Genomic DNA, 101,149 nt, shown 5'->3' with positions numbered 1-101,149 from the left:
TTCAGTCTAGGAGAGATCGGCTGATTTCATTTCTCAGCTTGGATGACGGGCAGAGTCAGAGATGAGGGCACAGGATGAGGAGCAGGGCAGGAATTGTGGTGACAATGGTTACACCCCAGTCTGGACATGTTGAGGGTGAAGTGAACGCAGAGGGGTCAGAGAGGTGATTGGAAATAGTAGTTTGGGGATATCAGGTCTGGAGTGGATGAGAGGGTACCCAAGAAGAGTTCGTGAAAGGGCAGCCACAGCTAGAAAGAAAACCAGAAGTGTCTTGTCTGGAAAATCTAGAGGAAAGTGTTTCATGGAGGGAGTGGTCAGCTCTCTTAGATGCTGTATTTGTAGCTCCGGGAAAGTGGTGAGAAGAGGCGTGGGGGTGAAAGCCATCCTTGAGTGGGTTAGAGTATAAATAGAATGAGGAAGCCCAGCGGATGGGTGTAGACAATCCATTTTAAGAGGCTTGGCTGTGAAAAGCAAGAGCGCAGTGGCTGGAGATTTGTTGGGGTTTTGTCAGTAGGAAAGAGACTCTATGATGCTTTATATCTGCTAGTGGAAAGGAAGGGAAGTTGCTTACGTAGAGGAGATAGGAGAGAACTCACCATGGAGAGGGTATGTGATAAGAGATCAATCAGTAAGGATGAGAGTCCTGCTGTCACTGGTAGGGAGGAAAGGTTGGGAACACAAAGCTGAAGCGGTTCCAATCTGGATTGTGTTTTACCTGGCAAGTAAGAGGTCACTGGTTAAAGGAGTGAGGTCATCAGTAAAAGGAATGCCTTATTTTGCTGATGTGGAAATGGCTCGTAGGGGCAGCAAAAATAGTTTAAAAGTTTTTTTTCCCCAGCATTACTCTGCACTGTGAGGGAGGCAGGCTGTGGGTATCCCAGAAAGGGAAGTGATGTGCCCGAGGTCACACAACGGGCAAATCATACACACCCAACACTATCTTTAGGTATACAAGTGGAAATTGGCCTTAGGAGGATGGGAGGAGGCAAGAGACCCTCTCCAAGAGGAGGGGGATCCCTGTGATGGGGGCCCACAAAGAGGGGCATTCGGCTCTCACAGGGCTGGGGTCCTGATGGACAGGGATGGGTTTTAGGCCCAGCTCCAACTTAACTGTTGACATTTCCTGCTCTGGGGGCCTGAAAATTCTGAGTTGAAAAAGCAAACAGGTAACTGCAGACTTGGAAAGTCCCTGCTATGTGCCAGGCACTGTCCTAAGCACTCTACTTAAATAGCTTACTTAAACCTTACAGCCCAATGAGGTAGATCTCATTATTTTCATTTTAGATGAGGAAAGCAAGGTGCAGAAAGATGAAGTACTTTGATGAATGTCATCCAGCTCATAACTATCAAAGATGGCATTTGAACCCAGACAGCCTAGCTCCAGAAGCTGGGCTCTTAACCAACTCTACATACAGCCTCCAATCCCCTTTAGATGCCCAGACGGGGTCAGGGAATTGCATGACATCAGTGATCTTGGTAGAAAGCAGATCTTTCTGCCCTATAGGTGGGAGGTACACTAAAGAAACATGGGAGCTGGGCTCAGAGACATCCCTGGTGCCCTTCTCCAGTACTTGCTGGGATAAAGCCTTCCCAGTTATTCCAGAAAGAATCTAGAAGTTGCTAACCAAAACATTTATTGAGAGAGAAAATTCCAGGAGGCTGTCTTCTGGAGGTTCTCAGGCCTCAGGCCTTAGGAAGTAGGGCCCCTTGGCCCGTGACCTATTAGGAAAGGACTAGAAAAAGTTCCGTGACCAGGCCACTCTCTGCTTCTCAGATGCCACGCCGAGTTGCAGGTCCTGTGCGCATGGTTCTAGGTTGAGGCCTGGCCTGTGGACTCACAGGCAAGGTCTGCAGGCCCCCCAGCTTGGTCTTCAGAGGTGGCCCCATGGGGTAAGTCTGTATACTTGAGGGCAGAGCCACGGGACAGATGTGCTGGGTAGCGCTGCCGGTTGATGTCCATCTTGGAGAGCACCGCTTGGGGCAGATCCACATGGCAGCGTGCTGCTAATGCCACCAGGTAGATGAGGACATCACTAAGCTCCTCTTGAAGGGCTGCCCGTTCCCTGGGGGGCCAGGCTTGGGGGCCAGGCTCCTCATCAGGTTTCCACTGACTGGAGGCAGAACACACAGGCACAAACACAGATGCTAAGACCACAGACTCCGCCTCTCTTGGGAGCAGCCTAGTCCTTGCAGCAAGGAACGCCCACCTCTTAGGAAGTTCCTTCAAGGACAACTCAACCCACCTGCACCCTAGGCAGAGTCAGGGTGGGGAAGAGACCCCGACAGATGATTCATCCAGACCTGTGTGCCCCAACCCGAGCCAAGGAGTGGTCAAGAGAACATTTCACTTGCTAAGACCCAATTGTACTCTCTCCAGCCCTAGCCACTGCCACTCCAGACTAATTCTCAGACCTGCGAAAGCTTGCTAGCTCATCTTCTGCTCTTGCTCAGTACCATCTTTTATAAGCAGAAATTACACTTTGTCCCTCTCCTGCTACAATTTCCTCCAACCGGGCTTAAAATAAAATCCAAACGCCTGACCATGCCCTTTAGATCCTGTATGAGCTGTCTCCTGCCTCTTCCAAAGTCATTATCCACCACTCTCCCTCCTGCCCCCCACCTAAAGCCACTCTGGCCCATCCTGTCTTGCAAACCGGCCATATTGTCACAGGGCCTTTGCACTTACTGCCTCCTCTGCGTTAAACGCTCTTCTCCCTGCTCCCCCACCAGATCTTTCCTGTGGCTGGCTCCTTCCTGAGGTCTCAGCACAGATGTCATCTGCTCAGAAAAGCCTTCTCCTTGTTACTTTCTTTTTCATCACTTTGGGTTGTTTTCCCCATAGAACTTTATCACAATTCCTGGTCTTTTAAAATTAGTTTGCTTATTTATTGTTAGTCTCCTTGCACTCTGAAGACAGGAACCATGTCTTTTTTTTTTTTTTTTTTAATCCCCAAGATTTTAAGTCATCTCTATACCCAACATTGGGCTTGAACTCACAACCCTGAGATCAAGAGTTGCATGCTCCACTGACTGAGGCACCCAGGCACCCCAGGAACCATGTCTATTTTGTTGAAGGCTATATCTCTTAATTCTAGAAGACCTAGCACATAGCTGATGCTCACAAAACCGCAATAAATGAATGGTTTGCCCTTACATCTCTGTGCTCTCGTTTCTCCATCCCCAAAGTTCAGGCCTTGATTTAGGCCTTCCCACCTCTTTGACGGATCTGTATCAGCCTCCTCACAGGTCTCCCCTGCCCTGATTCTCTTGGTGACCCAATCCACCCTGCAGACACAGTGATCTTTCTACCCTTCAAATCTGTCAGGTCCTCTGTTCAAACTCCATCACTTCCTAACTCCAACTTTGTCAATCCGGGTTCATACGCCACCTCTCTCTTCCACGGTCCGCCACTCATTCTGTTATGTGTGAGGCACTCGGGACATACTAGACAACGAAACAGATACAAAATCCTGCTCTCTCTTGAAAAGCTTACCCTGGAGGAGTCTCAGGATCTTCCTGAATGGGGTGCCTGGATGGTTCAGTCAGTTGAGCGTCTGACTCTTGATTGGCTCAGGTCATGATCCAAGGGTCGTGGAATCAATCCCTGTGTCCAACTCTGCACTGAGCATGGAGCCTGCTTAAGACTCTCTCTCTCTCTCTCTCTCTCTCTCTCTCTCTCTGTCTCCTCCTCTGCCCCTCTCCCCTGCTTGAGCTCTCTTTAAAACAACAACAACAAAACAAAAAACTCCCTTAATTTAACTTGCCCTTTCCCACTCACTACCTTGGGAAAGGATTCTTCGGTCTGGAAGGCCACAGGCAGGTCTCCTAAAGAATACTCTCCTTTCCACCCCAGAGGCAGAGGTCAAGGTAGGCTGTCACCATCCCTTCTTAAGACCTGGACCTGCCTTGCTGTTTCCACACCTTTCTTTCCCAGAAGAATGGATGCCCCAAGAGGGCAGGGACAGGTGAGTCATTTCTGTATCCCCAGACACAGCCTGGCATGGATATTTAATGATCAGATAAATGTTCCCCTCCCCCACAACACAGACTCTTCCAAAAAGACTTCCATCTACTCACAAGAGCTCTGCCAGCTCCCCCACTTCCCCCACCAAGGCCAGTAGGAGGTTCCGAGGCTGGTGGAACTGGCCCCAGTCTCGTTCAGCAGCAAATTCAGCATGGAGGCGGCGGCTAGAACAGAAGAAAGAAGTAGAAGCCCAGGTCCCAGGGTTAGAGAATGCGGACGACCAGGCAGGTATCTCAGTGATACCTAGTGGGGGCATTAGTTCCGCACCTAATTCTTTGGATGGCCTTAAGCAAACCGTTTCTTCTCTATGGGCCTTGGACTCCGCATCTCTAAAGTGGGTGCGCCCTACTCAGACCCTGAACTCTATCAAAACCTAACAATACTGTCTTTTCCATTATTCCACCTCTTGATGCTGCTTCCGCTGATTTTACAAAGTGCAGCTCCAGGAACATTTCCCCTAAGAAGCCCTCCTTGATTTCCTCTAGTAAAAAATAATGTCACCCACCTCTCAGCACTGCTTTTGCCCCCATCCTACCACCCCCTCCTGGAGGGCAGGGGCCGGGCAGAAGCAGCACCGGAAATAGCCATATTTCCCCAAGGCTGGTTCTAATATCCCTCACCGGGCATCACCATTTCCCTTGCCTCAGGTGTGCATCACTAAACCCATTTTGCAGATAAAGAGGTTAAGATGGCTCGCCCAGGACAGCCAGCCGAGCTGGGCCCCCCAGCATAGCCTTCTTCCAGACCACGTGGAGTGACCCGTCCCAATAGGAGGGAAAGAGGGGGAGACCTCCCCAGGCTGGGGCAAGGACGGCTTACATGTCCTCAAGCGTGGGCTCCGGGCTGAAGCTGAAGGGGCCGGCAGCAGCAGTGCCGTCTCCCCCCGTGTCCTCACGCGCGACCCCATTTGGCCGAGACATGCCACCCACCACACAGCAGCCGGGATGCGCTAGAAAACACCGCGCCAAGCTCAGAACCTGCCTCTAGGACCCCCGACCAATCACAGGCGTTCACGACTACTTCCCGGGGCGGAGCCACGGGAAAGACCAATTATTTGTGTGGAGTTTACACTCGCCTCTTGCCCCAGTCCCTAGATTCCTGCGACTTGGCCTGGCATCTTAAAGGTATAGGGACCAGATTTGCCCGGGAAGAGACAACGGTCAGAAGGCGAGGAGAGCGCAGGCGCGTCATTTCTCTCGTGGACGCCAGATGGCGCCAAAGAGAAAGGATGGGGCCGAGGCGAGGATGGGACGCCCAGGGGAAAACCCCAGAAATGGAGAGTTTAAACAAGAAAGGGAAATTTATTATAAGGATACAAGAATGTCACCAGGATACAGGAACTAAGTAGGGTAGCCGTTCTAAGCATTTTACATATTTAATCTTCATAACAACCTTATAAGGTAATAGCATCGTCATCCCCATTTTACAGGTAAAGAAACTGAGAAATTAAGTAATTTTTTAAAGTGTATTTTTGAGAAAGAGAGAGAGCACAAACAGGGGAGGGGCAGAGAGAGAGAGGAGACAGAGAATCCCAGGCAGGCTCCGCACACTGACAGCGCAGAGCCCCATCCAGGACTCAAACCTATTAACCTTGAGATTGTGACCTGAAACGAAATTAAGAGTCCCAGGCTTAACCCACTGAGCCACCCAGAGAGATGTGCCCGGAGAGATGGAGTAATTTAACTCCGCAGCTAATAATGTGGTAGCCAGTTTCCAAATCCAGGCAATTTTGGTTTTAGAGTCTGTTTTATTAACCTCTACACTATAGTGCCTCAAATGATAAGTACTATGAAAAATAAAAGTATCGGGGCGCCTGGGTGGCTCAGTCGGTTAAAAGTCCGACTTCAGCTCACAGTCCGTGAGTTCGAGCCCCGCATCGGGCTCTGTGCTGACAGCTCAGAGCCTGGAGCCTGCTTCAGATTCTGTGTCTCCCTCTCTTTCTGCCCCTCCCCTGCTCATGCTCTGCCTCTCTCTGTCTCAAAAATAAATAAAAACATTTTAAAAAGCTATTAAAAAATAAGAAGAAAAGTATTTAAACACTATGGGAAGTGGGAGTAACTTTAGATTGCATGGTCCAGGGATGAGGCGGTAAGCGCTGTTGGTTACCAGCTCAATTTCACTTTCCCCTTCTCCATGCTTGCACAACTGTGATTTTATTCTCGGGTTCACCCTCCTCTACTTGATTGATCATGTCCCATTGCCCTGGCCTCATCAGTTTATGGGTGAGCATGTGGCCTAGATCTTGACAATGAGAAGTTAGAGCAAGTCTGCTGGAGACTCCTGGGAAAGATTCTCAGTTCTTTTGTTTAAAAAAAGCACAAGATGTTTCTGCCTTTAGATGTTAGTATGTGAAGGAATCTTTGTGTGGAGAGCTAGCCCACAAACGGGGATTGGCAGATAGGAAGATAGAAAGGACCTGGATCCTTGATAAAATTGTGGGGACACTTATTTTTACAAGTTCCAGAAAAGTCCTAATTCAGGACGCTGGTTATATAAGAAAATAAATCATTTTATTAATTAAACCACTTTTAGTTGGGTTTTCTGTTACTTGTCATTAAGAAAGTGACTTTTAATCTGAGTAAAAATCAAGGGGAATAGAGTTCTAGATAGAGGGAACACCAATGCTTAAAGCAGAAAAATCTTTGCATGTTCTAAAGACAAAAAGAATTCCAGTGTAGCAGGAATGTGGTGAGCAAGGAAGAGTGGTTGGATATGGTATTAGGGAAGTGACAAGAGGCTAGATCAGATCAGCCAACCATGAATTTTATCCTATATTTGATTTGGAATTTTAAGTATTATGGAAACCCTTTGGAGGGTTTTGGCAGGGGGGGTTATATGATGTTGACTCTGGGCCAGGTTGATGGTGAGTCAAGATGGAGAGAAGTGGATGTATTGGGGAGATGTTTTTAGAGGTAGATCTATAGTCTTTGTTGATTTTGAATTAAGAGGCATGGGAGAAAGGGTAGAGTCGAGTGTGGCTTACAGGTTTTGAGTGTTGAGCAACATGGTGGATGGACGGTGACTCATACTGGGATGAGGAAGGTAAGGAACACATGTGGCATCAGGAGTTTGGTTTAAAGCAAAGCAAGGTGAAGCTACATATCAATTTAACAGGTGGATTTATGAGCCTAAGTTTTAGAGGGGAGATCAGGGCTCAGACTCAGATTTGGTAGTCTCAGTTATTAGATAGCACTTAAAGTCATGGGCCTGAAGAGGAATAATTAATACAAGAGTCTAGATAGACAAGACTGAGATTTGGGGTACTTCTGCATTTAGCAGTTGAGCAAAAGAGAAAAAGCAGGTGAGACAGGAGGAAAATCAAGAGAGTGTGGTGTTCGGGAGGCTAAGAGAGGAGAGTGTTCCAGAATGAGTAAATATCTGATTTAGATGCTACTAAGCCGCTGGATAAGATGAGAGCACAGAAGTTGCTGATGGATGAGGCAACACAGAAGTTGGATATGGGAGCTGGGAGGAAAGAGGAAGTTCTGGGTAACTCCTGGGTTTCTGGCTTGAGTAAATAGATAGTTAGTTTTGCCGTTTGCTGGAATGAGGACACAGAAGACCCAGGAGTTGGGGTGGAAAGGAAGATAATGAAATCAGTTTGGAGCATGTTCGGGTCAAGATGGCTCTAGAACATCGGGATGATGTCCAGTAGGCAGGTGGCCATACAGGTCTGAAGTTCAGAACATTGAGCTGCCTATGGACCTGGGAACTGAAAGTACCTTCCCTAGCACCTACCCTGATGTTCACTAAGCTTCTCTGCACAAGAACCCAAAGTCTTTTACTGGAATATAAAACATAGCTTTCTTAGGAGTCCTCTGCATCTCAGATTTTTGAAGAATCAGGGACCAGAACCTCTAGAGCTCACAGGTCAGATGGTCCTTGGTGATTGACAGGAAGGAGGAGGCACTTTTTGTGGGAGGCACAGTGTTGGAGGGGTGGGGAAGGCCCTCACGCAGGAGAGGGAACAGGCGTGAACATATCATTGGTCCCCTGATCTGGACCCCTCATCCAAACTCTTTCTGCACCCTCACCCCCATGTTAATTCACCTTTCTCCATTCTCCTCCGACACATCTTAGCAACCCAACCTCCCTGCTTTCATCAGGGCCTCAGTGTGCGTGGTCGTGGCTTTTGGTTCATGTTTGTGATTAGCCTTTCATGAGCCTATCTCTCCAGGGACTGGGTGCCCTAGTCTTCAAACCAAAGGTGTTTTCTCAGTGTAGGCCAATAAATGTTTGATGACAGATGGGCGGGCTGGGACAAGCAAGCACTCACATGCACACGCCGCCCTTCTGCTACTCAAGAGTTTGGCCGCCTTCCCCACTACAGCCAAGCCGGTGCAACTGGTCCCAGTAAGGCTTTTGAGAAACCCTGGAGTGGAGGAGATGACAGTGACTGGAGAACAAAATAGCAGAGACCCATGGTGGTGTTGGGGTGGGGGAACCTAGACTACTGAGGTCCCAGAGACAATAGAGTATCATGGCAAACCAAGAGTCAGTTGATTGCGAAGATTGTTTCTCTTCTCTGAGCTTCGATTTCTCTACCTATGTAATGGGGCTCTGGCCTAGGGGGCCTCCAAGGACCCTTCACGTGTGTGCTGGGAGGACAGGGACAATGTGTTTTTTTGTCTGTACCGCAGTGCTGTTCTTATTGGAAGTAGAGCCATAGACCTTGTTGGTTTTGAACTGGGGGGTGGCAGAAATGGTGCTGCTATAAGTATTTGCTCTTATTAAAATTTTCAGCGGGGAGTCATGACAGAGGCTTTGAGAAATCTGTAGACTAGCCCATTTAGGCCAAGGAATCCCCACCACCTTCAGAAGTCCTTCCTGGAGCATCTGGCTGGTTCAGTTGGTAGAGCATGTGACTCCTGCTCTAAGGGTAATGAGTTCAATTGATTTTGGGGTGATGGATGTCCCTGTTCTAGATCTCCTTTTAGACTGAGTCTCCTGGAGAACAGAAGCATTGTCAGGCTTTTATTTCTCCAGGACCTGGTACTTGAATAGATCTAATAAACACTAATTCACAGGAGTACGTCTTATGGGATCCCCTCCATGACTTCCTCACTGTAGGTGGATATGGCTATGCCTATTTTACAGGTGAAGAGACTGAGGCCCAGAGACTTATCTGAGATCACCCAGGAAGGGGAAGGCTGAAATTCACCAGCACCACCCCACCCCAGCGCTTCTTAGCAGGTGAAGGTAGTCTCCCTACCCCCCTGCAAGGGAGTAAAAGAGGCAGCTCCATATGCTTGGTATGTGCTGAGGTCACCTTGCCTTTTCTTCTGCCCTTCTGTCCTATCTTTTCATCTTCTTTCTTTTCTTCTAGCTTCAACTTCCTCTCCTTTTTTTTTTTTTTTTTTGCTTTGGTTTCCTTTCTCTTTTCTTCTATACCTCTTTTCTTTTCTTCCTTACCTCTGTACCTGTGATTCCGTTATGATTTCTCTCCAAGGCCCTGTCCCCCACCCCACCTGCTGCCCAGCTCCTCCCCAAGGAGAAGTTGGATGCCTATCTTGCTCTCCACCCCTAACCCTTTCTAGGTTAACTAAGAGAACTCAGGCCAGGGAAGCACCCAATCAGTTTCCTCCTTTTGTACCGCCCACTCCAACCTGTTGGAAGAGCTGTGTATGAGAACAAACAGAACTAAGGTCTGAATTCGTCCTCCAAAACCTGGTCTTAAGAGCTTGGTGGTACCAGCCTCCACCACTAGGAGACACCAAGAGCAAGGAAAGTGTGGACATAGAGGGTGCTAGGGTCCCCAGTGTGTACCCCTCACTCACTCACTTACTCATTCATTTATTCAATATATTCTGAGCACTGACTACGGACCAGACAGTGATCTAGGTACTGGGGATACAGAACATCCCCTGCCATCGTGGAGCTCACGTACTGGCAAAAAGGGACACTTATAAAGTAAACGAACACATTCTCAAGACAATTACACATAATTACACATTAGGTTGGGAGCTATGAAGCCAATAAACAAGGTGATGAGTTGGAGAGTAGCCAGGTGTTGGTTGACGTCAGAGAAAGCTTTTCTGAGGTTTTATTTTATTTATTTTATGAGGTAAGCCTGAGAGGTGAGGTTCCAGACAGAGGGAACTGCAAATAAAAAGGATCCTGATTTGTTTGGACCTACACAGAAAGGCTAATGGGCTAGAGTTTAGTGAGAGAGGGAGGGAGAGTGCCATGAGATGAAGTTGGAGATACATAGCAGGGATTTTATGGAAGCGATGTAAGAGCTTTGGGCAAGAGAAAAACTGATTGAATTTTTTAAATGGATTAATTGTTGTAGTTAGTAGGCTCTTATTTCTCCAGGGCCTGGTACTTGAGTAATCTAATAAATACTAATTCATAGGAGCATGTCTTATGGGATCCCCTCCATGACTTCCTCGCTGTAGGTGGATATGGCTATGCCTATTTTACAGGTGAAGAGACTGAGGCCCAGAGACTTATCTGAGATCACCCAGGAAGGTGAAGGCTGAAATTCACCAGCACCCCCCCCCCCCCCCCCCCGCCCAGTGCTCTTAGCAAGGTAGTGAAATGAAGGTAGACTTCCTTCATACTATATACAATTACATTTCATTTATCACACAAGGTTCCATTCTTCATTGGCGTTGATAACTGTCTCCTTTTATTTTCATTTGCTAATTTTCTATATAATTAGCATTGATCCATTTTACATCTTCCATTAACCTTCCAATTTTCCACAAAATTAAATGTATCAATACTCTTATCAGGTCCATGTTCCTTTTTCTGGGAGCCTTCAGGCTCCTGTTCCCGTGTGCTGTGTCTGTTCCAGACTGGTTGGTCTCTAGGCCTGCTGTAGAGCCATTACCTTGAGACCTCCCTTCACCTTCTCTGTGCTGGCTTGGGTTTTTCTCTTTCCTGGTTTGCCCCCATGTTTTCCTGGAGCACATCTTCCAGTGGTTTCTTGAGAGAGTCCCTGGGATGAAACCACTTTGACACCTTGCATGTCTAAAAATATCTTTATTCTACTTGTTTGAAAAATGTGGCTAGGTATAGAATTATACAGTGAAAATCATTTACCCTCAGAATTTTGAAGGCATTACTTCATTGTCTTTTAGCTTCCAATTCCCTGTTGAGAAGTCTGATACCATTCTTATCCCAGAACTTTTTTTTAAGTTGTATGTATTCATTTTTGAGAGAGAAAGAGAGAGAGAGAGTGAGCAAGCAGGGGAGAGGGAGAGAGAATCCCAAGCACGCTCCACACTGCCAGTCTGATGTGGGGCTCAAACCCATGAACCGTGGGATCATGACCTGAGTCAAAATCAAGAGTCAGACGCTCAACTGACTGAGCCACCCAGACACCCATCCCCAGACCTTTCTATGTGTTCTTCCCCTCCCCAGAAGAATGGGCTCTGGAGTCACACTGCCTAGCAGATGGCTTGTGCAACCTTGGACAAATTTCTTAATGTCTCTGCACCTCAGCTTCCTTGTTTGCAAAATGGGATTGTTCGCAGTTCAAATGAATTAATATATATAAAACAGTTCTCTTTACCACTGGCATTTTAAAGTTTAATACAATTAGTGTACGTCATTTTTCACTCACTATGCTGGAAAGTCAAAAGACGTGTGCTAGTTACAACCTTTTAAATTTTAGAAAACTTTTTTTGTATTATTTTATATAATTTTTTCTTCCATTTGCTTTATTACCTCTTTTTGGAATTCCTTCTAGATGTTGAACCTCCTGACTTACCTCTAATCTCCATCACATTTTTTTTCTTCTATCGTACATCTTTTTGTTGTTATTCTACTTTCTGATAAACTTACTCAATTTTAAGTTAATATTGTTTTTTAATGTTTATTTTGAGAGAGACAGAATGCGAGCGAGGGAGTGGCAGAGAGAGGGAGACACAGAATCCAAAGCAGGTTTGAGGCTCTAAGCTGTCAACACACAGCCAGATACAGGGCTCGAACCCATGAATGGCGAGATCACGACCTGAGCCGAAGTCAGATGCTCAACCGACTGAGCCACTAAACTTCCCCAACTTTATTGAGTCTTCTACTGATTTTTTTAATTTTAGCAATATTTTATATTCTAAGTGCTTTGTTCTCATATCTTTTTATGGACACTTTATATTCTTTTACCTTTTTTTTTTTTCTTCTGCTCCCTGTATTGTCTCTTTTTTTCTTTTTGCTTTGACGTCTTTCACGTTAGAGGCTTGCCTCAAATGTCTGGTGATCCTTAACTGCTTACATTTAAGAATGAGGCATCGAAAAGAACGTGCTTGGGTGAAACTTTCCATATGAGAGTCTTCCTGATATAGGGATTTTCACCGGGGGCTCCCTAAATACTTATAGGGTTTTTTTCTGGGCACATTCTTTTTCTCCAGAGGAGCAAAAAGTGGTATAAGCTTCTGGATGGTGTTTTTAGTAGCTAGGGGAGGGGCCTGGGACAGTCTCATTTTTGTCTTTATTCTTGTTTTTGGTAAGGCCTCTGTTCTCTACTGCGGTGTCTCTGACTATGCAGTATTTTTAAAACTCATTCCTCAGAAAGTAAACCTCCCTTTACCTACAGAGGTGAGAGGCAGTCATCTGGCTATGTGACATGGGGGAAAGGTTTGAGAACTTCAAAGATCTCATTGTAATTATGCTGTATATAAACTTTCAAAAAGTATCTGTCTTCATCCCTCCCCTTAACCCCTTAGTACCCTCAGAGCCTAGCTCCTTGCTTCCTATTAGTATTCCCCAACTCTGAAAGCATTTACTTTGGCTTCCCCTATCCTGCTAAGTCAGTTGTTACCCTTCTCCCGCCTACTTCCAATGTTTAAAGAATTGTTGATACCTTTCTTTTGCGATTTCCTTTCCCACCCTCTAGTCCTTGGGCTTTCTGCCTTTTGAGTCCTTTGCTATCAACTGAGGGGGAGGGCGCAAAACTAAATCTAGGTGTTAAATGCTCTGGTCCGGGATCAGGGAAAACATTTTCACTCTCAACTTGCCAGATTCTAAATGTATCATTTGGCTCATTTTATAACACTGTAAAAGATTCAGAACTCCCAAGAATCCAAATAGTAGTCAGAAGAATTTTTCAACAAAGTCCCTTTTATTTATTTCACTAGAAATTACTTTATTGATTAAATTGCCAGAAATTTTCAGTGCAAGATTTAACATCTCAGTGACCATCAAGGCTTGGGCTCTGGGGCTTGCTCTGCCTCCCCCAGTCCTTAAAGGGGTTTAGAGGGAGAGACGTCATTAACAGAGACCAAATCAGATGGTCGCAGGTCCTCCTTTCCCAGTCATTGGACAAGCTGCTCAATTCTTGCCCAGAGCAGGAAAGAGCCAGTGTTTCTGAAAACAAATCTAATAAAGAATTTGACATTGCAATGTAAGATCTCTCTTAACAATTTAGTTCTATCAACAGTATTGGTCCAAACTTATTTGCTTCTGATCTAAATCATTTTGCAATTTACCTTTTTTGGTATGTATGTAATTTCAATAATCTCACCCCCTGTGCAGACATGAATCAACCCAATGCTAAGAAAAATCCCTCAAACCAGAAGAGCCTCATCTTGTTCTTGGAAAGAAGTAACAGAGGTTTTTCTGCTTCTCTTCCATGTAAGAGATGAACAAACCCCACCTTGAAGTCCAAAATGTTACTTCGGGCCTTGGAATGTGCAGCTTGTGATGAGCCGATTCAAATCACCGAGAAAGGGCAGCCGGAACGACTATGCAGGCAGCCTTCTTTGGAAATTTCTTCTTAAAATAAAGTTTTGAGAATCGTCCATGATTGTGTACAAAGACTCTAAGGTCCACACAACTTCTGCTATTCCGTCTCAGGAGCCAGGTTCAGAGGCAGCATTGGAATTGTCAGGAACGAGAGCAGTAGCAGTGGCCCCGCGAGGTAGGACCTCAATAACTCGAGGCTTGTCAATGATCCGAGCTGTCCGGTTTCCCTTTTCTACAATACCGACGATCCATGCTTGGTGACCCTCTCCATACTTGGAAGATTTGATTTCAGAACAAAAGCGAGCTGCCTGTTCTCTCGGCAGACAAATCAGTAATCCCCCAGAAGTTTCTGCTGAGGTTCCTTGAAGGAGCCCAAAGCGCCCACTGGCCTTGCTGATGGCAGCCATCTTGGCAATGATTGGCAGATTATGAATGACAAATGACACCTCATTTCTTTGTTGTTTTGCAAGGTTCTGAGAGTGTCCTAGAATGCCAAAGCCTGTGATATCTGTGGCTGCGTGTGCATTAAACGTGTGCATTAGTCCAGCAGCAGTTCTGTTTAGGGTAGCCATATTGAACATGGCTTCCTGATAAGCTAGCTCTACCTCTTCTCTGGAGACCACCATATTTATTTTATTCCATCTTTCAGGATTATCCAGCCATTGGTGGGCATTGACAGCAACTTGGGTTCCTAAGGGTTTGGTTAACACGAGCACATCCCCAACAACTGCACTGTCCGGCATGATGAATTCATTTGGCTGACATACCACAGTGGCAACCCCTCCGACGATAATCCAAGGGTTTACTACTGTCTGTCCACCAGTCACTGCAGTCCCTCCTTCCTCAGCAGCGTCGCGAAAGCCTTTGATCATGAGCGGTGTTATCTTTTCTCGTTCCTCCTCAGTCATACTCTGGCTGACGCTGAGTAACATCAACATGTTGTCACATTCAGTAATACCCATGGCGTAGAGGTCACTCAGCACGTTGGCACACGCTATGCGCCCCATCATGTAGGGATCTTCCACTAGGGGGTAAAAGAAGTCCGTGGTCTGCACCAGTGACAGGCCCCCGTGCCTCAGGGGTATGACGCAGGAGTCCATCCCAATGCCCAGGGCTGGAAAGGTTGGGTTGGGTTCCGCTCCGGCCGGGAGGCCGCCTTCCTGGGCCGCCTCTTCATGGCTTCCGACCAGGCCCAGACCCGACGGGGGCCGAACGTCTGGCCGCGTCAGTCCCGCCAGGAGTTTGAGCAGCGTCTCCTGGGGGACTTTGCAGCCTCAGCCCTTCATGCCGGAGAAGCCCGTCAGCCGCCAGCTCGGGCTGAGGCCCAGCGCCTGGGGCTCGAAGGGCCGGTAGCTCGAGAAGCCGCGGCCCAGAGACAAGCCGGCGGAGCCGGAGCCTTCCGCCGCCGCCACCGCCACCTCTCCGCCGGCGCCCGTCGCCGCCGCTTCCGCCATCGTGCCTGCCCGGCAGGGAGGGGAAAAGAGGAGAGGAGCGCTCCCTTTTATTTTCTACTCCAGTTAATATGGATTAACAGATATTACCGCAGAGAGTCTCCTCCGCACGACTCGCGCAGCCCGACTCACGCCACACAGCGCGCTCCTGGCCTTCCTGGGGGAGGAGCCGCCGGCCTCCCGTACTTATAGCCCCGGTGATTGACAGCCGTGCCATCCAATGAGGACTTCGCAACCGAGGGCGGGCTTCCTTTCATCTAAGAGATGAATTACAAATCAACCAGCAGTTTGCGAAACTGGTGTGGACTAGGTTACCCGTTTGCTATTTGGTTCGCTCCGCTAGTTGTAATTTAAACGATCTCTTGGGAGAGGCTGGTGCGACTTTGCTCCCTAGAGGCAGTTGACCAAGTGCTGCATTTTCGGAGATGAGGAATTTGGGGGTCACTTGGTAGATCTATTACAGGTCAGAAAGGTCCAAGGGTCACATGACAGCGCACGTGACCAATCCAGGTTAGGAAAATAGCCCAGGGAAAAATTCGGAACGAATAATGAAAAATTAGATATTAAGTTACTACCATTAAGCAAGCAAACTGTAGCATCAAAATAATGAAATGTTAAAATGAGCTCCAAAAAATTGTAAGATTCAGGGGCGCCTGGCGGGCTCAGACGGAAGAGCATGCGACTTTTGCTCTCCCCGTCATTAGTTCAAGCCCCGCATTGGGAGTAAAGATTACATTAAAAAAATAAACAATAAAAATAAAATAAAAATCTTTTAAGGCTCTTAAGGGCAGACACCTGCTTGGGTTCTGGTGCTGTTTCCACCACTAACTGCCTGTGTGAGTCACTTTCCCTCTCTGGAATCAGTGATGTATCTATCTGGACAACAAAGTAGCTTACCTTCTTTTGTCCTCAGGTTTCTGTATGTCTTTAAGTTAGTATATATGAGAATCTGTGATGTAACCCTGAAGAGCAATTTGCCAATATCCATTAAGGTTATAAATGCATATAATACCTTTGGCCCAGCAGTTCCAATTCTAGGACTTTATTCTACAGATGTACTCGTGAGCTGTGAGTGGGAAATGGTAGGGATGTTTTGTTTTCTGTGCTGTTTGTAATATCAACATACTGGAAACAATCTAAATGTTTATCAATTATGATTAAAATAAATTGTGGTACGTTTATATAATAGACTATCCATTCAAGCAACTGTAAAACAGAACGAGAGAACATTGATGTAATTCTATTGATAATAGTTACAGTTCTAATAGGCACAGTCCTAAATGCTTTATGTATATTAACTTAGTCCTTATAAAACTCTTTGAGTTACGATTCTTTCCACATTTTACAGAAAAGGAATATAACGCACAGAGAGATTAAATGCCCTATTGAAGGTCATAGCCAGTTTAGAATGGAGCTGGATATGAATCCAAGCAATCTGTTCCAAAGACTACCAGGCTATACTGCGGATGATGTTTGTGAAGAGAAACAAGCAAGCTTCAGAGCAGTATTTATACAATACTACTATTTGTTGTAAAAGGGGGAAATTTATGCAATAGCATATTTCTGGGAGTATAATCGCCAGAAACTGGTAAATTGATTGCCTCTGGGGAGAGAATGAGGTGGTTGGGGATGGGAGATTCTTCGACAAAAAACTGGAAACAACCCATGCATCTGTTAACAGGGAATGCATAAACAAATTGTGGTATAATCACACGTGGAATATTATTTATCTGTGAAAATGAATGATAGGTATAGGGATCATCAATATGGATAATCTCAAAAACAAAATGTTGGGAGTAAAAAGCAAGTTGCAGAAGTGTACCTAAACTAAGATGCCATTCATATAATGAAATTCAACACCAGGCAATGCAATAATATATTGGTAAGATATGCAAAATGGTAAACACTTTTTTAAAAGGTAAGAGAGTGGATGATTAACAAAATTTAGCATAGGGATTACTCCTGGGGTAGGGTGCATAAGGGACCCCTGGGCTCCGTTTCCTTCTGTTTCTTGGGCTGGACATAATGTTCTTGAAACTGCACACATCTATTTTCCCACACTCTTTGTAAGTTATATTTCAACATTAAAAAAAGAGAAAGCGTGCTATATTTCAGAATTAAAAATACAAAAAGAAAAACAAAATAGTCAAAAAGCAATAGATGTGGAAGCAACAGACATCTGGATTTTGTCTCACCTTTGGACTTGTCAATCAGCTGTCTAGCCTTGAAGAACTGATATAAACTGTCTATGCCTTAGTTTCCACTTTTGTAAAATGAAGGTTATAATCTCTGCTTAGGATCTGGCGTAAGGATCATATGAAAATCTCAACTATGAAGATTTCTTTGCAAAGTATTCAGTACATTGTACATGTGAAGGATCTTCCTATCACTAAGGGAAAAATGAAAACATCCCAGTACATCTGTAGTCACCTCATCTGGGTTAAAAAGTGACTAGATCAGGTGCCCCTGGTTATACGCTCTCTTTGTTCTTTGGACTTTTTCCTCTAGGCATTTAGAACAATTTGTAATTCTTTATTCATTTGATAATCATGTGATTATGCCATGACTATCCGCCCCACTAGGCTGTAAGCTCCACAGGCAGGGGCTGCCCTGTTTCGTCCACCCTGACTTCTGTAGCACCTTACATGGCAATGACATTTGATGAATGAATATATCATCTTATGAAATACAGTTTGCTGGGCTCATGTGATGACCGGTGCTGAGCATCTTGTACTCATTCATCTCTTTCATTTTTAAAAAAAAGTTTATTTATTTATCTTGAGAGGGAGATAGAGAGAACAGGGGAGGGACAGAGGGGTGGGGGGAGATAGACAATCCCAAGCAGGCTCTGCGCTGCCAGTGTGACAGTGCAGAGCCCGACTCAGGGGCTCGAACTCATGAACCAAGAGATCATGACCTGAGCAGAAAACAAGAGTTGGATGCTTAACCAACTGAGCCACCCAGGCGCCCCCATCTCCTCTTTTAATCCTCATAGCAGCCCCAGGAAATCAGCAGTATTATCCATTTTAGGGATGAGGAAACTGAGGACCCCGATAAGTCAGGAGTGGTGCACAGGATCACCAGCTGGAATCAACCTAGGGAGAATACAAACTTAGGTCTGTTTTGACCTGAAGACTGGTGTTCTATCCCTCATCCTGGGGCTCCCCCTTGAGAATACTAACAACCCCCAACATGCCTCCAGAAAAAGCAGGACTCTGAAGGGAAGGTTTCATCCCTATAGTTCCCTGTTGCTTCTGTTTGGACAAAATGTTCACTCAGGTCAAAAAAGTCATGAATTTGCCTTGGTCAGTGACCAACCCACTAGGCTTAGAACAAGTTCATGTGCCTTTGTGCAGGTGATCCACATGAGTCACAAGGGTGATCCTTATGATTGTATCATGAGCATTTGAAAGCATCCTTTTTATCTTTTTCTTGTTTCTCACTGAAAGATCCATTGAATCACATTTACCACTTGGGTGAAAGCATATGGGTCAAAGATTGCAAGAGTAAAAACCTAGAGGTGGGGTTGGAAAAGCAGGCAAAGGAGAAGAGGTGGTTTTTGTTTATTTGTATGTTTTTTTAATTTTTTTAATGTTTATTTTTGAGAGAGAGAGAGAGAGAGCAGGCAGGGACAGAGAGAGAGGGAGACACAGAATTGGAAGCAGACTCCAGGCTCTGAGCTGTCAGGACAAAGCCAGACATGGGGCTCAAACTCACAGACCGTGAAATCATGACATGAGCTGTTGTCACAGACCTCGCGATCATGACCTGAGCTGTTGTCACAGACCTCGAGATCATGACCTGAGCTGTTGTCACAGACCTCGAGATCATGACCTGAGCTGTTGTCACAGACCTCGAGGTCATGACCTGAGCTGTTGTCACAGACCTCGCGATCATGACCTGAGCTGTTGTCACAGACCTCGCGATCATGACCTGAGCTGTTGTCACAGACCTTGAGATCATGACCTGAGCTGTTGTCGGCCGCCCAACTGACTGAGCCACCCAGGCGCCCCATGTTTGTGTTTTAAGTAGGCTTCAAAACCTACCATGGGGTTTGAACTCGTGACTCTGAGATCAAGACCAAAGCTGGGGCACCTGGGTGGCTCAGTGGGTTGAGTGTCCGACTTCAGCTCAGATGATGGTTTCTCCGTTGGTGACTTCAGGCCTCACATCGGGCTCTGTGCTGACAGCTCAGAGCCTGGAGCCTGCTTCGGATTCTTTGTGTGTGTGTCTCTCTCTCTGCCCTTCCCCTGCTCATTCTCTCTCTCCCTCTCTCTCTCTCATTCTCAAAAATAAGTAAACATAGAAGAAGAAGAAGAAGAAGAAGAAGAAGAAGAAGAAGAAGAAGAAGAAGAAGAGGAGGGCCTGAATACCAGCCCCTCATTTGCTTTTCACATACAACAAAAGCACTGAGGCTGGTGCTAGTTTTTCACATTATGATAATTTAGAGTTATAACACTACACTTAAAGGTTTAGGACACTTTATTTTTTAACTTAAAAAAAATTTTAAGATTTTATTTTATTTTAATGTTTATTTATTTTTGAGACAGAGAGAGACAGAGCATGAATAGGGGAGGGTCAGAGAGAGAGGGAGACACAGAATCTGAAGCAGGCTCCAGGCTCTGAGCTGTCAGCACAGAGCCCGATGAGGGGCTCGAACCCACGAACCACGAGATCATGACCTGAGCCGAAGTCGGACGCCCAACCGACTGAGCCACCCAGGCGCCCCTAAGATTTGATTTTAAGTAATCTCCACACCCAACGTGGGGCTCACACCCATAACCCCAAGATCAAGAGTTGCAGTTCCACCGACAGAGCCAGCCAGGGGCCCCAGGTTCAGCACATTTTAAAGAAGTCTTTTTAATTGTGGTAAATATACACTCAGTATATTTCTAGTATACTGAGAATATTTCAGTAAGTTTAGCACCCTTTTAAAAAAAAGTTTTTTTAGGGTTTCTTTTTGAGAGAGACAGAGCACGAGCAGGGGGGAAGCGGAGAGAAAAAGGCACACAGAATCGGAAGCAGGCTCCAGGATCCCAGCTGTCAGCACAGAGCCTGACACGGGGCTCGAACTCACGAACTGCAAGATCATGACCTGAGCAAAGTCGGAAGGTTAACCGACTGAGCCACCCAGGTGCCCTTAATACGTTTGTTTTTGTTTTTTTTTTTTAAGATTTTATTTTGGGGCACCTGGGTGGCTCAGTCGGTTAAGCATCTGACCTTGGCTCAGGTCATGAACTCGCGGTTCGTGAGTTCGAGCCCCACATCGGGCTTTGTGCTGACAGCTTGGAGCCTGAAGCCTACTTCAGATTCTGTGTCTCTCTCTCTCTGCCCCTGCTCATGCTCTGTCTCCTCTCTCTCTCTCTCTCTCTCTCTCTCAAAAATAAATAAACATTAAAAATAAATAAAGATTTTATTTTTAAGTAATCTCTACACCCAATGTGGGGCTTGAGCTCACAACCCCCAGGTCAAGAGTTGCATGCTCTACTGACTGAGCCAGTAAACTCATTACAAAATTATTCTGTTGTCCCTGGAGGAAAATCACAAAATGCAGCTTAGTGAAAAGGAAGAAAGTTAAAAGAACTTGAAATCCCTCTTCCCAGAGAGAAGTACTAGTCATAGCTTCACAGAGTGAATTTTAGACAATTTGCTCTACGTGTAAGGAGGGCCATCACCTCACACTGAACTCCAGGCGGCGCCCTGTCACTTCCTCCAGGCCACATGGACCAGTGTGCTGTGTGCTCTGTGTACTTGCATATATTTTTAATTTTTTAAAACAAAAAAGGGATCATTCTGAGTGTTTCTAGTAAGAAATAACATAATGGATGGAAATAATCCAGCATGTGATAGGCGCTCAGCACTCCTGCTGGGTTCCTTCATCAATATTTGTCGAAAACTTTTGTGCGCTGGATACTAAAGCTATGGCAATGAATGCCAGACAAAAATCCCTGTCCTCGTGGAGCTGACGTACTAATGGGAAGAGATGGCGATAGGTAAGATCAATCATTTGTCAATTAGGGATAGATGTTGAGGAGGGAGGAATGAAGTCTAGAGAGAGGGAGGATAGGAAGTCTGATACGTGTTTTGCGTAACTGTCGCCAGGGAAGACCTCGCTGAAAAGGTGACTTTGAAGTAAAAGCCTGAATAAAGAGAAGAATAGTGTGCAGATATCTGGAAAAGAGCGTTTCAGGGAGGGAATGGCCCAAGTGCAAAGGCTCTGCGGCAGGAATGTACCTGGGGTGTTCTAGGAGCAAAAGACAGCCATGATGACTGGTACGTAGTGAGTGGAAAGACCCATGAGAAATGAGGTCAGACAGATGCGTCACAGTGTTGGTGAAGACGACACAGGACTTAGGGCATCACAGGACTGATGTAATCTGACTTTGCTATAGCTTTGAATCTGCATTCAAACCCCACAGGTCCAAAACATTCCCCATTGGTCTGAGCCCCCCCACTCTGGCCCCGACATCCAGGTCAGCATCCCCATTGCTGGTCCCTGAACCTGAGCCTGACCCAGGCAAGACACAGCCTCTCCCGGGTTTGCCCCCTGGGGCTTCCAGCAAGAGGCTCTAGAAACGAGACCTATGTCCGTAGCCCCTCACACTCTTAACCACCTAACAGCAGCCCGTGTGGCGGGAAGTTTCATCTTTGTATCTGAGGTAAATGTGAGAAGCCCTAATGAGTCATCGCTTGCCATAAGAATGAGAAAGAGAGACACAGCACAGAAAGAGAGACTCAGAGTGATGGCAGAACTCAGAATGGAGGGTCAGGAGACAGAGATAAAGAGTGAGAAGGTGGCTTAGGAGGTGCCGAGGGAGGGAGTCACAGGATAACTTGGGGGGACAGCATTCCGGCAAACACTCGTGGCAAAGGGCCCGAAACGAGCAAGCTCCATGTGTTGGAGGCACAGCAAGGCGGCCATTGTGGCTGGTGACAAGTGGGTGAGGGAGGGAGCAGGAGGAAGTGATGCCAGAGAGGCAAGGAAGGGCCAGATGTGCGGGGCTCATGGGCTTTGGGCTTTGGCACGGCCTTTGGATTTGGCTCTGGGTAAGATGGGGGCCATGGGGCAGTTTAGACCAGAGGAGTGACGTGGTCACTCTGGCTGAAGTGAGGGTAGACAGGGTCGGGAAAGTGGATGCAGAGAGACAGTGCGAAGGCTCTGGCAAAAACCCAGGGGAGAGACGATGGTGACTTGGTTACACTGGAGATGGTGACAGGTGGTCGCAGTCTGGATATTTTTTGAAGGTGGAGCCAACAGACTTCCTGATGGATTCGATACAAGATCTGATGGGCCATGTGAACGAATCTTGGGCTTTTTGTCCTCAGAGAAAAAGGAAGTCACAGGATTGGTTTTAAGCAGGGACATGACACGGCTGCATTTGTGATTTTGAGAGATCACTCTGTGGGGAGTGAAAGAACACACTGGAGGGGAAGGATGCAGCATAGGACCACTACTGTCTTCAAGACTTCAGGAAGTTCCTCCCCTGTGATCCCATGACCCCAGAACTTCCTTGTTCTAACAGTTACCATCTAGATTTTCTCTGACTTCTGCGAGCTCCTTACAGCTTGGACCACACCTCACTGGGTTCCATCTGCTCAGGGCCCAGCATGAGCTCTGACACAGAGAAGCCCTTAGAGAGAGCATTTGTTGAATGAATAAATGCAAAGAATGTGAATGAGGTAAGAGATCAGCACCCTGCTATTTGGGGCTCACTAAAGCATTTTTAAAATCCCTTATTATTGTTGATTTCTGGTTCAAACAGTTATCTGTGCCTTTTATTAAAAAGCCAAACATGACATAATAATAAAAGATCTCTAAAACCTCATCCTCTATACTCTAGAAATAACGCAGGACATCTCTAGAATCTAGAAATAACTATGTAGAGTTCATTAAATATCCTCCCCCCAAAAGTTTATTTACTTAAGTAATCTCTACACCCAACGCGGGCCTTGAACTCCCAACCTGGAGATTCAGAGTCACATGCTCTTCCGACTGAGCCAGGCAGGCGCCCCTCCTCCCCCCAGTTTTTTAAATGTCTACACCAAACAATGAAGGGTTTAAGAGGTAGAGATGTGGGAGAGAGACAGGATGAGAAAGGCAGACCTCCTTCCTAGCAGGCAAGTAAGGTGTAACACACACTATTTTGTAATTTGCTTTTCTTCTACTTAGATCATCATGACAATCTTTCTATGCTAGTACTTGTAAATCTACCATATTTTGTTAAAGACTGAATACTATTGCATAAAATGGATTTATGTAATTGGTATAACCAACTTCCTGTTATTGTTAGATATTCCCCCACGCCCCCCCTTTTTTTTTTAATTAAAGGATTTCCTTGAAGATCCTTGTTGCGTTTATTTCTTGGGGCACCAGAATTTTAGGAGGATAGTTGAAACAGGTGTTCGTCCTGGGGCAGTCGGAGGACTTGAGACTTTGCCTCATGGGGACTATTAGGTATAACTGAGGGTGCTCAGCCTGGAAGAGAGACATGTAAGCCTTGTCTGTATTTCTGAAGGGGCTTCCAGATGGGATAGAGAACAGATTTGTCCCCAGGCATTTCTGCGGGACAGAACCAGGTCTAAGTTATGGATGTCACAAAGAGGCAAACTTGTGTGTCGTAATACAAGAAAGCATTTTCTGGGGCACCTGTGTGACTCAGTCGGTTAAGTGTCCAGCTCTTCATCTCAGCTCAGGGCGTGATCTCACGGTTGGTGGGATCGAGCCCCACGTGGAGCCCCATGTCTGGCTCTGCGCTGTCAGAGCCTGCTTGAGATTCCCTCTCTCCCTCTCTCTCTCTCTGCCCCTCCCCTGTGTGCTCTCTCTCTCAATAAATATATAAACTTAAAAAAAAAAAATTTTCCTACAAGCAGAGCTGCCGGAGACGTAGCAGATCTCCTTGGGACACAGTCATGAGCATCCTGTCTCTGTAGGTGTGTAAGGAGAATTTGATTGAAGATTTAATAGGAGGTATTATATAAGGGACTTTTGTGCAGCAGGCCAAAGTTGAATTAGGTGACATTCAAGAGTTCTTTCAGATCTGAAACTTTATTACTACACTTCTAATCGAAGGTGTCATGAAGGATGACACAAAGAGGTTGGCAGTTTCAAATTCTCCTTCCTAAGAGTGTGGGAATTCAGAGTATGTGTGGAGCTGCGGTTGGCCCTGGAGGACAGGCTTCTCCAAACTTCGTTGAAGAAGTGGGGAAAGGTGGCTTACAGAGAGAAGGATGGGGAGCATGTGATGCCCTCTTCCAGCCGCCTGCAAGACCTGATCGTATTTGGGTTCTTCTAAGGGCTTTGTGATATCCTTGAGACAAATATATTTGTTTGCATTCAGTAAGCCCACATGGGTGCCCGTGACTTGCCACAGTATGACATCTGGCCCGGACCCTCTAAATTAGTAGGGACTCATCCATAACCCCCTGAACGAGCTTCGGGAACATTCAGCTGGAGGAGTGGCGGAAAGGGTTAAAAAGGTGGTGAGACAAGGGAGGAAGCCTTCGTAATCATTTAGATAATCAAGAGAGCTTCTGCTTCCCCCAAGCCCTCCACCTTGTTGTACGGAGCAAACACATCATACAATGACAAGTCCTCCAGGTTCTGTTTGACTTGTTTTCTGGATGGACTCAAGAGACCGGGTCAGAAGACAGGAAATGTTTTCCTGCTTCCCACTGGGGTAGAGCGATGGCAGGGAGTTTGCTTTCCTTGATGTAACAAAGAAGACAGCTTGAGGTTACCAAGATCCCCATTGTAGGCCAAATGTGGGTTTTGGTCATTTTGGAAGTTCAAGAACAAGTGGGCCGTGTCTGGAGAACTAATGCGGTTCCTATTCAAGAGGGAGCGTAGGAGTGCCCTGAGTGGGGAGGCTCAGACCAGAATGAACTTGACCCAGGAATGAACGTTTAGCCATTAGATGGGAGTAGTGATCCTTCCTGTACATGGTAGCTATTATGCAAGTATAAGTCTGGCTCAGACCCCTGAACATAAATCCCGTGTTTGAGTGAGACAGAGAGAGACAGAGAGAGAGAGAGAGAGACATAAGTAAAACTTGAAAGAGCTGCCTTACTAGCCTGCACACCCTGGAGCCCAAACAGTTGGAGCTTGGTGTCACTCAAAGCAGGGAGAGAAGTTCTTCCCGACTCTACCCCAGTCTTGGTATTTCAAGGGCTTGGGCTAATCGCCAAGAAATGTTCTAGCTCCAGTTTTGGTTATAGAACGACAGCCAAAATGTGAAGCCTTGAGCAGCTCACATACCAGGGAGTAGAGCACAGGTGAAATACCTCTAAAGACTTTCTGAAATAGCAGAGACTCTGCAGGAAGCCGGAGACCTTGTACTAGCAAGTGGGGGTAATACGGCAACAACATGGCGGTGGTAACATTAATATGATCTTGTTTGGACTCATAGACTGGTGAGTCCTGCAGAAGCCTGGGATCTGGGTATGGAGGAAGCAACAAAGGCCCAGAGAGGTGAAGAGGGTCATTGGCACAACACAGCAAGACAGTACTGCTCGGAGCTGGTTCCCAGGTTTCTGGCCCTGAATGATGGGCTCTTTCGGCTACAATCAACCATACGCTGAGGGCCTGGAAACAGAGGCCCTGGAGTGAGGTCACCCAGTGACATCAGGGCCCCGTGAACTGCACGTGAATACTCAAGAGTGTCATCTGTAGGAAATCCCTACCTGTGGTATGTTCAGCTCAGCCCTCCCTCAGAAAATCCAGGTAGAGTTTCTAGAACTTTAGAATGCTCTGGTGTGCCTAGCCATGAGATCATAAGGGTCTTGCAATAGGGTGGGGGCCTCTGAGCCCCTCTGGGCCTCCATATCCTCCCCTCCCCTGAGGCCCCCTTCCGGGGGTAGGGGAGTTTCTCCCTCTCCTGGCAGGTGGGAAGAAGGGGAAGGAGCCCTGTGGTGACCCAGATATTTCTGTCAGAACCATCCTGACCAAAGGGGCCCATGTCACTGTACCCAGGAGGAAGTGGTGGGTGGGGAGCCTGGGCTGGGAGGTAGCAGCTGGGCAAGCACACCATTTGCACCAGCAAATCTTCTGTGTGAATCAGAAAAGAGAACTTTGCCCTGATTCGTCCTGGGTTTGTAGGCAGTCAGGCCTGGTGGATTGGGGGGTAAGGGGGAGAGAGAGGCACCAGCCTGCCTTTCCAGCTGCCCTCTACATCAGCCAGGCATGCCCCGAGGCTCCCTGCTGCCACACCCTTGCTTATTCAACATGTTATTCATTTAAGCACAGGAGAAAGGGTTCAGTGTGGCCCTACTGTGACTGGAACGAGAGAGGGCATCGGGAATGGAGGTAGCCTTTCAGTTGTCACCGTTCCCTGTTGAATTCTCTCTCATGACATCTATTTCTCTGCATTTCTTCCCTGTTCTCCCTCACTTATGACTGTCCCCTCTGTGTCCTCCAAGTTTCTGTTCTGGAGGGACCCAACTTCTTTCTAACCTGCCACCAGTGTATCATTTAATTTTATATATTAAATTTTTTTAATGTTTATTTATTTTTGAGAGAGACAGAGACAGAATGTGAGTGGGTTGGGCACAGAGAGAGAGGGAGGCACAGAATCCGAAGCAGGCTCCAGGCTCTGAGCTGTCAGCCCAGAGCCTGACGCGGGGCTCAAACTCACAGACTCTGAGATCATGACCTGATCCGAAGTCAGACGCCCAACCGACTGAGCCACCCAGGCGCCCCTATATTAAATAAATTCCTGACTCTGGGAATTCAGGCCTCTTCTTTCAACTCCTTCAACCTCTTCTTTTCGGACAATACAGCTTTTTGGTCCTAAGAGTCTAGACCCTGGAAAGCTTAATTATCCTTAGGGACAAGGGAAGCCCCAAGCATTCACTCCTCGGTGAATATTTGCTGACTAAATATTTACCTGCTATGCTCCAGGCACTGTTTTAGGTACCGGGGATACAGCAGTGAATGGCAACAAGAAACAGTATTTCTGCTCTGGTGGAGTTCATATTCTAACAGGTGGACAGTAAAACAGATGGATAAGTAAATTAAATACTATAAGCTGAAGCCCTATAACCGCTAAGGAGAAAAGTTCAGAGGAGATGATCCAGGAATGAGCCATGAGGCTTTCTTGGGAAACCCAAGCAAGAGAAGAGCAGGTGCAAAGGCCCTGGGGCAAAGGTGTGTTGGACTGACCGAAGAGCTAGGACAGCAGTGTAGTTGAAAAGGAGTGAGCAAGATGGGGACTAGATTTCAGAAAGATAGTGAGATGTATCTGACAACTTAAGTCCCTCTAGGCCACAATGAGAACTTTGGCTTGTATTTTGAGTGAAATGGAGAACCACCGAAGGGTTTTGAGCAAGAAAGCAGCATGATCTGACATATATTTTTATTTTATTTTTTTAATGTTTATTTATTTATCTTGAGAGAGAGAAAGAAAGAGCAGGGGAGGAGCAGAGAGAGGAGAGAATCCCAAGCAGGCTCCTTGCTGTCAGCACAGAGCCCCACATGGGGCTCCATCCCATGAACCATGAGATCATGGCCTGAGATGAAACCAGGAGTCAGACGCTTAACCGACGGAGCCATCCAGGCTCAGCCCCATGACTTGTATATTTAAAGGATCCTCCTGGCTGCTGTATGGAGAACAGACTATAGCAGGGGCAAGACTGGAAGCAGGGGACCAGTTAGGGGACTGCCACAAAATCCTGGCCCTAGGTAATGGTGGCTTAGGCCAGGGAATGAGCAGTGATGAAGATGAGAAATGGCTGCACACAAAATCTTGTTTACTCTCCTGCGCGGAGCAAGAGAAGATTCTCTCTCATCGTTTACAGATGGACCTATAGAAAAATAAGACATATTTGAAATCATTTTACCTTACAATGGACACAGAAGAGCTGAGGCATCCAGGCCGCTGGCTTCATCTTAGATGCACAGATCCTGGGTACCCCAGAACTTCCCAGCGTAGGGTCTCATTTGTCACTCCTCTGTGACATGATATGCTTGAGTCCATTTTCATGGAACAGTTGGTAAGTGGAGCAACTAAGCCATCCTGAAGAAAGCTGGCATCTTTTGGGTTCAGTCTATCTGAGGCTACCTTGCCCTTGGTTAGCTGTCTCCCTGCCAGCACGATCAGTTTCCTTTTCTTTTCTTTTCTCTTCTCTTCTCTTTTCTCTTTTTCTTTCTCTTTCTTTCTTCTCCTCTTCCTCTTCTTCCTTTTTTTTTTAAATTTTTTTTAATGTTTATTTATTATCGAGAGACAGAGAGACACAGAGAGTGAGTAGGGGAGGGGCAGAGAGAGGGGAAGACACAGAATCCGAAACAGGCTCCAGGCTCTGAGCTGTCAGCACAGAGCCCAACGTGGGGCTCGAACCCACAAACTGTGAGATCATGACCTGAGCCAAAGTCAGTCACCTAACCATCTGAGCCACCCAGGCGCCCCTCTTCCTTCTTCCTTAGAGAGAGAAGGTGCAAGTGGGCGAGGAGCAGATTGAGAGAGAGAGAGACAGAGACAGAGAGAAGTGGGGCTCACCCTAAGCAGGGCTCATATTCACGGAAGCAGGCCTTGAGCTCATCTGATGCGTGCCTGATGCGGGGCTCAAGCTCCCGAACCGTGAGATCGTGACCTGAGCCGAAGTCAGATGCTTAACCGACTGAGCCACCCAGGCGTCCCTCTTTCTTATTCTTTTTTAAGATTTTATTTTTAAGTAATCTCTACAGCCAACATGGGGCTTAAGCTCACAACCCTGAGATCAAGAGTCACATGCTCCCCTGACTGAGCCAGCCAGGCACCCCTGGCCTGTCAGTTTCATACTGCTCATTTGATTCAGCCAAGATAACATCAAGCAGAAGGCACCTACTGCAGCTGCTTTCCTCAGAAGTGGGTGACAGTAAGGCCAATGCTTTGAGTTTCATAAAGTCCTCTCTAGATGCTTCATCTGTTTGAACACCGATGAGTCATTTGCTAAATTGGAGCACAGAGTCTAGAGAGGTAACAAGGCCCTTGCAAGCCATGCCAACAAGCTTGGAGATGATCGTGTGTATGCAAAAGGAGAATCATCAGAGGTTTTAAAGCCTAAGAGAGACAAGCTCAGGTTTCTCAAGGTTAATATGGACCTTCCCCAGGAGGTGGAACCTTCTCTAGAGGCAGGAGAGTGAAGAAAGGAAGAGCTACAGTGGCAGTAAATTGTTCCCGTGAGAATTGATGGGCGTTTGGGCAAATGGAATGGAACTGAGAGACCCAACTGAGCCCTCAGAGAACAGACTATTTGAGATATGATGAAGGCCTGTGACTAAGGAAGAAGTGTGTGTGTGTGTGTGTGTGTGTGTGTGTGTGTGTGTGTGTGTGCGTGCGCGCGCCCACAAGTGTGCAAGGAACATCCTGTCTCAGGACTTCCCCACGTGGTCCCAACCTCAGATGTCTGCAACCCAACTCTTCAGGGAGTCATCTGCTCTCTCCAACATGGAACGTCTGATTCCCTAGAATCCTTGGGGCTTCCTTGTACTTTTGAGGCTTCCTCAGATTTATAGCCCTCAAACAGAAGGGGGAAAAATGTTCTTTTGCTCTTTTAAACTGAAAACCAGGGGCACCTGGGTGTCTCAGTTGGTTGAGTATCCGATTCTTGATTTTGGCTCCGATCATGGTCCCAGGGTTGTGGAATCGAGTCCTGCATCAGGCTCCATGCTAAGATTCTCTCTCTCTCTCTCTCTCTTTCTCTCTCTCCCCCCCTCTCTCTCCCTGCCCCTCTCCCCCCACTCATTCTTGCTGTCTCTTAATAAATAAATTAAATGAATTAACAAACTGAAAAACAAAATTTGATAAATATGTAAATGAGTATACTTACCTGCTGAAGCATACACATAGACTATAATCCAAGCAGTAGAGACTTTGAGATCATTTGCTGAATTCCTTCTATCCCTGGGGTTGTTACAGATACACTTGAAGTTTCTATAAACATAAGCCCTGATTCAAGAGTCTAAATTTTGAAGATGGCCTAGAAGAAAACCTTTACTCTGGAGAGGGCTGATTTGACAATTAATTCTGGGTTAGATGTTCTGTGGGAAGATAATTAGTTTTTCCAAACACGTCCAACCTGTACGGTTAATAATTAGAACTAACATTTTTTTTTGTCACAAAGAATGTATGGCTCTAAATTATTATTACCAGTGGTTGTTTTTGAGATTTAGGAGTTGGGGTGGATGTTAAAAGAGAGTTTTCTTCCTTTTACTTTACATGCTTCTGTAACGTTTGAAATTTTTTTTAATTTTATACTTTTAAAAAATGTTTATTTTTGAGAGAGTGGGGGGGGAGGGGCAGAGAGAGAGGGAGACACAGAATCCGAAGTAGGCTCCAGGTTCTCAGCTGTCAGCACAGAGCCCGACGCGGGGCTCGAACTCACGGAGTGTGAGATCATGACCTGAGCCGAAGTGGGACGCTTCACCGACTGAGCCACCCAGGCGCCCCTGTAATGTTTGAATTTTTAGGTGTATGTTCTTTTTTGTCATCTCAGAACAATAGAAAAGAATTTGGTCAGAAGTAAATCATAACCGCGGCAGAGAGGACCAAAGGAATCAGTCTGAATAATCTGATTTTAACTGAATTTGAAAAAGACTACCTGATATTATCTAAGTACCAGGAGGCAACTTGTCACATTGTAGCTGCCTAGCAGCAGATTATAGATAATCTGTCTGCAAAAGCCTTCCCCAGGGACAGCTACTGAAAGTGGCTTTGCAAGCTGAACAGGATTTCTTCACAACAGAGGGAGAATCTGAAGGTCCTTCCCACTTTCCCATAAGTGAAGACAAGTTCCTCAATTCTGTTGTGCTTTTAACTATTTGTATTTTTTTAAGTTACATAACTTATACATCCTCATTGTAAAAAAAGATCTGACAATACAGAAATGTGTCAATGTTATTCTTCAGAGGTAACCACTGTTTGGGAGTTTGGTTGCGTGTCTTTTCAGATTTTTTATGCGTGTCTTTTCAGATTTTTTATACACACACACACACACGCAAACAATTTCAACTTCTATTTTTTAATTTTTCAATCTGATTTCTTTCATGACACAGTGATTCACTTTTATGGGTGCTCTCTATAAATTGCCAAATATTATAGATTGAATTCAGCTTTCCTTTTTTTAAAATTTTATTTTTAATTTTTTTTAAATTTATATCCAAATTAGTTAGCATAGAGTGCAACAATGATTTCAGGAGTAGATTCCTTACTGCCCCTTACCCATTTAGCCCATCTCCCCTCCCACAACCCCTCCAGGAACCCTCAGTTTGTTCTCCATATTTATGAGTCTCTTCTGTTTTGTCTTCCTCCCTGTTTTTATATTGTTTCCCTTCCCTTATGTTCATCTGTTTTGTCTCTTTAAGTCCTCATATGAGTGAAGTCATATGATTTTTGTTTTTCTCTGACCAATTTCACTTAGCATAATGCCCTCCAGTGCCATCCACGTAGTTGCAAATGGCAAGATTTCATTCTTTTTGATTGCCGAGTAATACTCCATTGTATGTATCTACCACATCTTCTTATCCATTCATCCATCAATGGACATTTGGGCTCTTTCCATACTTTGGCTATTGTTGATAGTGCTGCTAGAAACATGGGGGTGCATGTGTCCCTTCGAAACAGCACACCTGTATCCCTTGGATAGATGCCTAGTAGTACCATTGCTGGGTCTAGGGTTGTTCTATTTTTAGTTTTTTGAGGAACCTCCATGTTGTTTCCCAGAGTGGCTGCACCAGCTTGCGTTCCCATATTTTTCATTTTTTAAAGATGGAATTCACATACTGTGAACCTCACCATTTTATTATTTATTTATTTATTTATTTATTTATTTTCTTAATGTTTATTTATTTTTGAGAGAGAGAGAGAGAGACAGAGGGTGAGCAGGGAGGGGCAGAGAGAGAGGGAGACACAGAATCTGAAGCAGGCTCCAGGATCTGAGCTGTCAGCTGTCAACCTGATGCGGAACTCAAACTCAGGAATCGTGCGATCATGACCTGAGCCAAAGCCGGACGCTTACCAAGGAAGCCACCCAGGTGCCCCTTATTTTGGTTTTGATTTGCATTTCCCTAACGACTGATGATACTGAGCATCTTTTCTATGTTAGTGGCTATTTACATGTCATCTTCAGAGAAATGTTTATTTAAACTCTCGGCCCATTTGAAAAGCTGGGTTATTTGTCTTTTTACTGTTGAGTTACAAGAGTTCTTTGTATATTCTGGATACAAGTCCTGTGTTATATATGTGATTTACAAATATTTTCTCCCTTTCTGTGGATTTTTTTTTTTTTTGCTTTTTTGTTTTTTAGAAGAAAAATAAGTCACTAACTATACTGTCTGTAACTTGCTCTTTTTCTTCAACAGTGTATTATGGGCATTTTTCAATGTGAAGAGAAAGCTATCTCATTCTTTTTCTTTTTCCTACCTTATTTCTTTCCTTACTGTTTTGTTGTTTTTTTTTTTTTTTTGGTGGCATCCCATTATGTTTGTACCACAGTTTATTTGACCAGTCCTTTACTGACCTTTACAGAGTCTTCCGTTTGTGTTGGTGAAAGACAATGGATCAGCAGGCCTTGGGCAGAAGAGGTGGTCATCTACCTACCGTGTTGTCTGCTCCTGGATGATGTGAAAATGCAAGCAGGCACAGGAAATGTCTCTAACCTGGTTACACTTCCTCTCAACTCATGCGGTTTCACAACCCCTACAGGCTCACCCCCACCCAGTGTCACCAGGCTGGCGCCTCTGTGAGAAAGTCCCACTGCAAGAGGCCCTGGGGCATTGTCATTTTCCTCTTTCACCCTGTGTGGGTTGTCAGCGAATCCCCAGGGCTCTCTGAACCTGGAGCCTTCCTTGGTCAGGTCCCTGCAGCCGCTGGAAGGATGAATTCCTGCACCATCGTAGTGAGGCTGCTGCTGTCTGGGCCTCTTTTCTTTGGTAGGCAAGGGAACAGGGGAGGGTCGGGGAGGGGACATGTGTCTGTGGCCAGGGGAAGGGCAGGGCTTTGTGGAACTGGAGTACTGAGCAGCGGCTTTAAGGGTGGGAATGGCCTTAGCTGATGTGAGGATCAGGAATCTTGGAGGGAGAAGGGGGAAAGGAAAGAAAGAGTCCGAAGTAGAGGCAAGGTATGGAGGGAAAGACAGAGAAGGGAGACACAGGTGGCAGTAGAGATGTGGAGTGAGGTCTTAGAAAAAGGCAGATGGCTAATGGGTACCTGGAGCTGGGCTGGGGTCTGGGCCTGCCCTCTCTGGGGGTCAGTCCATTCACCTGAACAAATGGCGGGCAGCATCTCTGCCATCCTAGGATGCTGTGGAAATAAGCCTGGTGCCTGGAAGGAAAGCAGGGCCAGAATGGACAGTTAGGGGCTTGAAGAGGATGCCCAGGCTGCTTGGGGGGTGGGGGGTGGGGGGGTGGCATGGGGGAATCTGAGAGCTAAGGAAGAGACTGGTGCATGGTGGCGTAGGCAGTAAGGGAGCATGAGATGAGAGGCAGCTTCACAGAAATCAGGGGATCCTGACTCTGAGTCTGTGGAAGGAGGCCGGAGGCTAATTATCTTGGGCCGCGGCCCAAGGGAGAAGTGGGTGTGTAGGGAGATGCACCCTGCTATGGGGCAACCGCACCGCCTGGGGGGCGCCTTCCATCTGCCACTATCTCACGGACCTCCGCCTTCTCATCCTTCCTTCTTTGCAGGGAGGCCAAATGGGGCTCTGGGTAGTAGGGAGTCGCTCCTTCCAAATTTCCCCGGGGTCAAGGCAGTCAAAGGGGAAGCCCAAGGGGAAAGGTCCGGCTCCTTCTGGGGCGTAGGCAGCTGGCTGCGGAGGCGGCGGAGGACAGCGCCAGGGTTTTGTGGGTGGACCCACCCACTTAGGGCACGTGGGCGCCGGCCAATCGGCGCCCGTGGCTCTGGGGGCGCGTGCGGGGTCGCTGGCCAGCGGAAGTGACTGACCGCACCTTCCCCCCCTCCACCCCCCCTCCGCCGTCTCCCTCAGCCCAGGTCTCCAGCTACAACCTGGAAGTCCGCCACGTGCAAAACTTCTCGTTCCCACACGCCGGGAGGCATTTTGGGTACCGCGTTCTGCAGGTTGGAGACTGGTGAGCTGCCTCCCAGGCCCTCCCTGCCCTGCGGAGTCAGGACAGGCGGCCAGGACCCCAGCCCCGGGTGGGCCAGATGGGGAACCAGCGGGTCCCCAGGGTCTTGCCGTCTCACGGAGTCGGGGTGGGATTTCTCGGAAACAGAAGCGAGGCCGTCAGATAGGACGAGGACAGCCCATCTTTAAAGCTCCACATAAGTGTCTGACGGAAGAGTAAATATCACAGCCCCTAAAAGGCTTTGCAACGCTTCCTAGATTTCCCACTGGCGCTCCGACTAGGCAGTGAGCTCCCTGACGGCAGGGATTTCGCTCGTCTTTCCCCCACCTCATCCCTAGCGTATACCCCAGCCTAGCACATCGTAGATATGCTACTGAATTGATGCTACTGATGAACTGAATTGAATTTGAATTGATGACTGATTGAACGAACTCCTAATGTGACATTGTCCCACATCATTCTCTGGACCTCAGTTTTTCTAGACTATAAATGGAAAAAGATCCTTAACTTTCTAGAATTTTGACGTATTGGCTTATCTTATCTGGGATTCCACAGGGAAGGGGTGGGAGCTGAGGAGCCTCCCTGAAAGAGAGTGGCTGCATTGCTTTGAGATTCTTGTGGATCTGAACCCTCAGTGGGTGGGAGTGGGTGGGTAAAAAACGGGACAACTCAATCTCACAGGCGAGATTTCTCATCAGGGTTGTCGTAGGAGCTCCAGGTGAGGGGAACAGCACAGGAAACCTCTATCAGTGCCAGGCAGGCACTGGCCACTGCATCCCAGTCAGCCTGCATGGTGAGTAACTGGTCAGAAAACTGGGAGGAATGGTGTCCCAGGGAAATTGAGGCTGGCCCACCACACCTGGGTTGCCTAAATTCCTCCAGCCCAATCTCCTGGTGTCTACAGGTTCCAACTATACCTCCAAGTACTTGGGAATGACCCTGGCGACAGACTCCACAAAGGGAAGCCTTTTGGTAAGAATTTTGTATAGTGTGATATGAGAGCCAGTGAAGCTTGATGCTAAGGAGAGATTGAGAAGAAGAAAGGAAGATGGAGTAAAGATCCTGTAGAAGATTAAAAGCATCAAAGAGATTCTGATTCAATCAGTGTTTATTAAGAATTGAATATGAGCCAGTTATTTTTGAGACCCAATATCAGTTTTTTCCAAATATGAAATATCTGTGACCACTGATGTACAGAGATGATTTTTGGTGGTATGCAAGCGTTTAATGTTTTATAGTTACATTTTCATTTAATGGTTTTTTTTAGGAAAAATATACAACACATCAAATTCATGATTTCTTGGATTGAATTGCTTGGGATGAGGCTAAAGTTTTAAGAAAGTAAATTTAAAGTAAATAAAATATCAAATAAATAATAATATGCCTGAGACACCCACATGGCAGAAATTGTCCCATGGTACACAAATGCCTGATGTTTGGGAATCACTGCTTTATCTCTTTTAACCCTTGAGACACTTGGGTAGATAGGGATCAGTATACACATTTTATACATGAGGAAGCAAAACCAAAGAGGTTAAGAGACTTGGCCAAGGTCACATGGTTTTATTTTATTTTATTTTTTATCAAGTTTATTTATCGAGAGAGAGAGAGAGAGAGAGAGAGGCAGGGAGAGAGGGAGAATCCCAAGCAGACTCCACACTGTCAACACAGAGCCCGACGTGGGGTTCAAACTCACAAACCACGAGATCATGACCTGAGCTGAAATCAAGAGTCAGATGCTCAACCAACTGAGCCACCCAGGTGCCCCAAGGTCACATGGTTTTAAAGAGGTAGAGCCAGGATTGGAGTCAAATTCCCATTTGATTGTAAGCCCATTGGTCTTTACAGTTCATCCCAGCAGCATCTTCTGACACAGGTATGTGAGAGATAGAAGGCTAGCTGAGTGAAATATTTACCCAGTATTTAATTTGAGCTTGTTTACTTAGCTGTTATTAACATGCCAGCCGATGTGCTGGGTTCTGATGGGGTCAGAGGAGTGAGATACAAAGATGACATGAGCTCTGACTTTCAAGAAAAATTGCAGCTTGGCAGGAGGGATAGTCATAAATGAAAGAAGCAACACTGTATATTCCGGGAATAGTGAGTGATTTGGCTCAAACACAGAATGTGTGATTGGGAATGGGAGAAGAAGGGCCTGGAAATGTGGGGTAGTGCTCAACTGTAAACAATATGAATGCCAAACTCAAGAGTATAGACTCTGTCCTCTAGGCATAACCAGTTGGATGTGGGGAGTGAGGATAGGGGATGATGACTCTGAAGGTTCTTGTTCTTGACTGATGATGCCCAAAAGACACACAGGAAAAGGAAGCCCTAACCCTTCTTTTTTTAACCTTTGCTTCCTTCAGGCCTGTGACCCTGGACTGTCTCGGACATGTGACCAGAATGTTTATCTGAGTGGCCTGTGTTACCTTTTCGACCAGAATCTGAAGGGTCCTGTGCTGCAAAGTCATCCTGGTTATCAGGGTAAGGAGCTGGGGATCTCATGGGTAAAAATCTCTCCCAAGTGGTTGCTCATACGAGGGAACCAGCATGGGCAGGCCAACCCATGGAGACACTTCATTAAGTCCCTTTGTGTCTGGCCTCTGTAGAATGTATAAAGGGCAACGTAGACTTGGTATTTCTGTTTGATGGTTCAATGAGCCTGCAGCAAGATGAATTTCAGAAAATTCTGGACTTCATGAAGGATGTGATGAGGAAACTCAGCAACTCTTCCTACCAGGTAAATATATTAATTAGCTTTTCTGTTTGTAGGCAATACATGCCTACTTGAGCTAGCTTAAGGCATAAAAAAAATTTAGCATGAGGTGTCTCCAGAATCTAAAGCCACAGTGTAACTGGACCTCTGGAAGAGTCAAGAACCAGGAAGTAAAAAGCTTGTAGGATTTTCCTTAGTTCTCATTTCTGTTTCTTTTTGGCTTTTGCTTCCCTCTTCTCTCTTGCAGACTAGCTCCCTCAGCTTCTTTGGATCACATGAGACTGTGGAAAGCTCCCAAGTTCATATGTGAAGGTTTCAGGAGGATGGGTTTTTTTGTTTTGTTTTGTTTTGTTTTTGGCCTCTCAACCAACCCCTCCCTCTGCAAGTTCCAAATTCCCGGAGAATAGATTCTGACTGGCCTAGCCTCAGTCAAGTGGCTCTCTCTCCGTGGCCCAACCAGCTGTAGTCAGTTTAGCAGGGTCATTCAGCACAAATATGGTTACTAGAAGCCATCCCCACTGGTGAGGCAGGCTGACCCAGAGGATAGGAGTTCAGCAGACAGCACGACGTAAGGGATCAGAGGCTTATTTAATTTTATTTCTGTGTTTGTGTATATATTACCTCATTTTCAAAAGAATGCTTTGAGGCAGGGATGCGGAGTTGGGTTCCCCAGGTCTCAGATAAGAAATAGATTGGAGTAGTCCTTGGCAATCAAAAAGAATGAAATCTTGCCATTTGCAACGATGTGGATGGAACTAGAGGGTATTATGCTAAGCAAAATTAGAGAAAGACCAATATCATATGACTTCACTCACATGAGGAATTTAAGATACAAAACAGATGAGCATAAGGGAAGGGAAGCAAAAATAATATAAAAACAGGGAGGCGGACAAAACAGAAGAGACTCTTTAATATGGAGAACAGGCAGAGGGTTACTGGTGGGGGTGTGGGAGGGGGGATGGGCTACATGGGTAAGGGGCACTAAGGAATCTACTCCTGAAATCATTGTTGCACTATATGCTAACTAACTTGGATGAAAATTAAAATTAATTAATTAGTTAATTAATTAAAAGAAATAGACTGGAACAGACAAGTGGGAAGGGATATGTAATGCCATTTCATTTCTTCTTTTTCTAGTTTGCTGCTGTTCAGTTTTCCACGGAATGCAAAACAGAATTTGATTTCTTGGATTATGTTAGGGTGAAGAACCCTGCTGCTCTGCTGGGCAAAGTAAAACATATGCGGCTGTTGACCAATACCTTTCGTGCCATCAACTATGTCACGTGAGTCCCCTTGCGCAGGAGAGAGCCCACTCTTCGTTGGCTTCTTCAGGTTTCAGGGTGTAGGAACTCAACAGGTGGGCTCAGCAAGGGGCGGGTTATTGGAAGAATTCAAGTGAAGCTATTTTACTACAGTTTCTTCTAATTGTAAGTAACAGAAACCTACTTTATACTAACTAAATCCCCCAGGGCAGTTCTTGGGAGGATGCAGGGATAGCTCATAAACCTTTGGGGCAGGAAGTATGGCCAGACCTCATGAGGGACTAGAATTAAGACTTGGAAAGTGATTGTGAACATGGAAGCCATGGTAGAGTCCCATCATAGATGGTGATCGGCTTCTGGAGTCAGTGTGTGAACAAAAATCTCTGATAGTCAAAATTGTCCTTGAAGAATTCCTTGAACTGTTCTAAAATTCGACATATTCAAGTCCACGTTGGAAACTAGCATATCCTGATTTCCTAAATCTACTATAGAAGTTTTTTTCCCCCAGAGTTGGACCAGATGGCTTTATTGTTATTGTTGTTGTTGTTGTTTTCGGTGCAAAAAAAGGTGGTTTTTTTAAAGCACAGGGACAGGACGCATGGACAGAAAGAGATGCCAGATGGCTGTGTTTAAAGTGAGGCCTAGATGAATGTAGCTGGGGTGTGTTGAAGGGCCATATTATATATTTTATTTATTTTGTTGTTACTGTTGAGGGTAATAAACAAGACATTTACTTTTCATACTCATTTGGGGGAAAGGAGAAAAATCAGTTTGCCCTACCCCATGATGGTCTTTCTGAAGGAGTCACCGTTCATCCCATAGAATTGGATAAGTTGCTTGATCTGAGGGTTTTTGTACTTTTAATTCATGAAGAGAACTTCCTTTGACGAGAGTGATCAAAGGGTGAGTCTTTGTGGACGGCTTTGCTGGTGCACAGCCAGACTCCCTCTCTGAGTGAAGCTTTTCCCACACTGGCCACACAGATAGGGTATCTCTCCTGCGTGTTTTGCCTTGCAAGATACGATTCCTTCTGGTGTAGAAACTCTTCCTGTACCGTATGCAGCATAGGGTTTCAGGCCAGCGTGGACTCTGATGTGAACAATTCAGCTTCCTTTCTGACTGAAGGCTTTTCTACACTGATCACATCTGTAGGGGTTTTCACTGCTGTGAACTCTTCTTTGAACAGCAAGGTTACTTTGATTCCTGAAGTTTCTCTGACAAATAGCACACTCGTAGGGTTTCGGTCCAGTGTGGAGTTTTTCATGAACGGCCAGACTACCTCGTTGACTAAAGTTTGTCCCACATTCCTTGCACTGATAGGCTTCTCTCCTGTGTGTTTTTGCTGATATGTGACAAGATTGCCTTTGCCCCTGAAGCTTTATCCACAGTGGGTCCACTCAAAGGGCTTTTGACCAGTGTGGATTCTCTCACGCAAGGTTAGACTGCCTTTTTGCCTGAAGGATTTTCCACAGCCCTGACACTCACAGACCCTCTGCCTCACTCCAGGTGAATCTTCCTGTAGTGTCTTTGACTCTGGGGATTTTTGTTCCAGCTTCTCTCTTCTGAAAGGGTTCTGGAAATCCCTTTCAGAATCCTGCGGCCTCGGAGTGAACATGTTTGTGCTGGGCTTCTGTCCTCACGTGCACTGAAAAATGCTACATTTGGGGCATATCTGCCACGGCAATCCAGCAGGGTAGCTGTTGGAAATCCAAACATGTCCACGCCTGTTGTATGACCTTTGTCACCACCTCTTCAAATGATTCTCCCATGGGCTGTTCTTGAACACCACAGTGGCGCTTGCCCACAGACAGACAGAGGCTAGCACGAGCCAATAGCAGTGCCAGCACAAGCAGACCAAACTACAACTCCCAGGAGCCCGTTTGTTTGTTTATTTTATGTATTTATTCATTCATTCATTCATTCGTTCGTTCATTCACTTCATTTATTTTTTTTTAAGTAGGCTCCATACCCATCGTGGGGCTTGAACTAGCAACCCCGAGAATTCAATTGAGAGTTGCATGCTCTACTAACTGAGCCAGCCACGCTCCCCCATATTGTATATTTAAAAAAATACTTATCTTGGGGGTGCCTGGGTGGCTCAGCCAGTTAAGCGTCTGACTTCGGCTCAGGTCATGAGCTCATGGTTCGTGGGTTTGAGTCCCGTATCGGGCTTCTGTGCTGACACTCAGAGCCTGGAGCCTGCTTCGCATTCTGTGATTTCCTTTCTTTCTGCCCCTCCCCTGCTCATGCTCTGTCTCTCTCTCTCTCAGAAATAATAAACATTAAAAAAAAAAAAATACCTTTCCTGGGGCACCTGGGTGGCTCAGTCAGTTAAACGTCCCACTTTGGCTCAGGTCATGATCTTGCGGATTGTGAGTTCATGCCCCGCATCCGGCTCTGTGCTGACAGCTCGGAGCCTGGAACCTGCTTCGGATTTTGTGTCCCCCTCTCTCTCCCCCTACCCACTCTCACGTTCTGTCTCTCTCTCAAAAATGAAGAAACATTAAAATTTTTAAGACCTATAGTTATTTATTTTGAGAGAAAGAGATGGCAAGAATAGGGGGAGGGGCAGAGAGAGGAAGAGATAGAATCCCAAACATGCTCCACACTGCCAGCACAGAACCCGACACAGGGCTCAAACCCACGAAACCATGAGATCACGACCTGAGCCAAAACCAAGAGTCCGACGCTTAACCGACTGAGCCAGAAATGCCCATCTTTCAACATTAAAGTGGCTATGAAAACTGGAAACGTGGAAACATGGAAGCAATTTGGGGAATAAGAGAATTATATCTTCCGTCTCATGCTCCCCTGGGCACACACTCAAATCCGTTGAAAGAGCAGCATGGGCCTCCTGTGCTATGATGCTTGTTTTTCACATTTTCATTCCTTTGCTGGGCAGGTATAGTTGAATTTGCATTAGTTACACATGCAAGTGATGCATGTCCTTAAGACTCTACAGATGTGTTTCCACCTCTTTTCTTCTGGGGCTCACTTGACCTGTCCTGTCTGCTTCACTCTTCCCTGTCTATGGACAGCTTTGGTGGGTCCGTGGCAAGCCATGTCCATGGAAAAAATAGCAGCCTCAGCTCCTCAGTTCGGATGAGCAACCCGAATTCCAGCTTCCAGGAGAGAAAAGCTGATTGGCCGAGCCTGGGTTAGGTGTCCACGGGTCCATCCAGCTCTGCTCTGTGGCATAAAGTCACATAGCACAGATGTGGATTCTGGGGTCCCACCTCTGTGGGAAGGGGACAGTTTCTTAGAGAAAGAGGTCATGATAGGATGGAAAGGTACCCCAAAAGGTGTCAGCTGTAGAAACAAAAAGGAGCAGCCATAGAAATATATTTTATAAATATTTCTTGACTACCTGACTGTGTGCCAGGCAGTATTCAAGGCCAGGACTTGGCTAATTTTTTCTGAAAAGAGTTGGGTAGTATATTTTAGGCTTTCTGGCCACATCTAGTATCTCTTGCATATTCTTCTTTGTTTGTTTTTGTAACTCTTTTAAAAAATATATAAAAGCCATTTTTTACACATGGACCATACAGAAACAAGCTGTGGGCTGGTTTTGGCCATGTATGCCGAGTTCTAGGTTCTGGGAATAGAGCAGTAATTGAAACAAAAATCTCTACCCTCTTGAGGTTCAACATTGTATTAGGGGAGAGAAATGCAACAGATAGGATAAAGAAGTCAATTTGATAATATAGTAGAAGATGTAAGTTTTATAAAGAAAAATAAAGCAGGGGCGCCTGGGTGGCTCAGTTGGTTAAGCGTCTGACTTTGGCTCAGGTCATGATCTCGCGGTTCGTGGGTTCGAGCCCCGCGTCAGGCTCTGTGCTAACAGCTCGGAGCCTGGAGCCTGCTTTGGATTCTGCGTCTCCCTCTCTCTCTGTTCCCTCCCCTGCTCTCACTCTGTCTCTCTCTCTTTCTGTCAAAAATAAATAAAGATTAAAAAAGAAAAAAGAAAAAGCAAGCAATATTCAGTAGGAAGATGAGGGAAGGTTACCTGTGAGCAAAGACTCGTTGAAGGTGAGGAAACTGTCCCAGGCAGAGGGAATAGCAAAGGCCATGAGATGAGAATGTGCTTGGGAGGCTCCAAGAACAACCAGGACACCAGTGTGGCTGGAGAGAAGTCAATAGGGGTGGAAGTAGTAGGAGGTGAGGTCAGAGAGAACCTGGGAATCCAAGTACTTAGGGACTTGGAGGCCATAGTGAGGACTTTGGCTTTCCCTCAAAGTGAGAAGACAAGTCCATTGGAGTTTTTGAGCAGAGGGGTGATCATCTGATTTATGTTTTTAAAAGGATCCCTCTGGCTGCTATTAGCCTGTGGAGGGGGCAAGGATGGGAGCAGGGAGGCCAGGTAAGAGGCTACCGAAAAATCCAGATGAGAGGTGATGGTGGTTTAAACCAGGGTGGAAATCAGGGCACCTGGGTGGCCCAGTCGGTTAAGTGTCTGACCTCGGCTTAGGTCATGATCTCATGGTTCGTGAGTTTGAGCCCCACGTCGGGCTCTGTGCTGACACCTTAGAGCCTGGAGCCTGCTTTGGATTTTGTGTCTCCCTCTCTCTCTTCCCCTCCCCTGCTCACTTACTCACACGTGTGCTTGCTTGCTCTCTCTCTCTCAAAAATAAACAAACATTAAAAAAAAATTGAAACTTGGGTGGAAATCCATGAACAGCCATGAGAGGCCATGTCCGTGTGGACGGAGTTTGGGGAAACAGTTTGCATCCAAGATAGAACAGGGGTCTCAGCCCTGCCTGTCAGAGCTCCTCCATTCTAAAGCTTCCAGGGGGCTTTCCTGCCCTTCTCTCTGCGTCTCTCCTCCACCTGCCACCGCAGCCCCTCTGTGTGACTTTGAGCTTCTGCTCCCAAAGCAGGTCATGTCATAAGTCAGGGGTTGTAGACCTGCTACTCTTGGGTTAATCGTCCATCTCTGTTGGCTGTGGGGTGGGGAGGGAAGGATCAGATGGTACACATAGAGCTGCTGTCCCAACAGAAGCCATGGGCACCCTATCTGGCTTCAGAAGGAGGCCGTGGACAGGTGGGACTTTGGCGCCTTGGCCTGTCCGACATTCAGTACTCCCGTCCTCCTTTTATGTCACATGCACTGAGTGCCTACTCTGTCAGGAGCCAGGGATACAGCAGCAAATCAGACGTGGTCCTTCCTTGAGGAACTCACGGTTTGGGGAAAACTGACATGGAAACAAGTCACTTCAGTCCCCTGGGAGACTTGCTGTAGCAGAGGTCTACAGGTGGCCTGGCGATGGTGGGGGAGGCAGGGTGGATAGGGAGTGCTAGATTAGCTTGCTCTGGAAAAGTGACTTCCCAGTTTTCTCCAGCCGTGGAGCCCGTTTTCCACACTGAAATCTCACCTGGATCCCCAGCATGTCTAACTGGTGAAAGAGTAGTTGCATGTGGTTGAACTGGAGAGTAGGAAGCCCAGACAGCTCCTCAGAAAGCCTCCCTGTCGCTGCCCATGGGCTCTGGGGACAGCCCCTGGCCGCCCAGAATTCTGTGGAAGAGCAGGGTAGGGAGGAGAGGTGTGGCAGCCAGGGCGAGGTAGGGTTAGGTAGGCGGTTCAGAAGAGAACTTTGAAGGCTGGGAATACCTGCCTGGGGAATGGGAGAAGGGCTTTTGCATAATCAGCAGGACAGTGACTTAATGAGCTGGATGAGTCAGGGAGACCATGATCTGGAGGAGTCTTTCACATCGCCCGCCTTCCTGGACACAGGAAAAATGTGTTCCAGCAAGACCGGGGGGCCCGGCCAGATGCCACCAAAGTGCTTATCATCATCACTGACGGGGAAGCCACTGACTCAGATCAGAACATTGACTCAGCCACCAAAGACATCATCCGCTACATCATTGGGGTACGGACCCTGGCCCCTGGCTTGTCCCCTCTTTCCTCTCCTGTTCCTGAACCCCCACTCCCCTTTCTCCTTGGGGCCAGGGCTTTGTGAAAATATTAGAAAATTGGTCTGTGATTCTGGGAATGCCAGCTCTCCACTCTTTACTCCCTCACAGATCGGAAAGCATTTTGAAACCAAGGAAAGTCAGGAAACGCTCCACAAGTTTGCCTCAAAACCTGCAAAGGAGTTTGTAAAGATTCTGGCCACGTTCGAGAAGCTTAAAGATCTGTTCACTGAGCTGCAAAAGAAGATCTATGCCATTGAGGGTGAGTGGCAGACCCGGGGAGAGAGAGTCTGGGAAGTTGTTTACAGAAACACTTCTGGGACATCAGACTAGAGACACAGTAATAATAATGAGCGCTTATGGAGTATCTAACGCTGTGTCAAGAGCTCTCCTGGAATAGGACCTCAGGAGGAAGTTTAGGAGAGGATGCTTTAAGGACCAGCCTCTGTTTCCCTCTGAAATTCCATCTTCTTTGGAAAGCTCAGCTTGGTCTGGGGTGGAGCGAGAATTGACCCCTATTTTGCTGGTGTCAACCGAGGGCTCTGGAAAGACTATAATTCCGCCCCCTCCTCTGCCAGCTCCCTCATTTTTACTTATCTTCAAATTACTTAAGACAGGCAAGTGGACAGCGGCTGAGCGCAGGGAGCCCATGGGCCCTCTTGGCCCAGAATAAAAGGTTATGACTGTAGCCTCTGGATAGAACACTTGCCTTGGAAGGGTAATTCCCCAGGAATCCTAGTCTGCTGAAAGGTACATGATTCTTTCTGGGAAGGCCCATTTGCTAGGACACAGGCTCGGTGTTCAGTTCAGTTGAAGAAGCAATGGTATATACGATTTTTAAAATATTTATTTATTTTTGAGAGACAGAGTGAGACAGAGCACGAGCAGGGGAGGGGCAGAGAGAGAAGGAGACACAGAATCTGAAGCAGCCTCCAGGCTCTGAGTAAGGCGTCAGCCCAGAGCCTGACGCGAGGCTTGAACCCACGAACCGTGAGATCATGACCTGAGCCGAAGTCAGACGCTCAGCCGACTGAGCCACCCAGGCTCCCCGAAGCTATGTATATATAACGGGATTGGGTAGACCACTCAAGAATCCACTCTGTCGGGGGGCCTGGGTGGCTCAGTTAGTTAAGTGTCTGACTCTGGATTTTGACTCAGGTCACGATCATGAGTTTGAGCCCCTCATCAGGCTCCAGGCTAACAGTGTGGAGCCTGCTTCGGATTCTCTCTCTTCCTCTCTCTCTCTCTCTCTCTCTCTGCCCCTCCCTACTCTTTCTCTCTCTCTCTCAAAATAAATAAATAAACTTAAAAAAAAAAAAAAAGAATCCGTTCTGCCTATGCTGTGTGACCTCAGCCAGGTCAGTTTCTCTCCCTGAGGCTCTTTCTCTGCTGAATGGGGATAATACCAATCTCACAGCACTGGAAGGTTTAACTGTTGTTTTAGTTTCCTAGGGCTGCTGTAACAGAGTACCAAAAACTGAGTGGTTTAAAGCAACAGAAATTTACCGTCTTGCAGTTCTGGAGGCCAGAAGTCAGAAATGAAGTGTTCGGCAGGGGCGTGCTCTTTCTGATGGTTCTAGAAGAGAGTGCTTCCTTGCCTCTCCTAACTTCCAGTGTTCGCCCACAGTCCCTAGCATCCCTTGGCTTGTAGCTGCATCCCTCCTGCCACCTGGCCATCTTCTCTCTGTGTGTGTCTGTCTCTCTGTGTCCAAATTTCCCTTTTTTATAAGGACACCAGTCATATTGGATCAAGGCCTACCCCGCTGACTTCATTTTAGTTTAATTACACTGCAAAGACCCTATTTCCAGACAAGGCCACATTCTGAAGTACTAGGGGTTAGAACGTGAAAATATCTTTTTTTACAGAACACAGTTCAGGCCCTAACCACTGCTTAGCAAAGTGCTTGGTACCTCATAGGCTGTGTACAAATCGAGCTCTGATCCCCTATCCTGGCCTGCCTTTCCTCATGCTCCAGATCATATTTTATTTTATTTTATTTTATTTTATTCTATTCTATTCTATTCTATCTTATTTTATTTTTTTATTATTTTTTTTAATCCTAAAGCTGTTTGTTGGGATAGTTCCCCACTCATGTTGACTCAGGGCTTTTAGTACTGCTTCCATCTGAAGGAGCATCCTTCCGTGAGCCTTGCTTGTCCTTCTGTCGGCTGGCACAGGACGGTGGAGCAGCCCCCAGACAGCACCACGGTCTGCACGTGGCTGAACATGGTCGTGATTTTGTAGCGTCCTGGGCACTTCACGCCCGTGAAGTAGGAGTTGGGGCTCTGCGCCAGGCGCTGCTTCTTGGGCTTCCTCTCCTCCTCTTCCGGGGACGGGGGCAGGAGGTCCTTCGCGAGAGGCATGTTCTCTTGGGCAGGTCAGCACTGCCAGAAAGTCTCCAGATCGTATTTCAGATGTCACTGCCTCTGACAAGCTCTCACTGAACTCGAGTCTAGGTTGGGTGTCGCGGTAACGGCTGTGTGTTCCCTATCCTGGCCCCCGAGACTTCCGTTGTATTGAATCATCCGCTCCGTGTCTGCCTCCCACGCCACACTGTGAGGTCTGTCATGGCAAGCGTTGTGTCTGCCTTTTGACCGTTGTATCCGTGGCACCAAATATATAGTTGTTCTAAACATTTATTAAGAGTGAATGAACAAATCTTCACAGTAATCAGTGCGTTTCTTGAAAGCTTACAGGTAATAGATAGTTTATCTGTATCATTTAATTCATCGCTCTCAGGAGCCTTGCAAGGCTGGTGGGATGATTTTCATTGTATTAATTCATGCTTGCACCAACCAGGTACCGGGGGCCGTGAGCAAGGCACTCAGGGGTAGTGTCAACACGGAGCTCGTATTCGGGTTGGACAAACAAAAAAAAACCAAACAGGATAATTAGAGATGATGATAAGTGTTATAAAGAAAATGAATAAGTTGGATAGAAAGGTTTATGGGGGAGTGGGGGGAGCCACTATAGATAGGCTTTTCAAGGAAGGCCTTTCTAGATGCCTTTTTGTTTTCTTTAATGGAGGTGAAATTCACTCTGAGATGACATTTGAGCCAAGACACGAAAGATGAGAATCAAACAGCCATGTGAGGAATGTGGGCAAAGAGCCTTATCATCAGCTCAGGGGCCCGGAGGTGGGGGATGGGCAGGCAAGCTGGAGGAACAGAAAAAGGTCACGGTGATAGCAGTGTGGTGGGTAAATGAGAGAAGGTTGGAGAGAGAGGCAAGGGCCTTCCATTTCCTCATCAGTAGCTTGGGTTTTAATCTAAAGAGTGATGGCAGGGGTGCCTGGGTGGCTCAGTCGGTTAAGCATCCAACTCTTGATTTCAGCTCACGTCATGATCTCATGGTTTGTGGGTTTGAGCCCTGAGTTGGGCTCTGTACTGAGCGTGCAGAGCCTGCTTGAAATTCTTTCTCTCTCCTTCTGTCTCTCTGCCCCTCTCCCTCCTCTCTCTCTCTCTCTCTCTCTCTCTCAAAAATAAATAAACATTTAAAAATATGTTTTTTAAATAAACAACAAAGAGCAATGGCAAGTAATGAAGAGCTTTTTAAGAAAGGGAAATGTGTGGTCTGATATACATTTTTAAAAAAGATTACTCCAGGGGAGCCTGGGTGGCTTGGTGGGTTAAGCGTCTAACTCTTGGTTTCCACTCGGGTCATGATCTCACAGTTCGTGAGTTCAAGCCCCACATCGGGCTCCTTGCTGTCAGTGCAGAGCCCGCTTGGGATTCTCTCTCCCTCTCTCCCTGGCCCTCCCCCTCTTGTTCTCTCTCTCTCTCTCTCTCTCTCTCTCTCTCAAAATAACTAAATAAATAAACGTTAAAAATTAAAACAAAGAAAGATTACTCCAGCTTGCTCTGTGGAAAATAGACATGACAAGAAGAAAGAGGTCAGAGACCAAGTAAGTAAGCTGCTGCAGTAGCCAGGCAAGGGAGGAGAGTGGCTTGGACCCTTGTGGCGGCAATACTGACCCATCAGAGAAGGGGGCAGACGCATTGAAGGTAGAACCATCTTGACTTGGTGATGCGTTGGAGGAACAACAGGAAGGGGAGAATCGGTCTGGTTCGCCAGGAGGGGTGGGGGCTCCAGCCCTTGCAGCGGGGAAGCCTGAGCGGGAACAGAACTCCAGGGCTCCATCTTGGCCGTGCCGAGTCTGGGGCTCGTGCACTTTCACATCAGACTCTGCCTAAGTCACTGCCCAGTCTGACTGTGATGTGGGCTCTTCCTTCTGTGTCCGAAGGTCGGTCCCGTGCTTCTTTCTCAGTCCTTTCTCCAGTATCACTGTCCCTGCTGCTCCCTGGGGGTCCACCCATGCTCTTTACCTTGTCCCCCAGGCACGAACAAACAGGACCTGACCTCCTTCAACATGGAGCTGTCCTCCAGTGGGATCAGCGCTGACCTCAGCCAGGTGAGTGGCGGGCCTGAAGCAGGGGGCTGGCGGACGTTATGGGAATGTGGCTGAGCCCGCTCGTCTCCTTCCCTGGGCAGGGTCACGGTGTCGTGGGGGCAGTCGGAGCCAAGGATTGGGCTGGAGGCTTTCTAGACATGGATGCCAAACTGCAGGATGATAGATTTGTTGGGAATGAACCGCTGACACCAGAAGCAAGAGCAGGATATTTAGGTAAGTACTTTTCTTTTCTGCTGGGTTCTTTTGATCTTAGGGGCCAGAGTCACTGAGACCAACTTTCAAAATAATAATGAAAGCAATTAAGCAACCAGCATGAAGAAACTCAGAGTTTAAATATAGCCGTAACATTCTTAATTTTTCCCCTAGTAGCCCCTCTGCTGTGTAGTAATCATGTTTTTATTTTCTGTATTTTATGATGGTTAGACAGCGGGTTTTTAAAAAATTTTTTTTAATGTTTATTTATTTTTGCAAGAGAGAGTGAGAGTGTGCAAAAGGGGGAGGGGGAGAGAGAGACACAGAATCCAAAGCAGGCTCCAGGCTCTGAGCTGTCAGCACAGAGCCAGACACAGGGCTCGAGCTCAGAAACCGTGAGATCATGACCTGAGCCAAAGTCAGACGCTTAACTGACTGAGCTACCCAGGTAACCCTGATGCTCGGACATCTTGAAGCCTTATGAATCCTGGAGAGACTGCCCCTGCCAGGGCTAGCTAGTTCCCACAGAGAGTAAACAAGTGACCTGTGAGCAGGCCTTCCACATGCCAACCAGCCAGCCCTGAGCCTGTATTCCCAACCACCTCCTTTACCATAACTTTCACACACCAAGCCCATATTCTCCCTGACCTAAATCTCTAGTCAGCCAAGGACCAGCTCTATAGACCAGAGCCGGCCAACATTGTTCAAACCATGCCATCCTAAGCTTGCTCAAGCTGGCCTATGCTACCTCACATTCCTTCCTACCAAAAGCACAATAAGGGCTCTGGGCCATTTTCTCCTCTCTCCTTCTGCTTCCTCACTGACCCTGGTGCTTCTGCCACGTGGCCCTGCATGGCCTGTCGTGCCCATGCCTCCTGCTATGGAGAGCTGTGCATAATAAACTTCTTTCAATGGCAGCGAACCTCTCTGTGTCATCTTTGCATCTTACCCATAAATTAAATCCCGGGTACATTTTTTTTTTTAACATTTACTTATTATTGAGAGATAGAGACAGACAGAGCATGAGCATTGGAGGGGCAGAGAGAGGGGGAGACACAGAATCCGAAGCAGGCTCCAGGCTCTGAGTTGTCAGCACAGAGTCCGATGCGCGGCTCGAACCCACAAACCATAATATCATGGCCTGAGCTGGAGTCAGACGCTTAACTGCCTGAGCCACCCAGGTGCCCCTTTCATCTACCCTTCTGAGGGAGACTGCTCTCCACAATTTTTTCTTTTTTCTTTCGATATTCTTTACTGAGTATTATGTGTCAGGCACTGTTTTCTTGTTGTTTCCTTTTTTTTATTTTAGAGAGAGAGAGAGCGAGCGAGTGAGCATGTGAGTCGGGGAGAGCGACAGAGGGAGAGAAAGAGAATCTTAAGCAGGTTCCATGCTCAGTGCGGCACCTGATGCAGGGCTCGATCCCCCGACCCTGGGATCGTGATCTGAGCCAAAATCAAGAGTTGGGCGCTTGGGGCACCTGGGTGGCTCACTCGGTTAAGCATCCAACTTCTGCTCAGGTCATGATCTCATCGTTCATGAGTTCGAGCCCCACGTCAGACCCTGTGCTAACAGCTCAGAGCCTGGAGCCTGCTTTGGATTCTATGTCTCCCTCTCTTTCAGTCCCTCCCCTGCTCACACTCTGTTGGTCTCTCTCTCTCAAAAATAAATAAACCGTAAAAAAAAATTTTTTTTTAAGTTGGACACTCAACCAACTGAGCCATTTGCATCAGGGGCATCAGGCATCACACAGGTGCCCCTGCCAGGCACTGTTCTAAGTGCATGGGATGTATTGACATATTTTATCTTAGTTTGTCTCATTTTATTCTTATAACAACCCTGCGAGTATTTTTATTACCTTTATTTTATAGATGAAGGAGCTGAGCCCAGGAGAGTTTAAATAACTTGCCCAGGGTCACAAAACTAGTAGGTGGAACCCAGGTAGTGTAGCCCCAAAGTCTGTGCTGGTAACCACCACACTTACCCTATAGCTTCTACCCTAGTGCCTTCAGGGTGCTTTTGTGTCCCCCAGTATACTGCAAGCTAGCTGGCGGTTTCACTCACTGAAGAAGAAATAACCCGAAGTTTAATCTCTAGTTAAGCACCTGTCACACTAGACACACACACACACACACACACACTGCATGTATATATATATATATATATATATATATATATATATATATATACGTATATATGGAGAGAGAGGGAGGGAGGGACAGAGGGATGTGATTATATATGCATATATACATATATATATGTATATATATGTATATTTTATATGTATATATAGGTATATGATTGTGTATGTATAACTTTGTGCCAACTATACTTCAAAAAGAAAAAAAGAAAACTTTCAACTCCTGCTAAAAAAATAAAAATAAAAAATAAATATAATCTTGGGTGCCTGTGATGCCACTATCCTTCAGATCTTAGTTTAGATATCACTAGCATAGCACAGCATTTTATATCCGTGGTCTTCTTTAATCCTCAAAACCACCTTATGAGGTTCCTATTATCCCATTATTTAGATGAGAAAACTGAGTCTATGGCTATACCACCCTGAACGCGCCCGATCTCGTCTGATCTCGGAAGCTAAGCAGGGTCGGGCCTGGTTAGTACTTGGATGGGAGACGAGAAAACTGAGCCTCAGTGGCGAGGCATAATCGATTGAAGATCACACAGCTAGGAAGTATCAGCACAAGGAATAATAACCTCGTCTCTGATTTCAAAGGACAAGTTCCTAACCCCTGTGCTTCAGGAATGTTCACGAATGAATGGGAAAGTGGTTCAGCCTCTTCGCCCTTCCTGTCTGTGCCATATCATCTCGGTTGTCTCTGTTTTCTCACTCACTTGCAACTACTCTAAGCAGAGAAGATGAAATTGAGCCAGTCATCTCTTGAATCAGAGCATTCCTACTAGGTGGATCTTGGCTCGAGCCCAATCCCTGGTCCGGTTTCCTGCAGCATTTCCTCAGACATTCCAGCAACGAGAAAACCTTGCCGCACACACTAGCAATGAAGTAGGAAGATAGCCTGGAGTGATAACTTCAAACAAATTTTTTTCAGGTCTCCTGCTCTATTTTTAATGTCCGCGCAGATTTTGCACTCTTCTTGCTAATATATCTCATTGTATTTTTTGATTTTTAAGAAGTGTAGGGGTGCCTGGATGGCTCAGTTGGTTAAGCTTCTGACTCTTGATCTCGGCGCAGGTCATGATCTCACAGTTCATGAGATGGAGCCCTGTGTCGGGCTCTGCGCTGGTCGGGATTCTCTCTCTTTCTCTCTCTCTCTCTCTCTCCCTCTGCCCCTCCTCTGCTCCCGATCTCTCTCTCTCTCTCTGTCTCAAAACAATAAAGTAAAAACAACAACAACAAGTCAAATGTGTAGTCTCCCTTACCAACCTTCAGGTCAGCTGAGCCTCGGGAAGATGCGCCATGGTTACCCTGTTCTGCATGGCTGCTCTTTCCTTGCATGTTGTCCACAGTTTGACAAATGCAACCTCCGACCAGGATGGCGGGATTTGTGCCACGAGAAGCATGTGGCTGCTCTTCTCAGGAGAAGGTTCTCTGGCTGTTTCAATGTAGCTTTGCTACTAACCCAGTTTTCCAGTCTCTGCCCTGTTTGCCTCTGGGTTTTACCTTTTTGCAGCAGCCATTGTGTTCCTAATTCCAAGCACCAGCCCCCTCCCATTCTCTCATTCTCTCCCCCCATCCCACAGGTTACACTGTGACCTGGCTGCCCTCCGACAAAACGCTCACATCGCTGCTGGCGGTTGGAGCCCCCAGATACCAGCATGTGGGGCGGGTGCTGCTGTTCCAGGAGCTGAAGGGCAGAGGACACTGGAGCCAGGTCCAGAAAATAGACGGGATCCAGGTGAGCATGGCCCTAGGGGATCAGGGACACGTGGGGCACTGGTCATGCTCCCTGCCGTCTGCTAGCAGGCCCTATGCCAAGCACTGTTAGGTTCGGTCCTCACAAAGCCCTCTGAGGTAAGCTTTGTCACCTCTACTTCCCAGTTGAAGAAACGGAACCTCAGAGAACCCACCTTGTCCTAATTCATACAGGTGCTAGGTGGGGGAGTCCAGGACTTCAACCTTCATTTGAGGGATTGGAGTAAGACAGACATGGTCCAGCTGAGGGGAGGCAGGTGTCCAGCTCGCAGGTGCTTCCTCGAATGTCTTCCTCTCCCTGCAGATTGGCTCTTATTTCGGTGGCGAGCTGTGTGGCGTTGACATGGACCAAGATGGGGAGACAGAGTTGCTGCTGATTGGAGCCCCCCTGTTCTATGGGGAGCAGAGGGGAGGCAGGGTGTTTGTCTACCAGAGAAAACAGGTGGGGACCAGGACCCTGACCTGAAGGGGTGGGAGAAACAGATCCCCCGGCCGATCCAGGTCCCAGCTATTCTGAAAGGCTTTCTCTGTCTGATCATGGTGAATCAGATCTTTAGAACAGCTGACAGATAATCGCTGATCCTTGGGTGGGTGGGCTGTGTGCAAGTGTCAAACCTTCTATTTACACGAGACCTCATTGGGTCCTCCAAGTCACCTTTTGAGTAGCTCTGAGCTTTCTTTCATAAACGGGAGCCTTGCTGGGTCACTTTCCAAAGCCCCAAGGTCACACAGACAGCAAGGGGTGGAGCTGGGCCCTGAACCCGGGTGAGTCTGCCAGCACCATACCGATTCTTTGAGGGACCGCGTCTGACCTTTCTTCAGCGTTCTTCCTGTTCACGGTGCCCCACGCTGTGAATGCTTGCAGAGTGACTGAGTGGCCTGTCACTTTGCTCCTTCCCAGCTGGGGTTCGAAGTGGTCTCAGAACTGCAGGGGGATCCTGGCTACCCTCTTGGGCGATTTGGAGCAGCGATCACGGCCCTGACCGACATCAATGGGGATGAGCTGGCGGACGTGGCTGTGGGGGCCCCTCTGGAGGGGCAGGGGGCTGTGTACATCTTCAACGGGCAGCGTGGTGGGCTGAGCCCCCAGCCAAGCCAGGTGAGAGGCGCCCTGCCCGCCAACCAAAACCTCTTCCCAGGCACCCAGAAGCCTCCAAGCCCAGACCCCACTCCCCAGCCCGACTCTTCCTCCCACTCCAGCCTGTCCTCTCCCTAGCTTAGCATGAATTTTTCTCTTGGTCTCAGCGGATAGAAGGGGCCCAGGTGTTCTCAGGAATTCGGTGGTTTGGACGCTCCATTCATGGGGTGAAAGACCTTGGAGGAGATGGCTTGACAGATGTGGCTGTGGGAGCCGAAGGGCAGGTGATCATACTCAGGTAAGACGGGACTGCTAATCATCCTTGGAGCAGTTACTACGTAGCAGGACTCTTTTGGTCTTCCCCCAACCCTGTCACATAGGGACCCTTCCTATACAGGCTTCATGTCTTACTCCAGTTTATTTATTTTTTTTTAATGTTTATTTATTTTTGAGAGAGAGACACACAGAGCACAAGCTAGGAGGGGCAGAGAGAGAGGGAGACACAGAATCCGAAGCAGGACCCAGGCTCCGAGCTGTCGGCACAGAGCCCGACGTGGGGCTCAAACTCACAAACCGTGAGATCACGACCTGAGCCGAAGTCAGACGCTTAGCCCACTGAGCCACCCAGGCGCCCCTGTCTTACTCCAGTTTAAACAGCTACAATTCAGTGACAGACTGGGATTTGAACCCAGGCCTGTCTGACATTAAAGATCCTGTGATGGCTTTAGAACCTGGTCACCTGGATTCAGGCTGAAGCTCTGCCATTTACTTCTTGGATGATCGCACCCCAGTCACTTAGCTTCTCAGGACCTCAGTTTCCTCATCTTTGAACTGGTGAAGACATTTCCTGTCTTGAGTTACTGGAGGCATCATGTAACATCATATAGTGAATAGACATTTACTGAGCACCTGCTGTGGAGGGCCGGGAGAGCGCAAGCGGGAGAGGGGCAGAGAGAGGGGGACAGAGATCCAAAGTGGGCTCTGTGCTGACAGGCTGACAGCAATGAGCCCGATGTGGGGCCCTAACCCACTAACCACAAGATCATGAGCTGAGCCGAGGTCGGACACTCAACCGACTGAGCCGCCTAGGCACCCTAGTACCTGCTGTGTCTTAATACTGAACCAGCCATTGGGTACAGACTGTGTAGGTGGGGAAATATATAATACAAGATTAAACACACAAGTAGGTGATTGCAAATTGTGGTAAGTGCCATGGGGGAAGTGAACAGCGTTCTGTGAGACAGAAGACTAGGGGAGACTTATTCTAGATCGGGTGGCCAAGAAAGGCTTCTCTGAGGAGGTGATATTTGAGCTGGGACTTGAAAGATGAGAAGGATCCAGCCTTGCAGAAATCTGGGATGAGAGCTTTCTAGGTAGAAAGCTCAGGATGTGCTGAAGCCATAAGGCAGGCAAACGTTTAACTTGGCGGGAATGTCAACCAAGGGAGAGGGTGGGAGGAAATAAGAGTGGAGAGGCAGCCAGTGTGGCATGGATAGGAACAAGTTTGGATTTTATTCTGAATATCATGTAGCATCAGTGAAGGGTTATAAGCGTGGAAGTAGCTGCCTATGTTTTCTCTTTCTGAAAGCTCATCCTTCCGTATGGAAAGCGGATCAGAAGGTTGCTAGAAGAAACCGGGAAGCCCTAGTGAATTATAATTATTATTACCATTTCAAGGAGACAGGGACGTTGAGGTCTGCTTTCACGAAGGAGAGTCCTCTGGACTCTGGTGGCTGGAGTCCCAGGTCTGACTGGGGACTGAAGTTGAGGCCGAGAGTGAGAGAGCTGGTGGTTGTCTGCCCTGCAGCTCCCGGCCTGTAGTAGATGTCCTCACTCTGATGTCCTTCTCCCCGGCTGAGATCCCAGTGCATGAAGTGGAATGCTCCTATTCAGCCAGTAACAAGAAGAAAGAAGGAGTTAACATCACAGTCTGTTTCCAGGTTAAGCCTATTACCCCCCAATTTCAAGGTCAGTGCCATTCTCCTGCTCCCCAGAGCAGCTGCCCACCCCAGATGCAGGCTTATGGCCCCAGGATCTGCCACCATCCAACTCCTGCCTTTTCACCCTGCCCAGGGCACCTGGTTGCCGCCCTCACTTACACTCTGCAGCTGGATGGCCATCGGACCAGAAGCCGGGGGCTGTTCCCAGGAGGTAGACGTGAACTCAGCAGGAACACAGAGGTCACCCAAGACGAGTCCTGCATCAAGTTCTGGTTCCACTTCCCGGTAAGGGAGCCATAGAGCTGCTGTGGGAAGTGAGGGGGCGGCAGAACTGACTGCAGTGACAGGAGACACTGGGTGCAAGGCACAGCTCGGTCACGTCCCATGGGGTCACAGGTCTCTTGGATCTCTCTATACTATCATTTCCTCTACAGTGTAATAGTGGTGATAATACCGTCGCATATTTTCTCTAGTCCTTAATCTATGTACATTGGTGTTTTCAACATAATTACCATTGTAAAATACTTCCCATTTTTTCCCCTTTTTCCACCCATCATATATCAATGCTGCTCCCCGGCTTTTCATGATTGTTTTAATAGCTGCAGAATATTCAGTCACGTGTGCATCCTTATTTCCCAGGTACATGGTCATTGCTAAATAAATCACAGAAAAAGGTTTTATCACAGAAAAAGGTTTTTTTTTTAATATCATTTGAACAACTGCCATAATACCCAAATTCTGTTTGCTTCTAACAGTCCTGTGTGAAGTAGGGATGGTGGTAAATTCTTCCAGTCTTTTAAATATTTCATAAGAGACTGAGTGTGGGATTGGTGTATAAGATTTTGAAATTTGTTTTCAATTTTTTTTAACGTTTATTTATTTTTGAGACAGAGAGAGACAGAGCATGAATGGGGGGGAGGGTCAGAGAGAGATGGAGACACAGAATCTGAAACAGGTTCCAGGCTCTGAGTGGTCAGCACAGAGCCTGACGCGGGGCCCGAACTCACAGACCGCGAGATCATGACCTGAGCCAAAGTCGGCCGCCTAACCGACTGAGCCACCCAGGCGCCCCATGTTTTCAATTTTTTGTTGTGGGAAGTTTCAAATCTATAAAAGCAGGAAAAAAATAGCTTAATGAACCCCCAAATACCCATCGCCCAGTGTCAACAATTCTGAGCTCACTTTCTCAGCTCGTTCATAGCTCCACTCAGTTCTCTTCTGCTTCCTTGCACCCCCACCCACCCAAAGATTTGGAAATTTTCAACACAAATCTTCCAAAGAAGAAGCAGTATGTTATGATGGGAAGACCTTAGGCTTGGGAATTGGACGGACTTGGGCTCACTTCCTAGTGCTAGTCCTTAGGAAACTTGGGTCATCTCTTTTGAACTCATTCTCCTCATCTCTAATGTGGGAATAATAATGCCTACATCTTCGGGTTGGTAGGAATTCAGGTGAAGATGATTTGAGTGCCTACAAAGTGCCACTGTGAGGGACCAGTAATAACATAAAAGGCCAATCCCCAGCTCTGTTCTTGAGGAACTAGGATATTCTAGTTATTCTAGAATATTCTTTTCTTGTGCAAACTTCGATAATGGCTGCCTAGAGCGGCCTGGCAGAGATTCAGGGGCTTTGGTCAGGACTCAGTGGGGAAAGTGGGGTGGTTGATTAGTGATGTCTGCCATGGGAATTGGGGCTGAGAGTGACACTCGTGCTGAGAAGTGACCCCAGACATTATAAACACCAGATACTAGAATCTCATCATTTGTAAAGTATGGGCAAGGTGAGCATTTAACTGGAAGGTTAAACTCACAACACAGGTGGTATTCTCATCACCCTCAGGTGTGCATTCAAGACCTCATCTCTCCCATCAACGTCTCCCTAAATTTCTCTCTCCGGGAAGAAGAAGGGACACCAAGGGACCAATGGCTGGTAAGAAGAGATCACCTAGGGGAATTGATAGGAAACTGGGGAGAGGAGAATTTCAGTTTAGCAAGACTGTATCATAGAGGAGTCTTTGGTTTTGAGTAATAGAAACCAAATACAGCTGACTTCAGCAGGAAGGGAACCTATGGGAGCTTGTATTTGGCCATTCAAGACTGGGAAGAAAGGGAGCCAGGGTGGAGGCGCCAGGGGCTCTTGAGGGGAAGGGATAATGGATGGACTCTTCAGGGCACGGCCCCTTCGGTGAATCTGCTCCAGGTCCCTGCCAAGCGTCAGCTTTACACCTCACCAGGCCCCTAGCGCTGCTCAAAGTGTACACTCGAGGGGGGACACGGCACCCTGCCTGGCCTTACTCGTGGGAAGACAGGGCGCCCTGATCCGCCTTCCCACCGAGCATATCCAGTTGAGAGCAGGTAGTTCCCTCAAAGCCAAATTGGGGTGTCGTCATGGTGTCAAAGAAGAGGAAAACAGTATCTACCCTCATCTGCCGGACCGCATACTCCCTACCCGGGGCCAAAGCCAGATCCCATCTCCTTAAATCCTTGACGCTCAGTGGTTTAGCTTCTGTCTGAAGGCAGCAGGGTCTGGTGGAAAGAGCCTGGGCCCCCCAGCCTGAGGATGTGGGTTGGTTTTTCCTGGCGTGAGCATATACGAGCAGGTTCCATCCCTCTCTGGGACTGTGTCCCCATCTGTAAAAGAAGTCCCGACCTTATGAGGCCTCTTCAGAGCTGGAGCGCGGTGGCTGCTAAGTGCACTCTTTCTCGTGGCTTTTGGCAGCATGCACCGAGCGCTCCCCCACGCGCGCTCACTCTCCTGAGATCTGATGAGGACGGTGACGTGCTCACCAAAATTAAAGCCCCCGCCCACCAGACGCTCATCATGCACTTAAGGGAAGTTGCTTGAGCACCTGCCTGTGCTAAGCCCTATTCGGGGCACTAGCTCCACTGGAGTAGACAAAACATGGTCCCTCCCCGGAAGGGGTTCGCAATCTGCTCTGGAGGCCAGACGAGTCAACAGACAGTTACAACATGCTGTGATAAGGCTGTGGTAAAGTTAGATACAGGGTGGCGGTACAATCTCACGCCACGTGTTTGGGGGATAAGGAAAGTCTTCCCACAAGACGGGATCCTTAACGTCCCCAGCTAGAGAAGGGGGGTGGGCATTCAGCAAGATGGCGTAGTGTGAGCACAGGCAGTAAAGATGCCTGAGCTTGTGGGTGTTGGGAGCACGGCTCACTAGAAAGGGTAGAAGAGCACACCCCTTCCCTTTAAGTCTACTTCCTGAGGGGCGCCTGGGTGGCTCAGTCGGTTAAGTGTCTGACTTCAACTCAGGTCATAACCTCGTGGTTCGTGGGTTCGAGCCCCACATCAGGCTCTGTGCGGACAGCTCGGAGCCTGGAGCCTATTTCAGATTCTTTGTCTCCCTCTCTCTCTCTGTTCCTCCCCCACTCATGCTCTCTCTCTCTCTCTCTCTCTCTCTCTCTCTTTCTCAAAAATAAATAAACAAAAAAAGACTAGTTCCTGGAAATCCACATGATGCTTTCATTTACATCTCATTGGTCAGAAATTGGTCATATGGCCACACCTAACTGCAAGGGAGACGGAGAAACAGAGTCTCCTGTCCAGGTGGCCATAGGACCAGATAAAAAGTGGAGGCTCTATTTGAAGGGCAGATAGTGAGGAAGGATGTCTGGAGACAGCCAGCAGTCTCTGCCGTTGACACTAATTTTTTTTAAGTTATTTATTTTGAGAGAGCAAGCGAGAGAACTCGAGCACAAGCAGAGAGAAGGAGAGACAGAATGCCGAGCAGATTTCACACCATCAGCCCAGAGTTGATGCGGGGCTTGAACTCAGGAACTATGAGATCATGACCCGAGCCGAGATCAAGAGCCTGACGCTTAACCAACTGCACCACCCAGTCGCCCCAATTTTTTTTTTTTTTAAGCCAAGCTGTGTAGAGTAGGAACTCAGGGTAAAAAAGAGACCTGAGCCCAGAGTTGACAAGTAAGGCTTCCTGGGGGGAGCGTCATTGTTTCTGGATCTTTCAGAATGAGTAGCCTTTTGGGTAGGTGGATTGAGGAGAGGCAAAGGGAACAGCATAAGGAAAGGTACAGTGGTACGTTCAAGGGAAATGCGGAGGTGGGCTTAGCTTCTGGTAGAAGGACAACTGAGCAAGACAGAGACCCAGAATGCCCATTTGGGGACTGGCTGCAGTCTAGTGGGTAGCAGGAATCTGTGTTGAGCGTGGGTGGGAGCAGTCAGCAGAGGCTGCCGGGACTCAGGAGTCTGGTGGTTATTTGGCGGGTGGCCTGCAAGTGGAGGCTGGAGTCTTTCTAAAGCATTCAGCTTATAACTCATAAACACTTCTATGACCCCATTACCCTCAGGATAAAGTCCCAACTTTCGATCGTGGCTTGCAAGGCCCAGGGGAACCTAGACCCTGCTTCCATCTCCTGCCCCCGACACACAGCACAGCGGCTCGTCCGAGCATCTTCTTGTCACGTGCACAGGCTCAACCTCCCGCCTTGTGCCTTTGTGTGGGGCCGTCCGTTCTTGCCCCTCTCCATTCTCTTCGTCTGGCTCTCTCCTGCCCATCCTTTAGATTTCAGTTGAGATCTGTTTCTTCAGGAAGCTTCCCCGATCCCCATGTCGGGGGTAGGATTCGCTTCTACATGCTCTGAATATACCTGTATCTGTCCCATCAAACACTTGAAGATGCCACGTCATTTCTCCCACCAGACTGGGGGCACAGCAGTGCAGTGTGTCTGTTTTGTCCTCTGGTGTATACCCGGTGCCCATAACAGGGCCTGGCCCAGAGCAGAAGCCCTGGAAATGTTGGGGAAAACTGGCCTTGATCTGAGAAGAGATGGAACTTTTTAGCAGGGAGATGGGGTTCGCAGAGGAGAAGCACAGTAAGAGCTAGTCATAGGCAGGCGAGCCCAGGGAAGGAGATGGGCTGGGAGGAGCTTTGGAGCTGCTGTGTCAAGGCCAAGATCTGTTCAGGAGAACGGACACCCTGAGCCTCGGCTTTCCTCGAGGAGCTGCTGCCCGAGGGCTGCACAGGGTGGCCTTGAGCCGAGTCAGAAGGGTGAGGTCCCCCTGGGGCAGGCGTTGGCTCCTAAGAGGGGCCAGCCAAGCCAACCCAGCTGAGCCCCAAGCCCTGAGCCCTGCTTCCAGCCCTCCTCCAAGAGTTCTGCTGCCTCAACTAACCTGCCTTGTCTCCCGGCCCTCCCACCACTCATGCTCAGCAGGGCCGAGACATTCAGCCCATCCTGAGACCCTTACCGCATGCAGAGACCAAGGAGGTAAGCAGGGACAAGGGGCAGCCGGAGAGGCCGGGGTCCCTCCCCACTGGGTCTGGGGCCTGAGCCTCCTAGTGTTTCTTCTTGGCCTTTCAGATCCCTTTTGAGAAGAACTGTGGGGAGGACAAGGAGTGTGAGGCGAACCTGAAGCTGTCCTTCTCCCCTGCAAGGTGAGGCTTCCAACCCCCCGGACCCTCCTGTTCCACCTGGTGTTTTCCTGAGGCAGCTCGTGTCTCAGAAAGGAGAGGGGGCTCTGAGTCAGAAGACCCCCATCTGTACTCACTAGATCTGTCCTCTGGGGCTTAGCCCCCTCTCTGAGAAATTCACGTGCCTTGTGCACTCCTGGCAGGATTAGACAAGGTCACACCACTTAAAGCCTGTGCACAAGAGCTGGTTTTTGTGTATTCGTTTTTTCTAGCCTAGAAGATCCCTGCGTTCTGAAAACCCCTGCCTGTGACCCTGCTTCCTTCACCTTGGCCCCTGTAACTTTTCTCTGGTCTTGCCCCCCAGATCCAGAGTCCTACGTCTGACGCCCTCTGCCAGCCTCTCCGTAGAGTTGATGCTGAGTAACTTGAGAGAAGATGCCTACTGGGTCCAGCTCAACCTGAGCTTCCCCCAGGGACTCTCCTTCCGCAAAGTAGAGATACTCGAGGTGAGCGCCCACACTGGTCCCTGCAGCTTCTGCTCCCCTCAAGGAGCCTCGGGCGGGCAGACAAGACAGCCTAAAGAGAGGCCAAAGCTGGCCTGCAGAAAGTTTAGGGACACATCCAACTTTTCAGCCTGATGACCACCCTCCAGCTGTGTGCCTGTGACACAAGGTTCACCCTCTGTGGGCCTCAGATTACACCATCAGTGAGGCTGGGGACACCCGCAGGGTTAGTGAGGGGGTCACATGGAATGGAGACTGTGACACAGGCTCGTGGATCTGGTGACCAAGAAGGTGTGCATAGATACAGTAAACTCAAAGTCCCTCCCTCCTAAAGGTGACCAAAGTGTTTTTGCAGGATGGCCTGGATCGTTTTATTTTTATTTTATTTTATTTTATTTTATTTTATTTTATTTTATTTTAATGTTTATGTATTTATTTTAAGAGAGAGAATACAGCGGGGGAGTGGCAGAGAGAGGGAGAGAGGGAATCCCAAGCAGGTTCCACACTGTCAGCACAGAGCCTGACGCGGGGCTCGATCTTATGAACCGTGATGTCATGACCTCAGCTGCAACCAAGAGTCAGGAACTTAACCGACTGAGCCACCCAGGCACCTCTTGGCCTGTATTTAAAAGTTGTTTTAGGGGCATCTGGGTGGCTCAGTGGTTAAGCACCTGACTCTTGGTTTTGGCTCAGGGCATGACCTCACAGGTTCGTGAGTTCAAACCCCGTGACGCACTCTGTGCTGGCAGCTTGGAGCCTGCTTGGGATTCTCTCTCTCCCGTTTTCTCTGCCCCTCCCCCACTCGCACTGTCTCTGTCTGTCTCAAAATAAATAAATAAACTTAAAATTTTTTTTAACTTGTTCTAAGCACAATTTTATTTTTTAAATTATTATCATAGAAATAATACATGATCACCACAGAAGGTTGGAAACCGCACAGCAGTTTAGAGAAAATAATCACCTATTCTCCTATAACTCAGCACTTACGACTTTTAATATTTCGATGTTTATTCTTCTGTGTATCTATACACGTACATACAAATTACATTGTATATTTATTCACTCTATATTTGTTTTAACTAATTGGCATTTTGTTTTCCATATGGTTATTTTTCCTCCATGTTTAAAAAAAATTACTGTGGTAAAATATATGTAATAGAAAATGTACCATCTTAAGCCTTTCTAAGCATACGAGTCAGTGGCATTAGGTACATTCACAATGTTGTGCAACCATCATCTATTTGCAGAACTTTTTTATCATCTCAAACAGAAGCTGTAGACCTGTTAAGCAATAATTCCCCCTTCCCACTCCCTGTCCCTGGTAACCTTTAATCTACTTTCCATTTCTATGAATTTGCCTGTTCTCATTTTTCACGGAAGTGGAATCATATGGTGTTGTCCTTTTGTGTCTGTCTTTTTCGCTTAGCATAGTGCTTGTGAGTTTCATCCATGTGAAAACATGGGTGAATTTCCTTTCTTTTTAAGACTGAACAATATTCCATTGTATGGATAGACCATATTTTGTTTATCCGGTCATCTGTTGGACATTTGAATTATTCTTTATACAGACACATTAAATGCTTCCGGAAGGGTCATCTAGTAGAGTGATTAAGAACTTGAGATCTGGAGTCAGACAGACCTGTGTTCAGATTTCTTCTAGATTTCTGCCCTGTGGTGGGACTTGGGGAAGTCACTGAACTTCCCCAAGTCTCTATTTCCCTGTCTAATTCCATTTCCTATCTGAGGCTGAAATCTGTCCTCACAGATGATGAAGATGACTGGTTTTATACTGCTTAGCCCAGGAGCAAGCTCATTTTTAAAAAGGTTGCCGACGGGGCACCTGGGGGGCTCAGTTGGTTAAGTGTCTGACTCTCGATTTCCGCTCGGGTCGTGATCCCACGGTTCGTGAGTTGGAGCCCCGTGTCGGACTCTGTGCTGCCAATGTGGAGATTCTCTCTGCCTCTCTCTCTGCCCCTTCCTCGCTCTCTCTCTCTCTCTCTCTCAAAATAAATAAACATTTAAAAAATAAATAAAAATGGTTGCTGACTGTGTGGATGTAGTAGCGTTTTAACAATCTCACTGTATCCTCTCCTGTGATTGTGCAACACACGGAACCATTCCTATCTCTTTGAACTATTTGATCACTTCTAGTTTTTCATGATTATAAATACTGGTGCAGTGAACATCTTTGAACTAAACTTTGGCCCCACCTCTCTGAGAATGTGCCCTGGTAGGGACACCGCTGGGGTCCCTACCAGGGACCGTGGCCCCAGAGTGTTGGTGGCCCACTAAGGGTTGGTGGCCTGGCCCACTCAGTTTGTTCTTTCTTTTCTCACATGCAGCCCCACAGCCAGATACCTGTGAGCTGCGAGGAGCTTCCTCAAGAATCCAAGCTTCTGACCAGGACCCTCTCTTGCAACGTGAGCTCTCCGATCTTTAAAGCGGGCACCTTGGTGAGTGCTTCAGGCCCCCAAGAACCAAGCCACCAAGGGGCTGTGAGCTCATGTGGGGAGGGAAGGGTGCAGGTGATGGTAAAGACGGACTCACCCCAGGTCCGACCCCAACGGGAACAACAGCCTGGACTTTGGAATCAGACAAACCTGGGGTTGGGTTACGAATGACCTTACACACGTGACTTAACCGTTTGGAACTTTGTATCCTCATCTGTGCAATGGGGATAAAGCACCATTTTCAGGGGTAACAGTGGTCTCTATTATTACAGCAGTTGGGCGTGGGGGCCGTGAGGTGCTTCATTCCCCTCTCCTCCCCTGCCAGGTTGCCATCCAGGTGATGTTCCACAAGCTGCTGAACAGCTCCTGGGGGGACTTTGTCGAGCTGCACGCCAGTGTGAACTGGTGAGCAGGCCCCCGCCGGACCCCCGCCAGCGTACCTGCCCCGCTCGCTCTCAGACTGCCGCCTGGCCCTGGCCAAGCCCTTTTCCTAACACTGCCCTCTGCCTCGCCCCAACACAGTGACAATGAGGACTCAGACCTCTTGGAGGACAACTCTGCCACCACCAGCATCCCAGTCCTGTACCCCATCAACATCCTCACCAAGGAGTAAGTCCTGAGCAGCCGGCCAGCGCTGTCCTCCCCGCCTCAGCCTCCCAGGGCCTCCCTCAAAGCCCCCTCCTTCTCTAGGGCCCCCCCCCCCGCCAGGAGTAATTAGAACTGATTCCAGCCACAACCCTGATGGTTTTCAACACCCACAAGAGTGGAGGCCCTTTAAGAGTTCTGAGTCAGATCAGCGGTTTACTGATGGGAGAAAAGGCACAGCGAGTGCTGACCTTATGTCACATGCTGTGCCGGCTGCACTGTGCAGCTGGGGCTCCCTCCACCGCCCCCCCAAGCTTTCAACACTTTCAACGTGTCATGAGGCAGCCACGCCTCTCTCCACTTTACTGATGAACAAACAGGATCATCAGAGAAGGGAGGAGCTCATCCAGAGGCGTACAGCTAGGAAGCACTGATGAACCCTCTGAACTTGGGTCGGTCCAACTCCAAAACCCTGTGCTGGATGCCCTCCCATCCTGGGGGGTCAGACATGCTGGAAGAGATTAGGACAAGGTGTTCACAGTGGCTCTTGCCCACAGAGAACTCCTAGTCCGGTAGGAGAGGCCAAGCTCATACGCACACAGAATCAGTGAGTCTCAGGAGGTTATATATAACAGGAGTGACCCATGGGGATCACTAGTTGGATTTTCTCATTTACGGAAAAGAGGACGAAGCCAGAAAAGCAGAGGAACTTTTTCAGGTTGGCTCAGTGAGAAGGACAGGGACAGTGACCGAGCCAACGTCTCTGGTGCTTTGAACATAAATGCCAAACACAATGATATTGTCTGAAGTGTCGTGTGAAATTAGAGCCAGGAAAGATGATGTGGGTTGAGGAGAGATGGAAGGGTTCATGGAGGAGGTAGGGGCTTGAACTGGAGTCTGGAGAATGAGGGCATCAGATAAGGGCCAAGGAGGAGGAAGGATGGTCCAGCAGGAAGAAGAGCCCAGGCAAAGGAAGCAGCAAGCAGTGGGGTGGATTTGAGGAGTAGGGAGTGTGCAGGCTCAGGGGACGGCAGGTATGCGTGGGGCCTGGTGAGCAGGCAGGCTGGGAAGTGGGCAGGCCTGGACATGGGAGGCTTTGGACCCGACCCTCGTGGGCAGCAGGGAGCCAGTGGCAGATTCTGAGTAGGTGGGTGGCAGGATCAGACAGTGACGTAAGAAGGTCCCTGGAAGGATGGGGTGGAGAGGAAGCCAGAGGCTGTGCTGTTATGCAGGAGATGAAGAACCCAGAGGACAGTGGAGACCCTCAAGGGGGGCGGGGAACCCCACGGAGCAGGGAGAATGCAGCTCCAAAGGCACATCCACCTGGGTTCCGGCCCCGTCCGCTGCCGCAGGACGTGGGGCAACAGACTGACCCCTCCCACCAGCCTTACCTTCCCAAGGGAAACAGCAGAACGCTGGAAGGGTCACGGGGGGTCATGCCTATGAGAGCGCTATCCCAGGGCCTGGCAGCGCAGAGGCTTCCCCTGGCCCGGGGCCCCTGCTCTTCTGGAAACGGGGCTGTCGACATCTCCACTTTCTACTTCTGCTCTTCTCTCTCCACAGCCAGGAAAACTCCACACTGTATGTCAACTTCACCCCCAAGGGTCCCAAGATCCGCCATGCCAAACACATCTACGAGGTAGGAGCCCCGTGTGAAAAGGCCCTTCTGGGCCACACATTTGTCAGCCCCGTCCTGGGGACCGAGGCTGCAGAGACCAGCGGGACACGGCCCCATCCTCAGCAAACCCAGCGCCCTCCACCTCATCCCGTGATCCTTCCGGTAGAGCCTCACACGCTTCCGGTAGCGACACACTCAGCAGCTCCTTTCCGCCACCACCCGGACGGATGGTCTGTGGGATCACAGCGCTTGGGAGAAGCGCTCTGAGAGAGAACCTAGTTTTTCATTCCCCCGTTTAATGAGCCACTGTTCTAGTTTAGATACTTTGCTAGGTGCTGGGGCAGCCATAAGTAAATCAGAGCCCCTGACCGCTCACCCAACCCAAGTTCTGGGCCTGGTGCTTTATATGTGCGACCCCCCTGTGATCTAGCACCAACCCGTGAGGTAGAGGCGTTGCCACTCGCATTTTACAGATGAGAAATCCACAGCACAGAGAGGTCCAGTAACTTGCCAGGTTACACAGCTCATAAGGAGGAAAGGTCAGATTCAAGCACATGTTTGAACACCCAAATCCACGTGTTTAACCTCTAAGTTAACGATGTGTCACTTCTCACGCCATATGCTTGGGGCCGTGATAACATCTTTGTTGTGGTAACAAAGAAGAGGGAGGCCAGCCGCTGAGTCTAAAGCTCAAGGACTCTAAGGAGGAGTAGGCATTGACCAAGCCAAGAGCATTCTTGTTTTTCTGGGGAGGAAACTGAGGCCCCAAAGAGAAACTGTCTCACCCAAGGCCGCACTGGTATCAGGGCAGGCTGGAGCAGGAACCCAGCAGGAAAGGGACCCCAGGCAGGTAGCCCCCTTAGAACAGAGGCTGCAGTCATGTCACCTGGATATGACAATGGAGGAGAGTGGCCCTCAGGGAGGTCAGATGCCCATTTGCATTGAGAATGGCCAGTTGAGTTGGTTTCTAGTGCTGCTCAGCGGGATGGCTCTGGGTTCCCTACGGAGGTTGGCAGACCAGTCCTTTTACCACCAGAATAGTGGGAAAGACTTGGACAGGCTTGGATCCAAACCCCAACTCTACCACTCGAGCTCTGTGTGACCTTGGGCCAAGGGCTTGACTACCCATGCCTCTGTTCCCCGCCGTGACAAATGGCGTTTGGAACGAGAACTTCCAGGTGTCGTGAGGCTTAAGTGGGTTGCTTACTCCTCATGGAGTGCTTGGCGTGATGCCCAGGAAGTGGAGGTTGTTAATAGCTGAGGCAGGTGTTGGGCTGTGGCCTTGACATTCCCAAGCTACTGTGGAAGCCTGCTTCCATTCTTGTGCCATTCCTCAGGGAGCCATCTCAAACCCTTTGAGCTCCCCTCACACATACACACACCCCATTCATCTCTCTGTCGGGGCTAGATGCCTCTGTCCATCTCACCACCATCAGCGTCTTAAACTCTGCATTTGGCTCCCTGCCGCCTGACCCACCACGCAGCCCCTCTTGGCACTCTTGCCAAAGCCCCTAACGATCTCTGTTTTAACTACAACCCAACATGGCCTGGGACTTTGGTGATCACTCCCTCTTTTTTTCTTACTGTTTGTTTATTTTTGAGAGAGAAGGAGAGAGTGCGGGAGAGGGGCGGAGAGAGAGAGAATCCCAGGCAGACTGCACTGACAGCAGAGAGCCCGATGTGGGCTCAAACTCACAAACTATGAGATCGTGACCTGAGCCAAAGTCAGAGGCTTAATCGTCTGAACCACCCAGGCACCCCGGGGATCATTCTCTCTTGCCTGAAGCTGTCCCATTAGGCCCTTTTTGCCACCAGGAGGTCAGCTCAGGTTTATAGTAAACTGGACAGGCATGGTAATCCAGTGAGAGCTTGACAGCTGGGCCACGGGGTCTTCTTCCTCATGGTCTCCCTCTCCCCTGGCAGTATGTGGTCTTTGGTGACTGGCTTCTTTCAGTTAGCAGAGTGTTTGCGAGGTTCATCCACATTGGAGCGTGTGCCAGTATTTCATTCATTTTTATTGCCAGATAATATTCCACGGCAAGGTAGGCCGCGTTTGATTTGTCCACGCATCAACTGGTGGGTATCTGGGTGGCTTCCACTTTTTGGCTATTACAGACAACGCTGCTCGAACGTTCCTGTACAAGTTTTGATGCAGACGTGTTTTAGAAACTCTTGGATATACACCTAGGAGAGCAGTGGTTCCTCTTGATGCTTTGTCTTAACATGCTCTAAACCAAATGTATCATTTTCTCCTAAGCCAGCATCACCTCCGGTTTGCTGAGAATCCCTCGAAGGCACCCTTTTCCTCAAGCAAAACTTCCAAGCCTGGGGGAGTTTCTCCCTCCTCTGTGCCTGGGGCCCCTGCCTCTTCAGCTTCCGTTCTGTATTCTCTTCTGTCTTTTGCCCCCGCTCCTGCTCGGACTCGGATCCTCGTCTTCTTGCAACTGGACCGTCGGCAGGGGCTCCCAGCGTGGACCTCAACCTGCCTTTCCCACTCCTTTCCATTCTGAGCTGCAGTGAGTGAGTCTCCCTGGAACCACCCGCCCCCCCTCAGCTGCCTGCCATGACTCCCCATTGCCTAGCCGAGGGTCCCCTGATCTCTCGCCCTTAGGCCTTCCGGGCACGCTGTCTCATCCCGAGTCTCCTTTCCAGACGTACCTCCTATCTCTGTCCCCAGGCACCGCACCTCCAGCCGCATCATACTCCCCTGGTGCTGCCCTAACTGCTACATTTTCTCTCTTTGGATGCCCTTCTCTGTCTTTATCCGTTTGACTCCTCTCTACCTTTCACAGTTAAATTCAAACGCTGCCTCTGACATTAGGCCTTTTCAATTTAATTTGACTGATATTTTTCAAGTGTCCACAAATGTTTGTTGAGTGAATAAATGATAGAACCTCTCAAACTGGACATCTGATTCCCTGCTTGACCTCCCTGGGACGTTCACCGGTGCTATTTCTGTGTCACTTTCTTGTCCATATCTGGGTCTTCCAGCCTTAGCACAGATAGCTCCTTCTTTTTTTTTTTTTTAAGTTTGTCTATTGATTTTGAGAGAGAGAGAGAGCACGAGTTGGGGAGGGGCAAAGAGAGAGGGGAGAGAATCGCAAGCAGAGTCTGTACTGTGCAGTGGAGCCTGACGTGGGGCTCGATCCCGTGAGCCACAGAATCACGACCTGACCCAAAACCAAGAGTCAGACGCTTAACCGCCTGAGCCACCCAGGCACCCCGGCTCTTTCATATAAAAGGTACTCAGGAAATGTTTCTTAAACCAAGGCCCTTGCCAAAAGGAGGCTTTCGCAACCTGCATCGTGCAAATAATTTTTGCATCTATCCTTGTTAAATGTCATTCATTCAAAAAATGACTTTCTGGGAGGCCTGCTATGCTAGGTAGGGTGTCAAGCAGCAGGGAATTGCAAGCGAAATAAGCCACAGCTGCTGCCCTCAGGAAGCACGCAGTCGAGTGGAGATGCACACGGGGGGAGCCGCCCTGCCGCTGAGGGGATCAGCCAGACCTTCAAAAATGATATTGGAGCAGTACGTTGCTGGATGTTGCAAGGGTCTGCCCCGTGGGAGAAAGCACGGAGGCACCCGTAGCCCACGCTGTAAGGCTTTGAGGACAGGGGCCGGGTGAAGCCCGACAGAGCATGGCTTCTCAGGCCTCAGCCCGTGAGAATGGCATCTGGAGTGGCAGTTGGGGGGCGGCTGGCATTTAGGGCTCTGCAGCCCCTCGTCCTCTGTCCTAGGTGACGATTCAGCCTTCTGCCTATGACCACAACGTGCCCCCCCTGGAGGCCTTGGTCGGGGTACCAGAGTCACACAGCAAGGGGCCCATCAAACACGAGTGGACTGTGCAGATCCTGCCCAGAGGAGGGCAACGCACCCAGGTCTGTGGCGGGGAGCTCCTAAAGGGGGACGGATGTGTAGGGTGTGAGGGTGGACGAATCCCATTGGGCTCAGTGAGTTCTGAATCCGCCAAGAGCCAGTGGGACTGAACTGTGGGAGATGCCACACCCCAGGAGGCCGGGGGAGGTGGGGGAGGAAGCCAGGTTCTTAAGGGGCCGGCGTCCTCTCTCTGCTCTGGACTAACTGAAGACCATTCCTAGGATCCTTCTGTGACCTGCCACCGTGAGGATCCAGAGACGCTGCCCACTGTGGCTGAGGTACAGGGGCACGGGCTCAGAGGTCGGGGCCGGGGCCGGCAGAGTGTAGGTGGGAAGACGGGCCTCTCTGACCGCTGCTCTCTCTATTCCTGGCAGCCTTGTTTGCCCGGAGCCAAGTTCCGCTGCCCACTTACGTTCAAGCAGGAGATCCTCGTCCAAGTGATCGGGACAATGGAGCTGGTGGAGGAGATCAAGGTAGCACCCGCTGGCCGCAGACGCCATGGTCCAGAGGGCGTGGGGGGACCTCGACGGCTCGAGGGTGGGCTTCCCCACCACCTGGTCTTCCTGCCTTTTTCTTTACTACCTTGATGAAAAGCCCTGATATTTACATAGTGGCGGATGAAAGAGAACCATGATTTGTTTGAAACTCGCCCGGCTGTGTTCACGGGCCTGCGGATGGTTCTTCTGGGTTCTCCGTAGGAAAACTTTCCTTCCAGCCGCGGGGAGTGGTCCGTGAGGACGCTACGGTAGAGAGCACGGTGGCCGTGGCGCACCCCACTGGGTCCCGTGGTCCTCAGCTTCTCTACGCTGAGTCGAGGTGGGATGTGGACGTTGGTGGGTCCCGGCCCTTGTTCTCCCTGGCCTGACCCCTCCCCCACCCTCCCACAGGCCTCCTCCATGCTCAGCCTCTGTAGCTCTCTCTCCATCTCCTTCAACAGCAGCAAGCACTTCCACCTGTATGACGGCAGTGCCTCCCTGGCCCAGGTATGTCTCTGCCTCCTCAGAAGCCCCGGCAGCAGAGGTCAGCAGGGGCATCTGAGGAGCCCCAGGGTCGAGCTAGAAGAGCTAGAGCCAGAAGGGGGACAGCCACGTGGGAGGTCCAGGCTCGGCACAGGGAAGAGCTTCCCGGCCATCAGAGCCGTCAGCCTTGGCGAGGGCCTCGGTGGATGCCCGGGGCTCCCCACCACCACTGGTGGCCAAGCAGCCCCCAAGGTCACCTGTCTGAGATGTGTCGGGCGGAGGTCAACTTGCGGGCAGCTCAGCCAGGGTACCCACCCCATACCCACTCTGCGCATGATGGGAAAGCGCTCCGAGCAGCGTGGGTCGCGAGCGCGGGGCCCAGGCCACCCAGTTGAGCGGGTGGGCGAGGCAGGTTGAAGAGCAGGAAGCTCAGAGCAGCAGAAGGGACGCTGCGCCTAACAAGGTGAGCGTAAGCCGGATTCTGGAGGCTTTGCACGCTGAGCTGAGATTCTGGCATTTTATCCTGGGACGAAGGGAAGCCATTTAAGGGCTGACGGTGGGTCATGTGCAAGTTCGCCAGTTCACTCCGGTGGCCGCACGGGGGTGCACGCTGGAGGGAAGTGTCTGGGCCAGAGCCTGGTAGTGTCAGGAAGCAACCCCGACCAGAAGTTGCTAAGGCCTAGGCGTTCACAAGAATATTAAAGGTGGAAAAGCCTTCTTCCTACGGTCCCCTCTCCCCCCCTCCTCCAGGTCATCATGAAGGTGGACATCGTATATGAGAAGGACATGCTCTACGTCTACGTGCTGAGCAGCACTGGGGGACTATTGTTGTTCCTGGTGATTCTCGGGGTACTCTACAAGGTGGGAGCTTCTGGGAGTAATGGGCCTGGCTGACACAGCCAGGCTAGGGAAAGGGCAGAAAATACCAAGATCAGGGAGCATTAAAGCTAAAAGCGTCCTCAGCCTACTCCCTCCTTCTGTAGTTAGGACTCCTGAGGCCCAAAGAGCAAGTGAGACTTTCCCCCAGCCTCCACTAAGCACTGGCAGAGCCAGGACTGGGTATCTAGGGAAGGAGGGTTTTCCCACGTATCACGGGCCAGGCAGTGGGACACAGGGGCACGTACCACAGACATTGCCTTCGGGGAGCCCACAGTCTAACGGGGGAGGCAGACAGGAACATACCTGCTAAGGGCCCCACTCAGGGGCCTGGGTGCTGGAGCCTCACTTAGGCTGGGGGAGTCCGGGAAGCCCTCCCAGGAGAGGAGGCATTTGAGTTGGGATTTGAAGAAGGAGCAGGCAGGTGAATAGTGCCGGAGGGCAGCTGTTCCACATGAAAACCTCAAATACTCCAGAAAACAACACAGAAAATCAATTTCTCCCTGTTGCACCCCGCAGAGGGCTGTCATTAGCAACCATTTTGTTTCTATTCTTCCAGGGTCTAATTTTGTTGTTTAAACATATGTATATGTATGAGCATGAAAGAGAAAAAGAGAGAAGTCAGTGTCTATGTATATGTGTAGAAAACACAAATGGAATAATTCCATATATACTGCTTGGGAGCTTATATTTCCCACTGGATACTGTATCTTGATGTCTCTGTGTGTGTTGCACAATCAGACCTGCCTCTTGCTTTTTCACTTGGCTGGTTTGCTGCTGTCTGGATGCCCCACCTTTTTATTTTTTTATTTTTTTAATGTTTATTATTATTTTTTTTAATTTTTTTAAACGTTTATTTATTTTTGAGAGTGAGAGAGACAGAGCATGAGCGGGGGAGGGGCAGAGAGAGAGAGAGAGACACACACACACACACACACACAGAATCCGAAGCAGGCTCCAGACTCCGAGCTGTCAGCACGGAGCCCGACGCGGGGCTCGAACTCACAAGCCGTGAGATCATGACCTGAGCCGAAGTCAGCCACTTAACCGACTGAGCCACCCGGGCGCCCCAAATGTCTGACTCTTGATTTCGGCTCAGGTCATGATCTCATGGTTCATATGTTGGAGCCCCGCGTCGGGCTTTGCACTGATGGCACAGAGCCTGCTTGGGATTCTCTCTCTCTCCCCTCTCTCTGCTCCTCCCCCACCCCACTCATGCTTTCTCTCTCTCTCTCTCTCTGTCTCAAAATAAACAAACATTAAAAAAAAAAATTAATTCCTGGAGCTGGAATGGCTGAGCCAAAGAACATATATGTTTTGACCTTTCAACAGAGAGCAGGCTCTCGCTAATAGTATCACTGGATATGGTCAAATCGCCCACCTAAAATATTGCTCCGTGACATTTTGATGAGCCTAAAGAACGCACTATTAAACGTACAGCTTTTTAACATATTGCCAGGAGCTGGGTGCGGCAGAGACCCTCGTCCTGTCCCTGGGGCAGATACCACGCGTCCGTGGCATGTGTGACTCATTAACATTAAGGGTGCTTTCATGTTTTGCCGAGGCTGACTCGTCCAGAGTGTTCCGGGGACCGTGGCTCACTCAATTTTTGTCTTCCTACAGCTCGGCTTCTTCAAACGGAACCTGAAGGAGAAGATGGAGGCTACCGTAGAAGCTTCGAATGGAATCCCTAGAGAAGACTCTGGACAACCAGAGCCCAAGGAAGAGGGTGGGGATCCGGGCTGCCTGGAGCCCCTCCAGGAGGAGGAGACCCAGGATGGAAATGACAAAGACTGAGGCCCAGGCCCGATGCAGAGGGCCCAGGACTGGACTCGGGAGGCCTGGTACCACGCTGCCTCTACCTGTGTTTCACTGCGTGTCTTCGGGCAAGTCACCGCCCCCACCTAGGCCCCAGTTTCGCTGTCTTGCACGTGGAGCTCACTCCTGCCGGCCTGCTTTGCAGGTTCATGGTGAGGGATGGGCCAGGAAGGCTACGGAGGCGAGGCCTTGTAATTCTCGGCTGGTCCTGGCTTCCCCCAGCCCTTCTTAGTATCCTCCCCTGGAAGAGACTGTCTGATCTAAATTTGGAAAAACTGTCATCTCAGGACCTAGTGACCCTCCCGGCCCTCACACCCACCTGCCCTTGGACGTCCCCAGAGGCCTCAGACTCCCAGAACCTCGTCCTTCACTCTCCCCTGCCTGGAGTCCAGTCAGCTTTCCGGTCTGCCCCCAGAGAGCAAATCCGATCTGTGTCACTACTTGGCCGCCGCAAACCCCCTGCTCTTTGGCTACAGACCAAGTTCCTTAATACGCCTTCCACGATCTGCGAAATAGCCTTAACATGCGAAATAGCCTTAACATGCCCGTGCAGAGTTGGGCCCCTGTTGCCTTCCTGGCCTCCTCCAGAGACTCCCCGCCTCCCTTTCTAAGCTCCGATTACACCAGCCTTTCTCCCTAGCCAGGCTCCTTCCTGTCTCACCGCCTTCACCCAGACTGCTCCCTCTGCCTGGAACATTCCTCCGCAGCCCTTTTCCTGGCTGACTCTCTCAGCCTTCAGATCTCAGCTCGCGTATAACTGCCTCAGGGCCGCCCCCAACCCCAACCCAGGTGGGTTCCCGTGTTACATTTGCCCCTCACAGTACAGATCACACTGTTACTTAATATTTGTCTCTCAAATTAAACATCGAACTCCGAGAGGGTAGGGACCATAGGTAGGTCATGTTCACCTTGGGATCCCTCGGTGACATCACAGAGCCAGACCCAGTAGGCGCTTGACACGATTTCACTGAACCTAGCGCCCGTGAAAAGATCGAGAAAGCGTTTCGGATGGGCCCCTGGCGTCTCCACCCTTCAAGGTCTTCCCCAGGCTCCTGCCTCCTTGCTCCCAGCCCCCACCAGGACTCCATCCCACCCCGCTGCGGCCCCCGCTGGGAGGCTGTGAGCTCAAGGGAGCAGGCCACGGCTGTCCACCTGGCTCACGGTGCCTGCGTATGTGTACCCAATAAATGTGAAAATCTGTCCAGTTGTGCGATGTTTTCATGCCAGTGCACATTCTGACCCTGACAATTCATTTAGGTGTGAGAATAGGCCCTCCCTGGTTTGGTTTTGTTTTTTTTAAGCAACAATTGGTAGAGCCTGACCCCAGGCCCGCAGCATTAGGAAGGATGGGGGCTCATCACTGCTGCCCTCTTGTGTCAGTAGGATGGGGGCGCGGGGGTGGGGTAGGGCAGAATACGGAGTAATTCTGAAGCCAGCTCTGGGTCCAACAATGGGAGCTGAGAAGCAACATTTGACCTTCCAAGCGGTGACCTTTGATGGCTCCCTTCTGCCTGCAGGAGAGTAAGCGAACATTCTTGAGCCCACAAGGCCCGGAGCAGTCTTTCAAAGCCTGCCTGCCTCTTCAGCTTCGGCAGCACCCTTCTGGTCCGGCCCCATGGTTCCTCATAGGGAAGACCTGAGAAAGGAAGAAGTGAGGCCCGCGTCCCAGGGAGGGCAAAACTGCTAAAAAGACATGAGATTATCTCTAGGTCTCGAGAAGCCCACCGGCTTCCACTGATTCTTGAGAGCTTTGTGTCAGGCCCTGTTCTGTGCCGAGGGCCTGGTGATGAAAACCAGGGAGAAGTCCCTGCCCTCAGGAAGCGTCGCCCCGCTGGGAAAACAGTTATAAGGTAGAAATGTGGGGCGCCTGGGTGGCTCAGTCGGTTGGGCGTCCGACCTCAGGTCATGATCTCACGGTTTGTGGGTTCAAGCCCTGCGTCGGGCTCTCAGCTGACAGCTCGGAGCCTGGGGCCTGCTTTGGATTCTGTGTCTCCCTCTCTCTCTCTCTGCCCCTCCCCCACTTGTGCTCTGTCTCTCTGTGTCTATCAAAAATACATAAATGTAAAAAATTAAAGTAGAAACGTGATTCCAGATGGTGAGGGTGTTGTGAAGAAAAGCAGGATAGCAGGTTAGAGAGTGATGGAGAGGATCCTCTCACCTCAGTGATACTCTGTGACACACAAACAACAGGTAAATATTTTCACTAAGGTTGGAAACAAGAAAATCTGGGAGGTTCATTTCAGGAACAGACCTGCCCTCGTCATGCCCAGGAATCTATATCCCAACTTGCTTAACAGCTCCTGTCCTCAAATACCTATGTGTCCTTCCCTGCCTCTGTGCCTTTGCACGTGCTGTTCCCCTTGCCCAGTCCCACCTCTTCTCTATTCTTTAAAATCCTACTGAGCCTGACTGGCTCAGTCGGTAGAGCATGCAACTCTTGATTTTGGTGTTGTATGTTCGAGCCCCATGTTGGGTGTAGAGATTACTTAAAAGTACAATATTTTTAGGGGCGCCTGGGTGGCTCGGTCAGTTGAGCGTCCGACTTCAGCTCACGTCGTGATCTCACGGTCCGTGGGTTCGAGCCCCGCGTTGGGCTCTGTGCTGTCAGTTCGGAGCCTGGAGCCCGCTTCCGACTCTGTGTCTCCCTCTGTCTCTTCCCCTCCCCCACTCGTGCTCTGTCTCTCTCATCAAAAAATGAATAAATGTTTAAAAAATTAAAAATAAAATAAATAAAATGTTTTTAAAAAGTAAAAAATAAAACAAAATCTTCCTACTTCGAAGCACTTCACAGCTTTTTTCATCCCCTCAGCTCCTGGACAAAATGACCCATTTAATCTCCACTTTACATACCTCATTGGAACACATAACGCTGATTGTGTGGGCTCCTCTCTCAAGACTAGGAGGTTCTAAAAGGCAGGATTCAGTCTTCACTCACATGTGTGACCAACACTGACCCCTCACCAAGGCTGGCACAAGTAAGCGTTTGATTCAGTGGCCCTCACGTGTTTTGGTCTCAGAACCCTTTTATACTCTTAAAAATTAAAGATCCCCAAAGAGCTTTTGTTTATATGGGTTATATCTATCGGTGTTTATCCGATTAGAAATTAAAATGGAGAGGGGCGCCTGGGTGGCTTAGTCGGTTAAGCGTCCGACTTCAGCTCGGGTCATGATCTCACAGTCTGTGAGTTCGAGCCCCGCGTTGGGCTCTGTGCTGACAGCTCAGAGCCTGAAGCCTGCTTTGGACTCTGTGTCTCCCTCTCTCTCTGCCCCTCCCCCACTCATGCTCTGTCTCTCTCTCTCTCTCTCTCTCTCTCTCCCTCTCTCCCCATCTCTGTCTCAAAAATAAATAAATGTTAAAAAAAATTTTTTTTAAGAAATTAAAAGGGAGAAAAATGTAAAAACATCAGGACACCCCAGCCCACGTTCCCCGCAAGCTGTCAGAATGATGACACATGTTATCACATGTCATGCCGCCTCTAGAAAACACTATACTCATGGCACAAAGTGAGAAAGTAGCATCTTGGTCTCCTTGGGAAAAGAGTCAAAACCTAGTCAGACCTAGGTTGGAGTCCAGGCGCTGCTGCTTTGTAACTAAGCCGCACAGGGCAAGTACCTAACCTCTCTGGGACTCATTTCTTCATCTGTAAAATGGGAATCATAGCTGCATAGACCTCAGAGCTGTTGTGAACGCGAAATAACACTGGCAAGCTGTTGCTAGCACCTAAGTGCTTGATAAAGGTGGTAGATACGAATGGTTTCATTGCGGGGCGCCTGGCTGGCTCCGTTGGTGGGGCACGCGGCTCTTGATCTTGGAGTTGTGAGTTCAAGCTCCATACTGGACGTAGAGATTACTTTTTAATTTTTTTTTAACGTTTGTTTATTTGTGAGACAGAGAGAGACAGAGCATGAACGGGGGAGGGTCAGAGAGAGGGAGACACAGAATCTGAAGCAGGCTCCAGGCTCCGAGCTGTCAGCACAGAGCCCGACACGGGGCTCGAACTCACGGACCGCGAGATCATGACCTGAGCCGAAGTCGGCCGCTTAACCGACTGAGCCACCCAGGCGCCCCGAGATTACTTTTTAAAACATGGTTTAGGGGCGCCTGGCTGGCTCAGTCGGTTAAGCGGCCGACTCTTGATTTCAGCTCCAGTTCACGATCTCACCATTCAGTTCATTGGATCAAGCCCCGCTTTGGGCTCTGCCCTGACAGTGCTGAGCCTGCTTGGGATTCTCTCTCTCTCCCTCTCTCTATGCTCCTCCCCTGCTCATGCATTCTCTCTCTCTCTCTCTCTCAAAATAAATAAACATTAAAATATAGTTTAGTTGTACAGGATGATGTGGTAAAAGCGGCTCACTGGACTGCAGGTCAAACGGCCTAGTATTGGAGTCCTAGTTCTTCACCGTGACCTCGAGAACGATGCGTGCCCTTTCCGGGCTTGGCCTGCCCCACCTGGGATCTGAAGGTACCTCAGGAGCTCTCACGGGGAAGAGAGGGGTAGGGGCGGAGCAGCTGAGTCTCCCCCTGTCATTTGATCTGCTTTAATATATTAAAGTTCTGGAAATAGCATATAGGCTACTTCATCAATGAACCGTGCCCGGGGCCTCCCAGCTTTCAGTGGCCCACAAACACGTTTGGGAGTTGAAAAAGAAAATCAACTCCAAAATATGAAAATTAAATGGTATAACTGGAATAAATGTTAAAACAAATGTCTATAAATGTAATATGTCAGGTGGTCAAATGCAGTTCTATTTAACACATATAGGTACATATATGAAGTCTATCAAATGGGGGAGGTGGAATATTTAATATTTGAAGTTCTGTGTGGTAGGATGTCTGTACAAGAATGGGCATAAAGTTTACAAAGGTCTTTAAAAGACCAAGAGATGTTACTTGAAAAATAATGTCCCACTTCCAAAACTAAAACTTAAAAAAAAAAAACACTAAACACAACCAAACTGCATTGAACCGCATAATCTCTAAGTCTCCTTCTAAACCTTGGAGAACAGGAGACGCTGAACTGAAATGTGCTCAGAGAAGTTATTTGCTTCTGACAAGTTATAAGGCCCTATAGACAGGCGTGGGGCTGGGGGTGAGGTGAGGATTCCGAGGCCCGAGAGCCCTCATAGAGCGAGGATTCCTCACCTGCCTACGTGGCCGAGCCACCGGGGGCCGATGGAGCCAGGCAGACGTGGTCTGAATGTCTCACTGCCTCTTATCCATGCAGCGACTTTGAGCAGTTCTGCAAACTCATTTTTCCTCATCCGTGAAAAAAGAATGAAAAAAGAATGAGTCCTACTCAACTAAGGTAAAGGCAGGCTACGCCCCAGGAGCTCCCAGGCTCACCCACAGCACCAACTCCTCGTCCTTTCCTAAGAGCCAAGTGTTAGGAGGGCTGAGGCTTACGAAAGAAAAGTAGGCTAAAGGTGGGGTGGGAGCAAGGTGATCCCAATAGGTCTAGGGGTTCCCCCAAACAGGCAGAGCTGTAGCAAATCAGGCACAGCTTGGGGAGTGGGTCTTTTTTTTTTTTTTTCAGTTTATTTATTTTGAGAGAGAGAGGGCAGGGGAGTGGCAGAGTGAGAAAGAGGGAGAGAATCGCAAGCAGGCTCCACACTGTCAGCTCAGAGCCCGACACTCTATCTCACAAACCGCGAGATCACGAACTGAGCCAAATCAAGAGTCAGACCCTTAACTGACTGAGCCAGCCAGGTGCCCCAGGTGGGTGGGTTTTAAAGGCTAGACTTGTCCAATCCTCACGCTTGGTCCCACACGTGCCCCCTACAGGTGGGGTCGGAACTGCACACACTCCCTGCAGTTCTGGTGACTCAGGGTCCGCCCTAAGTGAGGGTTAGAGGTTCCCGCTGGGGAGAGGAGAGAGCGATGGAGATGGAACCCAGGCTCTAGGCCTGGATACGAGAACGGGGTCTGTTCTCTGGTCCAAGGACAGACCAGCCCCTCTGTTTGGTAAGACGGATATCCCACAAAGTTGAAGGCTTTCTCGCACCTCCCACACTGAGCGCCCTCCGTGTGCAGGATTCAAAGCATGAGACATGAACCTGGGAAGATATGGGAAGGTCACGTCTCCGGAGCATCGGATTATAAGATTCTCGTGACACGTGGAACATAAAAGCACTTCCCAAACAAGGCCCTATGGCTTTCACTGTATAGTTGCCACCGAGTGTCTCCCACTGCCCAGGCCACTGTCCATACACACATTTTAAGGACAAGTCTCTTTTACCACATAAAGGTTTTTATTGAACTCAAATTCAGGGGCTCCAAAGCCTGAGGAAGACAAGGGAGGCCGGGGTTTGCACCGAGGCCCAGGCCCCACCCCAGGGTCCCACTCCCCACCCCACTTACCCTCACCCCTTCCTGACTCAACGAGGGTCTCAGTAGCTACCAAACTAAGCTACCCCGCTCTAAGTAACCCTCCCCCCTCCCCCCTCCCTGCCTAGCACTTCGCCAAGCCAGGCACCCACCAAGGGGCATGCTGCCGCCGAGGCCAGATCTCTGCTGACCTCTTTTCTGGATCTCTCCCAGAGCCTCCCACCGCCTGCTTGGCCACTCTCCAACCCCTCTCCATAGCCCGTTTCCCATAAGTCTCCAGGGCTCGTGACTTCCTCCACCCTGGCCCTCCACTCCTCCAACCTCCTCCAGCTTTTCCACTATTCCTTCTAAAGGTTTCTCTAGCTTCCTGTCCCCTTCTCGTCAGCCCACTGCCTCCCCGCCCCCGGAGGGGTCCCAGGTCAGCGGCGGCCAGCTGCGTGGGTCCGCTGGTGGCGGATGAGGTCGGAGCTCTGCGAGAAGGCCTTTCCACAGTCATCGCACTTGTAGGGCCGCTCCCCGCTGTGGACCCGGTGATGCTGCAGCAGCGTGGAAGAGCGGCAGAAGCCCTTGCCGCACACGGCGCACCTGTAGGGCCGCTCGCCCGTGTGGGAGCGCTGGTGTTGAATCAGCGTGGAGGAGCGGTTGAAGGTCTTGCCGCAGTCGGGGCAGCTGTAGGTGCGGCCTGGAAGGTGGGTGCGGGCATGGATGGCCAGCACAGAGCTCTGGCCGAAGCGCTTGCCGCACTCAGGGCACTTGAAGGGCTTCTCACGCGCGTGGCTGCGGGCGTGGGGGATAAGTGCCGAGCGCTGCGAGAAGCTCTTGCCACAGATGCCACAGCTGAAGGGCCTCTGCCCAGTGTGCACCCTCTGGTGACTGCGCAGGGAAGAGTTCTGGCTGTAGCACTTGCCGCACTCGGGGCAGCTGTAGGGCCGCTCGTGGCTGTGGGTGCGCTGGTGCCGCAGGAGGTAGGAGCTGTCACCGAAGGCCTTGCCACAGTGCGGGCACTTGTAGGGCTTCTGACCAGAGTGGGTGCGCTGGTGGCGAAGCAGGTAAGAGCTGTCAGCGAAGGCCTTGCCGCAACGGGGACACTTGTAGGGCCGCTCGCCCGTGTGGGTGCGCTGGTGTTTGATGAGGTCAGAGCTCTGGGAGAAGGCCTTGCTACAGACCTCACATTTATAGGGCTTCTCACCCGTATGGATGCGCTGGTGCTGGATCAGGGTGGAGCCCCGCCCAAAGCTCTTCCCACAGATACCACAGATGTTAGGCCGAGGGCCCTGCCCACCCCTGGCCCGGCCACCCCGCCGGCCTGGCCCCCGAAGGGTCCCGGTTAGGGCCAGGGGATTCTGGAGCATCTCAAACTGGGGTGTAGCCAGTAGGGCCCCTGTGGGCATCTCAAAAGGTGGCCCTAGGGGCAGGGCCCCTGTGGGCTGCTCCCCAAACCCCTGGGTGAAGGAGTCCAAGGGATGGACTCCCAAGGGGATGCTCAAGGGATTCTTTTCCTCCGGATTCAGAAGCATCTCCGCACCTTCCTGAAATTTGGAACTTTGAGCTTCAAATTCAGGGCTCTGGGTTTTGAACTCAGGATTCTGGGGCTCATATCCTGGGCTCTGGGGTGCATATCCAGGACTCTGGGGTTCATATCCAGGGCTCTTGGGTTCATACCCAGGGCTCCGGGGTTCATATCCAGGGCTCTTGGGTTCATACCCAGGGCTTTGGGGCTCATACCTAGGGCTTTGGGGCTCAAACTCAGGGCTCTGAGAATCTGATTCAGGGCTTCTGGGTGCAAATTCAGGGCTTGGGGGCACACACCCAGGGCTTCGGGACTCAAAACCTGGGCTTTCAGGCTCAAACCTGGGGCTTTGGGGCTCAAACTGGGGGCTCTGTGGCTCAAACCCAGGGCTCTGGGGCTCAAGCCCAAAGGGTATCTCTTCGACCTCATAGTCCCCAGTGCCTTCTTGTTGAGACATTTCTTCTTCCTCATTCTCACTCACGTTGCCTGCAGGATCAGAGAATTACAGAAAACCCATATTGCGTGGGGCCTGGAAGGTCATTTGGTCCCAACACTAGTTGTCACAAACCTCTCCCTCCTCCTCCAGCAGGGTCGCTGGCCCTTGAGCAAGTGCTGAAATTCCCACCTCCCCCTTAGCCGACCCAGGACATCCAGTCCCCGCCCCCGCCTCTTCCAAGTCCCAAGTGTCCAAGCCCACGGCTCTCTACCCCTCCCACGGCCCACAGCCCCCTCTCCCGCTCCCAGGCACGCTCCCCGGAGAGGCGTTCCCTCCCTCACCTTTGAGGGACCCTTCAGGGCTCCCCAGTTCATCAGGACTTTGCACATCCCCGGGCTCGAGGCCCCACGGCGACGCCTCCCGTTCCATCCCCGCCGGCTCCCAGTGCTGCGGCGGCGGCGATGGCGGACGATCCTGCGACCAGGCCTGAGTGCCCTGAGACCCGGGCCCTCGCCGCCCGCCTGTTCAGCGCCGCCCAGGGGACCCGGCTGCCCAGCCCGGGCCCCTGAGGCCGGACGTCTTGACCCTGGGCCTCTCCGGCCGGCCGGGCCCCTCCCCTACCCGCGGCCCCGCCCCCACCCACAAGGTCTCGCCTTGCCCTGGGGCCCTCAAAGGCCCCCGAGCGTCGTGGCCTCGGAGATGAGGGTCTTCACGACTCGCCCTGCCGCCCCCGAACGTCGCTCCCCGCCCGCGACCCCGCCGTCTGGCCCCCCAGCCCCGGCTGGGCTGCGGCTGTCCGACCCCCTCCCCCTCCCGCACAGGAAGTGTCCGTCCGCGGCCAGTTTCCCCCGCTGGCTAGCGCCACGGCCTCTCTAGGAGCGGCTGGAGGTGGAAACTCGTTGGCATTAACCCTGGGCTGGATGGCCCCGTGGTTGAGGTGGGGGATGACGGGGCGCCCTGGAGCCGGCGGGAAAGGCTGGGGCACTTTGTGTGCTGTCCCCTAGGTCTCCGTCCATCCAGGAGCCTATCTATCCGTCTCCAGAGCCCTGCGTCCGTCAGTGCCTGTGGCCAAGGGCGAGGCGACAAGCGAGACCAAGGTCAGCGAGAAGGAGCGACGCTTCCCGGCGCCAGCGGGGGCGGTGTCTAGCTCCCCTCCCCTCTCGGGCCTTAGGGTCAGCTCCGGCCGCGCCTCGGGAACCTGGACGGACTCCCCGTGTTGTGCTCCTGAGTCTGGGACCTCCCTCCCACCCCCAAACCCGAACTCTACTTCTCCACATCGGCGCGCCCACCCCGACTCCTCCTGGCCCCCTCCCCTCTCGGTTCCTCCTAATCTCCACCCTACCCCCTCCGGGAGGGCTAGGATCGTTGCCAGGGAAACAGCCCCGCCTCCGGTTTCCAGAGACACGGCCTCTACCTCCCAGGGACTACAGCGATTGGCCGGTAGAGCTCGATCGTCCCGCCTCCTCCCTCTACACCAACTGCTAGGCACTAATGGTCGCCAGGGAACGCGAGGCACCTTTCTGATTGGGTGGAGGGGGCGCAGGCTGGCTCCACCTACCCCCGCGGCCAGAAGCGCCAGCGGGCTGAGTGGGAGGCGCTTGGCGTCTGCCTTAGAGTCGGGCGTATGCTTTCAGAACTTTTCCCGCCCCTATTTACCTTTCATTCCGTCTCGCCTTTTTGAAGAAAGCCAGGGACCTGGAGACACACAACCTTCCTACCCCGGTCTCCCGCATACTTCCTTTCCCAGCACTTTCCTTTCTCCCACACGTTTCTGGTGCTGAAAGGGCCAGTTGGCGGATCCTCCCGCAGAAAGGAGGCGGCTTTCTTTTCTATCACCTGCTTCTCCCTTCCACCTTCCCTGAAGTGGGATCCGTAGTCCCTAGTTCCTGGATTTTCTCACAGGGAGACAGGGATCCTATGGGAGTTACTTCCACGTGAGGGTGATGGAGTTCAGGAGAAGGAGAGAACCATCTGGCCTTTAAGGGAGCTAAGAACTCTCCAGTCCTGTCTGACTTGGGATAGAAGCTTGTAGAGGAAGGGAACCTGAGGAACACTGCCCTACGTGCAGCTCTGAATCAAGGAAAAAGTGACTCTGGAAAGACAACTTCATAGGATCCAATGCTTGTCCCTTTTTTTTTTTTTTTTCTCTCACCCTTGCTGCTGAAACTATTTTGGTAGTGTTCTTGACAGTTGATGAGCCAAATTCTCCCTGTATGCATGATCAGGAGCCATGATTGTGTTTTCTTGTTGCCTTCTCAGACAAATGAAGGGAAGAAAGTGGTTAGGAGGAAAGATGGCATCTTCTATTCTCCTGAAAGAGATGAGAACAAGAATCTGGAGAATTCCAAGCGGTAAAAGCCTAGAGAAAGCAGGCTTACAAGCAGAATCACAATTATCTTCCTAGAAATAAAGCAGGAGTAGTTTCCCCTCCAGAGGAACAGCTTCCACCTCCACACCTATCCTAAAGCCTTTGGCAAGGATGGCTCACACCGCCCAGCACTAGATGGTCCACGTGGGCAGAATACAGTACTCACGCACTCACACAAATGAGAACAAGTCTCCTTCATTAGACGCTTTTTCTCTGACCGCCAAGCTGCTTACCCACCAGAAAATTTACACAGGAGAGCAGCTGTTCCCTGCAAAGTGTGTGGCGAGGCCTCCAGCCACAGCTCTGAAGTGGTCCCATCGCCTATACTCTCCACAAGCCCCACGTGTAGCAGGAGTCAGGCCAGGGCTTCAGGCTCCTCTGGCACCATAGCATTTCCCCATGGAAATTCAGTCTTACTAGTGCCTAGAGTGAAAGAGTGGCTGACTTCCTGGTAGGCTCCTCCAGTACCAGTCCTATCCACGCAATGGACCTTTGAGAAGCAACCAGCCATAGCAGTGAGAGGCTCTAAGCACAGGGAATCCTCTGATGCAGGTTCCAACTTGACCCAGCACCAACTAATCCAAGGCAGGAGTCCACTGACCTTATTCTATCACTGTGCCCTGGTGAGGAAGAGCTGTGTGTGTGTCCTGAATTGGGGGGGGGGTGGGTGGGGAGGGGTGGGCACCTTGTCCACAGCATCATCCCTGGTGTGCAGCAGCACTGGGGCAGAGCTATTGACTGTGCGGCCAAGGCTTATGGTCCAGCCAACTTAGCCAACACCCGAGCAAAGTTTCTCAGTGTGAGGGGGCTTCTGCGTGAACTGTCATTTCCCTGCATGCAACAGACAAGCCCTCTAAGAGGCCTTCTGTCAGATGCTACAAGAGATGCCCCTGTATTTTCAAGATTTCAGGTCCCCAGGAAAAGCTCAGCCATGGCACAGGCCCCTTTGGGACAAACAAAGAAAATGGGAGTCTTTGTGTATGGCTAGGTCATCCTCTGACCTGACACATTTTGCAAAATTAAGAGCAGCTAGAAAGTAATGTTTTGCTCAGCGCATCATTACCAGGCATAAGATTCCATCCCAGGAGATTCTGATTCAATAGGCCAGAGACAGAACCCAGGAAGCTAGCTACATTTTAAAGTTACTGCATGGGATTCTGTGGCAGAAAGGCCTTATTTTGAAAAAATTCTGGCATAGAGGCGCCTGGATGGCTAAGTTAAGCGTCCAACTTTGGCTCAGGTCATGATCTCACAGTTCACAAATTCAAGCCCTGTGTTAGACTGTGTGCTGATAGCTCAGAGCCTGGAGCCTGCTTTGGATTCTGTCTCCCCACCTCTTTACCCTCCCCCACTTGCACTCCCATCTCTCTCAAAAAATAAATAAACATTAAAAAAAAAAAAAAAAAACTGCCCTAGAGCAGGTTTTTGCTTCTTTGGCTTGTAAACATCTTTGCACATCCTGTTCCTAGAAAGATGCACATAAACATTCAAAACTGTTTAGGCACATGAAAAGATGTTCAACGTCGCTCCTTATCAGGGAAATACAAATCAAAACCACACTCAGATACCACCTCACACCAGTCAGAGTGGCCAAAATGAAGAAATCAGGAGACTATAGATGCTGGAGAGGATGTGGAGAAACAGGAACCCTCTTGCACTGTTGGTGGGAATGCAAATTGGTGCAGCCGCTCTGGAAAGCAGTGTGGAGGTTCCTCAGAAAATTAAAAATAGACCTACCCTATGACCCAGCAATAGCACTGCTAGGAATTTATCCAAGGGATACAGGAGTACTGATGCATAGGGGCACCTGTACCCCAATGTTTATAGCGGCACTCTCAACAATAGCCAAATTATGGAAAGAGCCTAAATGTCCATCAACTGATGAATGGATAAAGAAATTGTGGTTTATATACACAATGGAATACTACGTGGCAATGAGAAAAAATGAAATATGGCCTTTTGTAGCAACATGGATGGAACTGGAGAGTGTGATGCTAAGTGAAATAAGCCATATAGAGAAAGACAGATACCATATGGTTTCACTCTTATGTGGATCCTGAGAAACATAACAGAAACCCATGGGGGAGGGGAAGGGGAAAAAAAAAAAAAAAAAAAAAAGAGTTTAGAGTAGGAGAGAGCCAAAGCATAAGAGACTGTTAAAAACTGAGAACAAACTGAGGGTTGATGGGGGGTGGGAGGGAGGGCAGGGTGGGTGATGGGTATTGAGGAGGGCACCTTTTGGGATGAGCACTGGGTGTTGTATGGAAACCAATTTGACAGTAAATTTCATATATTAAAAAAAAAAAAATTCAAAACTGTTTAGGGGTCTTTAAAAGCTCAAGTCAATACTTGTCCTTATTTTACATGCCTTGGACAAGCTAGGAATGGGTCACGTGGTCATGACCTCAACCTTTCACTCTAGCTACGTGGATGGGGCTCATTTTGTCCAGTGCAGACAAGCATCTCTCCTGATGCACCAGGAAGCCCTAGGAAAACTGTTTTCCTGGCTTAAATTGTTCAGGCTCTGAGCCTCAAAGACCTGTGGTAGCAGAGAGAAAAGGGAGCTCCATCCCTGGTGGCGGTATTCATGACAAGAAATGAGGAGCTGAGAACAGAGTGAGGCTGAGCCATAAGTTATTTCATTACACTAAAAAATTGATTAGGAGCGCCTGGGTGGCTCAGTTGGTTAGACAGCTGACTTCAGCTCAGGTCATGATCTCGCGGTCCGTGAATTCGAGCCCCGCGTCAGGCTCTGTGCTGACAGCTCCGAGCCTGGAGCCTGCTTTAAATTCTGTGTCTCCCTCTCTCTCTGCTCCTCCCCTGCTTGTGCTGTCTCTGTCTCTCAAAAATAAATAAATGTTTTTTAAAAAAAATTTTTAATTAGATTAAATGGTGGAACGTTGGGTCACAAAGGCAGGAAGCAGAGGAGCTGGGTCTGGTTTTGGGCCCCTAAGCAAGCCTTGCAAACTTCAAAGCACTCAGAGAAAGTAGTAATTATGGTACCTTTAATTGGTAAGCTGCGGGCAGGGTCCAGATCTGGCTTTGAAGCTGAGCTGACAACTGGTGTTGCAGGCTGGGCTTTCCCCAGGCAGTTCTGAGGGTTTAGGCAAGGGAAGGGTTGTACACTGGCTTCTCTAGGGAATTAAAAGCTGATACAAATGTAGCTCCTGTTGCCAAGGTGCTCTTTTCACTTCACGTCCCCCTTGTGACAAGGTGGCGCATAAGCCAATCCTCCCAGTAAAATTTAGGGTAAGTCAGGTCTTGGTAAGGTCCGATTTGAAGATTAAGTTGGAATCAAGTCGGTTGATTACTTCACCTGAACAGTGTCTTTTCACCAAATTTTCTACCTCTTCCTTTACAACAAATCTGGTTTCTTCCTAACGTAGGCCAGACACGACTGGGGCTGAGTTGGGTGAAGAAAGCAAGTGCATACAGGCTAGCAGAAGACACAAGACCCTGGTATTACTCCTTGAGGCGAAGGTGAAGGGTCATCCTGGCCAGAGGCGGGAACGGGTCCACTCCTGGCTGGCTGCTTCATCACCTGGGCAAGGCTGGACTTGACCACAGAGGAACTGGTAGTAGGTGGATAATGGAGTCACAGGTGATACAGCTTGGGAATAAAGATGAGCACAGGTCCCTTGGCTGCTAATCCCACATGTTCCTGGCCTGACCCCTTTGTTTGTGATGGGCAGTACTTAAAAAGGAGAAGAGGCAAGCTTTGCTTCTGTTTGCCCTGGAACTCTCATCTTAGGCTGGTTTCTCTCTTGCCTTGCTCTGCTATGTGTGTTTTGTCAGTCATCTTGTGCCTGGGCTTCACCGATACTGGGTTCCTCTGTCCCTAGTCCAGGTCATTGCTTAGAGCCATTATAGGGAGTGAGCAGATGCCTCCAGAACCTTGGCTGAGACACTGGCAAGGAACTCAGGAGTGCTGTGGCCAAGACAGCTGTAGACCAAGAACCCTGGAATATCACTCTGTATGTGACCTTGGACAGGTTGTTTGGCCTCCCCCAGTCTCAGAGTCCCCAGATGAAAAAAGGATGGAAAAGCCAAGATCCCTTCCAGTTCAAAAAGATGACGAGGCCCTCCTCGCTGGCTCGAGGGTGGCTTAAAGCCTGAGCAAAAGGGCTCTCCCAGGGTGGCCCGAGAAAGACTGGAGGGCACATTCAGAGCCTTCCTCTTCAAACACAGGAACTGCCGGTCAGCTGAGAGTCATACCGTGGCCTGACAGAGATACCACTCGGTCTGGGGCAAAATATACAATCCTGACAGCCTCTTCCTGACTGGACTGTCCTTTCCAAGCAAGATGGTTCCTTCCTCAGGTGGTTATGAGGACAAAATGAGTTGATGGACAAGACAGTACTTTGTAAATCAGAGAATGTGATACAGCAAACATCTGAAATAAAGCCTGCTTTTACTTCTCTCCTGCCACCCTTTCACATACATGCTACCTGAATCCCTGATTCAGGAGAACATGAATGCTGTGGACCGGTTTGCAAACTCAAATGACTAGAAGAAACCAAGAGGTCATGTAAAATGAGGGGGAAATGCCAGATAAAGAGGGCCTGCTTTACCCAGGGGCATGGGCAAGTAATGACAAGTGCCAGCTGATGCTAGTCAGGAGGTGACATGGAGTGGTGGGCGTGCTAGACAGCTGCTCCTAGGCTCCTCCAATTGAGGTTTCGTGGGAGCGCAGGTCAAGTTGCCAAATCTTTGGATTTTTCAAAAGAGCCCAGAAACCTGAATTTTTGCGTGCAATATCCTTTTAAATCTTAACCAAGAATTTGGGACACTTGAAAATGCTGGTTGGGCCAAAAGTAATGTTTTAAATGTTGCTGCGAGCCAGATTCAGTACACGGCCATCAGTTTTTAAGCCCTGCAGTAAAAAGACAACGGGTAGAATAAAGTTCTCTTCTACCTCAATCCTCCTGACACGTCTAGGCTGAGAAACGGGTCTTTTCTTCCCCCACAGTGGATGTCTTGTGGAAGTGCTTACCTCAGCCCTAACTCAGCAAAGGGGGCTTCTAGAATCTGGGAGCAAGGTGTCAACAGATCAAGCTTGTGAAGGCCTAAGATAAGATGGTCCTCGTCCCCCAGGTCCACCTCTTGTCCAGAATTCTGTGACCTCCCTGGAGCTGCCACAGAGGTTCAAGCCCCTGAGCTAAGCCTGGGCCTCAGGCAATGCCTAGACCTTCACCCTTTGCCTTGCCATCTTACAGACCATCACCATCACCCACACTCCTGGAATATTTCCGGGTAGTGCTGGAAGCCCACAGGTGGGTCCAGCTCCCCTTGGCCAGGGGCCAAGGGCACAGGCAACCCGCTGGCACTCCGGCCCCTGTGCCCTCCAGCACCAGGCCTATGGACCCACTGGTGCTTGGCCATGGCTGACTTCTGGCCAAAGCACCTGCCACACTGAGGACAGGGGTAGGGGCGTTCACCACTGTGGGTACGCCGATGGGCTGCCATTTCGGAGCTCTGTCGGAAGCAGCGCCCACAGTCTGGGCACGGGTAGGGCTTCTCGCCCGTATGGGTGCGCACGTGGCGCCGAAGGTCTGACGCGTGGGCAAAGGCACGGCCACAGTCCGCGCAGGGGAAGGGAGTCTCGCCACTGTGGACCCGCTGGTGCTGGTAGAGGGCAGAGCTCTGGCTAAAGCAGCGGCCACAGTCGGCACAGCGGTAGGGCTTCTCGCCTGTGTGGACCCGAAGGTGAGTGGTGAGGGCAGAGCGCTGGGTGAAGGCCCGGCCACAGTCCAGGCAGCGGTGGGGCCGCTCCCCACGGTGGATGGCCCGGTGCTTGCTCAGAGAGGAGGCCTGGCTAAAACCCTTGCCGCAGTCAGGGCAGCAGAAGGGCTTCTCACCCGTGTGGGTGTACAGGTGCTCCACCAGGGTAGAGCGCCAGGCAAAACTCTTCCCACACATGTAGCAGCCATGACGCTGGTCTGCCCTCGGGACAGGGGGATGGGCACAGAGTGGGGGGCGACCCCGGCGAGGTGCCTTGGATGGCTGCTCCAAGCCATAAGGGAGCCCAGCAGAAGGGTGTTTCAGAGTCGTCAGCCCAGCAGGCCGAGCTTCCGCAGAGAGGATCTTCTCTAGTGCCTCAGTCCCTTCTCTTTGTCCTTTCTCTTCCTTGTTTCTGGAATCTGCCGGGAGGTAAGGGGAGAGAGAGCTCAGACTCTGGCTTGTCCTGGTCCTTAAAGCCAAACCCCAAATGGTGACAGAGAAGCCTCTTAGATACAGAGCCACCTTCTGGACCCACCGCTGCTGCCTCTGGGACTCGGCTCAGTACAGGCGGGGAAGCTCAGAGTGACACCTTTTCCTGAGCTGCAGAGGACAGAAAAGACGCAGAGACAAAAAAGGAAGGAACAGGGCACCCTACATTCTACCTCAGAGTTAGGGAAATGGGGGAGGGGAGGACATTTTTGCTGGATCACGGAGGAGGAGTGGATGTTTAAGGATGCTGTCCAGGCAGCAGGAACAGTACAAGAGAGGGATGAATGTGGCTGGCATTGACAAGTACACAGGGACAGGATACGGTGCAAGGATGAACTGCAGAAAGAAAACAGTGGAAGCCAAGAGAATGGAGATGCCACAAAAATATAACCAAAAGAAAGAAAACTGAAACACAAGGCGGCAGAGAAGCTGGAGGGTAGGAAAATGGCAGGAGGGATGATGTGAAGCTCAAAAGAGCTTAGGGACCAACAAGTGGTGAGGGGCACAGATTCGCTGCAGAGGCCTAGGCAGAGGCCGGCATGGTAACCTCAGCTGGGAAAGCAATTCAGGGAAGAAAATGAGGAGCAGGGTAGGTGTTGGCACAGGGGAGCAGGATGGGTCAGGCCCAGAGGAGGTCCCAGGAGACGCAGAACCCAATACTTCACCTGTGTCTGCCGTCGTCAGACACTCTCCCACCTCCGGATCCCGGGCATCCGGGCCCCACAGGTCGGCCTCTTCCTCCACCCAGGAGATGAGGGCTGGCTTGGTGCCTCGGAACCCTGGGGGAGGAGAATGCAAACCCCACGCTGCCGGGAGGCCCTCCCCCTGCGGTCCCGACTTCCCGGACCTAGGGCCTCCCACTGCCCGAGCCGGCCCGGAGGCCGGGCGGGGTGGGCGGGGAGGTGGCCCAGGCGAGCAGGCGGGGCCTCACCGAGCGCGCCCAGGTGGCCGTAGGTCTCCCGCATCACGTCCCGGTACAGGGCCCGCTGTGCGGGCCGCAGACACCCCCACTCCTCCGGGGAGAAGTACACGGCCACGTCCGCGAAGCACACGGCGCCCGGCCTCCTCCGCTCGCGCCCGGCCGCGTCCGGTTCCCCCACGGGAAGCGGGGCCGGAGGCGGCGCCATGGAAAGTGCCGGGCCGGGGTCTGGGGAGCCTCCCGCGCCAGAAGCAGCCTCCGGGCCGGGGTGCGGGCCGGAAGGCCGGGAGCGCGGCAGCCGGCCCCTCGAGGGCCCACCCCGCTGGCCAACGACCAAGAGCTGCCAGCCGAAGGGACACAGACCATCAGAAAGAAATGGCGGCAACGCGCCGCGCTAACGTTGCTCCTACGCAACCGTGCCCAGATGACGCCTCCCCCGGGGTCTCCAGGTGGCTTTGTCCTCGAGCCCTCAGCCAAAATGGCCGCGACGGCTACAAATGCCGGTAAGGGCGGCCCGCTCCGCCCGGCCCACGGAGGGGCGGCGGGCCACCACTGCCCCGCATCGGCTCCCGCACCCGTCACGCCGGGAGGCGCAGTCTCAGCCCCGCCAGGGTTTGCAGAAGGCACGGGCGCGGCGGGAGGTCCGGCCTGACCCCGCCCGCTCTGCCTTTGTGAATTCCACGTTCCTAAATGGGTTTCCACCCGTCACTGGATGACAGCAGCCTTTTCCGAATGTTGAAAGGAGAAAAATGTAGTGGGGTAAAAGAGAAGCTTCTCTACTGGACGCTTGTTCGAGCCTGATGTTCTGGGAGCTTCTATTTCAGGAGATGGTGGGGGCAGCTGGGGGAGAGTAGGATAGGGTCTGTAAAAGGTCAGAAGGACCCGCTTTCTGCAAGCTTACTCTCCCCCACTTGCCCTGCAGGAGGCCTCTCGAACGTCTGTTTACCTCTAGCTCCAGCCTGGCTCATAAACTCCTCATCACAGAGCCTCCTGCCGCCCTTGCCCTGCGTGAATGTCCCACTAACTAGCACCTTGGACTAGTCACGGCTGCAACTGAACTCATCCCTTTGGTCCTCCAGCCTGCTCCTCTTGGGGTCTTTATCACAGCAAACAGCACCAACTCTCTCCATCATTTCTACCTTGAACCCTCCTCCCTCCACACATTTAATTGACAGCTTACTCTGTGTCCCTACTTGCCTTCATAAATACCCTTCCCTAAGAAGACTTGATCATTTTCCTTTGGTCAGCTAAATCACAGCATTTCACACACCTCATGGGAATGCACTTCCCTTCAGCAGGTCTGGGGTCTAGTCTGGAGCTTTTCTCTGCTTGCCTCCTTCCAGAGGCCTCCCTGAGCCTTGCGCCCAACACCTTGTATCTGGTGAACACGTCTCCCCACATCGGAGGAGCTGGGCAAGTAGAGTTGATCACAGCAGAAAAGGGGAAAGGGAAAAGACGAAAAGCCTGGAAAAGGTAAGCATGCAGATTTGCCCAGGGACTCGACTGAGCCGTAGTTCCTCCTAGCCTCTCACACCACTGAAGGACATAAGAAAGAAAAACAGATTTCTATAAGACTAATGGGGTTTTCTCATCTGTCAGTGCCCACTCCTCATGGTGGTGCCTCTCACACACAGGCCTAGAAGAGCTCTGGGAGTGCTGAAAACCCACAGAGGGGTCTGGATGCTCCTGAGGAAGAACCCAGGGCAGGATTCACACCCATGTCAGCCCCTGAGGTCCATGGCACCAGGCCGGGGTCTCCTGGTGGTTCTCTGACTAAAGTACCTCCCACACTGGAGACAGGAATAAAACAGCTTGCCTGTGTGAGTCAGCAGGGAGCATGAAAGGTACTAGCTATGGCAGAAGGAGTGGCCACACTAGCTGCAGGCACAGAGTCCCTCTCCAGGTGAAAGGTCATGCCAAATCATGCCTGCACTTGGTGTAGGGTGCTGTGTGAGTAGCAGACACTGAGGCTGGGTGTAGAGTTGGGGCTTGGGAAAGGCCTGGCTACATACAGGCACCCTTGGCCACAGGCTCGAAGCCAAGCTAGTGTCTCTCACCCCAGGGGCTCATGACATCTCCCAAATAGACTCCTTCTGCTGACCCCTTCCAAATGTATCATTTTTCTGAGTGGCTGTTGTGAAACACAGTAGATTCAAACTCTACTCAACCTTCACAACTGCAGATGGGTACCTAGCCCCTGGAAGCACCCACCTAGACTGTGTTGGTCACAATCGAGGGGGTCACAAGTCAGGGCCATTTCTACTTTGAAACCAACCCGAAGAGATACTCTCATCCAGAGGAGCAGCTGTTACAAGGTACAGGCACCTGGGGACAAAAAGGTGAACGGCCTCCATCCTAAGCTTTAATTCAGACACTGCCACTGTCAGAGTTTGGATGATTCATACTGTGACCTGGCCATGGGACCACTGGATGCCACAGTCAGTTGAGAAAGAGAAGGTCAAGACTCCAGTCTCCAGTGGGTAATCATAAATTCAGGTCAGCAAAAAGTAGTAAGGAACATGTAGATGGTGTTTCTTGTTCAACAAAACATGTTCCCTTCCAGCTGGAACTGAGACATTGCCCCCACCTCTCATCCTTCTTTCTCTCTGGCATCCTCTTGGGGATCCTGAGCATCTAAACCCCACAGCTGGGCCTCCTGCTCCCCCCAGGAGATGAGGACTGGTTTGGAGTCTGGGAGTCCTGGGGAAGAACCCAAAGCACTCAAGAAACAACTCATTATTTAAAGAAAACATATTGGGCATCTCTTGTGTGGCAGGCATTGTTCTAGATGTTCTGGGTGTTGGAGACGTTGGTGAACCAAGATAAGATTCCTGCTCTAAGTTTACACTAAGCTCTAAATTTAAACTAAGGGAGAGCGATGTCACCTATTAGCTATGGGGGCGCAGTAGGGAGACCTTCAGGCAGAGCTACAGAGCTAAAAAGCTGCAGTTGAGTCTTCCCACATGAGACAGAAGAGCTCACAAAAGATGTTGCATTAGGGTCATCTAGTTAGATGTCTGTCCTCCAAAACACAGATTTCATGTAGCTGGAACCCATGGGATCATTCGCCTGTAGGGAGAGATTGGGTTTGAATTGGAAGAGGAGATTAGCATGCCACGGGCCTTCACGCTATGGTACACAGGTTCTGAACTTTTTGCGTAAGTCCTGGGGAGCCACTGGAGGTGTCGGGTAGAAGAGGATCAGTTATAAGTTTCAGGCCGATCTGGCGGGGATCACGGGAAACGAACCCAACCTAGGGGAGAAGTGGGGGCGAGTCTGGCACCCAGACTTACGCACCTCACCCGCCCCCTTCCCTTGAGATGCGGGACGACCAGACCTCACGGAGCGCACCCAAGTAGGTGTAGGTCTCCCGCATCACGTTCCGGCACACAGCCGACGGCACGGGCCAGAGATATCCCCATTCCTCGGGGAAGAAATACGCGGCCACCTTCACGAAGTTCGCAACCCTCGGCCTTTTCTCCCCTTCTCCTTCCTGACCGGCCTTAGCGGGCACCTCAGCAGGGCGCCGGGAACTGGGCCAAGGACGGAGTCGGGGGTCCCCACCCCCGGGGGTCCCCACCCCCACCCCCCAAGGAGAGACGCCCGGGATTCCGCCTCCGGGGAGCTGGGCTCTTCCGGGCCTAGGCGGCCGGAAGTAGCCTCGGCGGGGCCGCTCTAGGACGGCGAGAAACGGTCCGTTACGCGAACTTGGTGGTCCCAGGTCCGAGAAAATAAAGGCGCCCTCAGAAAAGATGGTGGCACTCCAGCGTCTTCCAATTTTAGAGCGAAGCATTTAATAGCGTCATTATGGGTCTGGTGGTAATAACCTGGTGTATTCCGCCCTCGAGTTGTCTTCTGCTGTTCCGCCAGCTCTCTTGGGAGGCCCTCTTGCCCATAGTTAAGATGGCCGTGGCCGCTTCGGCGTCTGTGCTCACGTTTGGCGAGGCAAAGGGGGAAGAGGCTCCGGTGCGTGAGCGCCGGCGGCGGCCCGGGGTCCTACGGAGGGAAAGGGGGCCAGGACTAGGGGCTGCCGGCCTGGTGACCTTCTCTCAATCCGGGTCAGAGGGCCCATTCCGGTCTTACAAGAAAGATTATGTTTAGCAAGTTAGTTCATTGCTCAAAAATATTTTTTTCATTTGCAAGGTACAGCATGATATTCTGTGACGCCTCCTCACCGTTTCTTAAATGCCTCCAGATATAGCCTGTCTGTGGTATTTCCATACATTTGCTAGGTCTTTTTTTTTTTTTTATTAAAAGCTTTTTTTTAATGTTTTAATTTATTTTTGAGAGAGAGCGCGAGCAAGCAGGGGAGGGGCAGAGAGAGAGGGAGACACAGAATCCGAAGCAGGCTCCAGGCTCGGAGCTGTCAGCACAGAGCCCAACACGGGGCTGGAACCCATGAAACGTGGGATCATTACCTGAGCCGAAGTCGGTCGCTTAACCGACTGAACCACCCAGGCGCCCCCATTTGCTGTGTCTTTAACGGAGGACACTGGGCCAGATGCCTCTGGATGCCTTAGAATTCAGCTATTTGACTGAAGAGGAAACAAACCTAGTTGTTCCCAAGGTCAGGCAACCCGTTAGTGACTCCAGGTCTTGAGACTCCTACTAAATTCGAGCCTCTTCCACCATCTCGCCCTGCTTCCTCCAGGCCTGTTCCAGAAAAGCAGCTGAAGACTTTGAATGTACTGACCCCTGCTGACCTACTGAAAATGAACAGCATTCTCCATTTAAGTGATGACTGTATAAAAAGTAGATGAGTTACTGAAAGACATGGCTCAACTGTTGTTTTTTAAATTTTTAAATATTTTTATTTATTTTTGAGACAGAGACAGAGCATGAGCAGGGGAGGGGCAGAGGGAGAGACAGGGAGACACAGAAGCTGAAGCAGGCTCCAGGCTCTAGGTTCTGGGCTGTCAGCACAGAGCCTGATGGGGGGGGCTCGAACTCGCGGACTGTGAGATCATGACCTGAGCTGAAGTCGACCCCCCAGGCGCCCCTCAACTGTTTTGATACTCCAGTTGAAGGTGCTCCTGGATTTCCCAAGCCCAGGCTCCTCTAAGAGAACAATGGCAGCCTGTACAGGGGCTGCAGTGGGTTCTGTGATAACGACTAAGACATCAATAATGTTACTTTGATCATTTACTGTATGCCAGACTGTTCTAAGTGCTTCCTCCGGTTAACTCATTTAACCCTTACAATCCCTCAAATATAAGTGCCCTTCTGGATCAGGAAGCTGAGGCCCGAGGGGTGACCTTGCCCCAGGCCACACAGCTAGTAAGTGGTGAAGCCAGGATTCAAACCCAGGCAGCCTAACTCCAGAACTCATGTTGTAATGCCTCAAACAATTGAACGTACAACCTCAGCAACCAGAGAGAGGTAGGGTTTCAAGCCAGGTGACCAAGATGCAGTTGTAATGCGAGGTGGTTAGGAGGGCAGAAGAGCTGTTTCTGGTCGCATGTACAATTCCATACTGTCATATAAATGTAAAGAGAAAAAAAAATGACAGGTTCTGGTAAGTATTGAAAGTAAGTCAAAGGGTTGTATTTAAGGGTCATGTCAGGGCAAAAAATATATATGTGTGTCATTCAGGTGTTTAGGAGGTATGTGAAATTGCTCTGGAGGAAGGGTGACAGGCTTCCCAAAAGGCATTCTGTTGCAGCTGTCACCAGTGGGCTCCTCTTGCTTAGGCCCTTGATGGTTTGGGCCTGGGTCACCTGGCTGGTCTCTGGGCTTCCAGCTTTTGCCTGTCCCATCCATCTGACGCTGCAGCCTGGTGTAGTGAAAAGAGCAGGCTCACCCACTGAGAAATCGAGAGCTTTGGGTTCCAAGCCTACCTCTGCCCCTAATTCAACTGTGTGATCTTAAATAAGGTCTTTAAGACCGGGCCTCAGCCTTTCTCAGAGCGTATTCTGTGGAACAGTATTTACAGGAGAGCTTCTGGAAAGAACAAGCATTCTTCCCCACACCCCTCCTCAGCAAAGAAACCTGTTCCACCCACAGCTTCCTAAACCCTGCTTAAACCTTTGGAACCAGCTCCCAAGCGCTCCCTTCCAGCTCTAAAATGCTGCAGTCCACCCTGTCGTCGCCCCCACCCCCCACCCCAGGGCCCCCCCCAGGAACTGGCTCCTCCATTCCACCTCCTCACTCAGCCAAAACCTTATCATCATTCCAGGCTCCTCTGATGCCTCAGCCCCCACATCCAGCCCACAGACAGGTCCTGTCCTTTTAATTCTCAGTGGTTACCTCTGGTCCTTCTGCTACTCTCCATTTCCACTCTGCTTGTCCCACTGCAGCCCATTCTTAGGGCAGCCAGAATGGGTTTGCAAATCACATCACCTTGACACTCTACTTAAAACCTCCCAGTGGTGGGGCGCCTGGGCGGCTCAGTCGGTTAAGTGTCTGACTTCAGCTCAGGCCATGATCTACGGCTCGTGGGTTCCAGCCCCACGTAGGGCTCTGGGCTGACAGCTCAGAGCCTGGAGCCTCCTTCGGATTCCGTGTCTCCCTTTCTCTCTGCCCCTCCCCCCATCCTTCAAAAATAAACATTAAAAAACAAAACAAAACAAAACCTCCCAGTGGTTTCTATGAGGTCCCTAGAGCAGTCAAATTCATAGAGGAGGTGGAATGGTGGTTGCAGGAGCCTGGGGAAAGGAGTCGGGAGTCAGTGTTTAATGGGTACCGAGTTTCAGCTGGGGAAGATGGAAAAGTTCTAGAGAGGGATGGGATGGTGGTGATGGATGCACACAATGTAAATGTACTTAATGCCAGTAAACTGTACACTTAAAAATGTTTAAAATGGTAAAATGTGTTGTGTATATTTTATCACAAGGCAAAAAAAAAAAAAAAAAGAAAAAAAAAATCATAACCCAGTGGCTTCCCAATATATTTAGAATCAATCCGCCCAGACTTGGCACCGTGGCCAGCCAGAGTCCTGTGACCCACTCCCTTCCCCCTCCTCCAAGCTCACCTGTAATTCTTCTCCACTCAGTTCCTCCATCCAGCCACTAGTGTCCTTTCTGCACCTCACCCAAACTCATCCCTACCTCAGAGCATGGCGTCGGCTATTCCGTCTGTCTGGGAACCCCTGCCTGCCCCCGACTCCCAGCCTCTGAAACCCTGCGATCCCCCACTCCCACATCCTGCCACTTGACCCCTTTCCCCTTGGTTCTTTCTCATCGTTTGGAACTCCGTTCAGAGGTCTCCTCTGTACCAAGGCCTGGCCTAAGTACCCATCTGCAACAGGCACTTTAAGCACATCTCTGTCTTAGTACCTGTGTAGTACTTATTATTTAGTTACAATACCTTGTCTTACTTAGGTACTGGCTTATCACTTGTCTCTCCCCACGCTTCTCAAAAGTAAGTTCCAAAATGGTTCCTATGTCTGTTTTCCCTGCAGTATCTTGCACACAGAATAGTGCCTAGTTCATGGCAAATGCTTACTATTTGTTACTTGTTAAATGGATACATGAGAAAGAAAGCAGACAGCACTCCCTCTGTGCCTTAAGCTGCCCTGGGCAACTCTGTGTTTGATACACTGTGCCTGGTTCTGCTCCTCCCTCCCTGGTGGGGCCTCTTCTCTCCAGCTTCCCTTTCTCTTTGACTCATCCCTCTCTAGGACTGGTCATCCCTTGGCCTCTACGCCTTCCCACTTGCTGGCTCCCTTGCTCCAGTTCTCCATGCTTGAACCCTCTGGGGCTTACTTGTTCATAGCTCATCTTGTCAGTCACCGAGCCATGCAGATTCTATGGCAGAAGCCTCTCCTGAGTATCTTTCTCCCCAATTCAAAAGTCAGCAAACCAGAGCAGCTGCAAGAAACAGTCTTGCTGGGGGCACCTGGGTGGCTCAGTCGGTTAAGCTTCTGACTCTGGGTTTCTACTCCAGTCAAGACCTCACAGTTAGTGGGATTGAGCACTGTGTCAGGCTCCGTGCTATATGGAGCCTGCTTGGGATTCTCTCTCACCCTCTCTGCCTCTCCCCTACTTGAAGTCTCTCTCTCTCAAAAATAAACCAACCTTAAAAAAAAAAAAAAAAAGGAAAAGAAAAAGTCTTTAGCCTGATCGCAGCTCTCGCTCACCTTTACCTGGGAGCAAATGCCGAACGGATTCCTAGTCCGGTCTCCTTACTCACGCTCCACACTGTTTTACAAAGACATCTTCAGACAGCACTAGTCAAATAGCCCTGCTCCTATTCAAGACCTTTCTATGGCTCCTGAGTGCCTACAGGGTAAACCCCAAGCCCTCCCGCTGGGATCTGTGACCTTCCCAGGTTACTGCAGGTGTCTTCTATGACTCTGTACCTGGTTCTTTACCTTTCACTCAGGTGGAGCCCCTGACCACTCCCTATACATGCCTCGTCTGGTTGATATCTTTCCTTTCCTTCAAGGCCAGTTTGAACCACCTCCTCCAGGAAACCTTCCTTGAATCAGAAGACCTGTCCAGGTCTCCTCCTTGCCCTCTTCACATACTATTTTGTATTGTTTTGGAATAACAATAACCACTGTTTATTAAACTCTAACGTGCCAGGTTCTCTTCTGTATTATCTCATTTAAAAATTTCTTTTCTTAATGTTTATTTCTTTTTGAGGGAGAGAGAGACAGAGCGTGAGCAGGGAAGGGGCAGAGAGAGGGGGAGACGCAGAATCCGAAGCAGGCTCCAGGCTCCGAGCTGTCAGCACAGAGCCTGAAGCAGGGCCCTTACTCACATGCTGTGAGATCATGACCTGAGCCAAAGTCAGACTCTTAACCGACTGAGCCACCCAGGGGCCCCTGTACCCTCTCATTTAATCCTTACACCACTCTTATGAGGTAGGTGCTTTTATTATCCAGGTTTCATGGATGAAGAAACTAAGGCACATGAGAGGCGGGGCAAGAAGTGACTTGCTAGAGACTGCACTGCTATAAAGCAAGTGAGTCAGGGGGCGCCTGGGTGGCTCAGTCGGTTAAGCCGCCAACCGGCTCAGGTCATGATCTCACAGTCTGTGAGTTCAAGACCCGCGTCGGGCTCTGTGCTGACAGCTCAGAGCCTGGAGCCTGTTTCAGATTCTGTGTCTCCCTCTCTCTGACCCTCCCCCGTTCATGCTCTGTCTCTCTCTGTCTCAAAAATAAATAAACGTTAAAAAAAAAAAATTAAAAAAAAAAAAGCAAGTGAGTCAGGGTCCGATCCTAGACAGTCTGACTCCAGAGACCATGCTCTTAACCTCTACTCTACGCCGTGCCGATTTTTATCCTTTCTATGAAACAAGGCTCCCTTTGCCTGAAAATCTCCCACACACATCAATTCCTACTCTGCTCTATTTCTACTCTAATTCCTACTCATGTCATGGGAAGCACAACCATCTCCTCCAAGCTGCATTTCCTGGTGTATCACCAGCCAGGATGGGTTAGGTGGTGCCTCTGGGCTTCCTCCATCATAGCCCCAATCACTATCTTCCCACATGGAACTTGGGACCTGAATCCGAGTGAGTCTGAGTGTCCCTGGAGCCCAGCACAAAAACCCACAGAGGCCTTATAGGGTGTTTGCTGAATGAATGAATGAATGGGATCAGCCTACTTTATCCCAGAATTCCCTTACCACCTAGCAGTCTCCCACAGAAGCCACTCAACATATGGCCACTGAATGTTGATGGCACTTTCTAAGTGCAAGGTCACCGGCCTTGATGGGACTCTGTTTCCTGCTGAGACTCCC

General features: G+C 49.7%; 7 protein-coding genes and 1 non-coding gene across 12 annotated transcripts in view; 2 read left to right on the top strand and 6 right to left on the bottom strand.

Annotated features, from left to right (window-relative positions):
* Positions 1 to 1,622: 1,622 nt before the first annotated feature.
* DCTPP1 (dCTP pyrophosphatase 1) lies at positions 1,623 to 5,131 on the bottom strand. Its single transcript, XM_042921853.1, has 3 exons — positions 4,844 to 5,131; positions 4,078 to 4,188; positions 1,623 to 2,111 (listed from the first exon to the last, which is right to left on the bottom strand). Exons 1-3 carry the CDS (start codon positions 4,942 to 4,944, stop codon positions 1,811 to 1,813), a joined length of 513 nt encoding a protein of 170 aa, XP_042777787.1. The 5' UTR covers positions 4,945 to 5,131; the 3' UTR covers positions 1,623 to 1,810.
* An 8,389-nt stretch (positions 5,132 to 13,520) lies between these two features.
* On the bottom strand, positions 13,521 to 25,871 carry SEPHS2 (selenophosphate synthetase 2). Its single transcript, XM_042922571.1, has 2 exons — positions 25,843 to 25,871; positions 13,521 to 15,616 (listed from the first exon to the last, which is right to left on the bottom strand). Exon 2 carries the CDS (start codon positions 15,163 to 15,165, stop codon positions 13,819 to 13,821), a length of 1,347 nt encoding a protein of 448 aa, XP_042778505.1. The 5' UTR covers positions 15,166 to 15,616; positions 25,843 to 25,871; the 3' UTR covers positions 13,521 to 13,818.
* Positions 25,872 to 32,787: 6,916 nt separating this feature from the next.
* ITGAL (integrin subunit alpha L) lies at positions 32,788 to 74,895 on the top strand. 2 transcript variants are annotated; one of them, XM_042921104.1, is made up of 31 exons: positions 32,788 to 33,064; positions 34,117 to 34,219; positions 34,915 to 35,009; positions 35,121 to 35,188; positions 36,583 to 36,700; positions 36,826 to 36,956; positions 38,070 to 38,215; positions 43,926 to 44,064; positions 44,219 to 44,369; positions 48,446 to 48,519; positions 48,600 to 48,732; positions 52,430 to 52,584; positions 52,906 to 53,043; positions 53,503 to 53,700; positions 53,847 to 53,977; positions 55,487 to 55,647; positions 55,753 to 55,904; positions 57,459 to 57,548; positions 60,808 to 60,864; positions 60,958 to 61,031; positions 61,372 to 61,513; positions 63,853 to 63,963; positions 64,286 to 64,365; positions 64,483 to 64,569; positions 66,109 to 66,184; positions 69,904 to 70,044; positions 70,264 to 70,320; positions 70,417 to 70,515; positions 70,930 to 71,025; positions 71,752 to 71,862; positions 73,501 to 74,895. In XM_042921104.1, exons 1-31 carry the CDS (start codon positions 32,815 to 32,817, stop codon positions 73,672 to 73,674), a joined length of 3,738 nt encoding a protein of 1,245 aa, XP_042777038.1. In that variant the 5' UTR covers positions 32,788 to 32,814; the 3' UTR covers positions 73,675 to 74,895. The 2 variants fall into 2 exon arrangements, with proteins under 2 accessions (XP_042777038.1, XP_042777039.1); XM_042921105.1 differs by having other exon boundaries at positions 32,791 to 33,064; positions 60,811 to 60,864.
* On the top strand, positions 41,942 to 42,026 carry TRNAQ-UUG. The gene has a single exon. It is a non-coding gene; the product is annotated as a tRNA-Gln (tRNA).
* Positions 45,429 to 47,448, bottom strand: LOC122209355 (40S ribosomal protein S27-like). The gene has a single exon (XM_042921106.1). The coding sequence runs from the start codon at positions 46,469 to 46,471 to the stop codon at positions 46,217 to 46,219; it is 255 nt and encodes an 84-aa protein (XP_042777040.1). The 5' UTR covers positions 46,472 to 47,448; the 3' UTR covers positions 45,429 to 46,216.
* A 5,043-nt stretch (positions 74,896 to 79,938) lies between the features above and the next one.
* Positions 79,939 to 83,234, bottom strand: ZNF768 (zinc finger protein 768). Its single transcript, XM_042921162.1, has 2 exons — positions 82,308 to 83,234; positions 79,939 to 82,016 (listed from the first exon to the last, which is right to left on the bottom strand). The coding sequence occupies exons 1-2, from the start codon at positions 82,393 to 82,395 to the stop codon at positions 80,440 to 80,442; spliced, it is 1,665 nt and encodes a 554-aa protein (XP_042777096.1). The 5' UTR covers positions 82,396 to 83,234; the 3' UTR covers positions 79,939 to 80,439.
* Positions 83,235 to 83,427: 193 nt separating this feature from the next.
* Positions 83,428 to 91,807, bottom strand: LOC122209385 (zinc finger protein 764-like). 2 transcript variants are annotated; one of them, XR_006197577.1, is made up of 4 exons: positions 91,476 to 91,807; positions 91,210 to 91,323; positions 87,338 to 90,474; positions 83,428 to 84,277 (listed from the first exon to the last, which is right to left on the bottom strand). XR_006197577.1 is itself a non-coding variant. In XM_042921164.1 (3 exons), exons 1-3 carry the CDS (start codon positions 91,669 to 91,671, stop codon positions 89,561 to 89,563), a joined length of 1,224 nt encoding a protein of 407 aa, XP_042777098.1. In that variant the 5' UTR covers positions 91,672 to 91,807; the 3' UTR covers positions 87,323 to 89,560. The 2 variants fall into 2 exon arrangements, 1 of the variants encoding a protein (XP_042777098.1); XM_042921164.1 differs by lacking the exon at positions 83,428 to 84,277 and having other exon boundaries at positions 87,323 to 90,474.
* Positions 91,808 to 95,111: 3,304 nt separating this feature from the next.
* LOC122209386 (zinc finger protein 688-like) overlaps positions 95,112 to 101,149 on the bottom strand; it is a 9,628-nt gene continuing 3,590 nt past the window's right edge. The window contains exon 3 of one of the 3 annotated variants that reach the window (XM_042921167.1): positions 95,112 to 95,459. In XM_042921167.1, the coding sequence (XP_042777101.1) occupies positions 95,243 to 95,459 (217 nt within the window). In that variant the 3' untranslated portion in view covers positions 95,112 to 95,242. The remainder of the gene's footprint in view (positions 95,460 to 101,149) is intronic. The other 2 variants (XM_042921166.1, XM_042921169.1) reach the window with 2 other exon arrangements.

The sequence above is a fragment of the Panthera leo genome, chromosome E3 (assembly GCF_018350215.1).
Source record: "Panthera leo isolate Ple1 chromosome E3, P.leo_Ple1_pat1.1, whole genome shotgun sequence".
Classification (NCBI taxonomy): domain Eukaryota; kingdom Metazoa; phylum Chordata; class Mammalia; order Carnivora; family Felidae; genus Panthera; species Panthera leo.
Note: the sequence above shows the minus strand (reverse complement) of the source record. Positions and strands in the feature narration are given on the sequence as shown.

Excerpts from the sequence above, each read along its gene's own strand:
- ZNF768 (XM_042921162.1), bottom strand. The coding sequence starts at position 82,395 with ATGGAACGGGAGGCGTCGCCGTGGGGCCTCGAGCCCGGGGATGTGCAA. Across the intron at positions 82,017-82,307 it reads CCCTGAAGGGTCCCTCAAAG|GCAACGTGAGTGAGAATGAG; the intron begins GTGAGGGAGGGA and ends CTGATCCTGCAG.
- DCTPP1 (XM_042921853.1), bottom strand. The coding sequence starts at position 4,944 with ATGTCTCGGCCAAATGGGGTCGCGCGTGAGGACACGGGGGGAGACGGC. Across the intron at positions 4,189-4,843 it reads GAGCCCACGCTTGAGGACAT|CCGCCGCCTCCATGCTGAAT; the intron begins GTAAGCCGTCCT and ends CTTCTGTTCTAG. Across the intron at positions 2,112-4,077 it reads GGGGAGCTGGCAGAGCTCTT|TCAGTGGAAACCTGATGAGG; the intron begins GTGAGTAGATGG and ends TTCTGCCTCCAG.
- LOC122209385 (XM_042921164.1), bottom strand. The coding sequence starts at position 91,671 with ATGGCGCCGCCTCCGGCCCCGCTTCCCGTGGGGGAACCGGACGCGGCC. Across the intron at positions 91,324-91,475 it reads CGGCCACCTGGGCGCGCTCG|GGTTCCGAGGCACCAAGCCA; the intron begins GTGAGGCCCCGC and ends CTCCTCCCCCAG. Across the intron at positions 90,475-91,209 it reads TCTGACGACGGCAGACACAG|ATTCCAGAAACAAGGAAGAG; the intron begins GTGAAGTATTGG and ends ACCTCCCGGCAG.
- LOC122209355 (XM_042921106.1), bottom strand. The coding sequence starts at position 46,471 with ATGCCTCTCGCGAAGGACCTCCTGCCCCCGTCCCCGGAAGAGGAGGAG.
- ITGAL (XM_042921104.1), top strand. The coding sequence starts at position 32,815 with ATGCGGTTTCACAACCCCTACAGGCTCACCCCCACCCAGTGTCACCAG. Across the intron at positions 60,865-60,957 it reads CGCATGCAGAGACCAAGGAG|ATCCCTTTTGAGAAGAACTG; the intron begins GTAAGCAGGGAC and ends TTGGCCTTTCAG. Across the intron at positions 66,185-69,903 it reads ATGCCAAACACATCTACGAG|GTGACGATTCAGCCTTCTGC; the intron begins GTAGGAGCCCCG and ends CCTCTGTCCTAG.